Source organism: Oncorhynchus keta, chromosome 1 (genome assembly GCF_023373465.1).
Source record: "Oncorhynchus keta strain PuntledgeMale-10-30-2019 chromosome 1, Oket_V2, whole genome shotgun sequence".
Lineage (NCBI taxonomy): Eukaryota > Metazoa > Chordata > Actinopteri > Salmoniformes > Salmonidae > Oncorhynchus > Oncorhynchus keta.
In genome coordinates, this window is record NC_068421.1 from 41003682 (window position 1) to 41147860 (window position 144179).

At 43.3% G+C, this 144179-nt stretch overlaps 4 protein-coding genes across 7 annotated transcripts; 3 read left to right on the forward strand and 1 right to left on the reverse strand.

Annotated features, from left to right (window-relative positions):
- The first annotated feature begins 4088 nt into the window (after nt 1-4088).
- Nucleotides 4089-69682, forward strand: nova2 (NOVA alternative splicing regulator 2). 2 transcript variants are annotated; one of them, XM_052525128.1, is made up of 5 exons: nt 4089-4970; nt 6872-6946; nt 15005-15148; nt 43704-43870; nt 66297-69682. In XM_052525128.1, the coding sequence occupies exons 1-5, from the start codon at nt 4814-4816 to the stop codon at nt 67323-67325; spliced, it is 1572 nt and encodes a 523-aa protein (XP_052381088.1). In that variant the 5' UTR covers nt 4089-4813; the 3' UTR covers nt 67326-69682. The 2 variants fall into 2 exon arrangements, with proteins under 2 accessions (XP_052381088.1, XP_052381092.1); XM_052525132.1 differs by lacking the exon at nt 6872-6946.
- Nucleotides 69683-89443: 19761 nt separating this feature from the next.
- Nucleotides 89444-91294, reverse strand: polr1g (RNA polymerase I subunit G). Its single transcript, XM_035772431.2, has 3 exons — nt 91077-91294; nt 90700-90835; nt 89444-90487 (listed from the first exon to the last, which is right to left on the reverse strand). The coding sequence occupies exons 1-3, from the start codon at nt 91150-91152 to the stop codon at nt 89725-89727; spliced, it is 975 nt and encodes a 324-aa protein (XP_035628324.1). The 5' UTR covers nt 91153-91294; the 3' UTR covers nt 89444-89724.
- Nucleotides 91295-91420: 126 nt separating this feature from the next.
- On the forward strand, nt 91421-97360 carry LOC118385339 (interferon regulatory factor 2-binding protein 1-like). Of its 3 annotated transcripts, XR_004826005.2 has the most exons (3): nt 91421-93657; nt 93883-94111; nt 94153-97360. XR_004826005.2 is itself a non-coding variant. In XM_035772404.2 (2 exons), exon 1 carries the CDS (start codon nt 91736-91738, stop codon nt 93635-93637), a length of 1902 nt encoding a protein of 633 aa, XP_035628297.1. In that variant the 5' UTR covers nt 91421-91735; the 3' UTR covers nt 93638-93657; nt 93883-97360. The 3 variants fall into 3 exon arrangements, 2 of the variants coding, with proteins under 2 accessions (XP_035628297.1, XP_035628306.1); XM_035772404.2 differs by having other exon boundaries at nt 93883-97360; XM_035772413.2 differs by having other exon boundaries at nt 93886-97360.
- Nucleotides 97361-101178: 3818 nt separating this feature from the next.
- LOC118385357 (hepatocyte nuclear factor 3-gamma-like) lies at nt 101179-105379 on the forward strand. Its single transcript, XM_035772443.1, has 2 exons — nt 101179-101655; nt 102628-105379. The coding sequence occupies exons 1-2, from the start codon at nt 101584-101586 to the stop codon at nt 103885-103887; spliced, it is 1332 nt and encodes a 443-aa protein (XP_035628336.1). The 5' UTR covers nt 101179-101583; the 3' UTR covers nt 103888-105379.
- The last annotated feature ends 38800 nt before the right edge of the window (nt 105380-144179 follow it).

Below are 144179 nucleotides of genomic sequence, written 5' to 3' on the forward strand. Positions count from 1 at the left end.
TCTGTTTAGGAGATATGTTTGTTTCTCTATATCAGTGTTATTGACCATTTGACAAATCACAATTTTTGCTCACTGATCATTTGGACAAATAATGATTTTGCAGGCACTGGAATTTTCTGAACTTCGGGGGGGCTTTTCAGATACTGGCTGAGATTTTCCGTTGAGACGGGGGAGACGTCACTATTATTGTTTGTACATTTTCTAACATGTCTCAGAACTTAATCAAGTGTCCAAGATTAGTAGTCTGTGAGCACTGCAACATTTTGAAAGTGATATAGCCATCCAGTGAAAGGAACTGAGATATTTGCGTCCTTGTGTCAATGTGTTTTACTGTAGCCTTAACCTGGTTCAAACAAGCAAACCTAAACCTCTAACCTTTAATAAACTAAGCTTGTTTTTTTCAAATATCTGAATGTTTATAAATGGGCCTAGAACCTGTACTTTGAATAGATCTTACAAACAGTTAGCAGTAGTTTTAGTAGCCTAAAAGATTTAACATTAGCCAGGGGCCATGTTTTGTCGGGGACTGCAACTAGATGCTGCTACATACTGTATCTAGAGTAGTTTAGCTGTAGAATAAACTGTGTCAGTTTAACCACTAGGTGGTGACATTTTATAATAATCCTAGTTCCACCTCTCTCATAGCCTACTTTTACTTTCACCAATCACAATGTGGATAGGCCTATAATGCAAAATGATGAGGGTTTGTAGATTCTAACACAGTTACTTTTTGGATCAAGGATCCAGAAAAAATATGAAATATATCTACAAAACATTACCAGTAAATAACAATGCGATTTAAAAATAAAACTTGGACCTAATTTTCATGTAGTTGAATAATACAATTATTATTATTAATACTAATTATGATAATAAATCATAAAAGTGCATAATGGAGACTTGAATAACTTAAATAACATAAAGATGATCACACCAGATGTGGATATTGGACCGGCTCCTTTCATGCTGCAGGTCAGGAGGGAACAGTAGTCCCAACACCATGTAGGAGGGGGCAGATGGGGATCCCTCCAAACAATGGGATGGGGGTTATGCATGGAGAATCATCTGCTGCTGGTCTACATCAAGCTTGGCTTTAGCCTTTTACTTCTAGCACAGAAGGAGAGCCACATGGGTTTATGTGAAAGCTCATAAACCCATATTGCTGGAATGGAGGGGTTTTACCCCGGGCCATCTGTCCAAAATTACCAGATGAATCCAATGCTTTGATGGGAAAATGCTGAGATTGGTGGCTTTACCTACACATAATACGTGCCAAATCACTCTGGAAAAAAAAAGACTTATTTTAATGGTGGCATTGGATCTAGTTGCCATTGTTACATGAACGATCTCTATCAACCTCCTGATAGTTTAATATCGTTCTAATTACCTTGTCCAATGTTTGCACTTCTTTTGGTATTTATGTTGTCCTTCTTGCACACAGAATTTTGCTTTTCCTTATTGCATATTTCTTATCTCTATTATTCTCCCGTTCTCAGAGGAGCCTTTGTACCGGACCATGCTATGTTAAAGATTCTTCCAGTCTCATCTGCTCCTTTTTTGGACCTGCTGTGCTCTCATGGCATTGTGGCCTGACACTTTTCTTTAGGGGGACTTCTATTGTGACCTATGACTTCAAATGTGCGGACACGTATAAAATGTGATTTATTTGATTGATATTACATTATTGTTTGAAACCTGTGTGTCAAAATCAAAAGTCTACAGCATATCATTTGGATTTTTTGATTGTCTAAAAAACTAAATCAAAAATCTACACGTGAAAACAATAATGAGAAAACATAACTGGTGTATATTCACAGACCAATCTTGCTTCCTCACCCTAGTTACCACATGGGGAGCCAATCGGACAGGCTCCATCTGCGATTCAGTAGGGTCAGACAGGGCCGGCCCTAGCCTTTTAGGGTCCCTGGTTGGGGGGCCTCCCACCTAGCGGCCAAAATATTTTAGTGCCCTGCCGCTTTAAAGTGGAGAGATTTAATTTTGAAAGTTGATTTCCTGCTGTTCTACACATTTTGCATGGGGAGAAGTAACATTTTTGAAATTTAGCAGACTTAAAGTTAGTGCATTCATCTTAAAATAGCTAGATGGGACAACAACATATCACAGGTATAGAAAGTACATTTGCAGTGGATGAGAGCTTCGACGGGGGCCCTAAGTGACCGCTTATGTCGCCTATGCCTAGGGCAGGCCCTGGGCTCAGCTATAGTCCGTCTTACTGCCTGCCTAGACAGTCCAGAGTTTTGAATAATGCCAAAGGGTCACAGTTGTAAAGAGTGCTTTTCTTTCTCCGTGGTAATCAGAGAGAACTGCAGTTCCTTAGCTTGTGTGTGTGTGTGTATACCCCAACTCCCTCATTTTCATTGAAGCAAAATTATAATTTTCTGGATAATAATGGGGGCCTCAAGGAGTTAAATATTCTGGTGTGGGTCCCTCAAGGGGACGAAAATGGGCCATTGTGTGGGCCTCAAGGCGGGGAAATGGTCCAGTGTGTTAGAAATGCCAGAACCGATTTCTGGTGCCAGTCCGCCCCTACGATGAGGAACCAATTGAAACCTTGTCATATTTCATATCATACATGCATATCATATGTTGTGCTGTGCATCGCCTGAATAATCAGCCTTTCTAGCAACAGGTACAAATAGTATCCTACATTTTTTATTAAGCAATCTAGGAAATTTTACACCCATATAGCTTCAGAATAATCTAGGCTACAACAGCTGTTAGCTCCTATACATCCTGCCTTATAAAACCCAAAAAATGTTCTTACTATGCCTCATTGTAAAAATAGTTTATGGGCTAGGCTACATTATATTTTCGATATTACTGTAGCAGGCAACCACTAAAAGATAGCTGAAGAGTATAGGTCCACAACATGGGCTGAAAAAAGTAGGATACTGCGCAATTGTTTCTTATCCGAACTCTGGCGGTCCAATAAAGTGTTTTTATACATCTGCCTTGGATTTGCCACGTATTTCTACACATCAAGCGGCGTATTCTCGGAGAAAACCGAGATGGCTCAAGGCTGAGAATTTCACAGCAATATGAAATCGTGTGAGATCCCTGCTTGTGTGTAGGCCACGGTCGACGTAATGTCACCTTGACGAGAATCTAGAGGAGCACGAGGGGCGCTCAGCATCTGTCTCTAGGACTGGACAGGGACAGGGAGAGAGGGTGTGTGCCGGCAAGTGTGTGTATGTGTGTGACAGAGGCAGTAAAGCCCGGCTCGGAGTGTTCGCGCGCACGGAGGATCACCTCCATTTGGTTTCTTCCACACGGAGATGGCTGGATTCCACACAGGTAGTAAGTAGCCTACTATATACTTCCAAGTTTCCTTTCCTATAGGTAGAGCAGTTTTTGAAAAAGGTTTATTTTAGAATCTGTTAAGGGGTGTAATTATGTATAAATATTTAGTCAACCCTGTTATGGCAATTATAGGCTGTAGGTCTACACTATAACATAGGCGAATAACATAATAATTATGCCTACCCTAATAGGCTAATGTATTATTAATGATAATAATAGTAATCTCTGACTAAGCCACTTCATCGTGGCTGTTTTTTATTTTCATAAAATGTGCACGATAAGAATTCCAGTGAATGAGGCACTGTGGAGCGCCGTTAGAAGTTACGGCTCCAATTCAGCCTATATTTACACCTTCCTGTACATCTTCCTGTCCATCGACCCTTAGTTAGTTGTCCGATTTTCACTAGATGGGATACAGTTTCTCTCAGATTTGACATTTCATAGCAAGTTAGGAGAACTTACGCAGCAGGTTAGGATAATTAACGTAGCAGGTTAGGATAATTAGGTTAAGTTTAGGAAAAGAGTTAGGGTTCGCTAAAATGCAAAAAAAAAAAATCAACTTTTGACGTTAATTTGACAAAATCTGTATCCCTTCTAGCATTGACCTAGTTGTCCCCGACACCTCCTCTTTCTTTATCATGTGACATTTATTTTATACTCTGTTTGCCGGAGAAAATCAGTTCATCCAATCGCGTTTCGAGAGGGGCGGCTCGTTTTCTCAACATTTGACAGGGATGATTCTGATCCTCGTGACGTCACCCGATACCCTGCGCTCCTACAGTCAGTCAGCGAAGGGATGCTCTGAACGAACGATTGCAGCATCTTTCCTGAGAGACTACAAACAATTCGCATCTCCCTCTAGCTTTGTATCCATTCTCGGCATTCTCTTCCCTTTGGACCCTCCTGAAAACCCACCTCTTGCCCTCCAACATCGACTGCAGGGTGTCTTCATGCACGAAAGGACGACCGGATAGAACACCATATTTTTATTTCAGCACTTTTCCTTTCCCTTTATTTATTTAACCTCTTTTGTCGTCTGTATATTTTTGTTTTGATCTTTTATTTTGTTGACCATTGCCTAACCGCAATACAGAGAGGAGCGCCATCGTTCTCCATTGCCTGATAGGAATATTGCAGTGGAGTGAAATAACACATATGAAGAAATTAATGGAAGATTAAATTAGCCTACGTTCTACAACACGTTTATAGTATCTGGAACGGGACATAATTTATCTGTTCATTGGATTTTTGTTGAGGTTACGTTCCATACGCAGCGCAAGCATCGTCTTCCTCCGTTAGAACAAATAACCCATACTCTGCGTAGCATCTCGGTGTTCTCTGAAAAGGCGAGGATAAACGCGCAAGATATTTCATTCGCAAGAATATACGCATTTTCGATTTTTGAATCGCTTCGTCTATTTAAATACATTTTTTTTCAATAGGCTACGTTGCATAAAGGGATAAACGCATTTTCACCCAACCTACTTTTAAAATGATGGCCGGCGGGGCAGTACAACAAAACGGGATTTTCTTGAATCCTCACCATCACAATCAACAGCCGCACATGGAGTCAGATCCCCCTGATTCGCGTAAAAGGCCACTGGAGACCCCAACCGAGGCGAGCAGCACTAAACGCACAAACACGGGAGGTAAGTAAAAGATGGGGGGATGCGAGGGATTATCTCGAATGTGTGAATCCAGGTTATCCTTATGCGCACACTGGGGTAGCACCGACAAAAGGGAAAGGATGGCAGGTTGATTGTCTGATTATCATCTTGATGTGTAGCATGGCTCAACACAACACTAAAACTAGTGTTATTTAGTCATGTATAAAGCAACATTTGAAATATATTGCATCTTGTTGTAGTCTTTTTTTCATTGCATCTATTTACAAAACAAGGAAAATCCTTTGTGTTGATGGAATGAGTACAATGAAGGGGGTGAGTGTGAGGGTGCTGATTTGGAGGGAACCCTCGGGTCTCATGTACACTCTTAGAAAAAAATGCGCTATCTTGAACCTAAAAGGGTTATTTCATTCATATTTTATTTCACCCATTTTGAGTTTCACGCAAAGGAAATTGTGGATGTCCAAAATAACAGAACAGTCTCGAAACTACAAATAACTGAAAAGCATTCCATTGTTGACCGCGCTCACATCCCTTGCTTTGTGACGGGTAATCGTGTGTGATAGTCGATAACTGTCACATAGGCTACGCTACTCTAGTCTCTTTGCGTGCAATTGCTCAAGAAGACAGTAACATTCATGCAGACACCATTATTAGTAGGCCTTAATAAAGGAGCTTACAGTATATGTCGCCATTTCATTGTCATCTGCTATCATGCAGTCACTGCTTATGCATCATTGTCATTGTAGCATTAAAAATACTGCAACGCTCATTAAAAGAAAGGCTACGTTGACATTGAATACATTCCAATCATGATTATGTTCACTGGTTGGAGCAAACATGGATGTCACCGTAGGTAATCACCATTTGCTTTTTGTTTACATGCTATCATGCACCAAGGATTATCATCCTCTACTGGCATTATTACTATACCATTAGTATTTACTTATCCTGTCTTCGTGGACTTTTGATAGGCCTACAAAACATTATTGAAGGTTAAAAAAAAAAAAGTTGTAGAATAGCTATTTTAGTGTGGCACACCTACCTACCACACACATAACAATATCATGGTATTTTTTACAACCAGAAATAAGCCTATAGTGACACAAAAAAAGTGATTTCCCATAACCTCTTGCGATGATTAAACACTGTCAAGGAAATTAAGTGAGACAGCTTTGTTAAAAGGAATCGATGCACAGCTGCACATATCTAAAAACCATGCAGCACTCTTGGGAGACATTACCAACACACACATCTCATCCATTTGACCAAATGAAATGTCTGTGATTATGAGAACAGCTAGAGTACAGTAGCCACACTTTCCCATGGAGTATTGTAGTCAACAGACGATCAGTCAAAATATTTACACACACACACACACACACACATCTACTCAATGAAGTTGTTTTTGTTTACACATTTGAGTTGCTTTCTCTGAAATTATATAAAGAGCAAATATCCTGGAAAGATACAAGCTTGATAAGAACACATTATAAAGGCTCGTACATGCTTAAAAAGTAGTAGAGCGTCATAGCAGTCGATTATATCGAGTTCAGTGTTACCAACCACTTCAATAGCTTGATGTTTTAATATTTGCATCACACACAAACATTTAGAAATGGTTAACTAAAAGCTTTACTGAGACCTTTCTAAACAATACTCTCGTGATCATAATACCCCAAAGTGATTGACTGTGTTCTGTAGCAGGGCAACCATTGATACTATATGTAGGCTAGCTGGCGGCCTTTCCATATTGGAGCCCAATAGCTTAATCAACAGGCCTCGTGTGCAGGTTGTTTGTGGTTGAACAGAACCAGTACTTCAGGACATTGAAGCTAGTTACAGGGGGGTACAGTACCTCATAATCATTTGTGATAACATTAGTTTTGCCACACACACACAATGTGCTTCCTCTTCCTGTATAGTGGCCTTCCTGCAGCCCCTTTTTGAAACTGAAGGCATTGTATTCCCTCACCAGGAATCACACTCTGAGGCACATGGTAAGAGAGACACTTTGATTTTGTTATTATTCTACTTTCTTTTGCTATTCACTTACTAAATTACAATATTACTATAGCAGTTTGACAGTGATATGTATAGTTCCTAAAGAAAGGCAAAAAATAGTCTGCAGACTACAATAACCCAATCTTTTCTGAAACTATTTTGGGAAAACCTCTAAATCTGATTTCACATTTTCGGCCTACATCTTTTATTGAAGATATCTCAATTCATAAGCATCTTATGTATATGGACTATCATGGAAGCTCAGATCATAAGCATATCATCTGCAAAACAAATGTAGCCATATGTTTTCAATTTTATATAATTAAGTCCATAGCATCCATTTTCATGTTAAACTGCCATGCTTATTTTGCCATGCTATTCATATTTGTGGAATCATATTTATAATATTTGCATATCTATTGCATATATTGTGTATATTCAATTGGTTGTTTATAATTTCATAATTAACATGATCACCTTCATTCCTTTTGCATGAAATTGTTAAAAGGGGGATTGATTGGGAATGATGATAAAGTGGGTTAGACATAGTTCAACCTCAATGAATGTTGTGTTCTCTAAATAATGTCTACTTTACTGAATGTTCATCTTTGTCTGAGAGTGCTTTGTGCTGTAGCCTGCAGAGGCTGTAAATCATGATTATATGTTACATAAAGGTGACATTCTTATCAGGGGGAAAATCACTGACCTGGTTTGATTTATTTTACAATCCAGATGCTTGACTTGCTCCCCACTGCATACCCATGGGACGCATATTAAGATAGGTCTTCAGCCCAACTCCCCTCTTATAAATAAATACATTATATTCCCCTCTGTCCACTATAATAAGATATGTTGAAGTCATTTTGTAAATGGATGGACTCGCACCAAAGTGTCTTTAGTGGATAGTGGTGAGGAGGCCTTCTAATGGCCTTGTCAAATGACGTGAGGAGACTGGGAATAAGTCCAGGGAGGGGGGGGACAGAGAGGGGGTGCAAAGATGACGAGGACCCAGACGAGCTAATGATGGGAGGGGGGTGATGATTCCCCAACCCTCCCCCCTCTGGCAGATACCATACACAGCACTGAGCCATCGGTCTATAGGACAGGGCCTTTGATGTTATCGATCGCATCGCTAGTGTTTTGTGTTGCTTTTCCCTCCGGAGCTGAGCGCCTCTCACGCATGCTTAAGTGACTTACCTTCCTTGGATCAAACCGTTGGTGCTGAGGAGAATGCGTCACACTTTCACAGAGTGAAAAACCCCAAAAGGGAGCGGAGCTGCTTTTTATAGAGGCTTTGCATGAACATTTGCAAATTGATCTGTCAATGATGTTGAAGGAGCACCATGAACAAAGAGCAAATATAAGCTTTGCCCATCGCCTACCAATCTCGTAGCCACCCAGTGTGTGTTAGCCCGGGCTGTTGTAGCCGAAACACTTCTCTGCGGCATAGCTGTTTTTCAGCTGAGCGTTTCTAGGCAGCACGGCTCTCTCTTTCTCTCCATCCATGCTAATCATTACTCTCCTTCAGCCCATCACAACTGCTCCCTCTTCTCCACCTCCACCCACCTCCTCATCATTCGCCAGCTGCCATTGACTACCTACCCCCAGCAACCGCATATGCAGCCGTGTCTGCCCATCGATTACCATGAACATGAAGGGGGAGCTGCTTCTTCTTCATCATCAGTTTTTTTTAAGCACTGCGTCAAAAAAAAAATCCCATTGTATAGGGCGGGGTTTGGGTTGGGGCGGGTGAAATGGTGGCTTACAATTGGGCGCAGGAGTCGCCTGTCTCCTCCAGCGGGTTGCTGAGTGGAGGAGAGGCCTCGCGATGAATATGGATGAGAGTGATGAAAAGAGCGATGCAGAGGGGAAGATCTAGCCCCCTCTCGAAACAGCCGTGCTCGACGAACAATGCACAGCGCCTTTCACACACTCACGCGCTGGAGACGGAGCGCCACTCGGGGCATTAGCATAGTTCAGATAGCCGTGTCCGGAAAGGCTCAAAAGTGGACACTAGAAGGGGTGACATTTTGAAAAAGCTACACACGGGTTAGACCAAACCGAAACACATTAAGCGCCTGGCTACATAAGAAACAGAGGACAGCCACTAGGAGGTTCATACAGATGAACTGGTGACCTTGAAAACACTCCCAGACAGCAGAATGGCTACAGATGTGAAATACTTTTTTATTTTGTCTTATTCATGTTCTAGGGTTTACTCAGAGTAGCTCCCATATAGAACCAAGACAGGTGGTTGTCCACTAACTGGTTTGGAGATTTAACTTGAACAAAAGGAGTGGAGAGTGAGACCAAGGCCCGCTCCCCCACACAATCTCCCCAGCTTAAGTGAATTGCATTTTTCCAACACCCCATTGCTTTAGCTTAGCCCAGAATCCCACCCAGCCGCCGACACCAGATCTCCAGATTTGAACCGTCCAGGCTGATGGAGCCTATTCTGGGCTCCAGGACTCCTGGGAGCCCCTAGCAACGGATTGCTGTGTTTACAAACTAGTTTATTATGTCAGATGCCTATTCATTATTTATTGTAGCTACCCCTTACATACACACATAATGACACACACACACACACACACACACACACACACACACACACACACACACACACACACACACACACACACACACACACACACACACACACACACACACACACACACACACACACACACACACACACACTTGAACGAATGACACTGATCCAACGCCAAGCATACTAGGAGTAAGACATGTGGGATGCATTCTGACCTAGCTGGCTCACTTTGTTGTTTTCCCAATAGAGCACATTGGGAGTGGTGAGTTGGAAGCATTTCTCTAAAACACACATACGCATGCATACACAAACATGCATAAAAACACACACACACAGAATAGGTGACTGATTTTCCTCCATTAAAGGGGCACTTCCCCAGTCAGAGGAACTAATGGATACCATTTTCATCTCTCTGTGTCCAATAAGAAGGAAGCCAGAGGTAGTTTTGCAAGCCAATGCTAACTAGCATGCTAGCAGATATCCATAGGCTTCCAGTCATTGCGCTAATGCTAGTTAGCAATTGCGCTAGCACTAGTTAGCAACTTCCTTCAAACTGCTCACAGAGACATAAAAATGGTATCCACAAGTAGATAAAGGGCCTCATTGCCAAAATATTGACGTATCCCTTTGAGTCTTATGCAATGACAAGTGAGGGGAAATGACTGTGTTCCGGCAGAAATTGTAACTGCTGGGATGTGTCCCTGTTTTTGTTGTGTGAGGGGAAAGAAAACAAAGACCCTTGGCAACCAGGAACCACAATCCTGATGCCTAATATCTGCTCAGGGCGGATCACATCTCTTTCAGGTCTATGCTCATTTAAATCAATCCATCCACAGTCCTCACTGGGATGCATCAGACAATTATTTAAAACCCACAACAGTTCAGCATGAAGCCTCTTCTCACAAAACATACTAATTCAATCTGAGGATCTTGTGCCCTAGCCTGACTTGGCTATTTTCTGACAGCGCCTGGGAAATATATCTGACAGGGCAAGTGGTTTTATTTTTACCTATCAGAGATCGATGTAGAATGTGTGCTTGTCTAGACAGGAGTAGCCGAGCAACTGTGCGCAGTCATCATGCTTGATTAGTACGGGCTGCATGCAGGTGTATCATCTGAGCAACTGGGACTAGCCATGATACAGGCACATCTGTATAACAAATGATTAAAGACGGAGACAATTAGAAATAATTTCTATGTATAAAAGTGACCCGCTGTGTATGAAAGGCATGTGTTTACTGTTTATGAGATGTTTATATGGATATACAGTATGTATGTATGTATGTATGTATGTATGTATGTATGGTTGTATGTATGTATGTATGTATGTATGTATGTATGTATGTCCACCTGTCTGTTTTTTTGTTGTATTTGTGTGTGTTGTGTACTTGTATGGTGTAGTTTGTATGTGCAGCAGCAGAACCCGTTTGTGTTTGATATTATTTATTCATTCCATTATTAATTGAGGCTGGTTAAAAGTAGACCCATCCCAATCAAAACGAGGTCAGTCTTGGCTTTATTGGGAATTTGGGTCAATGCAGAACGCAGGCAGTTCTGCTGTTTCTTATACTCAGTGCAAGCAGGTTTACTGTCAGACATTGCTGTGTGGGAGAAAACAATTCTGTAACTTGCTTTAAAAGGCCATCCCAGCTCTATGCATGATTTCATTGCTATGACCTTACTCCCAGTTAGAACGGAAAGTATCGTATTTCCTCCTTGTGTAAAGCGCTCTCTGTACATCACCCTTGGGTGGGTTCAACAGACCAGGTCCCAGATGGTGCCAATGGTGCAATTTTATGATTTGGAGAATGCTGAGGAGAACAGCAGTGCTGAGAAAATGATATTTCTAACAAACAGACTCTTTGGACACACACACACACACACACACACACACACACACACACACACACACACACACACACACACACACACACACACACACTTCCATCCACAAACAAACAGTCACAGAAAACACAACAAATGGGGGTGCATCGATTAATGAGATTATAGCAGGACCAGTGAGTGTTTTGATGAAAGATAATGAACTCTTAATTAGCTGCTGATTCCCCCAGCTAGGCCAAAAACCTCTTATGTCTGCCTGCCTGCACCCCTCTCACCATCTCCCTCAACCAATGCTCTATAAGGTACTCAGTGCCCCCCCCCCCCACACACACACACCACCACCACCTTCTCCACATCTTGCACAGTGGATTGATTTCTGTTGCGTTACTATGGAACAGGTATTATGGCATGTTCCATCCATAGCGTAGCTTGCACATCAACAGTGCATGTGTGTCGTGAAGTGACACAAAACCATGCCCTCGTAATAATAATCCTATTTATATCTGCCGCCTTGGGGGAGGCAACCTGGATTACTTGTGGTGGAATATTAAGAGAAGACGAGGGGACTGGTTGAGATACTGGGATACAATGTCACCTTAACCCTTCAAACTACCAACATATTTTATATACGCGTATTACCAACTTGTATCAATTTTGTACCAATTTTGACCCCAAGAAGAAACTATTGGAAAAAGCAACATTCATAGAAAAATAACAACTTTATTATTTTCAGATCTTATTTTATTTTTACCAAAACAGACTGTTATTTTAGAAAATGTACAGTTCATTAGCATCTGTAAAACTGAAGTAAATAATGGCGTTATACACATCCACATGAACACTGAAAAGCAGATTTACCATAATTTGATTGTAGTATCATTCAGTTAAGTAAATATTAATTGTGTCATATTTGTGGTAAAAATGTCTGTCAGTACACCAAAATTTGAAATATGCTACATTTTTGGGATGAAATGGAATTCACCTATTGATCCTGAGAGACATATGGCTTAGTTTTCTTCATTTACATACCCCACAGCCAGCATTAGCATTACTGCTAGTGAAACAATGGGAGTGGTAGGGCCTCTGGCACGATGCTTCAAAAAGCATACCCAAATCCTCAAGTAACTTCAAAATAAATGTTATAGCAACCAAAAAAACATAACAAGTTGCACAAATATAGAATATTGTAGAGTATTAAAGGAATTCTGGTATTTATATAACATTTTTTTTAATGTTATATAACTATTTTTCTGAGAATAAACACCAATACAGCACTATGTGTACTTTCAGGGGGGAGCTAGCTGGTTTCTGTGTTATAATTCTACCAAGCATTCATACCACTGACATACTTTTATGAGCTGTTTTGAATGCAACTAAGCATATGTCTAAGGTCATTTAGATTTTGTACACGGTCATACCTAGTTACATGTTATAACCATAGCCAAGTACATAAGGTGCTCCATGTTTGCAGGTGATCTGTCTAACAGGTTTTTTTATTTTATTTTTTTATTTCACCTTTATTTAACCAGGTAGGCTAGTTGAGAACAAGTTCTCATTTGCAACTGCGACCTGGCCAAGATAAAGCATAGCAGTGTGAACAGACAACACAGAGTTACACATGGAGTAAACAATTACGATCACTCCAACAGGTCCTCCTCCACCTTCTGAGGATTTGTCTAGCTTAATATTATGTCTCTGGAGAAACCAAATAAATCGTTTTTTAGATTTGCCCTAGAACAGGGATCTCCAACCCAGTTCCTGGAGAGCTACCCTTCTATCGGTTTTCCTTTCAATCCCTGTTGTAAATTAACCTGCTTCAGTTTATCAACTAGCTCGTTATTAGAGTCAGGTGTGCTAGATTTGAATTGAAGCTAAAACCCGCAGGACGGTAACTCTCTCGGAACAGGGTTGAAGGGATTCAGAACATATCGGATTTCTGTATTACAGTTCTATCAAGTATTTACACCATTGGCATACTTTGTATACCATTGGCAGATTTTTATATTCACAAAAAATAAGGTAATTCTGGTTTTGTACAGTGTCATATGATACGTGGTATAAAAAAAGTACAATTTTAGGTGAGTACATGGGGAGCTGTATCTCTACAGATGATCTGTCTATCTGGTCAAAATCACTGATACTGCTCCCCTTCCACCCTCTGGTGGCATGGATAACATATTAAACAATTATTTAGATGTATTAAGAAAAAGTTGATTGACAAATTCATAAAATTAAAAATAAGAATAGAATAAACCACATTTGGGATATGGTCAAAAGTATGCCTTTGAGGTCAAATGACCCAAGTCGGTAGTTTGAGGGTTAAAGTCCCAGCCAGGGAAGAGGCCATAGACCTTAAAGTCACAGTCAGTCAATAGACTATAGACCTTAAAGTCACAGTCAGGGAAGAGGCTATAGACCTTAAAGTCCCTGTCAGGGAAGAGGCTGTAGACCTTAAAGGCACAGTCAGGCAAGACGCTATAGACCTTAAAGTCACATTCAGGCAAGAAGCTATAGACCTTAAAGTCCCTGTCAGGGAAGAGGCTATGGCCGGTTGCTGGCTTAAGGCTTCCGCATGCTTCGGTTCGGCTGGCGCCTAGGTATGTGAGTGTGCTCGACCACTTGAAAAACTAGAAAAAAGCTACAATATAAAAGTTTCTCCATCTAGAGATGCCATAGCCAGTATACACTTCCTCAACCTATTCATTTATTTTGGAGATCTTAGTCGCGCAATTTTACATCTAACTAGGATGTTTGGTGCAGTATTTCTCAAGTGAAAAAATGTTCATGAAAATGAGTCGTCTATCGTTGAATGGCAACAAACCCTTAATTGAAGAATCCCTACTGTTGACCAATCACTGAACTGTTTTGGATAGGAAGCATATGGACGCTTCAGCAGGCAGGTAGCCATCGCCATACAGAACAAAGGCACTTTTGTTTCCGAAAGGGGGTGGGTAGCTTTGTTTCCTCTCTGCTGCTAAACCCCCCATTTGCCCACTTTGAAGCAACGCCTTCATGTCTTCAAGCTTTTGATGTTTCAGTTGTGTTCCTACTACAGTAGCCTGTGTGTCTTCTGGTTTTGTCCTATATCCAAGGAGGGTGGGCGGAAGAACAGGAGCTGAGAGCAGTGTACAAGTTTTCCCTGTTATGTGTACAGTAGTTTTGAAACTGGCCAAAGTGTAAGGGACATTTATAGAAACCAGACTGTAGGGGGTAGATGGTATGAATATGGGAGTATGGTTATGCAATGTGTGAGTGTGTTTCCAAAAGCATTACATCTATTTGATTAGATTTAACAAATCCCATAGCCCTTTATTAATAACGGTCTGCCAAGATGATGACAAAGAGCAGATACTTCTGTGAAACGCTAAAATGAGATTAAATCAATTTGTGAAATGATTTACGGCTGTAAATGCATAGAAAGAGGATAGTTGTTGTGGATTGTCGTCATAATCTAATCATGCACTAAGATGTTTTTCTGTAGAGTTTAAGGATGCCTGAAAGAGGAATGGATAGGTTGAGGGGGAGAAGGGTGGGGTGGGGGTGGGGGGACTGTGTAAAACAGAGATGGATGAGAGTGGCTGTGCGATTTTAGTATAGGTAGATTGATCACCTACCTGAGTGTAGTACATTCTCACTTTCTTTTTCCGTTTCCTGCCTGCAGAGGAAGGTGAGTACTTCCTGAAGGTGCTGATCCCCAGCTATGCGGCCGGCTCCATCATTGGCAAGGGAGGACAGACCATCGTCCAGCTGCAGAAAGAGACCGGCGCCACCATCAAACTGTCCAAATCCAAGGACTTCTACCCTGGTGAGTGCTCGTTGACCACTGCTATATTTCAATCAATGACGTTGTATTTTAGAGATCTTTCAATATAAATGAGCTTATTTCAGGACTCTCCTATATGTATTTATTTATTGACCTCTGCCCCTCAAAGAGGCTTCCCCTTTTCCAGACGTCTTATGTCTGGAACCTGATTCCACTGGGTAACAGACATGGCCTCTGTCAGGGCTCATGCAGCCGTGGATCACATAGGGACATGCGAGTGAACACAGAGTCAAGTTCGCCACAGATACAGGATTAAAGGGTTAGTTAAAGGTGAAATTGTATTTGCCTAAACTCTTAATTCCCTCATGACATGACTTTTCTGCACGGCTAGACACATGAGATGCGCCTCAGCTGTGTGCCCAGCCTGTCAGTGAAGCAGCTTGTGTGCTCGATGAGAATTTGCTCTGAACTTCACAGGCAGGAAGGGATACATTGAAATTATGAGACGAACCAATCGCTGTACATGTTATATCTCTATCGCACTCAATGGGATTCTTGTCTGGACATGTGAAATGGGAGAAGGGCATTGTAATTCCCTGTACATCCTTCTACTGCTAGCCCTGTCAACAGAACAGGCCATCTCTGTTGTATCTTCTCTCCCTGGGACTGAAGACCCCATACTCCAGCCAACTAGAGCAGATGCAAGGTGCGAGATCCCCACCACCCTCAACTCCCCAAAACATCCCAAACCCTCCTCCCTTATTGGAATTGGCAGTAACCAGTGATCTAATGTTGAGAACGGCCTTGTTGAGATAGAGATTGAAAAGGACCACAGAAAGAGAGAGGGAAAGAGTGAAAGGGAAAGAAGATAAAGAAAATGAAAGAGATGGCTGTAAAGGCCCTTTTCTGTCGTCTTGGGGGGAGTGCGCGGGGGGGGGGGGGGGGTTATGGAGGTGGGGGTATAGAGGAACTGTGTGGGGGGGGGGGGTGTCCTTCCTCTGCACTGAAGGAGGCATCTGTATGCAAATGAGCATTGGCGCTGCTCTTCCTGGCTGACAAATCAAAAGGTCCACCTGCTGCGATGTCCCGTCTGGGGTTTCACCAGGGAGGCACGGAGGTAGGCGCTGGGCAAGGTGGGTGCCGTGGGGAATGATGGGGGGAAAAGTAGAGTCAAGCCAGAAGGAATGGCTGTGTAGTGCTTGAGACTCTGTCCCACAGCACAAGACGTGCTCCTTCAATTCATCCTGGGATAGTGCCTCACCAGCATTTCATTGCCAACCAATTAGTTGGCCACAGCAGTATTGGGCCAAGACAGGCAACCATTCATTATTATAGGAGCCAAGATTTATTAGATACAGCCTCTTGCAAATACAGGCCCTGCGACATTTACTGGAAAGTAGCGACCATATTTTACTGCGACCTTGCGTCGGCAGAGTGGAGGCCCGCTGCTCTATTTTACATGGGCTGAAAAAAAAAATCTCTGTATGACAGCCTCATTGCTCATACCTGCAGGTGTCTGGGCCTATAGGGAGAGAAGGTAAAGGATGCTGCAGCCACTCGTGTCATCCATTACTCTTTCTTTGGGGATCACAATTGGAATAAAGATATTAAGACATTAGCTATTGCATCCAGAGTGCAATTGGAAATGATCAGGCTTTTCTTTCTCATGCTCTATGTGATATTGAAGTTTGAGAAATGCCAGAAACGGATTAAGAAAGTCAACATCAACATTTCTATTGTCATGCCCTCACATGGCAATTAGCCTCAAGGCGCTATGTGCTCGTTCGCTTTCATATGTTAGCTACCGGCTATGGAATACAAGAAGATAGCTAGGTGTTTTCCAGTCCAATTATCATCCAGGTGATGAGCTTACTTGTTCTGGGTCACCTCTCCAGTCTTTGGAAGCTGTCTACTGTCTCCAGAGACTATAAGTAGGTCAAGAGAACGGTGGTGGCGTCTCTTCCCACCTTTAATATGAGGACCATTTTGCTTCAAATTTGGGAGATACAAATGCTTATGAACACATGGTTCATAAAGACCACAGCCTTAACATGTCTTTGACCCATGAACCCACCTACAGGTTACCACCTACAAATGTTTGCCCTGTGACACCCCATCCCTTAGGAAGACCTCCCAGTATGACATCACCACAGGGACGGTTTAATGGGGCTCAAAGGTGATGGTGGAAGAATAAAGAACTCTCCTTTTAACTTCTTGCGTCGAGCCATGCCGGATCCGGTAGCGTAATCATAGCCTCAAGCTCAATACCATAACACAACGTTAACTATTCATGAAAATCGCAAATGAAATGAAATTAATATGCTAGCTCTCAAGCTTAGCCTTTTGTTAACAACACTGCCATCTCAGATTTTCAAAAATATGCTTCTCGACCATAGCAAACTAGCATTTAGCATTTAGCGTTAGCATTTAGCATTAGCAATTAGCATTAGCAGGCCACATTTTCACAAAAACCAGCAAAAACATTCAATAAATCATTTACCTTTGAAGAACTTCGGATGTTTTCAATGAGGAGACTCTCAGTTAGATAGCAAATGTTCAGTTTTTCCTGAAAGATTTTTTTGTGCAGGAGAAATCGGTCCGTTTGGTGCGTCACGTTTGGCTACCAAAAAAACCCGAAAATTCAGTTATCCAAACGCCAAACTTTTTTCCAAATTAACTCCATAATATCGACTGAAACATGGCAAACGTTGTTTAGAACCAATCCTCAAGGTGTTTTTCACATATCTCTTCAATGATGTATCGTTCCTGGAAGTATGAGTCTCCTTCTGTAACGCAAGGTACAATGGATGTCACTGGGAATTACGCACCGATTTAGACAAAGGACACCGGACGGCCCCCTGGCAAATGTAGTCTCTTATGGCCAATCTTCCAATGATATACCTACAAATACGCCACAATGCTGCAGACATCTTGGATGAACAGCAGAGCGCATAAGCTCGTTCACAGCATATTCACAGCCATATAAGGAGACGTCAGTAAAACACAGCTTCAAAAATCCTGTTCATTTCCTGTTTGAAGTTTCATCTTGGTTTTGCCTGTAAGATCAGTTCTGGGGTACTCACAGATAATATCTTTGCAGTTTTGAAAACGTCAGAGTGTTTTCTTTCCAACGCTGGCAATTATATGCATAGTCGAGCATCTTTCCGTGACAAAATATTGCGCTTAAAACGGGCACGTTTTTTTATCCAATAATGACATAGCGCCCCCATAGGTTGAAGAGGTTAAGTGAGAGACAGTCTTGTCATTTGTTCCTAAACGTGGACTCCCTCCACGTTTAGTTTGTCCCGACCAACCGCTCACTGATCTTCCCCTGTCCCCCCGTATCGCTGGAGCGTGGCACCATATTGAAGCTTTGTCTTAATCCTCTGTCATGATTGCAGTTTTCAGGATTTAATACCTAGCCACCCCCTCCCCCCTCCACCAAAGCATTATCAACATCACTGATTTTTCCCTTCCGAGCCGCTTAGTCTATAAGCTTTTTGACTGAAAGATGAAAAGCCGCAATATTGCATATCCAACTCGTCTGGCTGAAATGAGTTTCCTGTTTGTTTTCATTTACGGTCTATTTTCTAGATTGAATCATTATTACCGTCTGTGGTTTAATTCAGTTATTCAGTTAATTCAGTATATCATCGAAATACAATTATTATTATGTTGATTCTGACTGAATTTCAGAAATATTGTGATGAATGTATAGTTTGATGTGCTGTGCTGCCTAACCAAGACCTTCACTATTAATATGAAGTTGTGTTGTCATTATCTAGACTGCACTCTCCCTTTTCATTTCTGGTCAGCCATGTTCCAGGAAGTAGTTTTATTCCAGGAAGTGATGCTGTCCAGGGGAGTAGTTAGATATGGGATGGGGCATTTTAAGGCTAATGGTAGAAGGATACCACTATTTTGACTGTCTTTTGAAGTTATTCTCTGTGAACTCACACCTAGAGACTGGCCAGTTTGATTGGGCTGAGATAGCTGTGCCATGAACTGTTAATGATTTCTGTCATTGATTACTTTTAGAAAACATAGAAAATGTTCCCATATCCACCATTCCCAACATTATGCCACTGGCATACATGTCCAGCTCATAGCAGGTTGGTGGCACCTTAATTGGGGAGGACGGGCTTGTGGTAATGGCTGGAGCGGAATGGTGGAATGGTAGCAAATACATCAAACATATGATTTGATGCCATTCCATTTGCTCCATTCCAGACATTATTATGAGCTGTCCTCCCCCTCAGCAACCTCCACAAAAGCAGCAATTCTCATTTTAATACACTCCATCTCCATTTAAAACAATATCATAAAATCCACAGCACATGGCTGATGCTAGGTCAATGCTATCTAGCTATACTCAGTGCCTGTGTGCATGTCAGCCTAGTATGTAGAGGGTCTTTGTTGAGCACCAGTAGTGACAGTGTCTCCAGCAGTAGAGGATCACAGGCTGGTGACAGGGTGTCCCGCGTCACCGTGGGGACAGAGAAGGTCCCCCTGATCCCACTGGCTTTGTTTTTGTTTTCCATCATGTGTGATGTCACTGTCAAGCCAACGAATGGCCGACTGGCTGAATAATTCCTCGGTGCCAGTCAGTGCCTGAGCAATCACTGCGCAGCCTACCATGCCACCATGGGGCTGTCACGTCACAGGCAGGCAGCACACACAGGAGCACACAGGAGCACAGGGAGGATTAGAATGATGGTGATTAAACTACTACTTATCAGCCTCATCATCCACATTATCACATTATCTTCACCAGGTTATTGTTTTGATTTGAATGGTTTTCTGGGATTATCAAGGTGGCCTTTATTGACCGTACGACAGCTATTTTTGTGACGTATTCAGTTTGCTGGACATTTTGAATGCTTCCCTGTCCACTCCATCACCCAGCTGACTTGTGTAACTAGCCCAGAGGCTTCACTCACCTCTGCTACAGCCTGCGTCAGGCCATATCAATCACCCTGCCCAGCCAAGAAAGGTATGGCTAATCAATCTAATAGCCACATCCAGAGTGGAGTGCAGGACATTGTAGCTACCTGCAGACATGTATACCCACATGCATTCACCCCAATCTCTCTTCTTCCCTCCTACCCTTTGCAGCTATCCAATTTTCCAGCTCTCTCGCGCGCACTCTCTCTCTCTCTCTCTCTCGCTCTCTTGCTTTCTCTCTCGCTCTCTCTCTCATTAGCTACCTCTCTCTCTTTCGTCTTCCAAGTCTCCTCACTGTTTTGATCTCTCATTCATCTTGTATCCTTTGTTCTCTCTCTCCCTGATCTCTTCAGTCTCTAGGGTGCTGGAGCTTTGCCGGCTCCATGTGCTCCAGCTTTTTAATCAGATATAATAATAAAAAAGAGCAAACTGGGACCGGCCATAAATATACTTCCACCAATATCTCCCACAGATCAATTGTGCCGGGAGTGGGAGCAGGGTCTGCAGTGTACTACACCATGCCCGCCTGCTTCCTGCATGGTGAAATATGATTGTCATCAACCCCCTACACTCTGTTTATCAACCCCCCGACAACCCAATCACTGCATAACCTCCGTTGATCTAACAGGCCTAAGTCTGTGTTTACTTCTGGAAATGAGAACTGTGATTAAGTGTGCAGAGAAAGGCTAAGGGAAGAGAGGCAGTCATCTTTTCCACCCGGTGAGTTTTATCACACAGTTAGTTACTCATATCCCCCCAGACTCCCCCTGCGCCACCACAGCCAGTTAATCTGATAACTCACACCTAAGTTAGAGTTAAAAAAGAGCAATGTTTTCATGAAAGTGCTTGAATAAAAACTAAACGGGGGGCATCATTCCAGCTGAAATTTTATGTCATGAAACAAGTTTTTTTTTTTTTTTTTTTAAGTCATGCAACAAAACTTGTTTACAGCTCATTTTTCAAATATTCTCTCCGGGAAAAGAATGCAGGGGACAGTGAATCCAGTCATTATCTAATTTCTTTTAAGAATCTTTGAATAGGATCCTTTTCTGTGTCTAAATGGAGGATATCTGACCCTGTGAATCCCACTCCACAAGGCACCTGCCAATCACAACACCATCAGACCTGGCAACCAATCAGAATACACCTCTGTGGTTGCCGGCACTGTAGACAGACCAGAGCTATCCTGGGATTGGCTGTAGCCGGGCTGGCTGGCAGAGAGGGACGGGGGCTTTTGTTACAGGCCGATTATGTACGAGGGGAGTCGAAAATAGCCCGCCTCAATCATTCCTTTGTGCTGGCATGACAAAGCTCTGCCCCAGCTGTGCTGTCTCCTCTCTGGGACTATGCAACAACTGCTACTGCCTGGCCTAAAGAGGCCCAGACCTACATAGGACCTACTAGAGCCTGTTTGTTGGAGGGTGTTGATGTAGGTCTATTCATATCTATGGTTGAAGGCACAAGGAAAGATATGGCTCTGGGTTTTTTGTTTTTGAGTAAGTAGCTGTATGAATGGATGCGGTTTCTGAGAGAGAAGCTGTATGAGTGGATGAGGTTTCTGAGAGAGAAGCTGTATGAATGGATGAGGTTTCTGAGAGAGAAGCTGTATGAAAGGGATGAAGTGAAAGTGGAAGGAGAGAGTTGTGCGTTAATTAGAGGTGGAAATGTGTATGTGACAGATTGGGGGAACAGAGAGAATGGGAGGGAGAAAGGGAATGAGAGAGTGAAAGAGAGAGGGATGAAGGAAAGCAATATCCAGCAGATTGAATATGCAGTGATTTGAATATCCAGTGGACTGAATATCCAGTGGTTTGAATGGTCAATGATGGCCCCAAACTGTCAGTGACAATAGAGAGGGGTGGGCCACTATTAATGACAATAGAGTCTTTGACATTGTGACCGCTCAGCCCCTCAAGGGTGGGGGAAAGGGTGAGCGAGTCTCCCATCTGCCTCAAGAGGGTCATGTCAGACCGTGTGTGGTGTGTGATGTAGTGTGTGTGGTGTGGTGTAGCGTGCGTGGTGTGTGTGGTGTGTGTGCAGGCAGGCCTTTAGAACTGGACTACAGTTGTATCAGTTTTTGAATGTACTGCATTTGTTTGGTTGCTAGCTTGAGCTCATGTTTGGTTGTGTCGTATAAGTTTGATAGCTACAGTAATTCTACCAGTGGAGGCTGGTGGGAGGAGCTATAGGAGGACAGGCTCATTGTAACGGCTGGAATGGAATACATGGAACCGTATCAAACAGATCAAACATATGGAAACCACGTTTGACTCCGTTCCACTGATTCCATTCCAGTCATTACAATGAGCCTGGCCTGCTATTGCTCCTCCCACCAGCCTCCACTGAAATCTATTATCTAAGGAGATACAAATCCAGGCTTTCTAACTCATTGTACTATCCTAGCAGTTAATCAAATAATGCAACTCACTCTCCATGTCTTGTCAATGCCATGAGTATGATTTGATATAATCACAATATATGTTGTTGTTGTGTACAACCCTGCTAAAGTCAGCAGAATATAGTTGATGGACAACAGACAACCGCTTGCCTATCTCTTCTCATCTTGTCATCAGCTGCATATTTTCTGTGAATTTATCAGAAAAGTCAGTGGTCTTTATTTAGGTTTGCTTGGCTAAGCAACAAGGTTTGCCTCTTCAGACGAAAAGAGGGGGGGGTTACTGTGGAACACGCCATGAGTGACAGTATAGGAGACAACAGACATTCTGGCTTCAATAACAGAGTCAAGTTAGGGAGAGGAGAGAGGACTTGACATGTTCTCTCCTGAAACATGTTGTCACAAAGCTCAGCCCCACCCACTGAGATGTCTGAATCACCACCAAAATTGACTTGCTTTGTGATCTGAATTGAGCGGATGGGATGATATTGGAAGAATTGTGATATATTAGAGAGCTGAAAGGGAGACAGAGAGCGACTGCCTGTGTTCGATCACAGGAGGTTGGTGGTGCCTTCATTTGGGAGGACGGGCTTCTGGTAATGGCTGGTGCGGAATTAGTTGAATGGTATCAAATACATTGTTTCATGTGTTTGATGCCATTCCATATGCTCCGTTTCAGCCATTATTATGAGCCGTCCTCCCCTCAGAAGCCTCCACTGGTGCGCATGCATGCTTTGGTGTGTATACGTGTGTACGGTGTTCTCGAGGTACAAAGCCGGAGACAACACGCCCCTCGTACTCCAACTCCCAAAACAAAGCGGGTTTTGTGGGACTGCGCTGCACACCCGGTTGCCTTGGTGATCGGAATGAAAGTGACAGTTCCCCAAGCAACAGAGCCCTCTCCCCTCCTCCTCCTCGCCATCTCCCTCCCCCCTCCTCTTCCCTACCCGCCCCAGCAGGTGTAGCAGGAAGAGAAAGATGTCTGTCACTTCTGACCTTGTGTCTCTGCTAGAGGAGAGGAGAGTGAAGTGGGAATGCGGCTGCGCAGCTCATCTGCAACTCTCCGTTGTTCGACTCACATCGAGGGCGCACAGATTCAGGGAACCAATGGGTAGCGAACAGTCGTTTCTGTGCGCTTGGGAAAGGATGGGAAGTAAAAACACAACACCTTTTATTCAAGTACTTCCTTGAGAACAGAACTGGATTGTTTCGATGCCTTTTTGGATTCGACAACATTGGGCCCCGAGCATAGTCTCCTGTGATTGCACACTCACAACTAGAGGTCGACCGATTAATCAGAATGGCCGATTAATTGGGACCAATTTCAAGTTTTCATAACAATCGGAAATCGGTATTTGGGGGCGCCGATTTGTCTATTTATTTAGGTAAGTTTAGCTAGCATTAAACTTATCTTATAAAAAACAATCAATCCTAATCACTAGTTGACTACTCATGGTTGATGATATTACTAGATATTATCTAGCGTATCCTGCGTTGCATATAATCTGACTGAGCATACAAGCATACAAATATCTAAGTATCTGACTGAGCGGTGGTAGGCAGAAGCAGGCGCGTAAACATTCATTCAAACAGCACTTTAGTGCGTTTTGCCAGCAGCTCTTCGTTGTGCGTCAAGCATTGCGCTGTTTATGACTTCAAGCCTATCAACTCCCGAGATGAGGCTGGTGTAATCGAAGTGAAATGGCTAGCTAGTTAGCGCTCGCTAATAGCGTTTCAAATGTCACTTGCTCTGAACCTTCGAGTAGTTGTTCCCCTTGCTCTGCATGGGTAATGCTGCTTCGATGGTGGCTGTTGTCGTTGTGTTGCTGGTTCGAGCCCAGGGAGGAGCGAGGAGAGGGACGGAAGCTATACTGTTACACTGGCAATACTAAAGTGCCTATAAGAACATCTAATAGTCAAAGGTTAATGAAATACAAATGGTTTAGAGGGAAATAGTCCTATAATTCCTATAATAACTACAACCTAAAACTTCTTATCTGGGAATATTGAATGACTCATGTTAAAAGGAACCACCAGCTTTCATATGTTCTCATGTTCTGAACAAGGAACTGAAACGTTAGCTTTCTTACATGGCACATATTGCACTTTTACTTTCTTCTCCAACACTTTTGTTTTTTCATTATTTAAACCAAATTGAACGTTTCATTATTTACTTGAAGCTAAATTGATTTTATTGATGTATTATATTAAGTTCAAATAAGTGTTCATTCAGTATTGTTGTAATTGTCATTATTACAAATAAATAAATACAAATCGGCCGATTAATCGGTATCGCCTTTTTTGGTCCTCCAATAATCGGTATCGGCGTTGAAAAATCATAAAAGGTCGACCTGACAACAATGACACTTAGCGTTTATGATTGCCATGGAGATATCCCCCATTGCAGAATGGGGGATGGTTGGAAGCAAGGGTCTGAATCTCCTAGTGTCCTTGCCGTGGGTGGAGACTCTGTCTGAGGAAAAGAGAGTGTATACCGCAACTTTCAGGAGGAAGAAGTGGAAGGTCATAAAGGAGCATGCTGCACTTTTACTGCCTGACAATGGAGCGCTGCTTTGTGTGGAGGTTGCATTCCCTTTAAAATGGAAGGTGAGCGCTGACAAAGAAGTTCATTGAAAAGGAGAGCTGGCCCGGTAGAGGATTTTTCCTCCTTCTTTACAGACCTAATCTCTTACATGGGGACAAAGCTCCCCCTGTGCCCCTTCCTACTTGCTCCCCATACCCCCCATCTCCCCCCTAGAAAAAGACGAGGTTCCACAGCTGCCTCTAGCTCCGCCCCCTGTCCCTCCATTATCTCTAATCTCCAGTGAAAAGCTCCCCCCTTCACACCCCGGGTCCGCCCCGCCCCAACCCCCTATATCCTCATCCCCCCTCTGTGATTAATTTCCCCTCCGGTTGGTCGGTCCCCAAAGCCATTAGTTGTTGGAACGGCCCCTTCAACACACAATCTGTACTCTCGCTTTAATTGCGGCAGAACGGGGAGCGCTAATTAACTGTGACCCTACAGAGGGTTCTCGTTAGGGGGCAACGGGGCAGGGGAGCAGGGCTGTGGGTGTGTTGGCTGGGGTCAGTACATTTGGTGTCCAGCCACGTCACGAGACAGCCGGAACCATTGTCACATGGATGCTGGAGCCCTGAGAGGGCTTGTGATGAGAGCTTGATGGGTTTTATAACCCTTGACCTGCGTCTGATGATGGGTGGCGTCTACATTCTGGGGTCTTGTTCTTCTCTTGCATGACACACTCTAGATGATCATTTTAGACCGTTTTTATCAACTCTAACCATAAATACACTATATGATGATTTACGATGTTGGGGGAGATATATGGAAACAGTGTTTGCAGTGCATGTTTGCAGTGCATGTTTGCAGTGCATGTTTGCAGTGCATGTTTGCAGTGCATGTTTGCAGTGCATGTTTGCAGTGCATGTTTGCAGTGCATGTTTGCAGTGCATGTTTGCAGTGCATGAATTGGTGAGGCTGTTTATGAAACACCTCATTTTTTGGGGAAGTTGAAATCATAGCCATCCAACGCCATATGGTTTTGATGAATGATAATGACATCATGGATGGATGAGGATGCTTTACTGTGAGTGAGTTTTTCATGTCACTCCTAGAGCAGCAGCCTCAGCTCCACTTCATAAGTAAAGACGGGTGAAACCTTGATCCCGTTAGTCACTAAAGACTTTGCTAATTGTTGTTTTGCTGATAGCTAATTGCTATTTCCTCACTCCGCTGTTGCAACCACACAAACACCCCCCAAAAAGACAGACTGAAAGGGGATACTGCTCCCATAAATCAGACAGAGAGAGAGAGAGAGAGAGAGAGAGAGAGAGAGAGAGAGAGAGAAAGAGAGTAAAAGAGATCTGTAGAAAGAGGTAGAGTTGAAAGGAGAGAGAAGGGGAATGAACGAAGTAGGAATGGTGTCCTCCTATGCATTTTTTTTAGTTGAGTCAGACGCTCTCCTCTGCATAATTATAGTCCTGCCGATTATGTCTTTAGTCTAAACACAGAGAGACCTACGAGAGGTAGCTCAGGCCAGGGTCGCCCATGGGCCGCACGTGCAATCCCAGCCTTCAGCCCCCCCCTCCTCCTCTTCCTGGCAGGTGCGAGAGGAGAGGAGAAGGCTGCTTTTCAGAGCCTCTTTCTAGAGCCGCGCGCTATAGCGCCTTACACCTCTACCCGGGATGTGAGGGGACAGGGGATCGTCTGTCCGTCTGCCAACAGGCAAAGAGAGAGAAAGGGGGGAGAGAGGTAGGAAGGCAGCATTCTAACCATGACAAACCCCCACAGTTCCTGGGAAAAGCCCCTATGACTCTCCTTGAACCATAAACTCAAGTCTTTTTTTTGTTCTTTTTTTGGGGGAGGGTGGATCAGCTTAATATTGCGGAAAGAATGTTGCTTCCAATGTAATTGTCTGCATCATATCCAATCCCCCATATTTTTGGGGTAAATATATGTATCCACACACGCATGCATATATATACACATATATACATACACATACCTATATAGACATACATACTTTTTTAAAGAATATACATTTATTATTATTCCCCGCAAAACCTTCCGCCGATCCCCCAATTGGAGTAAAGTAATAAACACTTCTGCTTCTAACTTCAATCCATACATCTTATACTGTACACACTCTACAGACACAGTCTACTTTACAATAGTTCTCTCTTGTTTGTTCTTAGTCCTTCCTCTATTTCTGATGTCCATCCTGTTTGATTTCTATTTGTAACTATGCTATTTCACAAAAGCTCCGAACCTATATACATTCTACAGATCCCTTATGCCCTACATTGTTTATCTTGTTATTAGTCCCACCCTTCAGCTCCACTCAACCCCTCCCATCTGTCTATCAACATCATCCATTTCAGACTTCTACTTGCCATATATTTTTCAACTGTGCTGTGATGCTTCACAAACGATTTTGAACCTTTCTATTCTCATAGCTTCTACAGATTGTAAATTAAAAATAAACATTTTTGCTAAAATAATTATTATATTATTGATTGATTTACCATGGCTTTTCAAATCACCCAGTATTGCTATCTGTAGTGTTAGTTCTAGGCAAATGTTGCAATTCTTCAGCCATTCCTGGACCTGTGACCAAAAATGAGCTACATATGGACAATACCAAAATAAATGATCTAATGACTCTGCCTCCTCACAGCAGAATCTGCAGAGCTGGGAAGATTGTATCCCCCATATATATAACATTCTATTAGTTGCAAGAATTTTGTATAGTAATTTATATTGAAACATTTGAAGTTTTGAATCCGGCTTTGTTTTGCGTATCAATTCATAAACCATGTGCCATGGAATGGGTACATCAAAAATCTCTTCCCAACTATTTTGCAATGTATATGGCACAGCTGTCAGTTTTTTGGTCCTTAAATGAAATTGGTATATGTTTTTATTTATCACATTTTTCTTTAACCATTTGTTCTTTAATACAGGGCCGACATACAAGTTGCTTACTTTTTTAAATTTCAAGTCTTTGGCGTTCTCATGCTGAACCACATTTGAAAGGAAACATGTCTGATCCACAGATCCACATACAGTATTCAGCTGTAGAATCTTTACTAGTAGTGTTCTCCACTTGAGAATTCTTTCCATGGTTTCTAACACATGCAGTCCTGCCTGTACCATGAGGTTGTTGAACTATTTCACAACATATTGACTGACACGTAGCTGTCTATTTGACACTCCAGTGAGTGTGACAGTCTGTGTGTTTAGGAGAGAGCGAGAGTGCATTCAAATCAAGGCAACCTTTATTTGTCACATGCGCCGAATAGAACAAGTGTAGACCTTACCGTGAAATGCTTACTTACAAGCCCTTAACCAACAGTGCAGAGTTTAAGAAAATATTTACCAAATAAACTAAAGTAAAAAAATAATTACAAAAATAATTACAAGTAACACCGGTACCGAGTCAGTGTGCAGGGGGACAGGTTAGTTGAGGTAATTTGTACATGTAGTTAGGGGTGAAGTGACTATGCATAGATAATAAACAGCGAGTAGCATCAGTGTACAAAACAAATGGAGGGGGGTTAATGTAATAGTCCAGTGGCCATTTGATTAGTTGTTCAGCAGTCTTATAGCTTGGGGGTAGAAGCTGTTATGGAGCCTTTTGGTCCAAGACTTGGCTCTCCAGTACCGCTTGCCGTGCGGTAGCAGAGAAAACGGTCTATGACATGGGTGACAGGAGTCTCTGACAATTTTATGGGCTTTCCTCTGACACCGCCTATTATATAGGTCCTGGATGGCAGGAAGCTTGGCCCCAGTGATGTACTGGGGGTACGCACTACCCTCTGCAGCGCCTTACGGTCAGATGCCGAGCGGTTGCCTTACCAGGCGGCAATGCAACCAGTCAGGATGCTCTCAATGGTGCAGCTGTATAACTTTTTGAGGATCTGGTGACCCATGCCAAATATTTTCAGTCTCCTGAGGGGGAAAGGTTTTGTAGTGCCCTCTTCACGACTGTATTTGTGTGTTTGGACCATGATAGTTCGTTGGTGATCGATCCGCTCCACTACAGCCCTGTTGATGTTGATGGGGGCCGGTTCGGACCGCCTTTTCCTATAGTCCACGATCAGCTCCTTTGTCTTGCTCACATTGAGGGAGAGGTTGTTGTCCTGGCACCACATGGCCAGTTCTCTGACCTCCTCCCTATGGGCTGTCTCATCGTTGTCGGTGATCAGGCCTATCACTGTTGTGTCGTCAGCAAACTTACAGTGGCTTGCAAAAGTATTCACCCATTTTTCCTATTTTGTTGCCTTACAACCTAGAATTAAAATATATTTTGGGGGGGTTTGTGTCATTTGATTTAACACAACATGCCTACCACTTTGAAGATGCAAAATATTTTTCCTGTGAAACAAGCAAGAAATAAGACAAAAACAGAACATGTGAGCATGCATAACTATTCACCTACCCCAAAGTCAATACTTTGTAGAGCCACCTTTTGCAGCAATTACAATTGCAAGTCTCTTGGGGTATGTCTCCGTAAGCTTGGCACATCTAGCCACTAGGATATTTGCCCATTCTTCAAGGCAAAACTTCTCCAAATCCTTCAAGTTGGATGGGTTCCACTAGTGTATAGCAATCTTTAAGTCATACCACAGATTCTCAATTGGATTGAGGTCTAGGCTTTGACGAGGCCACTCCAAGACATTTAAATGTTTTCCCTTAAACCACCCGAGTGTTGCTTTAGTAGCAGTATGCTTAGCGTCATTGTCCTGCTGGAAGGTGAACCTCCGTCACAGTCTCAAATCTCTGGAAGACTGAAACAGGTTTCCCTCAAGAATTTCCCTGTATTTAGCGCCATCCATCATTCCTTCAATTCTGACCAGTTTCCCAGTCCCTGCTGATGACAAACATCCCACAGCATGATGCTGCCACCACCATGCTTCACTGTGGGCATGTTGTTCTTGGGGTGATGAGAGGTGTTGGGTTTGCGCCAGACATAGCGTTTTCCTTGTTAGCCAAAAAGCTCCATTTTAGTCTCATCTGACCAGAGTACCTTCTTCCATATATTTGGGGTGTCTCCCACCAAATGTATTTGCTTTTATTTTTTCTTTAAGTGGTCTCTTTGTTACCTCTCTGATTAATTCCCTCCTTACCTGGTCTGTGAGTTTTGGTGGACGGCCCTCTCTTGGCAGATTTTTTGTGATGCCAAATTCTTTCCATTTCTAATAATGGATTTAATGGTGCTTTGTGGGATGTTCAAAGTTTCTGATATTTTTTATAACCCAACCCTAATCTGTACTTCTCCACAACTTTGTCGCTTACCTGTTTGGAGAGCTCCTTGGTCTTCCTGGTGCCGCTTGCTTGGTGTTGCCTCTTGCTTAGTGGTGTTGCAGACTCTGGGGCCTTTCAGAACAGGTGTATATACTAAGATCATGTGACAGATCATGTGACACTTAGATTGCACACAGGTCAACTTTAAATAACTAATTATGTGACTTCTGAAGGTAATTGGTTGCACCAGTTCTTATTTAGGGGCTTCATAGCAAAGAGGGTGGATACATATGCATGCACCACTTTTCCATTTTTATTTTGTATAATTTTTTGAAACAAGTAATTTTTTTCATTTAATTTCACCAATTTGGACTATTTTGTGTATGTCCATTACCTGAAATCCAAATAAAAATATATTTATATTACAGGTTGTAATGCAACAAAATAGGAAAAACGCCAAGGGGATGAATACTTTTGCAAGGCACTGTAATAATAGTGTTGGAGTTGTATTTGGCCACACAGTCGCGGGTGAACATGGAGTACAGGAGGGGACTAAGTACACACCCCTGAGCGGCCCGAGTTTTGAGGATCAGCGTGGCAGACCTGTTGTTGCCTACCATTTCCACCTGGAGGCGGCCCGTCAGGAAGTCTAGGATCCAGTTGCAGAGGGAGGTGTTTAGTCCCAGGGTCCTTAGCTTAGGGATGAGCTTCGTGGGCACTATGGTGTTGAACACTGAGCTGTAGTCAATGAACAGCATTCTCACATAGGTGTTCCTATTGTCCAGGTTGGAAAGGGCCATGTGGAGTGAGATTGCGTCATCTGTGGATCTGTTGGGGCAGTATGTGAATTGGAGTGCGACTAGGATATCCAGGAGGATGTTGATGTTGATGTGAGCCATGACCAGCCTTTCAAAGCACTTCATTGCTACCGACGTGAGTGCTATGGGGCGTTAATCATTTAGGCAGGTTATCTTCACTTCCTTGGGCACAGGGACTTTGGTGGTGTGCTTGGAACATGTGGGTATTACAGACTCAGGGAGAGGTTGAAAATGTCAGTTGGTCACTTGCCAGTTGGTCCGCGCATGCTTTGAGTACATGTCCTGGTAATCTGGCTTTGCGGCTTTGTGAATGTTGACCTGTTTAAAGGTCTTGCTCACATTGGTTACCGAGAGCATTATCACACAGGCATCCAGAACAACTGGTGCTCTCGTGCATGCTTCAGTGTTGCTTGCCTCGAAGTGAGCACGAAAGGCATTTAGCTCGTCTGGTAGGGTCGCATCACTGGGCAGCTCGCGTCTGGGTTTCCTTTTGTTGTCCGTAATAGTTTTCAATCCATGCCACATCCGACGAGCGTCAGAGCCGGTGTAGTAGGATTCAGTCTTAATCCTGTATTGACGCTTTACTTGTTTGATGGTTTGTCTGAGGGCATAGTGGGATTTCTTATAAGCATCCAGATTAGTGTCCCGCTCTTTGAAAGGAAAACTTTGAATGCATCTCTGTGTGTGCAATAAAGGTAGTCCAGAGTGTTTTTTCCTCTGGTTGCACATGTGACATACTGGTACAAATTTGGTAAAACTGATTTAAGTTTGCCTGCATTGCGTCTTCTGGATGAGCATTTTCTTGTTTGGTTATGGCCTTATAAAGTTGGTTGAGTGCAGTCTTAGTGCCAGCATCGGTCTGTGATGGTAAAAATAGACGGCTTCGAATAATATACAGTGGGGCAAAAAAGTATTTAGTCAGCCACCAAATGTGCCAGTTCTCCCACTTAAAAAGATGAGAGAGACCTGTAATTTTCATCATAGGTACACTTCAACTATGACAGACAAAATGAGAAAAAAAATCCAGAAAATCACATTGTAGCATTTTTAATGAATTTATTTGCAAATTATGGTGGAAAATAAGTATTTGGTCACCTACAAACAAGCAAGATTTCTGGCTCTCACAGACCTGTAACTTCTTCTTTAAGAGGCTCCTCTGTCCTCCACTCGTTACCTGTATAAATGGCACCTGTTTGAACTTGTTATCAGTATATAAGACACTTGTCCACAACCTCAAAAAGTCACACTCCAAACTCCACTATGGCCAAGACCAAAGAGCTGTCAAAGGACACCAGAAACAAAATTGTAGACCTGCACCAGAATGGGAAGACTGAATCTGCAATAGGTAAGCAGCTTGGTTTGAAGAAATCAACTGTGGGAGCAATTATTAGGAAATGGAAGACATACAAGACCACTGATAATCTTCCTCGATCTGGGGCTCCACGCAAGATCTCACCCTGTGGGGTCAAAATTATCACAAGAACGATGAGCAAAAATCCCAGAACCACATGGGGGGACCAATTAAATGACCTGCAGAGAGCTGGGACCAAAGTAACAAAGCCTACCATCAGTAACACTACGCTGCCAGGGACTCAAATCCTGCAGTGCTGGACGTGTCCCCCTGCTTAAGCCAGTACATGTCCAGGCCCTTCTGAAGTTTGCTAGAGAGCATTTGGATGATCCAGAAGAAGATTGGGAGAATGTCATATGGTCAGATGAAACCAAAATATAACTTTTTGGTAAAAACTCAACTCGTCGTGTTTGGAGGACAAAGAATGCTGAGTTGCATCCAAAGAACACCATTCCTACTGTGTACCTATGATGAAAATTACAGTCCTCTTTCATCTTTTTAAGTGGAAGAACTTGCACAATTGGTGGCTGACTAAATACTTTTTTGCCCCACTGTAGATCAGAACTCTCTTGGTAGATAGTGTGGTCTACAGCTTATCATAAGGTACTCTACCTCAGGCGAGCAATACCTAGAGACTTATTTAATATTAGACATCACATACCAGCTGTTATTGACAAAAAGACACACACCTCCACCCCTCGTCTTACCAGACGTAGCATCTCTGTTCTACCGGTGCATTGAAAATCCTTTCAGCTCTATATTATCTGTGTCGTTGTTCAGCCACGACTCAGTGAAACATAAGATATTACAGTTCTTAATGTCCCGTTGGTAGGATAATCTCAATCATAGGTCATCAATTTAATTTAATTTAATTTATTTTATTGTATGTTAGCAAGTAGAACGGAAGGCAGTGGGAGTTTACTCGCTCGCCAATGGATTCTCAGAAGGCAGCCCGATCTGCGTGCTCTTTTCCACCATCTTTTCTTCACGCAAATAACGGGGATCTGGGCCTGTTCCCAGGAGAGCAGTATATCCTTCTCGTCGGACTCGTTAAAGGAAAAAGCTTCTTCCAGTTCGTGGTGAGTAATCCCAGTTCGGATGTCCAGAAGTTATTTTCGGTCATTAGAGACGGTAGCAGCAACATTATGTACAAAATAAGTTTCAAACAACATGTAAAACATTAGCCATACTCTTCAGCGCCATCTTAATTCATATAGATGAGTTTTGTTTCATAGTATTTACATAGTGTAGAGTAAACACGCTTTTGAAAAGAATGTGCCAACATTGGCAAGCTTGTGTTTTGTGTTTTTTTCCATGTGATTGTGCATTTCAGATAGCAGCCCATGTAGGGATGAGTGCAGACTGCACAGCCTCTGTTATTTGGCTAAGGCCCGTTCACAGGCTCCATTGCCTCATTGCAGTTTGCAGCTGTATAAAATGAGGAACAGATTGTGTATGATGTAAAATGGCAAGCATCCCCGTCTCCATGGAAAAGGTTGAGTAAACGTTGTGCCGCAGATTAGTACAGTTTAGAAGGAACAACACTACTAACAACACGTGCCCATGGAAACAATGAAAAGAGCTCTGTTTCCAATCTGTGGCTCCCACTGGACTCCATCATCATGGCTGGAGAAGATGTGGTGGAGAAGAAGTGCTGAAGAAGAAGAGGTAGAGAAATAGAGCTGGAGAAGAAGAGCTGGAGAAGAAGAGGTGGAGAAGAAGAGGTGGAGAAGAAGAGCTGGAGATGGTGTGGTGGGGAAGAGGAGCTGGAGAAGAAGAACTGGAGAAGAAGAGCTGGAGAAGAAGTGGTGGAGAAGAAGAGCTAGAGAAGAAGAGCTGGAGAAGAAGAGGTGGAGAAGAAGAGCTGGAGATGGTGTGGTGGGGAAGAGGAGCTGGAGAAGAAGAACTGGAGAAGAAGAGCTGGAGAAGAAGTGGTGGAGAAGAAGAGCTGGAGAAGAAGAGGTGGAGAAGGTGTGGTGGAGAAGAAGAGGTGGAGACGGTGTGGTGGAAAAGAAGAGTTGGAGAAGAAGAGGTAGAGAAGGTGTGGTGGGGAAGAGGTGGAGGAGAAGAGATGTTGTTGGCAGTCGGGGGAGGGGCAGTGCAGTCTTGCCAGGGTGTGTGTAGCAGTATGTGTGGCAGTAATGGGGTTATATTTTAGAGGGATGGGGGAGGTGCTAGCAGGGCGATAAGGGGAGAGAAGCGGCGGCAGGATTAGAGCAGTCTATAAAGTTGTGAAAACGGAGGTAAAGTTGAGCAACCGTCCCAATAAACCCTGCAGCTCAGCAGAGGAGCCACACGACCGGGTGGAGGATAGAGGAAGGAGGAAGGAGGGTGGCATGGGAGGGTGAGTAACTGTGGGGAGGGAGGAAGGCAGCTGACATACAGGGGCAGGAGACAGTCAGAGGGACAACGGGTACAGAGATGGATTTGGGGGGTATTTTAGGGTTTAGAGATTGGGCGGGGGCAGGGTGGGGCGGTTGATGCCAGCTGACACAGTCTGGCCTTCCTCCAGACCAGACCAGACCAGGGGGATGTTTAGACAACTTTGACGGATGCAGGGTGAGCGGGGACAGGTGTGCGGTAACCAGGCCTCCGCCTGGCAGTTAGGTGATACCCAATACCGTCAAAGGGGAGATGTTCTTAACGGGTGCTCAAAAGAGTTGAGGACAGGGAGCATTTGGGGTGGGAGGGTTAGAGGCTTAGGTCCCTTATCCACCGCCTTCAGCTGCCCCCACCCCATCCCCAGAGTGAAGGCTTCACCAGGCCCCCGTCTTGTTCCACTGACAGGAGCCACCATGGACTGGTTGACCCTGGAGCCCAGGCCCACTGCAGGGAAGGTCAAAGTCAACCTTAATGCTACCTAAAATCCCGGGCCACTGCTGCCAGTCTAAACACAGACCTCCATTCCTGCCCTCCTCAAACACACACACACACGCACACACACACCCACACCCACACCCACACCCACACACACACACACACACACACACACACACACACACACACACACACACACACACACACACACACACACACACACACACACACACACACACACACACACACACTGCAGGGTACTAGAGGGATAGTTAGGGTGGGAAGTCAAATAGTAAATTCAACATAATAGAATCCAAGTAGAAAAGCAGGACAGACACTTTGTCAACTATCCTCCTGTTGTGGTTGTAAAGATTCTGAGGTAATCAGCACAGTGGTTTAGCTGACTCAGATGACATGGCAGTACAGCAGGGTCCCCGTACACCTCTCAAGTGTGATCTGTGGTAGAGGAGATTTGAGGGACACCTCTGTAACCTAGCTGTGGTGAGGGGTTGAGGAGAGGGGGGGGGGTGATGTTCAGTGAGGGAGGGCAGCATGCTGCCTCCTCCTTCAGTCAAGAGCCTCTCTTCTCCTCTCTCCCCCCTAACCTCATTCTTCCAAACCTCCCTCCCTCGCTTCCTCCCTCCCTCCTCCTCTCACTCCTCTCCATCACCCATGAGCCAAGAGTAGCTGCTTCATTATTCATAGTGGGGGTTGTGTGTTTGTGAGACGGGGAATGTGGGTGTATCATAATTAGGGCCGTCTGTGCAGTACAGCCCGGCCCAGGGGTTGATGAGACAGGGTTTCAGAGTGCTCCAGCGCCCCCTCCTCCTCTCATCTCATCTCCTCCTCCCTCCATTCGAGCCCAATGCGGATGGCAATCAGTCACCGTTAGACTCATCTGGGCTGACCAGGAATTTACACGAGGTCCAGTTACCACACAAGCCCTGAGACGACAAATGAGCTGCTGAAATGTGTATTTTTAACTGTGTTTCTGTGTGCTTCCAATGTGCACGGTTTAGCTGGAAGAGAGCATATTTTCTAGCTATGTGTGTGTCAGTGTGTGTGTGATTCCTTTCTTGCTCTGTGTGTCTGCAGGCTGGTATGTGTGTGTTAAGCAGAGTGAATGTCTGGTGATTATGGCTGTATATATAGTCCTCTGTGGGTATGCTTTTGGACGTGTGAGTTTTCTCCGCATGGACAGGCGAGCAGCTTGTGTGTGCATGTGTGTGTGTGCGCTTGTCCTTGTGTCTTTGTGTATTGTGGGTCATATGTTTTAGGATGTTAGTAGTATCAGTCACTTGAAATCATCTCCATAGTAAACACGTTGCTCCTCGCTATCGCAGCCTGGTACACAGCCAAACAAGGCTGGTTCGACACATCTCCCTACTCTGGCTCTGTGGCCATGTTAACATGCAGTTAGACCCGTTTGAAATTGAAAAGGAAGAAATTGTGACAACTGTCCATAGAAACATCAACTTCTAAGAGTCCTTACAGCAACCTGGCAAAATAGATTTTTCTCTGGGTAACACCCCTCACCCCCCTCTCTCCCTCCCTATCTTCTCTCTCCCCCCTCTCTTCTGTGTACTCTCTACTAGCTGGAAGGTCTCAGAGGGGTGTGATAGAGGGCCTTGGGAGGGTGAAGGAGAGAGTGTGAGAGGAGATGAAGGGCAGACCAGCGGAGGGAGCAAACACGGCATCCTTCAGCTGTTTGCACGGCATGGGCCCCGTAACCATGACAACGCCATTCTTGCTGGCTGAAGTCGAACTGAGGAAAGGGGGGGGGGGGAGAAAGCCCTGGACCCACTCAAAAGAGTGACATCACTATAGAGGAAGTTACTGTTTCTTCCAAGTCCTTTAGTTATTCTTTTGAGACTTTCTTATACTTCCTCTGGTGCGTGCACTCAATCGTTGCAAGGCTGAGGAGAAGGAGGCTGTGAATCATTTGCTGATTTGCTGTTACATGTACGTAATTCCTCTAGTAAGCTGCAGGCCCCTTGTCCACACCAACACTCAGTTTTCATATGATTTCATAAATGACCTAAATGCGTTCCTTAGCTGTACACCGACCCAACCTGGCCCTCAGACTCAGTGGTTGCAGACTGCTGCAGATCGTTGTGTTTTTTTTTATCGTTGTGGGTGTTTTTTTTCGATCGCTGTGGGTGGTTTTTTTCGATCGCTGTGGGTGTTTTTTTTCGATCGCTGTGGGTGTTTTTTTTCTCTCTCTCTCTCTCTCTCTCTCTCTCTCTCTCTCTCTCTCTCTCTCTCTCTCTCTCTCTCTCTCTAACATGGCTGACATGAGCACATTCAAAAGACATAAAGTGATTTTTGACAGAGACCATTTGCCAAGTTTCCTTGACCCCCACCCCCACCTCCCTTACTGTTCGTGATTGCATAAGCACATGCAACATCCACATCCAGTGCAGTCTCCTCACATGCAACATCCACATCCAGTGCAGTCTCCTCACATGCAACGTCCACATCCAGTGCAGTCTCCTCACATGCAACATCCACATCCAGTGCAGTCTCCTCACATGCAACGTCCACATCCAGTGCAGTCTCCTCACATGCAACGTCACATCCAGTGCATGCAACATCCACATCCAGTGCAGTCTCCTCACATGCAACGTCCACATCCAGTGCAGTCTCCTCACATGCAACATCCACATCCAGTGCAGTCTCCTCACATGCAACGTCCACATCCAGTGCAGTCTCCTCATGCAACATCCACATCCAGTGCAGTCTCCTCACATGCAACATCCACATCCAGTGCAGTCTCCTCACATGCAACGTCCACATCCAGTGCAGTCTCCTCACATGCAACATCCACATCCAGTGCAGTCTCCTCACATGCAACGTCCACATCCAGTGCAGTCTCCTCACATGCAACCTCTCCTTTTTAAATAATAACACATTACGTCACCCAACAGGCAACAGCTGCCCTGCAATATTTTCGGGGGACCTGCTGGTTGCCTGGGTGACTATGAGGAATAATCATGGGTCTGGACTGAACCAAACCCCCTTCTCTATAACAAAACACACATAAACACACTGCATAGGGTCCCTGGAGTCCCCTGTCCCTGGTGAGTAGGGCTCCGGCTCCAAGCCTATAGACAATGAGCCCCCGACTCTCAGGGGCCCCATCTGTTTCAAAAGTGCAATCAAGTGAGCCGCGATGGGCGGACAGGAAAATACGAGTCACGGAGGAAGGCTGAAGCCTGTTTTTATATTCTCCCCCCTCTCTCAGTCATCCTCGTCTACTCTCTCTCACACAATCTCTTTCTTTCTCTGTCTCTCTCTCTCTGATGGTCATAAAGCCAGGAAACATCTGTAACCCCTTCCACGGGTTAGAGTTCATGTTCCAAAACCTAGTCAGAACAGGCAGGCAGGCAGAGTATTCTGCTACAGTGTCCCCCTGTCTGCTGAGACAGATAGCCCTGCGTCCTTTGTCGCCGGTCGTTAAGCCATTAAAACCAATTTAATTGGTTATTGAGGCGGCCATGGTCATTTCTATGGGTTCAGTGCCCTGTCAATCAATAAATCTCTCTCTGCTTGGCTGGTATTAGCTTGTGGTCAGCACTTTTCTAAATGACAGTGAGTTCTTCCCTTGGAGACTGTTGTGGTGTGACTCAGAGTTAACCTGTAATCTGTAAATAGTTTACCACCATAGTATGACCATAATGATACTTCAGAGTATGCATTCTGTTCACCTATGAGAACAACACACTTTCAGTGTCTGAGAGAACTTAAAAAAAAAAAACGTTTTAATCTGCATTAGTTTTTGTTCTTAGGCTGCATTTACACAGGCAGGGGAATTCTGGTATTTTGCTGATTATTGGCAAAGGAGCTGATCTGATTAGTGGAAAATATCAGAATTGGGCTACCTGTGTCAACACAGCATATGGCTGAGTGATTCTACCTCGTCACATTTCCTATTTGGTGATTTTTAACCCATTGAAACCAAATGGATGAAAGTCTCACCTATCATAGGCAGATAATCCTGCTATTAGATCAAAGGTACACAGTTTACTGGGTTTACCCAGGGCCTAAGGAGCTCCCTTTAATGAGCTTACATTAAACCTACCCACCATATCTCACTGTTTAAGATTGGTATTTATCAGGCTTTTCCTCTCTAAGGTTATCCCAGTGTGAATCCAACCATAATAGAATCCTGGATTGTTTTCAAGAGGTCTCCGAATTGGAATAAGGGATTAAACTGGCATGATTTCAGTGAAAGCGGTATAATTAAATACATCTTCAAGTACTTCCTGGTGATCCAGAGATGGGCTCTGCCATTGGACGTCCACCAGAACTATCTGGGAGAAGTGTGTATGTAAGAGCTGTGGAGGAGGACATGGAGGCGGAGGGTTTCCCCCTTCTGCTGCTACTGCATGTAAGGCTTGTCATGCTCTCAGGAGCAGGGGAACAGGGGAGCAGGGGAGGCCAGGGCACACATCATCTCTCAGCAGCTCCCCATCTCTGCCCATTCGTGCAGGGAATGAATGAGTCACACAATTAATGATTCCATAAAAACAACTGCTCTTGAAATGGCCCATCGCTCTCAGCATGGCAGTTGTTGCTGAGCTGAATTCTCCTAGCCAGGCCATCCCATCTACTACATGAAGGGCTTCTCAATGACTAGTGTCAGGCCAAAGGCTCCAACACGTGGTTCATCGGGCCACATTTGAAGAAGATATTTTACCCATTCCCTATAATGCCTATGAACAGTTCAGTTGTAATTCCTATTTTCATTCATTTCAGGTTCAGATTATTGTAGAAGGAAATCCTGGCCACACAGTAAATACGAAAATACAACTTACTTTTAACCTCTTTGGGATAGGCAGGATGCAAATGTCTCAACTGGCCAATTGCCAGGGAAAATGCAAAGCGCCAGATTCAAATAAAATACTATAAAATTCAAACTTTCATTAAATCACACATGTAAGATACTCAATTAAAGCTACACTCAGTGTGAATCCAGCCAACATGGTAGATTTTTAAAATGCTTTTCGGCGAAAGCATAAGAAGCTATTATCTGATGATAGCACAACAGTAAACAAAGAGGGTAGCATATTTCAACCCTGCAGGCGCTACACAAAACTCTGAAATAAAATATAAAACATGCATTACCTTTGACAAGCTTCTTTTGTTGGCGCTCCAACATGTCCCATAAACATCACAATTGGTCCTTTTGTTCGATTAATTCCGTCCATATATATCCAAAATGTCAATTTATAAAGCGCGTTTGATCCAGAAAAAACAGCTTACAAAAAAAACGCAACGTCACTACAAAATATTTCTAAAGTTGCCTATAAACTTTGCCAAAATATTTCAAACTACTTTTGTAATACAACTTTAGGTATTTTTAAACGTTAATAATCGATCAAATTGTAGACGGGTCTTTCTGTGTTCAATACAGGAATGAAAACAAACCAGCGATACCTTTTACGTCTTGCGCAACTCTCAACAGTGTACCCAGTTCCTAGATGGCCTACTTCTTCATTGCACAAAATAATAACCTCAACCGAATTCCAAAGACTGGTGACATCCAGTGGAAGTGGTAGGAACTGAAAACAGGTTCCTAAGAAATATCCCTGGGCAATGACAACCAAGGGAAAAGAGAGAGGGGGAAAAAAACTGAACAGTTAGTCCTTGGGGTTTTGCCTGCTACATAAGTTCTGTTATACACACAGACATGATTCAAACAGTTTTAGAAACTTCAGATGGTTTTCTATCCAAATATATGAACAATATGGATATCTTATATTCTTGGCATGAGTAGCAGGAAGTTGAAATTGGGCACGCTATTTATCCGAAAATGAAAATTCTGCCCCCTAGCCCCAAGAGGAAGCGGTCTTTTGTGCTTTTGATTGGGATGAAACAAGGGGATTCCCAACCATAGTAACTGACTATAGCAGTAACCAGGTAGAGGTTAGTCAGAGCAGTGGTGATGGGACTGCCAACTGAGCATGCTCTGTGAGCACTGTGGGAAATGTCAACATAGCAGAGAAAGGCATTGTCAAACAGTGTCACTTCTCGGGCAGGGTTACCCTATGTACCCCCCCACCACACACACTCACACACATACAAGAAGACTCAAGAAGAAGGCTGTAATTGCTGCCACAGGTGCTTCAACAGACACACACAAACACTTTTCCCCTTTAACTACATTACAATAGTCATCGCTTTCCTAGGCCTTCATCTAACTAGTAATGTTCAACTGTGCTGCTGAATATCAAACCTCAGACAGACAGTCTATCTATAGAAATGACCTCTTGTGTACAATTGAAATACAGAAAAAGTATTGCAAAAAAGGGTACAATTTGATAGGATGGCCTTTGCTGCTGCTTAACCAGTCTGCTCTCCCCTCCCCATCCCCCTTACCCACATCCCCATGCCAAGACAATGGCCATATCTGCCCTAATAATACACTGGCTGATTTTTTCGGGCCCAGATTACCCCTGGGATACCAGTTGTCAGAAACTCACAGAGGCTCTTCACCCCAACCCATAGTCTGAAATTCCTAAATGTCCCTGTATTAATAGTTTGCCACAACTGGTACTGCGTAGGGCCAAACTCAACCCCATTGGCCCAAGAAAACAATGGAGGGAAAGCGTGAAGCAGGAAGCTGCGACTGGTCGGAGGCGATAAGGACAGATTTCAGTCCGGCCCTAACAGAAGAGAGAGGGAGGGAGAAAATGAGGTAGGAAGGGAGGGAGAGAGAGAGGGAGACGGCTCGGTTTGGGACTGGCCTAGTTTCTGCCACGTTATGAGTGTTTTCAGGCGGGTTGTTTTCCTTTCATGGTCTAAACACACTCATGTTCAGAGAGAATGGTGATGATATATTTACACAGAGAGAAGTTGTGTTTGTCTTGGATGCGTGGCGCCAATGCACCTGATAACGGCAGTAGAGGAAGATAATTAACCAAGGTCTGTAGCCAGACTGATAGAATCCGGACCTAAAAATTAAGTGCTTACTGTATAGTGCTGGTAATGCAGAGGTCGACATTGTAAATAAACCCTTTTATTGTCCAATTTCCCTCCCGAGGGAGACTCCAATGTCAGACCAGTCAATGACTCGTGTTACTATCGAATTAGTTCCAATACGGAGTCTTTCAGTAGACTCCCTGTCCCACACTAGTCATCATGTACTGTAGCCCACGCTCCGGATAAGAAGACACTCCATAGCCGTGTGGCTGTTTTTTCAGCTGCGCTCACAACTTCATCCTGTCATGGGATCACAGTACAGTGTAACACTGAACAGATGTGGCCATGTGGACGTTTTAAACATTTTTTCCTCCCTGCTAATCATGGTTGTAGACATGCAATAGTGATACCAAATGGTTGAGGATGAATGTAGCAGACGGACTCCTAATATATTTATATATATATATATAGGAGTTGGGTATACATCACTAACAGATATGGGACTAATTAACATCACCCCCTATATATATATAGAGAGAGGACCAGTGCATATAGCTTCCTTAATCTGCTGTATTTCTGTAAGCACAGTTTGACCTGGGGTGATGTTAATTACTCAGTAGTAATCGTGCTGCCTAACAGGCTTCATTAGGTATATCACCACTGTGTACATTTCAAATGACCTGACATTCCTAGCCTAGTCCCATGTCTGTTTGTGATGTATACCCAACTCCTATATGGTCAATGTGACATGACAATGACAATAGGAGTTGGCAAAACAGTACAAAACAGATCTGGGACCAGGCTGTATTCATCCTGCTGACTCTGTATGACGTTACTGATGGAATTTGACCAGGCGTTACTGATATTACTTTCACAGATGGGAGATGTGAAAGTCAGGAAACGGCAAACAATCTGCACAATAGTTTAAATAGCTACATTTAATGCTCATAAAAACAAACTACATTGAGTCATTGCATAGATACCGTAGGGAGCGTCTGCTAAGGGGAACCAACTAGAAGAGGCTGTAGTTAGAACGTACACGGTTGTATTTTATGAGATGGCAAATATTATTAACCAATTCCTATGTTGACCGCCATCTTGGGAAAGACCAGAAGTGAAACTTTTGAAATCTGGGAAAAGAGGGAGTCACTGGACATTAAAGAAATACACATACTGATTTGTATTTATTTATTTTATTTCACCTTTATTTAACCAGGTAGGCAAGTTGAGAACAGGTTCTCATTTATAATTGCGACCTGGCCAAGATAAAGCAAAGCAGTTCGACACATACAACAACACAGAGTTACACATGGAGTAAAACAAACATACAGTCAATAATACAGTATTGTGTGTTGTGTGTTTTTTTCATGTTTGATTAGGCCTACACATACTCATAAAATGACATTCTCTCGAGATGCTTGATTGGTAATGAGAGTACATTACCATTAATTAAAGTTGCATATGTTCTGTATGTATTTGTCAACAACCTATAAACAACTTTATAGGAACCAAAAGCCTTAAGTTAGTAAGTCATGTTCTGTATGTATGAATGAGACATTGAAGTGTTTCCGTCTGTTCTCCAGGCACGACAGAGCGGGTGTGTCTGATCCAGGGGACAGTGGAGGCTCTGAATGGAGTCCATAACTTCATCGCTGAGAAGGTGCGGGAGATGCCACAAAGCACCCAGAAATCCGAACCGGTCAGCGTAATGCAGCCACAGACCACCGTCAACCCTGACCGCATCAAACAGGTGAAGCCCATTACCATGATCCCAACCCCTGCTTCTTTTCTCTCAAGACCCTCTAGTGTTGAGACCGAGACTACATTCTCTCCCTGGACTATAAATGACAGTTCAACCTGAGAGTGTATAGTGAATGTAAAAGGGATTTTTTCCACTGAGGCAATGAAAGTGTCTGTGTGCGTGTGCACGTGAGTGTGTGGTTCTAGATGTGTGTTGGGGTAGGTAGGTTTGAATATGATTTAGCAAACTGACAATCCTGGACCGAACCTTTATGGAGGAGCGTCATTGCGGTAGTTGAGCCAAAATGTTGACCCCTGAGCTAGTCATACCAAAATGGATGATTCTAATCCCAGTCATTAGTTTGTATATAGCCTCACCCCATTGTCTATGTGTTGGCAGCTACCATCTCACAACAAGGGGCTGGAAGTCATGATTATTTGTCTTTCGAAAGAAGGCACAATTTAATAAATGTTTTCAGTGTAAGTTTGTGGCCAAGCTCTGATTTTGTGTCTGCACGAGGCTCGAGGGAGTGTTCCCAGCTTCCATGTAAACAGACAGAAAGAGACATCCTCCGGCTGTGATATAATCCACCCAGACAGGATATGGCGTCTGGGGTGTGGGGTTTCTTGCTCTTCCAGATAGGCCCCCTTAAACCCACACATGTGACATTAACAATGGATGGCTAACCTCACTACCCTCAACCTGTCACCAGCTATCACACAGACCAGGGTCTGGAAGGAAGCTCCCCCAGCACCGCAAAGGAAGTGTGGCTCATAAGTGTTGTCCAGCTAAAACACATAGATGAGGTGTTAGAAGTGAAAAAGGCCATCCGCCAAAATCCACATTGTCCCACATCAGGGCTGAGACTTTCAGCTCATTTGTGCTGCGGCATTCCATCCAGATGATTTGCTCCTTCCATCACCCTCTCTCGCCTTCCACTTCCTTTAAAATCAACCATGGCAGCACTATCGAATGAAAATGACAAGACAAATTGTCACTGTATTTTGTCATGTATAACTCTATTGTTTGGCCTTTTAGAGTCCACCAGTTCATACCAACACAGAACAGGCTCAGTTAGCCACGCCATTGATTCCCCCTCCCAATCTCTTTAAGTGATTATCACTTATGGTCACTTGATGATTACACCCCATTGATTGTTCGGGGAGGACCTGCATTGTTTTCATCTGCAACATTGACCCCAACATTCTATTTATCGTCCCGTTAATTCAATCACCTCTTAGGACAAAGAGCACATGTTGGGTATTCATAATTCAGAACGTTAGTTATTTTCTGGTATCTGTGCTGTGCTAATCCCTCACGGCATTGTCCCTTTCGTGCTTACTGAGCAGACTCAGTGATGGCAGGCAATAACCTAAATTCGTGGAACACAATACGAGGGCCTGCCGATGGCGGCTCCTGCTCCTTCTGCCGCGAGGCCAGCCTGATTATTAACGTGTATAATTATAGGAGTTATCAGACATGTTACACACGTCTGCTAGGCAAAGAATACTCCACTGGGAAAAAGTTACTGCAGAGTGAACACTTTGGGGTTCTGATATAGTCAGGAATTTATACATAATATACACTTCCACTCACATTATACAGGCACGCACACGCACTCACACACGTATCCTAGGAACACACAAATATAGTATACAGTTGAAGTCGGAAGTTTACAAACACTTATGTTGGAGTCTTTAAAACTCGTAGTTCAACCACTCCACATATTTCGTGTTAACAAACTATAGTTTTGGCCAGTCGGTTAGGGCATCTACTTTGTGCATGACACAAGTCATTTTTCCAACAATTGTTTACAGACAGATAATTTCACTTATAATTCACTGTATAACAATTCTAGTGGGTCAGAAGTTTACATACACTAATTTGACTGTGCCTTTAAACAGCTTGGAAAATTCCAGAAAATGATGTCATGGCTTTAGAAGCTTCTGATCGGCTAATTGACATCATTTGAGTCAATTGGAGGTGTACATGTGGATGTATTTCAAGGCCTACCTTCAAACTCAGTGCCTTTTTGCTTGACATCATGGGAAAATCAAAATAAATCAGCCAAGAAAGAAAATTGTAGATCTCCACAAGTCTGGTTCATCCTTGGGAGCAATTTCCAAATGCCTGAAGGTACGACGTTCATCTATATAAACAATAATACACAAGTATAAACACCATGGGACCACACAGCCGTCATACCACTCAGGAAGGAGACGTGTTCTGTCTCGTAGCGATGAACGTACTTTGGTGCGAAAAGTGCAAATCAATCCCAGAACAACAGCAAAGGACCTTGTGAAGATTCTGGAGGAAACAGGTACAAAAGTATCTATATCCACAGTAAAAGAAGTCCTATATCGACATAACCTGAAAGGCCGCTCAGCAAGGAAGAAGCCACTGCTCCAAAACCGCCATAAAAAAGCCAGACTACTGTTTGCAACTGCACATGGAGACAAAGATCGCACTTTTTGGAGAAATGTCCTCTGGTCTGATGAAACAAGAACTGTTTGGCCATAATGACCATGGTTATGTTTGGAGGAAAAAGGGGGAGGTTTGCAAGCCCGAAGAACACCATCCCAACCGTGAAGCACGGGGGTGGCATCATCATGTTGTGTGGGTGCTTTGCTGCAGGAGGGACTGGTGCACTTCACAAACTAGATGGCATCATGAGGGAGGAAAATTCTGTGGATATATTGAAGCAACATCTCCAGACATCAGTCAGGAAGTTAAAGCTTGGTCGCAAATGGGTCTTCCAAATGGGCAATGACCCCTAGCATACTTCCAACTTTGCTGCAAAATGGCTTAAGGATAACAAAGTCAAGGTATTGGAGTGGCCATCACAAAGCCTTGACCTCAATCCAATTGAAAATTTGTGGGCAGGCAGAACTGAAAAAGCGGGTGCAAGCAAGGAGGACTACAAACCTGACTCAGTTACACCAGCTCTGTCAGCCAACTTATTGTGGGAAGCTTGTGGAAGGCTACCCGAAACATTTGACCCAAGTTAAACAATTTAAATGCAATGCTGCCAAATACTAATTGAGTGTATGTAAACTTCTGACCCACTGGGAATGTGATGTTTTTGTTTATCTTTGTTTTGGCCGGGTGTGGTTCTCAATCAGGAACAACTGTCTATCGTTGTCTATCAACTGTCTATGATTGGGAACCATACTTGGGTAGATTTTTCCCACAGGGTTTTTGTGGGTAGTTAATTTCTGTTTCATGTTTTCCACCTTTCAGGACTGTTTTGGTTATTCCCTTTGTTATTTTGTTATAGTGTTCAGTTTTAATAAAGGAAGCATGAACACTTACCACGCTGCGCTTTGGTCCGATGATTCCTCATCTTCAGACGACGGATACCGTTACAATTATTCTGACATATCACATTCTTAAAATAAAGTGGTGATCCTAACTGACCTACAAGAGGGAATATTTAGTAGGATTAAATGTCAGGAATTGTGAAAAACTGAGATTAAATGTATTTGGCTAAGGTGTATGTAAACCTCCGACTTCAACTGTATATCGAAACTAATGCACTCTTATACACAAACCAGTATTTAAAGGAAAGATTCACTCATTTTGAATGGTATGTGGTTTTTGTGCATCTCGATGCACATTTGACATACCGCCTGTATTTCTGCCTGCTTGAATGGCAATAAGCTCAGATGCACATGAAAACATGAAATGACCCCGGGAATTGATAGAACATTCAAAATGGGTGATTCTTTGCTTTAAGCTTTTGAGTGAACGATGGATTGATGGAGGAGCCGGAAAAAGGAACAGCTCCTATGGCATCAGATAAAGGGCAGTTATTTTAGACAGAAATTATTCCTGTGTCTCTCTTTTACTATTAATAATAATGAGTTTGAGAGTGTTGTTTGGAATGATTCTGTGTTTGAGATAAACAGAGACAGACAGTGTAGCCTGTTGGTTGCTGGGCTATTAGTAACGTAAGCTATTCTCCAAACTCCAATGGTCCATACCCTACTCTCTGCAGAGCATGGTCGACATTGCTCAGACAACGGTTGTAACCAAAACACCAAGTGAGAAGGGAGGTCTTCTGATGAATGGACTTCCATACTCCATACTCAACTCAAAGGCAAAACGCATGCGCTTTCAGAGCCTATTTTGGTTGTGTGTGTGTGTGTGGTTATTTTTTTGTCCTGGTTGTTGTCACGAGCACGGCTGTCGTGGCATGTGTCTCATTATTGGTTTCCCCAGGGAGCAGAGTGAGTGAGAGATGTAAGATAAGATGTGAAGTCATGTTAAGCAACAGCTGCCAGCCTGGCTCTCTATAAGCTACAGCCGCTAATCTCCACCAGCCAAATGGAGACGGGACAAGTAGGAGCACAGGCAGCAAACACCTAACTCAATCAAATCCAAATCTTTCACTCAGGACAGACAGACAGGCAGGCACAAAAAGCATCCACACCCACTGACACTGAATCTCCCTTAACATGGAGCAACGTTCAGTACTCAAACTGATACCTAGGCTAATACATGACTAATTTAGCTGAAATGCTAAATAGCATTGTCGTGCTAGCTAACGTTGATCAGATCTGGCATTGCAAGGCAACAACTGCCCACTATGGCAAGACTGTGACGTCTACAATAACACAATGACAGTGAGTTGTGTCAACTTTGAGCTGTGCCCCACTGCCTTTGGTCTCAAATGTTTTCAGAATCCTCCCTCCAGATTTCCTCTGGCCAAACGCAGTTTCCTGTGACCTTTCACCCCATGCAGGAACACCTGCTTCCTACTTCCTGTTATTGCCCTGGCCACACAGAAAGTAGCCCAAAAATGTATAGGAATTCGGGAGTCAGGTTAACTTCGAGTTAGATGTGAGTGAGTGGATATGTGGAATATGGAATTTCTCTCAAATTTGTGTTGTTCCGCCCTACGACACCAAAATGCATTGCAGTTGTGGCTAGCTCACCATGTGTAATTAGAGGGCTATTTGTTGTGGTACAGAAATAGTTTCATAAATTGTGAATCTGCACAATATAAACAATCACTTCCCATACAACATGAACCCTCCCTCACTGCATGACCCAAACAATTCCTGAATAATGTAAAATATTCTCTGATCACACCTATTTGGACACACCTACTCATTCAAGGGTTTTCCTTTATATTTACTATTTTCTACATTGTAGAATAATAGTGATGTAATGCTTCAGGTGTCGTAGGTGTGTGGAGTCAAACGCAGGAGACAGTGAGTGCAAAGCTGTGCGTCTTTAATAGCACCAACGCACCACAGGATGCTCACAATAGTAACGGCCCCAAACACAGGGAATGAGAATGTACAACGGAAAAGTAACGACCAGGCACTAACACGTATCTCTACAACAGAGCCGAAGGTTACACTGAAATAATCCCGCACAACAACCAGGCGGGCCGGCTGTCTAATAAAGACAAACTAATTAACTAATTACACATGAACAGGTGCTACCACTAAACATACAAGGAGGGAGAGGAAAAACAATCAGTGGCAGCTAATAGGCCGGTGATGACGACCGCCGAGCGCCACCCGCCCGGGAAGGGGAAACACCCTCGGTCGGACTCGTGACAGTACCCCCCTCCTGCGCGCGGCTCCCGCAGCGCGCCGACACCGGCCTCGAGGTCGCCCGGAGGACGAGGTGCAGGGCGATCCGGATGGAGGCGATGGAAATCCCTCAACATGGATGGATCCAAGATGTCCCTCACTGGTACCCAGCACCTCTCCTCCGGACCGTACCCCTCCCAGTCCACGAGGTACTGCAGGCCCCTCACCCGGCGTCTTGAGTCCAGAATGGCCCGGATCGTGTACGCCGGGGTCCCCTCGATGTCCAGAGGGGGAGGGACCTCCGGTACCTCACTGTCCTGCAGGGGACCAGCTACCACCGGCCTGAGGAGAGACACATGAAACGAGGGGTTAATACGATAATAGGAAGGGAGTTGTAATCGATAACACACCTTGTTTATTCTCCTCAGGACTTTAAAGGGCCCTACACACTGCGGACCCAGCTTCCGGCAGGGCAAGCGGAGAGGTAGGTTTCGGGTCGAGAGCCAGACCCTGTCCCCGGTACAAACACGGGGGCCTCACTGCGGTGGCGGTCAGCACTCCTCTTCTGCCGTCCACTCGCTTGTCGTAGAGATTCCTGGACGGCCCTCCAGGTCTCCTTGGAGCGCTGTACCCATTCCTCCACCGCAGGAGCCTCGGTCTGGCTCGGATGCCATGGTGCCAGGACCGGCTGGTATCCCAACACACACTGAAAAGGGGACACGTTAGTAGAGGAGTGGCGTAGTGAGTTCTGAGCCATTTCAGCCCAGGGAATGTATCGTGCCCACTCCCCTGGCCGATCCTGGCAATACGACCGCAGAAACCTACCCACCTCCTGGTTCATTCTCTCCACCTGCCCATTACTCTCGGGGTGATAACCGGAGGTCAGGCTGACAGAGACCCCCAAGCGTTCCATGAACGCTCTCCATACCCGAGACGTGAATTGGGGGCCCCGATCAGAAACGATGTCCTCCGGCACCCCGTAGTGCCGAAAGACATGGGTAAATAATGCCTCCGCAGTCTGCAGGGCTGTAGGGATACCGGGCAACGGGAGGAGACGGCAGGACTTAGAAAACCAATCCACAATCACTAGAACCGCGGTGTTCCCCTGAGACGGCGGAAGATCGGTCAGGAAATCTATGGACAGATGTGACCATGGCCGCTGTGGAACGGGGAGGGGTTGTAGCTTCCCTCTAGGAAGGTGCCTAGAAGCCTTACTCTGAGCGCACACTGAGCAAGAGGAGACATAACCCTTAACGTCCTTAACCAACGTAGGCCACCAATACCTCCCCTGAAGGCTCCCCACTGTCCTCGTCACCCCAGGGTGACCCGAGGAGGGTAGGACGTGAGCCCACCGAATCAGCTTGTCCCGAACATCAAGCGGCACGTACCTTCGCCCCGCTGGACACTGAGGAGGCGCGGGTTCAGCCCGTAACGCCCGCTCGATGTCCGAGTCCACCTCCCATACCACTGGGGCTACCAGCTTAGAGGCGGGAAGGATGGGAGTAGGTTCGGTGGACCCATCCTCGGTGTCGTAAAGGCGGGACAGTGCGTCAGCCTTCACGTTCTGGGAGCCCGGTCTATAAGACAAAGTAAACCGGAACCGGGTAAAGAATATAGCCCACCTTGCCTGACGTGGGTTAAGTCTCCTTGCAGCCCGAATATACTCCAGATTCTGGTGGTCGGTCCAGATGAGAAAAGGGTGCTTAGCCCCCTCAAGCCAGTGTCTCCACACCTTCAGAGCTCTAACCACCGCTAGCAACTCCCGGTCCCCCACATCATAGTTACGCTCCGCTGGGCTGAGCTTCCTTGAGAAGAAAGCGCAGGGGCGGAGTTTTGGTGGCGTACCCGAGCGCTGTGATAGCACGGCACCCACCCCAGCCTCGGACGCGTCCACCTCCACTATGAATGCTAGAGAGGGATCCGGATGCGCCAACACGGGCGCATCAGTGAACAGCGCCTTCAACTTGTTGAATGCTCTGTCCGCCTGTGCTGACCACTGCAATCGCACCGGGCCCCCAGCAGTGAGGTAATGGGAGCCGCTATCTGGCCAAAACCCGGATAAACCTCCGGTAGTAGTTGGCAAAACCCAAAAACCGCTGCACCTCCTTTACCGTGGTTGGAGTCGGCCAATTACGCACGGCCCTAATGCGGTCACCCTCCATCACCACCCCGAGGTGGAAATGCGATATCCCAGAAAAGAGACGGCTCGTTTAGAGAACACGCATTTCTCAGCCTTGACGTATAGGTCATGCTCCAGCAGTCTACCAAGCACTTTGCGCACCAGAGACACATGCGCGGTGTGAGTGGCGAGTAGATCAGAATGTCATCGATATAAACAACCACTCCCTGCCCGCACAGGTCCCTGAGAATCTCGTCTACAAAGGATTGGAAAACGGCTGGAGCATTCTTTAACCCATACGGCATGACGAGGTACTCATAGTGGCCGGATGTAGTACTAAATGCGGTTTTCCACTCGTCTCCCTTCCGAATACGCACCAGACTATACGCGCTCCTGAGATCCAGTTTTGTGAAGAACTGCGCTCCGTGGAACGATTCCACCGCCGTAGCGATGAGAGGTAGAGGGTAACTATACCCCACTGTGATGGCGTTTAGACCTCTATAATCGATACACGGACGCAAACCTCCCTCCTTTTTCCTCACAAAAAAAAACTCGAGGAGACGGGTGAAATGGAGGGCCGAATGTACCCCTGTCCCAGCGACTCCGTGACATATGTCTCCATTGCCAACGTCTCCTCCTGGGACAGCGGGTACACGTGACTCTTGGGAAGCGCAGCGTCTACCTGGAGATCTATCGTACAATCCCTTCCCGGTCGATAAGGTGGTAATTTAGTCGCTTTCACTTTACTGAAAGCGATTGCCAAATCGGCATACTCGGGGGAATGCACACCGTGGAACCCTGGTCTGGACTCTCCACCGACGTGGCACCGATGGAAACTCCCAAACACCTTCCAGAACACTCCTCTGACCACCCCTGGAGAACCCCTGTCTCCACGAAATGTTAGGATTGTGCCGGGCCAGCCAGGAGTCCCCAGCACCACTGGAAACGCAGGCGAATCAATAATAAAAAAACTGATACGCTCCCTATGATTCCCCTGCGTCACCATGTCCAGTGGGACCGTGGTCTCCCGACCATCCCTGACCCTAATGGCCGGCTATCTAGGGAGTGCACGGGGAAAGGAGAATCTATCGGCACCAGCGGAACCCCTAACTTAAGGGCGAGTCCGCGATCCATAAAGTTCCCAGCTGCGCCTGAATCGACTAGCGCCCTATGCTGGGAAGAGGGAAAAAAGTGAAGGAAAGAGATTAAGACAAACATATGGCCAACAAGGGATTCTGGGTGAGTCTGATGCTGACTCACCTGGGGTGACCGAGAAGCGTTCCACCTGCCATCTCTACTCCCAGACGGACCCCCCCAGCACCGATCAGACGTGTGTCCTCTCCGACCACAGTTGGTGCAGGGAAGGCCTCCTCCTCCGGTACCCCTCGGCGCAGCCCCTCCCAACTCCATCGGAATGGGAGCGGAGGGGCTGGGTGGTGGAACGCACAGGACCCTCTCTGAACGCCCGCGGGCAGCCAGCAGATTGTCCAGTCGAATGGACATGTCAATCAGCTGATCCAGTGACAGAGTGGTGTCCCGACAAGCTAACTCCCGGCGGACGTCCTCTCGGAGACTACACCTGTAGTGGTCCATAAGGGCCCTGTCGTTCCACCCAGATCCGGCTGCCAAGGTCCGGAACTCCAGCGCGTAATCCTGGGCGCTCCTCCTCTCCTGCCTGAGATGAAAAAGTCGTTCTCCCACCGCTCGGCCGTCTAGAGGGTGATCAAACACGGCACGGAAGCGGCAGGAAAACTCTGGGTAGTGCTCCCGCGCTGAGTCTGGGCCATTCCAGACTGCGTTCGCCCACTCCAGAGCACGACCCGTGAGGCAGGAGATGAGGACACTCACCCTCTCCGCTCCTGAGGGAGTGGGTCTAACGGTGGCCAGGTATAGCTCCAGCTGAAGCAGAAACCCCTGGCAACCCGCCGCCGCTCCATCATAAGCCCTCGGTAGCGTCAGACGGAGGGTGCTGGAGTCAGTGATGGGGAGTCCGGAGCCGGGGGTGCCGAAGGTGGAGAGAGGAGACCACTCCTCTCCCATCGGTCCATTCTCTCCATCACTTGATCCATCGCGGATCCGATCCGATGGAGAACGGTGGTGTGGTGGAGAACCCGTTCCTCCATCGATGGGAGAGGGTTGGCTGCTGCTCCTGCTGACTCCATTCAATTTGATACGGGGTGCGGGATTCTGTAATGCTTCAGGTGTCGTAGGTGTGTGGAGTCAAACGCAGGAGACAGTGAGTGCAAAGCTGTGCGTCTTTAATAGCACCAACGCACCACAGGATGCTCACAATAGTAACGGCCCCAAACACAGGGAATGAGAATGTACAACGGAAAAGTAACGACCAGGCACTAACACGTACCTCTACAACAGAGCCGAAGGTTACACTGAAATAATCCCGCACAACAACCAGGCGGGCCGGCTGTCTAATAAAGACAAACTAATTAACTAATTACACATGAACAGGTGCTACCACTAAACATACAAGGAGGGAGAGGAAAAACAATCAGTGGCAGCTAATAGGCCGGTGATGACGACCGCCGAGCGCCACCCGCCCGGGAAGGGGAAACACCCTCGGTCGGACTCGTGACAAGTGAAGACATCAATACTATGAAATAACACATATGGAATCGTGTAGTAACCAATAAAGTGTTAAACAAATCAAAATATATTTTATATTTAATATTCTGCAAAGCAGCCATTTACCTTGATGACAGCTTTGCAAACTCTTGGCTTTCTCTCAACTAGCTTCATGAGGAATTCTTTTCCAAAAATCTTGAAGGAGTTCCCACATATAGCACTTGTTGGCTGCTTTTCCTTTGCTCTGCAGTTGATGTTAAGATGTAATTGTTACTTGAACTCTGTGAAGCATTTATTTGGGCTGCAATCTGAGGTGCAGTTAACTCTAATGAACCTGTCCTCTGCAGCAAAGGTAACGCTGGGTCTTCCTTTCCTGTGGCAATCCTCATGAGAGCCAGTATCATCATTGTGCTTGATGGTTTTTGCAACTGCACTTGAATAAACTTTATAAGTTCTTGACATTTTCCACATTGACTGACCTTCATGTCAGTAATGATGGACTGTCGTTTCTCATTGCTTATTTGAGCTGTTCTTGCCATAATATGGACTTGGTATTTTACCAAATAGGGCAAACCTCTGTATATCACCCCTACCTTGTCCCAACTCAACTGATTGGCTCACCTGTTAATTGAAATGCATTCCAGGTGACTACCTCATGAAGCTGGTTGAGAGAATGCCAATAGTGTGCAAAGCTGTCATCAAAGCAAAGGGTGGCTACTTTGAAGAATCTCAAATTTCAATTTGTTTAACACTTCTTTGGTTACTACATGATTCCATATGTATTATTTCATAGTTTTGATGTCTTCACTATTATTCTATAATGTATAAAATAGTAAAAATCAACAAAAACACTTAAATGAGTAACTTTTGACTGGTATTGTAACTGAGGTTGGGTGGTTAAACACAAGGAATTGTGTTTTAGGGATTTAGTTCTTTAGGGATTGAAAGTTAGATCTTACTCTTGTGGGTCAGAAACAGTAACATTTATATTCTTAACGGTTCAGAAAATTAACATTTAAGCGACCATGAAGATGCTACGCAGTAAACTATCTTTCTTTGGCCTAATCTCTCAAAAGCTTTAGTGAGCCATAAACCTCAACTCTTAAAATGCTCCCTCACTCAGTGGTGACGCAGAGGTTCTCTTTCATTGTAATGACATCACTGTAAGTGATTGCTTTAAGTGGCTGCGCCGTTTCAGCCCAACCTTCCCTCCGCAACTCCACCAAGCCCAGTCTATTTCATTACCCAGCATCCTGTATCTAATAACTGTTCTCATTGGAACAGCACACAGCGCCGGCTAATCCATACAACCGGGCCTAGCGCAAGCAGAGTGGACCGTTCGTCTCCTAAATTAAAAGCTACATCAGGGAAAATCGCTGTAACGTATGAAAAAAGAAAACTGAGCAGTGCAACCTGTCCAACAACCCTCCACCCCCTCCCTCTCCAGCCTTGTCTCAGGAGGACCGATGGCCAGCAGAAAATAGTTTAATGCCGTTTTTAACCTTCAGATGCATCAGCTGGCTCAGGAAAAGGTCACTTCCTCCGCCAAGTATCGATCCCATTCGTAGGAAAGCCGGCGGAGAGAGGCACTACAATATATTTGTTGTTTGACAAGGATGTGCACCCGTAAATGTTGGGTTAAATCTCTTAGGAAGGAAGGACGCATTTGCCACTTTGTATGGATGTGTGTGTGAAGCGTGCTTCCATGCGTGTGTGTAGTTGGGAGGGAGAGGTCCTTTGAAGGAGAGTGTTTTATGTTTATGAATTACACGTTTATCCATCTGCTGCTTTACAGTATGTGTGGAGAGGAATATTAGATCAGGTTTAGATCAGGCTTTTGTGGAAGCGACACTAACGTCTGGTGTTAATTTTGTATTTGTATGTGTGTGTATGTGATATGTCCAGCATTTTAAATGTATAGCCTAAACGTATACTTAAAAACAGGACATTAACCAATCCTCAATCGTTAACACAATGGAAAGGTCAAATGCTTTATTTATTATCTAAATGTTGAAAGTACGTGGGCGTGGAGAGAAACAAAATGGTGCAGTTTGAGGCCATGTGGTGGAGACTGATGCGGGTGCTGGGGATGGGGGTGTGAGCAGGTGGGTCTGGGCAGGTGTGATGTCATTGATGTTTGTGTGCTTCTGTATGCTGTTTGTATGTGTATATTTTGTATTGTAATTTTTTTAAATTAATAAATGTGTAGCCACAATTTAATGTCTGTCTGCAAGGCTTGGACTGGGAATGGGACCAAGATGGAGGATGGAGGTCAGCAGTTGCCATGGATACTAGAACAATTCATTACTAATCCCCTTTTATTAAATATGCGTGAGAAAAGAGCAACTTTCCTTCCCAGTGGCACACCAGGGTTCTGAGTTATTGTAATCCAATGTGAGAAGAGATGTCTGTACAAACAATCCGATAAGATTGTGGTCGCCAACATTTCTGAACGTGTCATCCATCGCCTCCTCTGGTTGGATAGTGTTTGACATGGGCTTCCCAGCCCAGCCTCAAAACACACTGCCATTCCCTAGTGACTTAAAATTCTCTATCAGCTGTGCCGCAGCTCAGGATTCTTCTGTTAATGAAAGCCGTGAGGGGGCTAAGTGGACAGTGGTGTTGTATTACTTAAGGTTGAATGGTACTTCCAAGGCTAAAAGCCTGAACACAGCATCAGCCCTGTTTCCGTTGGAACTGGAAGGAGAAGGTCTTCCTCTCAGTCCTCTCTCTCTCTCTCTTAACCGCTCCATGTTGTCACAGCGTGTTAGGGTCTGTGAGTGAACATGTCCTGGTGGAGCAGCCCATCGGCCCGGCTCAGCAGCACACTGAGGCTCCTCTCGGTTGGACGGACGTGGCCCCACCTCAGCCCCACAAGGACAGGCTATTTTTGCCCTCATCAGCACTTGTTAGATGGCAGGCCTCATGAGGTCACTTAATACATGATCGAGGGCCCAGGTTTGGGGTCAGAGCCAGCCACGAATCTGAGCAAAGTTGGTGTGCAACACACATGCATATGTTCATGTACTGTATATTAGAGTATATGTGAATATACTGATCCAAATAATGTAATTAAGATCCTATTTTAGATCACAATCCATGTCAAATTCACTGCTTTCTTAATACAGTTAAAGTGGAACTTTTAGCAACATGAAATCTTATTAAAATCTGTTCATATACACCCCCATGAAGAATATATATATATATATATTTTTTTTTTATTTTTTTTTTTTTACATTTTCTGACACACGAGCACTTAGATATGGTCATTTCAGCGGTTTCATAAACACATAGAATATCTGGGAATGACGTCTAGTATGGCATTTGTGAAATTTCTATAGCAATATAGAGTGGGAGAGCGGTCGTGCGTTTGGACAATTAATAGACACTGCAGTAAATAAGCCCCCCCCCCCCCAAAAAAAACCTCTGTCTTGTTCTGGACCGAAGTCTACACAGACCAGTGCGCCACAGCCAATCATAGCTACAGTAGGCCTATATGCAAATAAGCCATTTGCCACACGGCCTGCCATTTTGAACTGAATTGTGTGTTTACAGGCAGTAGCAACGGCGTGACATTAGATCACATTAACACATTCACCAAAAGCCACAAAATACACCTGAATGGATTTCTGCAAATATGTTAATAGCAAGGTAGTCCTCTTACATTTGGGATCTTCAAAGCCCCATTTATCAGATAACCATGAAAAGGTAGGCTATCTATCCCTCAGTCTCTTATGCACATCAACACGAACACGATCAACAACTAATGCTAGCCAGAGCGAGATGAGCAAACAATCTAACAAGGGATCTTTAGACAAACCTTCTCAGACTTGTTCAGCTAGTTAGCTGTCAAAATTGCACTGATAAACGACAGCGAACAGCAGACTGCTCGTCCTTCTGCAGCTTGGCTGCCAATGCATGCTTGTCCTAACCCACGTTTTGACAACTGAATGGGAACTTGCCTGCCTGCCCGTCTATTTGATCAAAGCCAAACCTTCTTCTTCTTTGATGGGGGTTTAACTGCGGTTGGCATCCAATGTTAATGCTGCACTACCGCCACCGGCTGGACGGGGTATTGAATAAGAAACAAAAAAATAACATTTTGGGAAATGGGGAAAACGACGTCGTACAAAATAAAACACGTCAACTAACAAAACCCATCACACTTCTTCAATCACGTTCCATTCCAAAATACATCCCGACATATCCACTCCAAAATATATCCCTACACAGGCTCAGGGACCTGTGATGGGGCTACATTCACCGACAGGATTTCTTGCACGTCCTCGGCTGTGAAATCATGAAGACCCAAAGAAATGGTCAGCGGCATTCACAATGATTCTTCTTCTTCTTAGACTTCTTCTCTTCTCAGTTTATGACCATTGCAATAAATAATACAAAGTTGACCTTTTTATCATGTAGCATTTCACTATCCCTCATTTGATAAGAGACCTTCACTGGTTGTGGTGGCTTTACTACCATTGCTTCTTCCCCACCACTCGTTCCTTCCAATTTTCTCACTGCCTTCAGATAGGAGGCACGCTGGACACTCCTTACCCTTGCCACCTCATTCTCCTTCACCCTAACAGGGCACTCCTTACCCTTGCCACCTCATTCTCCTTCACCCTAACAGGGCACTCCTTACCCTTGCCACCTCATTCTCCTTCACCCTAACAGGGCACTCCTTACCCTTGCCACCTCATTCTCCTTCACCCTAACAGGGCACTCCTTACCCTTGCCACCTCATTCTCCTTCACCCTAACAGGGCACCCCAAGAATTCAGGCACATGTTCACCTCCACAGTTGCAGCATTTCCTTTCATCTGGCATATGATATTCTTCCCTTCTGCACACAATTGACACATGACCAAATATTTTACATTCATGACACTGAAGAGGCTTGTGCACAAAAGCTCTTACAGGGTATCGCATGAATCCTAACTTTATATGAGAAGGGAGAAACTCTTCATCAAAGAACAGTAGCATGGATGAAGTGATTTCTTTTTCCCTCCGTCCACCATACAGGTCAGTCGATGTGCATCAACCACTCCATCGATGTCTTCAGTTATATCCTCTGCTTTTATTTCTTGTGCCACCTCAGAAATAACCCCCTTGATAGGCACCATGCTACGACATTTCCACTCCGGTATCTTTTTGAGTCTTAAAACACACTTCTTCTGCACCGCAGACACATACAAAAAAAGTAAACAAGACCACTTCTTGTGATTCTCACCGACTCCACACATGACAGATTTTTTTCCTGGAGACATTAAACGTATTTCCCAAGTAGCATTGATCCAAAACCCTGACTTTGACCAAAAAAGTCTGGTGGTTTCCTATTTTCCAACATAGCTTTACTTGTCTTGTCTCCCTTTCTCTTCGCCGCTGTCACCCACTCATTCTCACTTTCTGTGCTATTAGCTTCACTCGACTCACTAGCAGTTTCAAACAAAACCTTGGTTTCCACCATCTTCCGTCCTATCCAGTTCTCAAACCCGGCAAAACCCTTGATGCCAAATCTATTTGACAACTAAGAGATATGCTAACTGTGGATAACAGTCGATCAAGTTCAGCATAGCTAGCAAGCTAGCTAGTAAAGCGATTCACATTTCTTTGGTAGCCAAACGAATGACACCTGAATCTTTAGCTGTCGCCACCGACAATAATATGAAGGGGGGAAAGTCTGTCACTAACCCACTCCTCCCAGCAGCTAGCTGGCAAATGTTAGGCTCCATGTTTTTAGCTCGCTAAAATAGCTAGCAAAATAAATAGATACGCTAGCCCAGGGGCGCACTGGCCGTATTGAAAAACAACGAATTCGCGGGCCAATGTTTTATTCGAAAAGATATGGCCCTTTATAATGTCCACATGTATATAGCATTTTAACATATTAAAACAAAAGAGAGAAATAGTATTTGTCCAGCCTTTGCTGCTAGGCTTGCAGATGTGCATAATATGCCGCGACCCTAATCGAAAAGTATTTAATAACTCCAAATAACAAAAACGTAGCTATAGGTTGTTGTAACATTTAAACGACATGTTTAAACATGTAACATGTTTTTTTTTGTTTTTAATGCGCTGCATGTATCACCAGTGATGTTGAATGCAGCATTGCTGTAGCCTAGGCTACTGCTCAAATGTTGCTGTAATAGGCCAACATGTTTTGGTGTTTTGTTGCATGTTTTGTTTTTTTGGTTATTCATTGTCAAGCGTTAAAAAACGATGCCAGACTGCAACATTTTAGTAGCCTAGCTAGGACTGTGGCATGTGTCTGCACATTTCCCCTCTGCTGCATGCTGTAAACAGGACACACGAAACCAGCGCAATTGAAGTCGAATTCACCTATGCGAGCGCAGCAGGCACTAAATACTTCATGACTCAACGGTTGATAATCGCTTGTGTATCATATTTGGCCCGACGGCCTTGACACAGGTGCGCTAGCCTATTAGCCATGTTACAACTGACTTGGGATCATTGCCTTTGCTTGTTTGATTGTATTGATATTCCCAGTCTGTATTTGCTCAAAATATTGACTAGTTGAAACTAAAATAGTGCATCCTGAATGGGTGGAGGCAGCAAACAATGTATCAGGCCAGCTGTGATTTACAACCTGATGGACTTGGACTACCAAGAAATATATTGGTGAATTACAGTGCCTTTGGAAAGTATTCAGACCCCTTGACTTTTTCCACATTTTGTTAGGTTACAGCCTAATTCTAAAATGTATTAAATCCTTTTTCCCCCCTCATCAATCTACACACAATACCCCATAGTGACAAAGCAAAAACAGGTTTTAGGACATTTTTGCTAATTTATTATAAATTTAAAAAACGGAAATATGACATTTACATAAGTATTCAGGCCCTTTACTCAGTACTTTGTTGAAGCACCTTTGGCAGAATTTACAGTCTCGAGTCTTCTTGGGTGTGATAAGACAAACTTGGCAAACCTGTGTTCGGGGAGTTTCTCCCATTCTTCTCTGCAGATCTTCTGAAGCTCTCTCTGGTTGGATGGGGAACATTGCTGCACAGCTATTTTTAGGTCTCTCCAAATATGTTTGATCATGTTCAAGTCCGGGGCCACTCAAGGACATTCAGAGACTTGTCCAGGAGCCACTGCTGCGTTGTCTTGACTGTGTGCTTAGGGTTGTTGTCCTGTTCAAAGGTGAACCTTCACCCTAGTCTGACATCCTGAGCATTCTGGAGCAGGTTTTCAACAAGGATCTCTGTACTTTGCTCCATTCATTCCTCGATCCTGACTAGTCTCCCAGTCCCTGCTGCTGAAAACATCCCCACAGCATGATGAGACACCATACTTTACCGTAGGGATGGTGCCAGGTTTCCTCCAGACGTGAAGCTGAGCATTCAGGCCAAATTCTCTGGTTTCATCAGACCAGCGAATCTTGTTTTTCATGGCCTGAGGGTCTTTAGGTGCCTTTTGGCAAAATCCACGAGGGCTGTCTTTTGCCTTTTACGAAGGATTGGCTTCCGTCTGGCCACTCTACCATAACGGCCTGATTGGTGGAGTGCTGCAGAGATGTTTGTGCTTCTGGAAGGTTCTCCCATCTCCACAGTGGAACTACAGAGCTCTCGATTCTTGGTTACCTCTCTGACCAAGGCCCTTCTTCCCCGATTGCTCAGTTTGGCTGAGCGGCCAGCTCTAGGAAGAGTCTTCGTGGTTCCAATCTTCTTCCATTTAAGAATGATGGAGGCCAGTGTATTCTTGGGGACCTTCAATGATGCAGACATTTTTTGGTGTCCTTCCCCAGATCTATGCCTCGACACAATCCTGTCTCAGAGCTCTACGGACAATTCCTTCGACCTCATGGCTTGGTTTTTGCTCTGACATGCGCTGTCAACTGTGGGACATTATATAGACAGGTGTTTGCCTTTCCAAATAATGTCCAATCAATTGAATTTACCACAGGTGGACTCCATCTCAAGGATGATCAATGGAAACAGGATGCATCTGAACTCAATTTCGAGTCTCATTGCAAAGGGTCTGAATACTTATGTAAATAATGTACAATTTTCTAAAAACCTGGTTACGCTTTGTCATTGTGGCATATTCTGTGTAGATTGCTGAGATTGCTTTTTTTATATATTTAATCCATTGTAGAATAACGCTGTAAGGTAACAAAATGTGGAAAATGTCAAGGGATCTGAATACTGTCTGAAGGCACTAAATCATGCATTGAACTGCATCCATCTATTCTCTTAACCTCTTATGAAGTTGGTTTTGTAGCATAAACTGGGAATTTGATATTTTTCACTAATATTATGATTGTCTGTTTGTTTCATATCTGCAAAGTATCTTAAACGCTGTCTGTTCCACTTTAAGTCCTCCCCTCAAATACTGTATCTCTCTGTTTAGATATCAGTTCCACCCTATTGTGTTTGTCTATGTCATCAGAAAGAAAGAAAAGTCACACACTCCCTTCATATCACCAGCGTGTCTAAATTCAGCTTTCTTAGTGTGACAGGCAGTGAAATGGAGGGAGAATGAGCGGATTAACATTACTGACACAGGGATGGGTTGAGATGACCACCAGGGATAATCCTTACGGCCACAAAAAAAACAAAACAAAAAATACAATTTTTACATCAGGCTAGCGGCCCAGAGTTCATGCCACAGCGCTCGTTCCAGGCACGCATTCTTTTTTTAAATTCCATCATTTGATTTGGATTGTGCGTGAGCAGTGGGCGGAAGAAGGTCCATCACCCGGGACCGTTCTTGTCAACCTTTGGAGCGGAGCGGCTGGTCGGCTGCAGTGTGATGCTTCTGTGTTATTTTTAACCAGGTTTTTTTTCCCCAGCCTCGGAGAGAGAGCCACACACTGAAAGGCAGACGAGGCAAAGAGGAGCGGCTAAGCCTGGGGATCAGGAGACAGGCGATTAACCTAAAGTCTGGTGCTTAGAACTTCAAAGTACAAATAGCCCTCTGCTCACGGATCAGATCCCGTCTAAAGGATGGCCAGAGGGAGCACGGGTGAACAGTTGCTCCGTGTCCCCACACCTACGTAGCTGGGGGTACTGGGGAGGGCAGAGGAGGGTGGGGTGTGGTTCTGGCATCCACAGAGAATAACACCCTTTGGGCTCCTTGCTGAAACAGTACTATGGGGGGGGTTTAGGTTTAGCCTTAGCCCTTGACATAGAGATGACATGAGCTGAGACTCTCAGTATCCCTGAGCATGGCGAGAGAAACCAGGAGAGGGGGTGATGAACAGTGGGTGTGTAGTACTGCTCCAGCAATACATTCTGTCAAGCTATGGATGTGATGGAAACCTGGAACCGAAAAAGAAGTGGTTTCTACATCGGGGGCGGCGGCAGCCTAGCAAATGTTTTATCTCTTTGATGGCTACGGGCCTTGTTAACTTCTGTGGTTTGTTTGTTTGTTTGTTTGTTTTCATGTTTGTTATCTCCGAAAGCTGGTTCAAGCATATTTACATGGCTCAGCACCCTCCGTGGCTATTATGGTCCCCATCCCTGGTCCCCATATGAGCGCAGCCCCAACCTCCTTCCTCACCCCTATTCCCATCCCACACCCCAACCCACAGAACCTAATGAACGACTAGCCACGGCTGATGAAACAGCAGCAGGTCTCTCTCATCTTCGCTTTCTCTCTCGGCTCTCCCCATACCCTCTCCCAATCCTCCTTCACAACCCCCCCCTCTCTCTCTCTCTATTGCTCTCTGTCTTTGAAGGAAGAGGTAGGAGGCTTCATTCTCAGTCTGCCTGCATTAAGACACATTCAGCTAAATTAGCCTGGCGTATCCGCCGACGTTGCTCTATTCTTACCACACTCTAAAGAGCCTACATTTTAATCAGCTTGCTCCGACGCACAGGCCAAATGTTCTCCCCTTCATAAAAAAAACACACACGAAAAATCTGATTGTCAGCTATAACTCTTGGGGATGAGGACGATTACTTTAGATTAAAATGGCCAAACATGACATAGCGAGGGAAACTCAACGGTGACCAGGAACTAGAAAAATGAATGCTTTCGAAACAGTGCGTGTGGGGTAAAGGACTTATGAGAGAAAGACAATTACAATTTTGAACATCTATTAAATATTAAAGAACTGAATGTGGTCCTAGAGACTCATCATTAGCAGTAATGGGTTTTATACATCGCACTATTCAGCTGCTTCTAATCTTTAGGAGGCAAGTCCCAACTGAATCATTACACATCCAATCCAACATCATGCAAAAGCTGTGTGTGTGTGTGTGTGTGTGTGTGTGTGTGTGTGTGTGTGTGTGTGTGTGTGTGTGTGTGTGTGTGTGTGTGTGTGTGTGTGTGTGTGTGTGTGTGTGTGTGTGTGTGTGTGTGTGTGTGTGTGTGTGTGTGTGTGTGTGTGCGTGCGTATGTGCAATGCAGAAGATGAAAATAATTCTTAGGAGAATCTTCACCTCTTCCTCCCCCACTCAGGTGTTTTGATCCTCAAACCCATCTCTAATACGTACTTGAGTGAAAAAGAGGGAAATATTTTTGCCTCAACATTGAACCACACACATTTGTATGAAAATTAGGGGGAATGTGGTGAAAATTGCTTGTGAGAAACTGGATGAGAAATTGCACTGAGCCAAGACCAATTTAGATGGCACTTATCCATATGGGGACTAAACATAAAACAATTCCTCAATTCCAATGCATGATTATTCTCCGTCACTGTCACAAATAAATATGTGAAGAAAATATTTTACTACAAATACTCAAAAATAATATTTTCTATTTAATAGTTTGAAGTCAAGTCTTGATCTCTCTCTGTCCATGCCTTCTCTTCATTTCCCATTTCTATGTAAATTCACTGCAGTGTACCACGGCCAGCAAGGCTACAGAATCAAGGTCACAGCAGCGCCTCTGTAAAGAAATGTTGATGTCTTTAGAAGGACTGCAGCAAACATTGAGAAAGTGTAAAGATCAAATCCAGCCACCCAGTGCGAAAAACATGGAGGCCATGCTAATTACTAGCCCCATACTTCCCCTGTACACACACACTCTCTCTCTCTCTCTCTCTCTCTCTCTCTCTCTCTCTCTTTGTTCCTTACTTTCTTTGCCTTGTCCTCCGACCAACACTCACTTGCTTTTCTTCTTTCACCATTCAAGATGGATTTTCAAATATTCAAATAAAAAGAAGAGTTTTGTAACTGTTTCCACATCGCACGGCATGGACAGATTGTAGGTAACTATTAGCGTCCCTGTGAGACTCCTCTCATTGATCATCCTCGCATAGTAGGTTCATTTGTAACATTGTGTGACTGGCTTTGGTGCAAAACTACCCTTGTTCAAAATAGCACTACAGCACATTTAATGCGTCATAAATTCTTTGTGGCCCTTATCAAGTACATACTTATTAAGAAAGAAAAAGAATCCGCCTCCTCACTCTCCCCAGCTGGCACCTTTTTTTCTAATGTTGAATGACAAAGGACAGTGAAGGCGTGCATATGTTTTAATATCGGTGTTTATGTGAGTGTGTATACTGTGTATACAGTACGTGTATATACATAGTTGTATCGAGAATTATTTAAGGTGTATATGTGTGTGTGGGCACGCTTGTGTGAATTCGGGTGGGGGGGGTCTAGTTGCTACGCGTCGCTTCGACATTCAGTACCCATTCAGTACCCCTTGAATGCTGGAGCTGTTTCCATGGTAACACTGACCCCTGGGAGTAGATGCTTTTCACCAGGAGCCTCTTTATAATGGATTCACAGCTCGGAAACAAAGGGGAAAAATACACTTTCTCTCTCCCTATTTTTTTTCTCCAGAAACTACTCTCTCTCTCTGTCAATGTTACAATGTTTGTCGAAGGAGTAAAAACAGCTCACTCTTATTTCTCCCCTATGCTACTGCATTGAAAAAAGATCTGGAGAATATAACCATTTTTATACTTCTATTCCCTTTTTCTAGCCCCTTTATTTCAAGCTCGATTCACTCTCTTTTTCTCTGTCTGCCAGTTATTTCTAACATAGTCCCTATTCGCACTCTTTGTTTGTTATCTTACGCCCTTCTCTATTGTTCTGGGTTGTTTCAAGTTATTATCTTGGTTATCTCTTTTATTCCGTTCCCTCGCCCAGTCCCTTCCTCTATTCAATTGATATCACACTTCTGTCATGTAGAGATACAATGTTAAGGCAGTGTGAAATCAGTGCAGTAACCATCTCTATGTCCTCTCTCTCTGCTCCTCTCCCCAGGCCAAGCTGATAGTACCAAACAGCACAGCAGGTCTGATCATTGGTAAAGGTGGAGCCACAGTCAAGGCCGTCATGGAGCAGTCAGGCGCCTGGGTGCAGCTCTCCCAAAAACCAGAGGGCATCAACCTGCAGGAGCGCGTGGTCACCATTAGCGGAGAGCCCGAGCAGAACCGTAAAGCCGTGGAGATCATTGTTCAGAAGATCCAGGAGGACCCCCAGAGCAGCAGCTGCCTCAACATCAGCTACTCCAACATCTCTGGCCCTGTGGCCAACTCCAACCCCACCGGCTCCCCCTACGCCAACTCAGCCGAGGTGAACCCCGCTGCTGCTGCTGCCGCCGCTGCCACAGCCTCCAGCCTCCTGGGTCAGGCCACCATGCAGAGTATGGGCGGCTTCCCCACCACCATGGGTCCCAGCTTCTCAGGCAACGACCTCCTGACCATCACCTCGGCCCTCAACACGTTAGCCAGCTACGGCTACAACACCAACTCCCTGGGCCTGGGGCTCAACCCCGCGGCAGCCTCAGGAGTCCTGGCCGCCGTAGCGGCTAGCGCTAACCCCGCCGCGGCTGCCGCTGCAAACCTCCTGGCATCCTACGCCAGCGATGCCTCCACCAGCGCAGGCCACCAGGCCGCCTCCCTGGGAGGCTTCACCCTGGGCTCGCTGGCCGCGGCCACTGGGGCCACCAACGGCTACCTGAGCGCCTCATCCCCGCTGATGGCACAATCCCTGATGGCCACTGAGAAGCAGATGCAGGAGGGGGCCAAGGACGTGGTGGAGATCGCTGTTCCCGAAAACCTGGTAGGAGCCATCTTGGGGAAAGGAGGGAAAACGCTAGTGGAGTACCAGGAGCTGACTGGAGCACGGATCCAGATCTCCAAAAAGGGAGAGTTCATTCCCGGCACCCGGAACCGTAAAGTTACCATAACCGGCTCTCCGGCGTCAACGCAGGCAGCTCAGTATCTGATCAGCCAACGGATCACGTATGAGCAGGGTGTGCGCGCCACCAACCCACAGAAGGTGGGCTAGAAAAAGGGAATGGAATGGAGGAAAACGAGTGGGGGCTTGGGGAGTAATGCAAAGTGAGAGAGAAAGGGAGAGGAGAGCAAGAATGTTGGAAGGGATCGTTCACACGTTTTTTCGTGTTTCAGTATTGTAAAAATGATGTGACGCAAAAAAAATGCTCGGAGAGAGGAGAAAGTGTAATGCGGAATACAAATGAAAATAAGGTGTAAAATGTAAATACGTTTTTATTACTTAAGTCTTGATCTTTCGGGATTTTTTATTGTTTTGTCTTTTTGTTCTTTTGTTTGTTTGGGTATTCTCCGGACAGTGGTGAATGCGATTTTAAACTGGCATGCTGCCGCGCTGCAGTTTGGAAAAGGGGGGCGGTGGGGGTACTGGGGGCCGACCCCCATGGAATCAGCCCCTTCCCCACCCCCACCCCCATTCCTGTGTAGCTCACTGATTTTTTTTCTTCAGATTTGCCTTCAGTTTCAATTTGCCCCTTACCCTGCCCCCCACACACTTTTCACCCTCCCCCTACAAGGGTCTGAGAAGACTGCAAAGAAGTGCTTGGTTTGAGATCTAAGGAAAATCCCTGTAGTTGATGACATTCCCCTCCTTTCCCCCATCCCTCGCCCCTCTCACAGCCCCCTGTTTTGGGCAAAGGAGGTTGAGAGATGTGCCCTCCTATCCCTATTGCCTCGCGCCTTAGGTTCTGATTTAGCCAGATGCATGCTATGCCACGCTCCGTATTTATATATGGGATGCTCGTGTTTCGTATGTAGGATGAAGGCAGAGACGCGTGGTGCATCTCATTGGGTCAGAATTCTAGCGTAGCGCAAGAGTACATATAGAGGTTGGGGCATTTTTCTCAACAAGGTTTGCAGTCTGATATTATGATTATTATTAAGATTATTATAGATATCATCATCATTATTTATTCATATGATTTCACCCAAGTTCGGTATTTTCCTTGTTTTTTTAAATCTGTGAATTCAGGTTGACATGAATGTAAAGACTATTTTTGATTTGATTTGTTTAATTTAAGTGGATTTAATAGTATGTCACGTAGTGTAATATACAGTATGTCTTATTTAAGACCAGTAAAAACTGCACCATAAGGACCACTACAGTGACGACGAAGAGGAAGGGTTAGCTTTGATATCCAGCAAAGAGCAGGACAGTAAATATTCACATGAAAACACACACACACACACACAAACCCTCTGATGACATTTCAGTGCTAAAAGGGATTATAACATATCTACATGGCAGATTACGGTGAAATCAAGCAGACTAGTCTCTATATACATACATAGCTGCACAATGAAAAATGCCACTTGCACAACAGGCCCAAGAGCAGCGTTCACATTCTTGCAGGAACAAAGTTCTCTAATAACGTCAACCCCCGAAGTTGTTTCAATGTTGTGTGAGCGCAGATTTCTCTCCTCTCTCTCCAGCTTAGTCTGTGTCCCTCAACATTGTGAAAAGCCAAAGTGTTGTTGCGACTGTAGGGCCATAGCCGTCTCCACTGAGATATCCAGCGAGCGCTGCTCTTCTGCCTGTGGCACTATAACTCTTAACTGTCTAGACAGGCCAGGCGAGACACTAGGAACAAGAGCACTTAGAACCTAGAGGTGGTGGCCCCGCCAGGATACGTACATACTACTGAAAAATACAAACACTGAAGATGAGAAAGTTGATAGTTGAAACGATCTCACTAGGGTCCAACCAGATTGCCAGGCCCCGTCTCATTGCAAACAGATCTATTTCAAGGTAGTTCATATTTAGAAGTAGTTTTCCCTAATACTTGTTCTTATCAAGCAGTGTTCTTCTGTCCACGATGAACGGGGGGAATGTAAGGTGGTACGGTCTGTTGGGCATTAACTACAAGTCTGTCTAACAGTTGTGGGTTATTCTGATTTTGGAAAACTGTAGGGACCTCCCACTACACACTCCCTGCAATGGATACTACCCACTAACCTATAAGCTGCTAAAGATGTTTTGGTTTGTTTTATCTTGTTTAGTTTTTTTTGCAATCGGAGTACACTGAAGTCCATCTTAATGCACTGTGAAGTGTGGGTATCTTTTTCTCTGCCCATGAGGTCAGGGCTGTGTGCTGTAGGAGCTTGGTCACAGGCATATGCGTTGTTATTATTATGTCAGGGAAATGTACACATGAAAATACCAGGAAACTACGGTAATCATATCTCATGAACAAAAGTCTATTTGCATACAATATCAGTTCTCAGTTAGATATGCAAGACGAGGAAAGAGTATTCGTGTTTCTAAACACTACGTTGAAACCGTGATCCTGGATTGAGGCTTTGGATGCGCTTTGACTCAATTTGGCATTGAAAGTAATGTGGTGGTGGGGGGAGTGGGGGGAGTGGCAGGTGTGCATGTTCAGCTTTTGCTATTCAAAGACAACAGTTGGAGGTATGTGGAGTTTTATCCCAATTTTGACCGGGTTGCTCTTTTTTTTAAGATACTCTAATCGTCCGACTTCCCTTTTCATATTTGCTGTTTTCAGAAACAGTTGAAATTGATGTATTCTGTTAGCTAACTGAAAATGGCGGGCTCACCTAAATGTGATTACTTCTAAAATGCCAAAGGAGGGGGGGGGGCACATTTTGCTTGACACTAAACAATCTAACTTGGTCTGGTAAGGGAACCTATCTCCCCAATTGGACATTTAGACACTGTAATGTAAAGGAAATCTATCCAATGGTGAACTCTCACTAGTATTCAACATTGGAATGTTTTCTCTATTGTCTATTGGAGCGAAAGTGAAGCGCGTATCTCGACAGATTGGTAAGGAGTCTTCTTTATTCCCATCTAATACCATCCACTTTCCTCACCCCCCCAACCCTTGTACCTCCGTGCACCCCATTCTTAAACATCAACCCAGAGCCCCCCTCTCACATCTCTCCATGGGTGATAGTGTCTGGTGTTGCGATGCATGTCTGCCTGCCCTTCCAGACCACAACTACTCCAAAACAATGACTGTCTGAGTCTCTTAATGCTTTGAGGGTAGAGAGAACAGAGTTCCCTTGGTTGTAGAGCTGAGCATTAGAGTGTAGTTAGTGACCATTTTGCCAGCAGCAGTGAGAACAAATTAGTAGGTGGCAAGAGGAAGTAAGAAAGAGAACCTGCAACCAGGCAACTCAGAGAGAGAGAGCTACTATCTGACTTCATTCTGTCAATCCCCTGGCCAGTGGTTTGAAACCATATTTTATCCTGTATGTTAGTGATAGGAGTGAAAACATTATGCTACATTTGGTACACATGCCCAGATACATACAGTACATTCATAAACACATTTACAGAGATTGCGAGTAGAATAAGGGAAATACTGCTTGTTGAAATCATTAAGAAATGACAGAAATTACTGGATATAAGCGATACTACAACTGTGACAAATCAATGTGAATGATATCAAATAGAACAATATCAAATACCTGTAGTTGGAGATCACGGGAAGGTGCCAACAAAGTTTGTCAAAGGACGGCTTTGTTATCTTTTTATCTAATTCAGCAAAATTACCCCATGTTGATGGGGTTTTAGGGTGTCCATTTTTGGCTGGTTTGTAATTTAGGGGATCTAGATCAAATGTGATGAGTACTGGAAGCAATATACGTAGTAGCATGTTGTCCTTGTATTGTCTTTTCGTTCTGTCCGTTGTAAAAGCTTAGGATTTACCTAGACGTTGAATAGATTTACATAATTGCGATTTTTTTTAATTTGTGAAATTGCTGCTATTTAATAAGTGATGTACTACAAATAAAGTTAAAACATATCTGATTGGTCGTTTAGCAGGATGTTGTAGTTCCCAGAGGTGTGCTAAATGCTATACATGCTGATAAGATAATAATTACTGTAAAAACAAACTCAACAAATAAACCTGTGCCAAAATAGATCTTTAAAGACTAAAAACTGAAAATGCGCGTGATTTAAAAAACATGACGTGAAAGGAAACATACTTTTATAAGGAAAAAAATGTAAAAGTGCCAAACGAACCATATTTATAATTGTAAATAGAAGGAAATGGTACAAGTGACTTTTTTGTTGTTGAGTAAAAATCGCTGAAAAATAAAAGGTTTTAGTTCAACTTTTAATTCCCCCTTTACTTACCATATGACATGAAATAAGGGATTGTGGAGGAAGGGAGCCATCTTGTTAGCTAGTAATCCAGAATTCCTTGAATATTGCAGTACTTAGACTCCGGGGCCAGAAGAATCAACGTAGAGATAGATTAGCATGGTTAATGATACACATGATATTAACATTCTTAATACAGCCTTTTATAGTTCTGAAAATGTATTTTGTGGAGATAGATGTTATCTTTTTTGCACGTCTATATTGCATGATATCAACGTGAAGCGTGGACAACAAAAACATGTTAGAAAAAAAATATCGTACAACATTTTTGGCCCGGTGTGTATTCTTCATTTTGAAGACAAATCGTTGCATGCCAACAATGGAAAAGCCTTTTCATGTTCAGTGACACAATTTCAAACCTGTGTTGTTTTCACTAAGAACATGCAGGGACATCGTCCAGTAGAGCAAGGCCACAGTATAATTAAATTGTATGACTGGATGAGTATTTTGTGAGAACTTTGTCTAGGCGTTAAAACATTCTTAAAGAGATAGGAACAAACTTTGAATCAAACATGAAGCAATTTGTTTTTTTTTGCTGGTTGTGCTTCTTTTACTAAATCTCTAAAACGGAGTTATTTAATCCTGAATGAATTTGAATGCTTTTTTTACATAGATATGGAGATATTGTCCAGGAGTGTACTCACCTCTGCATAAGTTTGCATATCACTCTTCGATCATGACTTCAGGGCTTGAGTGTCCATGTGTTTTGTGTGAATAACTAACATCAGGTAAGGCCAGATCTGGCCCTAGTGTCATTCTAACCATCTGTTTACCCTTTCGGCTCCCTCTGAGCTTGAGCTCTTGTCTTGATGTAAATATGCACTTTATATTTCTCATTTAGACAGCTTTCTCATTTAAACCCCCATCTCCTGAAAGGAAACTAGGAAAAGTATTTTGATGTGCGTAGGACCCATGATTTTTCACACTCTGTTGCTGTTCAGCTTTTGTGTTTCTCAAAATCCTGGGTCTCTCTCCAGAATTTGGGACAAAAGTGTGTTTGACTCTATAATCACTGAATTTGGTCTCATTGCATAATTACACTTTCTACGACAAAACATATATATATATTGCCAATATACCCCATGTTGTCCATTGCCCAACTGTCATTCAGTTTCGCCATTAGACAACTGATTGGTGTTGGCATGCTCAAAAGGGGATTGTAAATGACAAAAGCTGGTCAGCCACAAGAGAACATAGCTTTTCCTCACTTAACACAGAATTTGGACTTATGTATATTTCCGAAGCTTTTAATAACAGTGTCAAAAAGGGACACTCAGTCTAAACTTTAACCAAATTGACATCCCTGTTCCTAGCGATGCCTCAGTTGCAATACAATGTCAGCATGAGGTATACTGTATATCCCTGTAGAGTAAGCTGAGATGGGGGTTTGTGCATTAATGTAGTACCTTACTGTACAGCTGTGCATGTGCTATTGTCTGGCTCTCTCGTGTCTGTGTGTCTGCAGTAGGTCAGCATCATGGTGTCGTCTCCATGTCGCTGGGTGAACAGATCTGTTTTGTGATGTGCAGAGGAATGCAAACTTATGGTTCACCTGCTGTAGGTGACATCATTGCTTTTCAGTAGGTGTGTGGCTATTAGTGCTCAACTCCAAAACCTCACAATGCCCCAACCCCCGCCCTCCTCGCTCACACCCACTCCCACCACCCTTAGCCAGACATTCACGGAACCCAGGGTCCCACTCTTGAGCTTGTACCCCATCGAAGCACCAGCAATTTTAGACTGCATTTGTCATATCACTGTTCAGTTCCTCTTTATTGTTTTCCTGTTTTTTATTTGTACTACGCTCTCTAACCTAGACCAATTATAACAAAATGCCATTCATATGTATCCTGTTTCCTCCCCCTTTTCTCCTTTTTGCACATTCACTGCCCCCCTTTTCCAACCACTCCCCCACACTTCTGCTCCGATCCCGCCACACCACCAAACCCCCCACCTCCTCCTCCTCCTCCTCGAGTTTCTCCCGAGTGCCAAACAAAAACAGTACCATTCCAAACTTTTTTGAGTTTTCCTGTATGTTGGACATCCATTGGACGCACCCATGAAGCCAGCATGTTCCCTCATAACATGATGTCAGTCATGACGCCTCAACATTACCCAAAAGAAACAGATGAGCTAAAAGCAGACCTGGATTAACCCGGTAAAGGCTGGCTACCTCTCATAAACTGCTTTTCCTAATTCTCTACCATCTCTTCAACCTCCAGGACATCATTGATTGTGTGCCATAGTGTTGGGGGCACTTGTCACTCTCCTCACTCCCCAAGTCTCTCCATTTGATTTTCGATGGGGGAAAAAAAAAAAAAATCCATTTCTAATGACGATTCTTTTTCTTTAACATTAAACCACACTCAGAATGGTGTGAGGAGTGTAATCGTCAGCTGCGCAGCCATCCTCTGTCTTCTGAACTTTGAACTCTTCACCCCTCATGAACTTTATTGACCTTCTTCCTTCCCTTCTATGTTCATCAAACTGTTTGGACTTAAATCTCCATTCCATCACCAAAACGATTTGAGACTGTGCAATTCTAGTTGAAATGATTGGATTTGCTTTGCTTGTTTCTCATCACTGGGGCAATTCTCAGAGATAAAGAATGAAAAATCATCCACACAAAAAAAATACAGACAAACAACAACAAAAAAAACGAAACAACTGTTTCTCCACAATTTCATTTTTCTCTCATTGTAAATATTTTTGTCAGATTTTGTTGAGCTGTAAAGAGAGGCGTGTTCAACAGAATGGGGCCGGCAGCATAAAACCCACCTAGCGGGAAAGGGGAAAAGAAAGACGCACCCCATACATCTACTCATTTGTTCTGCTACAGTAGCTTGTTGTATTGACATTGGTGTGACCTGCTGTATTTGTAGTTGTTTATTTCCATGCTAGCTCCACTTCGATAAAAGGATGTAAAAACGCAAAAGAGAATTCAGTTCTGGAGCTGAAAATCATCCTCATGATAGAATTGTTTACATTTGCTACCGTAGCTGTATTCGTTGGTGGTTTCGTTTTGCTTAGTGTGAGTCGTAGTTATTGTACATGCTTGGTAGTTGGAAGAACATATCAATGTGGAGAACTTGCTAGACTCGGCACCTTACACTAGATGCGGGGCACACAAGACTAGGGAAAACCTGTGTCGCTCCCAAACCACAAAAAGGAAGTTGAGCCCTCTTTAGTGCAATAGAGTAAAAGTGATATCGTTTATAACTACGATTATGTTAATTGGGCATATTGTTGGTGGGCGTTGCTGAATGTAAATGCCAACATGACAAAGGTGCCCGTAGTGCCAACTGAGACATATCTCGGTCAGTGGGTTTAGTAGATCGAAGAAGACTGAAAGTATTCATTTGACACAGCTAGACTGGACTGACCATATCATTGCTTAGCTTTGGGCTCCACTCACAATGCTTTATGCTGCCAGCCTCATTTTCTGATAACACTTCATGAGCTATTTATTTTCAACTTATTATATACTATTAATAAATGACAACACAACAAGAAAAAGGGAATGACTGGAAAGGTGAATTATTGTTTTGTTTTTTAGTATTTTAGTGGTTGCTTTTAACACCATTCATTAACTGACTTAAAGAGTATTGAATATTTAATGTAATTGTAGCATTGTGTTTGTAAAAAAAAAAGTAAAAAAAAGTAGTGAGTTGTGTTTATTGACTTGTGGATTACCAGTGAAGTCAGCAATCTAGTGCTAATATATATTTAATCTTTTTTTAAGGATTATTCTTTTCCGACAGCAACAACAGTCATTATAAATGTTCATTTTAGCATCACCTGTCTTCTGTTGTCTTATTCTTCACCTCCCACTACACTCAGTCTCATCCAAGTAACACATTGCAAGTTTGTGCCTGAAACCATGTGCTTGGTCTGGGGGCGGGGCCATATGGTATGAGTGGCGTGTGTGTATGTGAGTGCGTGTGTGTGTGTGTGTGTGTATGAGGGAGAGAGTGTGTGAATGGAAAGGCTGCTGTCTGAGCCTTGGTGGGTGGGTGTTCTGTCCAATGTCCACCAAAGCTAAAACCTGGAGGGCTTCCATTCACCAATGGAATCCCCTTCCGTTATAGCTGGAACTTCATCATGTGACCTGAGCCGACTCTATCGTTCATAACCCTCCCACCCAACCACTCTCCACCACTACCCTATCCCTGAGTCATCCCCTACCACACGCCAGCACCATGTGATGTTCTCCATCGATAACATACTACTCGACCAGATCCACATTAACATGTCTCCTCCATGTTTCCAAAAGGAGCACGTTGCCAGTCAACCTGCTTCCCACATGATACTCAACCATCCTCTCTAGCTGCCGGGGCCAGGCCCATTCGTCTAAAAACAAGAGGATAGACAGACAGAGAAATAGTGATTCTCAGGATATCTTCTTGATCTCCCTTTATATCCTGCCTTCTGCAGTTGTCCCACTTTATTCTGCCCTAATGATTTCTATGGAGCCCAAAGACGACGATGATTTCCAATGCTCATGTAATGGTTGCTTAGCAATTATTCTGAGGGATGATGTGCACCCACTTAAAGGAGCAAGCAAATGCTGTATTGTTTACAACCTAAATGAGACCAACGCTGTTGAAAACGAATGTGTAGGACAAAAAAAATTATACGTATTGCAAAATGATGACATTTCAACCACAATTTGTGTGACATGAGTTAATGTAATTATGAGTCATTGCATGTTACTATTTTTTGCAATGAAAACATCTTTTTTTGAACTGTTAGAATGGATGGTACATTGTCAAATTAGTGCAACATTTAGACGCTAATAATAAAACAAACGTTGGTGTCCGTGTTAATGTCACCATCAGGAGAGGTTTTGGACCAATGAATGCAAAATGTTGTAACGGTTTTGTTCATTTGTACATGGTAATAATGGGTTAAATAAACCATTGAAGCTAATTGTCAGGTAGACATCATTAGTCTTACTAATTAATTCATCAAGGCCCACACATTGGTTTACCATGTTAATACTCAAAGAGGTGCTTGAAAAACAGTTGATATTGGACAGAATACAGTTCTTACTATAACCAATCCCCAAAAGAGGTAAGTTAAACACCCCTTGTCCTGTAATACAACATTGCTCATGATATTGTGGTGTTTCACAAACACACATGTTTACCCGAGGCAGAAAGAATATTTCAAGCGGGTTTAGGTATTTAAGGAGGACATGAATGACAATGTTGGACATTACCATGCTTTTGCTGAACAAGCAGCATAGCAATCAGAGGTTATGAGACGATCGGAAAGGTTGGGACTCGTCTCACCTCATCCAGTACACCCAATGCAATAGAAATGACACAATCAAGATGGAGGCTATGTTGCTCTTTGACATTTTCATCCTCCCACTATCACTGTGCACCAACCAGTTCATCCAACCAGCAAACACCACCCCCCGCATTCACCATGTCTCCACAGCCAACCTATCAGGATCTGTGGATGTAGGCAGATCCAAGCAACTTCTGGCCAATGGGCTTAGACCTCTCCATGCATTGGCTATTGGTTTATTGACCTGCAGCACAGCAGAGAGTCCCCAGGTTTATCAACATTCACAGCATGGTCTGAAAACCAAACCTGTCTCACAAACCTTCCATACATTAAAGAAGTACCTCCAAGGTTCAGAATGAAGCAGAGTTTATGGTTTACTGCACACACCTCCCAAATCAAGGCAATTTGTAAGGCAGCTAAAATAACGTTATGGTACAATATGAAGCCAAAAGTTGTAATGAGCCCCTGAGCTTTCGTAATAGAACAATGTCAGAACCTTGATGCGCCTTTTGTTAGGCACTACAGTAGATGTGTTTGTTTTGTGTCCTTGATGGCTTTGTAGTCATCCAGAGCGTCAATGAACTGAAAGGAGGTAAGTTATGAGATGAATGGAGAATAACTGAACCTAAAAGGGATAGTTCACCCAAATTACAACATTACACAGTTTCCTTACCCTGTATGCAGTCTATGGACAAAGTATGACAGCAATACATGCTTTACGTTTTAGCATTTGTGGCACAAATCCCATTCCAGTCATGGGACCAGTATTAGCACTTTTCACTCATCATGTCCAAATCATCCAAGGTCGTTAAAATTGATTGTGAAGCTCAACAAAGTCACATATTTTGTTGAGCTTCACCACCGTTCAAAGTTTGGGGTCACTTAGAAGTGTCCTTGTTTTTGAAAGATTTTTTTATGGAATATCTACATAGGCATACAGGGACCCGTTATCAGCAACCATCACTCCTGTGTTCCAATGGCACGTTGTGTTAGCTAATCCAAGTGTATCATTTTCAAAGGCTAATTGAGAAAACACTTTTGCAATTATGTTAGCACAGCTGAAAACTGTGTTCTGATGAAAGAAGCAATAAAGCTAGCCTTTTATAGACTAGTTGAGTATCTGGAGAATCAGCATTTGTGGGTTCGATTACAGGCTCAAAATGGCCAGAAAGGTAGTGTATGTTTCGAAAAGGATGTGCAAAAAATGACTTGAATGAGATTTATGCTACAAATTCAAAAACGTTAGCGTGTTGAAACAGTGCTAGGGAAACCAAACCAAAGCATTGATTGCTGTCATACCTTGTCCATAGACTGCTTAAAGGGTAAGGAAACCAACGTTTCATTTTTGGAATTTGGGTGAACTATCCCTTTAAAGGGTGCGTTTGCACTGTATTATTCACTCAACGGAATACTACTCAATCCCTGTAAGCCCCATTTGTGGCTTGTGTTTTCTGTGAAAACCTCTGGGCATCTGGTGAAGCCGCTACAATGACAGATTAGGCCCCTCCATTATACGTCCCATCTATCTCTCCTGCCAGTTGGACTGGATTGGTGGTAGGACAGCTTGTGTTTCATCTTCGCCAATGCTGCCAATCCTGCTAATTGTGCATCTCTCCTGCCTGAGGCGACATTGATTTTCCTTCTCCTCCTCGCTGCTCTTTTTCCATTCCCTTGTTCATCCCAAGAATCCCTGTAAATCCCAGACCGGCTGTTCCATGGAATTCCCCTGTCCCATTCGGAAAGTTAGACAGGAGAGGTAGGATAGACGTAATGCCTTGTTGCTGAGATCTCTGTGCTTCTCCTCACTGCTTCTCAGCTGATGCTAGTGTTGGCTAACATCCTAGTCCTAGAGGACAGAGAGTGAGAGACAAAGAGTTTGCCCTAATACAGTATGCTTGAGGCTGGAGCGACTAGATTGTGCACCTAGTTCTTCTACTTGCTCCCTCACCTAAGAACAAGGACATCAAAGACAACTCCCATTAATAATGTCATAATAACAGCCAAGTCAGGACTTGACCGTATGGAGTTCACAGGATAAGTCCTCCAAGGCAATCCTCCAAGGCAATTTCAGCAAACATGGGGGGGTGCTACATTACACATATAGTAATTGATGTGTACAGAAATGTGTTGCTAATAATTATTTTTTATCTGCGTTTAGCACAATCAGACTGTAAACCGGACCTGCTTTGACTGTGGCTACAGTACAGTAGCATTAGTCCCATCACCAGACCTACTGTGTGTAGCTGTTCAGATTCCTGTCCGCAACAGCACACCCGTGTCCACCCACACACTACTGCTCTGTTACCTAGGTCGCTGGTAAGGGGGCTATGCATTTGCCAGAATAAACAGCAGATGTTTTGAATTTGAAAAATACACAAGCACCTAATCCTTGGCAAATCACAGTGCTATACTGCCTAATTGAATTCCATGGAAGCTCATTTCTATTCTCTTGTGCTTGGCTATTCCAGGCACAGGTTGATACAGAGGATAAGAATAATAATGCAAACAGCCATTGTTTGAGATTTGTTCCCTTATGAGATATTTTGACCAAGAGTTAAGAGAAAGTTCTGACCAAGAATTAAAGATAAAATTTTGACTAAAAAATGAACATGGCTACAGAGACATTGAATGACAATTTCACCCTACCTCTGCTTGAATCAATAGATACATGTATTTTTAATGCAATATTTTGTATAAAAATTAGGGAAGACAAATGTTTAATTATAGACTACATCAGATTTTAAAGTATTGGCTGATAAAGGAGATTATTTGTAATTTAATTACATTTGAAATTGGAATGTATATTTTTGACAAACAGAATGCAATTTGTATTTCGACTGCCAGCGTAAGACAAAGTTTGTGTTCTAACAGTTATACCGAAATGTTCGCATTTTTACAAGGACTCAGGTCAATGTTTGGGTTATTTCTTGAATGTTTTCATCTACTTGTTGCATGTTTGTCTAGGAAACTAATACTTTGTCTTTGATTGAGGAAGATACAAATTGTAGACTGTCATAAGACTGAAATCTTGTAACTAAATCCACACTTGTTTTTCAGCATTCAATTGTTGCTGTCTACCATTTGCACGTACCTTCTATGCATTTAACAAGTATCCATCATTTAAGAAAGTGATATCAATTTCCTGGACCTGGAAATGAGCTTAAACCCACTGAGCTACAACAAACCCCAAGGTTGAAGAAAACCTCAACGGACCTCTCCCACTTAAACGTGCCATCTGCACTGGTACAAGAGCTGTCCATATTTGACGAGCAACAATGCAAAAATGATTCCAACATCCTAAGCAACTAAAGTGGAAAATGCCTGTTGTCCTTTGGCAACACTTTACATTACATAGGCATTGAACTTACTAGCCTGTTAGTGTAATAGGCTGTTCCACAGGTAGTTAAATGTGTATGAGGGCGGGGCCTATGCAATGACAGGTGTAGCCAATGATCTTATAATTATGGTACTTTGCTTCACGGCCAGTTTATAGATTATATTTCAGAACATTTATTATACAGACCAAAATCTGTATTTATTCCATCTGGTTTATCATTCTCTTTAAATCAAATTGATTTAATAATTTATGCCAGTCAGATAAGCAAAATACTGAACAATGATTGTACGTTTTTGTATGTTTATTTTTGTTGTTGTTGCTGTTGTGATATTTCTAACCAACATTACAGACTATGTTTAAAATAAGAAACACATTACATTCTTAACTATTCCAAAAAGTACTTCAAATGTAATTAATGTTTGATTATTATGTGTATAAATACAAGTTAGAATAATTACGTTTAAATTGCGATGCAAAAGCTGTGATTTTAAAACACTGTAGCGTGTACAGTGATTCCTTTATCAATTTTATGGTACATGATATGTTCTGCAATCTTGCAGTTGTTGTTTTCAGTTCTCGAGCATATGCTTTAATAAATACATTTTCTACGGTATACAAGGGAAGCCTAAGCAGTGCCTGCTGTATTATTCCAATATCCTATATAGGAACTGTCTCTGTGTGGTTAGTTTCAACATGATCCTACAGGGAAATGAAGTGACAGTGCAGCATACCAATAGAATTCTGAGCCTGGGTGGGTTGTGGGTGGGTTTGCACAATGGAGATGTTTTTTGGGTGCATATAATTTGCCAACCGATGATGGTGTGTGTGTGTGTGTGATCCTTAACTGTCTTTGTAAATGATACTTCATTTCATTACATTATCCCAAGGAAACTGCATACAGTACTTACTAAATGCTCACATAATTGATTATCAACCATAGCTGTGCCATGTATAGTCATTGTCCCAACAATTTGTGTTATACAGCTCATTTGAACAATTACAAAACAAGGCAGACAGGTATATTAAACAGTACACTGACTCACCCATTTGCTTATGGTTAATGAGTTCCAGCCAGGGCTTGCTAATCGATCACAGAGGTGCAACACTGTGATTTCCTTACAGAGACAGCAGGGTACTCGTAGGTACTCTACACTGGTCGATACAGACTGCATGGTGAAATTCAAAGTCCTTTGACACCAACCGACCACTCATCACCTGACGCCTGACTTCCTGTCTTGCCACAGACTTATACTGTACACCCGCCACCCGGAGACATTCCAAGGATGGCTTTAACCCTGAAGGCACACATTAGTCTTTTTCAGGCCGCGGGAAACACAAACATATTTGACCTTTCTAAGGAGGCCTGGCCTGACACTTAGGCGGCCGGAGATGGAAGATTCTGCAACATGCCAACGAACCATAAGGGAGAAGCCAGGGGAGATCCAAATAACTTGGCCCAGTTTGAGACAGATGGAGGCAGTTGTGGATTTTACCCCGTGGGCTGATGGGGTAAGGAGCTGCTACTTTAGCCTTGAGCAGGCACACAGGGGAAGAACAGGGGTTAGGAGTCCGAGAATGGTTATACAGAGGAACACAGGGGACAAGAAGGTAAAGGTTGAAGAAAGTACAAAAGGTAAGACATTATTCAACTGGGGAAGGTCGTAGACTAGACACATTAAGTAGTACACAATGAATAGTGGATTAATGACCTTGATACTATCCCTTTTGGACTGAACCCCTTCGAGTTATTATAGGCTTTATGGCCATTCAGTAAGTCAGACTAATCTAATCAGATAAAATGGGCAGGAAAACGAAACGTCTGCTATTTATTCCTCCCAAAGACCAAGACAACACATAACGGTTAGACAATCGACATCTGGCAGAAAAATCACTTATCAAAATGGATAAATTGTCAACTAAACTGACTTTTAAGGCTGAGGATTGAAGGGTCACCTTTGTATTACAAACTAATGGATGAACACCACACAGAGAATTTAGAATGACAGGGGTATTTATGCAATACTTGCAGTAGACATAATCCTGTTTTACATAACTCAGATTATTGAGCCTGCTTTCTGAGAACTCATAATGGGAGGAAGTCCAGTTTCAGCCGAGATACATTTTTTCTACTATCATACATGCATGGAGTACTCTCTGATTGTAGGACCACTAATGTGTTAATATCCAGGACTAATCAGTGATTATTTAAGGAAGGAAATTAGCCTACTGCAATCTTGACCCACTTAACTCTAATTTGATACTATTCTGAACCAAAAACTCTGGCTCAAGCTTCATGCATACTGTAATAGTGAAAATGGCAGGGGGGGAAAAGCCTCTGCCATATTTGTAATTGGATCACACGTCAGGATTTCCACTTTGAGTCATATAAAATGCCTGTCCATGGTTCCAGCGACAGCAGCAAGTACTTGAAGGTTAAACCATACACATGGAGGAGGTATACAAAGCACCCGTGACCCATTTTCCTCCGCTGCTTCCCCATTTATCTAGTTCACCCCTAAAAGAAATGGAGACGGTGGGTGAAGACATGTAAGTGTGTGTGTGTGTGTGTGTGTGTGTGTGTGGGGGGTACTGGACAGATGGAGCCATGTGGGCATATTGCTGCCCAGCGGCAGATGGGTGCACAGCAGGGTTGGCAGGGCCAGCGGTGGCCCCCTTCGACAGGTTACGTGCTCCTCATCCAGCGCCCTGGCCCCTGAAACCTGGCCTCTGACAAAACGACGGTCCCCCAGGCCACACAGAGAGACAAAACTGTCCACAGCACACTCACACTAACAAATCTCATCCACTACTAAAACACATTGTGTTGGTATGACAATTTATGCAAGGTTGAATTAGCTACACTGCTAAAAATAAGGATGTTGTGCAAAATAGACAATCCTTTTGTAGGGCTATATACAGTTGAAGTCGGAAGTTTACATACACTTAGGTTGGAGTCAGACTCGTTTTTCAACCACTCCACAAATTTCTTCTTAACAAACTATAGTTTTGGCAAGTCGGTTAGGAAATCTACTTTGTGCATGACACAAGTCATTTTTTCAACAATTGTTTACAGACAAGTTATTTCATTTATAATTCACTGTATAACAATTCCAATGAGTCAGAAGTTTACATACACTAAATTGACTATGCCTTTAAAGAGCTTGGAAAATTCCTGAAAATGATGTCATGGCTTTAGAAGCTTCTGATAGGCTAATTGACATCAGTTGAGTCAATTGGAGGTGAACCTGTGGATGTATTTCAAGGCCTACCTTCAAGCTCAGTGCCTCTTTGCTTGGCATAATGGGAAAATCAAAAGAAATCATCCAAGACCTCAGAAAGAAATTGTAGACCTCCACAAGTCTGGTTCAACAATGGGAGCAATTTACAAATGCCTGAAGATACCACGTTCATCTGTACAAACAATAGTACGAAAGTATAAACACCATGGGACCACGCAGGCGTCATACTGCTCAGGAAGGAGATGCGTTCTGTCTCCTAGAGATTAATGTACTTTGGTGCGAAAAGTGCAAATCAATCCCAGAACAACAGCAAAGGACCTTGTGAAGATGCTGGAGGAAACAGGTAAAGTATCTATATCCAGAGTAAAACCAGTCCTATATCGACATAACCTGAAAGGCTGCTCAGCAAGGAAGAAGCCACTACTCCAAACCGCCATAAAAAAGCGAGACCACGGTTTGTAATTGCACATGGGGACAAAGATCATACTATTTGGAGAAATGTTCTATGGTCTGATGAAACAAAAATCAAACTGTTTGGCCATAGTGACCATCGTTATGTTCGGAGGGAAAAGGGGGAGGCTTGCAAGCCGAAGAACATCATCCCAACCGTGAAGCACGAGGGTGACAGCATCATGTTGTGGGGGTGCTTTGCTGCAGGAGGGACTGGTGCACTTCACAAAATAGATTGCATCATGAGAAAGGAAAATTATATGGATATATTGAAGCAACATCTCAAGACATCAGTTAAAGTTAAAGCTTGGTCGCAAATGGGTCTGCCAAATGGACAATGACCCCAAGCATACTTCCAAAGTTATTGCAAAATGGCTTAAGGACAGCGAAGTCAAGGTATTGGAGTGGCCATCACAAAGCCCTGACCTCAACCATATAGAATATTTGTGGGCAGAACTGAAAAAGCGTGTGCGAGCAAGGAGGCCTACAAACCTGACTCAGTTACACCAGTTCTGTCAAGAGGAATTGGCAAGAATTCACCCAAATTATTGTGGGAAGATTGTGGAAGGCTACCCGAAACGTTTGACCCAAGCTAAACAATTTAAAAGCAATGCTACCAAATACTAATTGAGTGTACGTAAACTTCTGAACCACTGGGAATGTAATGAACAGCTGAAATAAATCATTCTCTCTACTATTATTCTGACATTTCACATTCTTAAAATAAAGTGGTGATCCTAACTGGCCTAAAACAGGGAATATTTACTTGGATTAAATGCCAGGAATTGTGAAAAACTGAGTTTACATGTATTTGGATAAGGTGTATGTAAACTTTCGACTTCAACTGTATGAAGTGGTACATTAAATAGTATTGCACACATTTCTGCTAACAATGTTTGTTTGATTCCTTCTGTTAAATGAGATACTATGAAGTCTTGAAAGATCGCAAATGATGCCAGTCAGACTGCATTAGAGACAGTGAGTTGATACATTATTAAGGACTCACTAAGGTATGGTGTCATCTGGTCCTTGTGAAGTCCCAGGAGGAGATAGTGCTGCTCTGCCCTTGAGCAAAGCACTTAACCTGCACAGCTTGTCCAGCTGCACAGACAGATCAGCTGTGCAGTCCACTCTGAATTAATGGAGGAATTACGGTTACAATTGACTGTAGTTATGTGATCTATTTCACTGCATTGAAGTCAATGACGTCATTCTCGAATAAAAGTAACCCGCATTACTGTCCATATTCAATATTTACAAAATGTTTTAACATCCCACCAATATTATGTATATTCTATGACATAATGTGTCTTAGGGTGTACAGTACATATACACATTCCATTCTATACCATACATGTGAATACAATTAAGTGACAAATGTTTAAACGCCACTGACATGGAACTAGTTGAAGTTCATATGTTGGAGTGAAGGAGGGAATGATCTTCAGTATTATATGGCTAATGCCAGTGTTTAGTGGCACGGCACAGCATGCAGACAATGTAGTATCACCAAGGTTGATTTTTAGGAGTCTTAGTCTCCAGTGTATGGGCTACGGGGATGTTTGAACTGCTCACTGCTCCTTCTTCCCTGCCACTGTGAAGGTCAAAGCAAGGACTTGTCTCTCCCCGAGGGGACTGCTGTCTCTCTCTGCTGTCTTGTTCCTCCAGAAGTCTACACTGCCACCTGGGAATAACGACTAAGACTACATGCAAGCCCATAGAAGGACATCCAGGCTTTTACGAATTAGGGTCCAAGAAACGCTTTCAGGATGTCTAACGCTGGTCCAAGACAACAATGAGGGAAATAGCATTGAGGTTGTCATGGAGACTGGCTGCAAAGACAGCTCGGGCTGCTTTCATAGCATATGTCTGACTTGACTTAGTGCATAGCAACAGATTTTCCTCAGTGCAGACCATTCCCCATTGAAGTTTTGTTCATTTGAATGGCTAATATCAAAAGTAAATACATTGCTTTTCAATCAGTTTATCTACAATCATCAATTATCGACACGCTTATCTACATTAGATAGCCATTTGTGCTGAATGCTTTTCCCTCGAGCACCAATAGGCACAGCACATTCATGGCGTCCAGTTCTTCAGGTAACATTCAACAGAAAAGAAGTAGACAAGAGGAGCCCATTCAAATCAACATGAAGCCCAGGAGAAGAAAAGACCCCAAACATCATCAGCGACAGCTTCCCAAACCCTCGTCCACCTGATCAACGGTACAGGGTCAGTCTCCATTGACAGTACGTCTTATCATTCTGAGCACAATGTGTATTCAACACTTTTAAAGATGACGTACTTCTGTATTGTGTTTCTTCTAGATTGCAGAGGCGGCCTCAGCCTGTTCGGTTCAATGACATATTTCAACTCTTTGAATGGGAGGGCTGAGTGTGCGTCATGTTAAGGCATTAGTATGCAATGAAGTTGCTGGTGTGGTAGGACTTGTTTTGGAGGCGCTCTCCTGCAGCCAAAGCAATGTCAGGGAGGCACTTATTCATCCAAGGGCAAACAACGCCAGAACGCAATGCCAATTCTCATTACATTTAGCGACACAGACCAATTTCACTGTCATCCTTAAACCAATGGACCATTTCTCTCTGCATCGATCCATGCACTTTAATCCCTGTCAAATGCTGAGTGTTATGGGCTTGGAAAGAAAAGGACAGAGAGGAAAGCAGAGGGGGACTGCAGCTTTCCGAGACACCAATCTTAGCATGCCCAAAGTGGTGGAGCTCACGTATAATACATTGATGAGCCGAACCCCTCTCGCGCTTTCTCTCTCTCTCTCTCCATTGCCACAGAACAGAGCACCATGGTCCTTGGCAGGTCTGCGTTGCCATGGAAACCCTCACATTGCAGCAGGCTGGCTAGAGAGCGCTGGTTGAAAAGGAGAGCACTACAGAGGGAGAGGGAGAGGGAGAGGGAATCGCTGCAGTGATGGGGAGGGAAGAGGGAAGAGGGGGGAAGAGAAGGGGGGAAGAGAAGGGGGGGGGGTACAGCCGGCGAGATTGGTTCTCCAATGCATTACCCCCACTAGTCGCTCCCCTCTCCCTCCCCACAAATCTTATCATTTGCATCGGTTGGGGCGCGCAAGGCCCAATCCTGCTCTGCAGTCTGGACACGTTGTATCTTAACTTCAGACTGCATTCAATTATTAATCTGCTTCACCAGACAGCAATTACTGTTCAAGCTACCTGCAGCGCACATAGCAAAACCATCCCCATGACACAATACATCAACGCATAGAGATAGAGGGGAACATACTAAGAATTCTACTAGAATTCTGTTTCACGTCCAGGTGCTTCACTTGAGGGCCTCATTGTCCCAGCTGTGACTTGACCTGGTGACCCTATGGCTAATCCACTGAACACTAATGACCGTGTGCACAATGTGGAGGAAGACACAAGCACCAGAATGGTTTGTTGCTGGAGGACAACGACTGCTCTCCTCAAGTGGATCAAATGGAAACGGACAAATAACCAGTCATGGTTAAATCTGTTAGCCCGTGAGACAGCAAAGGTGGGCAGTGGCGGTGTAAGACACCCACAGAACAGGAGTGAATGTTCTGCTGTTGACCTGTTGTGTAACCCACTAGCTAGGAGCCAAGTTATCTGCAGCACCATACCTGAAGCAGATCCCTAACACACACACACAGACACACATTGCACGTGTCTGTGAGACGTGCAATGTGTGAATACATAGAAATATCGCAAAAGATCCAACATCAAAGTTCTATTCTCTCCATACCAGAGCTACAAAATTGCAGCTGTTGTCTTCGAGATACTCTCTGAGCAGCAAGAATGAAAAATTAATTCTGATTAGAATTTCCATGCAAGTTTTTTAGTTATTCAGGAACAGAATTAAAAATTAAAAATAAAAAACATAACCTTTTATACCATTTTTAAAAATGTGTTTTATGTTTTATGGATATTCAACAATATTTTGTTCACAACGCGTAATTTACTCAACATCAAACCAACCAAATGCAACCTTTAAAAATACAATAATGTGTCTGAAAAGAGAGGGAAAAGCGTCTCTGCCACAGCCTTGCAGTGAGTAAGTGATGCATACATGGAGTGTAGTGGGAGGAAAGTACAGACATTGAGTCGGATAGCACCAGAGGTGTCTCTGAACTCATTAGAAAACAGGACCACACTCCAGTGCAGAGTGAGAGCAGGCAGAGAGGCAAGCCACCGAATCTGTGTCCGGTAACCAGGGAAGAACCACTGTACCACAGCGCTATCTGCCTGTGGAGCCAGAGTACTGCAGGCCTGCAGCAGAATCAATAGTTAATGGTAGCATTGAGGATAAATTAACTACACTGAACAAAGATATAAATGCAACATTCAACAATTTCAAAGATTTGACTGAGTTCATATAAGGAAATCAGTGAATTTAAATAAATTCCTTAGGCCCTAATCTATGTATTTCATATGACTGGGAATACAGATATGCATCTGTTGGTAACAGATAACTTAAAACAAAAGGTAGGGGCGTGGATCAGAAAACCAGTCAGTATCTGGTGTGACCAACATTTGCCTCATGCAGAGCAACACATCTTCTTTGCATAGAGTTGATCATGCTGTTAATTGTGGCCTGTGGAATGTTGTCCCACTCCTATTCAATGGCTGTGCGAAGTAGCTGGATATTGGCGTGAACTGGAACACGCTGTTGTACATGTTGATCCAGAGCATCCCAAACCTGCTTAATGGGTGACATGCCTGGTGAGTATATAGGCCAAGGAAGAACTGGGACATTTTCAGCTTCCAGGAATTGTGTACATACCCTTGCAACATGGGGCCATGCAACATCATGCTGAAACATGAGGTGATGGCGGCGGATGAATGCCACGACAATGGGCCTCAGGATCTAGTCACGGTATCTCTGTGCATTCAAATTGCCATTGATAAAAGGCAACTGTGTTCATCTTCCTTAATTTACACCTTCCCATACCATAACCCCACCGCCACTATGGGGCATTCTGTTCACAACGTTGACATCAGCAAACCGCTTGCCCACATAACGCCATACAAGCCATCTGCCCGGTACAGTCGAAACAGTGAATCATCCGTGAAGGGCACACTTCTCCAGCGGCCATTGAAAGTGAGCATTTGCCCATTGAAGTCGGTTATAACTCCTAACTACAGTTAGGTCAAGACCCTAGTGAGGACGACGAGCAAGCAGATGAACTTCCCTGAGACGGTTTATGACAGTTTGTGCAGAAATTCTTCGGTTGTGCAAACCCAGTTTCATCAGCTGTCCAGGTGGCTTGTCTTAGATGATCCCGCATGTGAAGAAGCCAGATGTGGAGGTCCTGGGCTGGCGTGGTAACACATGGTGAGGCCGGTTGGACGTACTGCCAAATTCTCTAAAACAATGAAGGCAGGTTATGGTAGAGATATTAACATTCAATTCCTGCAGTTATGTCAATTGCACACTCCCTCAATACTTGCATTGTGTTGTGTGACAAAACAGCACATTTTAGAGTGGCTTTTTATTGTCCCCAGCACAAGGTGCACCCATGTAATGATCATGCTGTTTAATAAACTTCTTGATATGCCATACCTGTCAGGTGGATGGATTATCTGGACAAAGGTGAAACGCTCACTAACAGGGATGTAAACAAAGTTGTGCACAGAATGAGAGAAATACGCTTTTTTTGAGTATGGAAAATTTCAGGATATTTTATTTCAGCTCATGAAACCAACACTTTACATGTTGCGTTTATATTTTTGTTTCATGTGAAGAGGCACAAGTCTGTACACTCCAGTATGTGTTATCGTCTCGGCTTTATTAGATGATCAAATTTCCCTCCCAAAATCCAAATGACTGTACAGTAGAATAATAATTATTTGTTGAACTGCTTAATTGAATGATACTATTATTATTATTATTATAACTTCACAAAGCCAGATTACCACAAAAAAACAACAGACTAGTCATCATCATGCCTGTTTTTCTTCACCTTTTTCTTCCTTTTTCCAGAATCTTCAACTTCACCATAGGAATTGTCCATTGGTTCAACTTTAACTTCCACCTCTTTTTTAATTACATTAAAAGATGAATATACAGTGTCCTCCGCCTCTTCCCTGTTCTTATCCTTCTTTTTCTTCTTCTTCTTCCTCTTCTCTTCCGAGAGCTCAGCTTCCTGCCCAGGAAGTTTATATGGCTCCTCTGGGCTGTGAGTCATCTCTAGCAGCTCCTGCTTCACCCTGATCCCCTCCTCCATCTCCTCTGTCTTTATAAGTTTGTCTTTCTTCTTTTTCTTCTTGCTCTTCCTCTCCTCTCCCGGGTCCAGTGCGACCCTGAGAGGCGTCTCTGGTGTAGACGGCAGCGGAGTATCCGGTGTATCCTCCATCAGTCTGGAGAGGGTGGGGGTCCTGCTTCCGAAAGGCTGGAAGCGCTGGCGGAGCCCCGGGGGCACAGTGGGGGCTGGGGTGGCTGGGATGGCAATGGGGGTCTGGTTGGTGCTGCAGTCACCGTAGCTCTCACAGATGTTGAGGAGCCCGCTGAAGGCCGGGGCACAGACCACCAAGTCGAGCGTCTGGGGGTGACTGGTGAGGAGATGAAGGTCCGCAGCACCAGAGGGCCCACCCAGCACGCTGTAGATCTGCCTGATGTTCCCACCACTACACGACTGCTGGGCAGGGGCCTGCATGGTCTGCAGCCCAGACAGAGGCATCTTCAGACTGCTGAAACTGTGGGGGAGAGAGAGATTACAGTATGTTAAGAGGTTACGCACACCAGATATAGACCATGTGGGTGTAAAGCAATGGAAGTGGATGGTGTCTCACTTCTAATAAATGACCAAGAAATTCTGAGGACTTTGTTAGATATCTCTGTCTGTTATTAGAAGTGAATCATGACACTTCTATGATAATTCATATAAATGGAAAGAAGGATAGCCTACCTGGCCGGGTTGAAACTGCTGGGAGCTTTGATGAGCCATAATTCTGTGTTGTCCTCACAAACCCTTTCGATGAGGGTACTGGCACAGGGTTTGTGGGCAAATGCCACAAAATCAGCTGGACACTGATACCTTGAAGCTGAAGGGATAAACATAGTTATTGTTATTAGCTAGCTAGCTAGCGAAGTGAACGTAATCTGTGTGTTTATTTTGGAATTCGCCATATAATACACAATGCTGTCTGCCCATTGCAGCATCCCTAATTTTGATTCCTAACAGGATTTACTAGATACCTGGCAGACAGCTTTGATGGACTTGATTGTAGTCGCTAACATTAGCTAGATAGCTAACTAACGTTATTTAAGATGTAAAAAACTTACCCTGCTTTCTCCGTTTTTGCGGAACCTCCTCGGTGTCACTTGCCTCATCACTTGACGAAGATACATCGTTTGACATGACCTCTGTGTACTGCTAAATTGTAAAATTGTAACTTAGTCCAACTAAATGCGCATGGGTGCAAGAACATGTGTTGTTAAAAAAAAGTCACCTTTGACCTGGATACACTAGCTCGCTCGGTTCGCGAGGATCTGGGCTGCGTGAGTTGCGCATGTCGGTTCCTTTGTAAATATATATTATTTTAAATACAGTGTTTATTAATATCCATATAATAACTTTTCGTAAACATTGGTCTGTGTGCAGTCTATATTCGCATTTTAGACGCAACTGATGCTATTCACGAGGCACGTACTCACGAAGGCCCTCGCAGAACGAAAACAATAAATCCCAGAATGCATCATTATCACGGAGTTGTGTAAGTTCCAGCAAAGACAGTCTTCTAGTAGAAACACTTCATGGGCGCAGGCGACCGAAAGAGGGTAAACACTATTTTTTGTGTGTTTATTACAAAAAAAGTGTATCATATATATTTTTTGAGGTATTTGAGAAGTAACAGAAGCGGCGATTGTTCCTGAACTATTGAAGGATAAATCTGTTTAACCAGGACCTCAGAAAGCCAGAAAGATAAGAGGGCCTATCAAATATGTCCTCCTCCCAGTCGTATTCAAGGCGGCAGTGGTGCTGTTACCTTTGCGATTTGCCTAAGATGCCATGGGCTATGATCTGGGACTTTAGCGAGACTGTCTGCCGAGGCTGTGTGAATTATGAAGGGGCAGACCGTATTGAATTCCTCATAGAGACGGCCAGGCATTTGAAAATAACTCATGGTATGCAGGGTGACAGGTCCCCGGGTCCACAGCCCACCAAACATGGCCCAGGTGGAAGAGATGGACCTATGGAGGGTGGTAGGCCACCTCCTGAACGCTTTGAAAGGGGTAGAGGGGACTACGGAACCCCAGCACGGCTCCCCAACGGTCTGCACAGAATCGATGACGGGGGCCCACAACAAGATGCCGGTGGACAGAGCCCTAACAACGCCAGACGACCCATGGTGTGTACCGTTCCACCCAATTTAATGACACAAGGCCTTGTGGGTGCTCCGCACGGGTTGCTAGCAGCTGTGCCCGGTTTAAATACCAGAGTCGGAGGAACCCCCCTCACCCTCTCTGCCCCCATGCTGAACGAGATCACCAAGAGGCAGCTGAGCATGGGCATGGGTGTGGCCTCCTTCCTGAGCCCTGAGTTTGAGAAGGAGCTGAGGGAGAAGCAGAGGAACGCAGAGGCTCTGGCCGAGCTGTCAGAGAGTGTACGGAACCGAGCAGACGACTGGGCCGGCCGACCCAAGGCTGTACGAGGGGCCCTGCTCACCCTCTCCGGCTGCACCCCCTTCAACGTGCGCTTCAAGAAGGACCACAGCCTGGTGGGGCGGATCTTTGCCTTCGATGCCAAGCTGACGCTGGACTTTGAGCTGAAAATCTTTGCAGAGTACCCGTGCGGCTCGGGGTATATGTTCTCCAGCTTGGCGGCACTGGTCAAGCAGATGTTCCACGACAGCCAGAAAGACTCTGGGAACAAGGTGATCAACTTGGGCCTGAAGTATGTGGAGTACGAGAAAAGGCATGGCGCGGGGGACTGGCGACTGCTCTCTGAGCTACTGAGTGATTCGGTACGGGCCTTTAAGGACACCCCCGGCCCTGACGTTCTCCCCCAGCCCTACCTGGACAACAGCTGCTCCATGCTGCCCACAGCGCTGTGTCACATGGCCCGTTCGGCACCACCAGCCCGCCTGCGCCGGAGGAAGGCTTCCCCAGAGCTCCAGGGTGGAGAGGTAGTGACCACAGAGGAGCAGCTCCGGCAGCACTGGCCTATGGGGATGTACCCAGGCATGGCTATCCACCTAGCTGCCTCCTCCCTACCCAGCACTAGCCAGCCACCTCCTCACCAGGAGGGCTCGGCCTCCCACTCCCACAGCAGCGACCCCTCCCCCATCACAGCACTGATGAGCGTGGCTGACAACGCGGGTGCAGCCGCTGGCCAGTCACCCAGAGAAGCCCCTAGCAGCAGCAGCAGTAGTGGTGGTGGAGGCCTGGGCCACTCCTCCTTGGCAGTGAGACAAAGCAGCAGCAGCCCCATGGCAGCCTGCCCTGCAGGGCAGCAGCGCCACCTGGCCTCCAGGAACGGGGAACCCCAGGGAGCTAGCAACTCTACAGGGGGCACCACGGCAGCTCTCCCCCTGGCTGGGGCCTCGGACCAGGGAGCAGGGGACCCCTCCGGCTCCTCTGGTCCCCCTCTCTGCTGCACCATCTGCCACGAGCGCTTGGAGGATACTCACTTTGTCCAGTGCCCGTCTGTTGCGGCCCATAAATTCTGCTTCCCTTGCACCAGAGACTTTATCCGGAGCCAGGGGGCCGGCAGCGAGATGTTTTGCCCCAGTGGAGAGAGGTGTCCCCTGGTAGGCTCCAACGTGCCCTGGGCCTTCATGCAGGGAGAGGTCACTACCATCCTGGCTGGAGACGTCAAGGTGAAGAAGGAGCGCGACCCCTAAATCCTCTGGGATACCTGACTGTAAGATGCAATTTCACTACATCTTGATTTCCTTTGAATTTGTTGTCTTGGAATCAGTCTTTAGATCAAAGTATTCTCTATGTAGCTAGGCCATATGCGAATTTAGTGTTTGTGACGTGCTTTATGATAGAGTATAATATATGATATGTAGTATAATTGTCACCGAATATGATTAGCCACCGAATATGGTTAATCTGTTTGTTTATGTGATGTCTGTCTGGACAGAAGGCTGTTGACGCCTGAGTGGAGCAGCAGCCTGGTGCCTGCAGATAACGACAATCTCAACAGGTTCTCGCCACTTCACAGCCAATCACCACAACAATCCACCAGGTTTCCCCACCCCACAGCCAATCACCACGGCAATCCACCAGGTTTCCCCACCCCACAGCCAATCACCACGGCAATCCACCAGGTTTTCCCCACCTCACAGCCAATCACCACGGCAATCCACCAGGTTTCCCCACCCCACAGCCAATCACCACGGCAATCCACCAGGTTTTCCCCACCTCACAGCCAATCACCACGGCAATCCACCAGGTTTTCCCCACCGCACAGCTAACCAACATGACAATCCACCAGGTTCTCCACACCTCGCAGCCAATCATCATACACCTCTACCTCCATGGGGCAGGCCTTACACTACCACACCACTGTCTGGTTGGATAGAGGGTGACCATACCCCCAGCCCTTGCTCACCTATAATACCTAATTCACCCCTTTGTCCCTCAAACATCAACTTATTAGTATTAGTCACTGACTTTATAAACCAGTGGACCATGGTTGGGAAGTATGCACTTCATCTAGGGCTTCCGAGTGGCGCAGCGGTCTCAGGCACTGCATCTCAGTGCTAGAGTCGTCACTACAAACCCTGGTTCGATTCCAGACTGTATCACAACCGGCCGATTGGGAGTCCCATAGGGAGGCGCACAATTGGCCCAGCGTCATCCGGGTTTGGCCAGGGTAGGCCGTCATTGTAAAATAAGAATTTGTTCTTAACTGACTTGCCTAGTTAAATAAAATCTGTCCTGTTTATAGTTGATTGTAGGTCTGTTTTCTGTTTCGTGGAACATCTTTCTAATATATATCTGAGTGGCATTGAAAAAGACTGATGACTTCCCTAAACGTTCCAGCAACGTATAGACTTGGACTGTTCCTCTTGTGACCGTTTTTTGGGAGTTTGTTTTGAGTCACATTTGCCCTTTACGTAAAACTGACTTTTTACTGTCACGGAGCTAATTGTTTGCTCTTTGCTGAAACCTCAAACCAGCAGTTAATGTATGTCGCCATCGATTTATAAGACAGAAACAGGGACTTTCAGTGCGATACAATAAGATGGCTTTCACAGTGCCCAACAAAGATGCTTTATCCAGCATGTAAGAAGTGGGATGGATACCTCTCTATTTTATACTGAATGTAAGACAATCTCTCTCGATGGTGATAGATGTGCAATCTATAGTTTTGATACAATACTGCTTGTGTAGCCTATACACGTGCGTAGAAACCAAAGATAGATTCATGTTAAAGTAGATTTACAGTGCCTATAGAAATTCTACACCCCCTTGAACTTTCTTCACATTTTGTTGTGTTACAAAGTACGATTGAAATAGATTTCATTGTAAAAATGGATCAACACAAAATACTCCGTAATGTCAAAGGGAAAAGAACATTTTGAAAATGTTTTACAAATGAAATAACAAATATAGTTGTTGCATAATTATTCACCTCCTTTATTTAGGCGAGTCTAAATTAGTTCAGAAGCTTGACATAAGGCAAAGACTGGGGAGGTTTTCAGGATGAAAAGAAACGGGATTGAGCTAAGCACAGGCAAAATCTTGAGGAAAACCTGCTTCAGTCTGCTTGTACACCAGAGACTGGGAGAGAAATTCACCTTTCAGAAGGACAATAACCTACAGCACAAAGTCAAATCTAAACTGGAGTTGTTAACCAAGAAGACAGTGAAAGTTCCTGAGTGGCCAATTTGCAGTTTTGACTTAAATCTGCTTGAAAATCTATGGCAAGACTTGAAAATGGCTGTCTAGCCATGATCCCAAACTCCTTGACAGAGCTTGAAGAATTTTGAAAAGAATAATGGGCAAATATTCCACAATACATGTGTGCAAAGCTCTTTTGAGACTTACTCAAGAGACTCATAATCGCTGCCAAAGGTGATTCTAACATGCATTGACTCAGGGGGGTGAATACTTAACCAATCAATGTATATTAGTGTTTGATTTTTAATTTGTCTTAAAAATAATCATAATAATGTACTTTGACATTATATTACAGTATTTTGTGTAGATTGTTGGGGAACAAAAAGTTAATCCAACTTTGTAATGTAACAAAATGTGAAGAAAAAAAAAGTTCAAGAGGGTTGTAGACTTTCTGTAATCTTACTATTTTTGTGTTAAATGACTTTATTATTTCAATATGTGCCAGGGAAATAGTGGGTGAAATGGTTCTTGTTAGGATAGTTATCGGTTATCTGTTAACTGAAGTTGTAGAGGGTGTAGAGATTAAACTAATATTGTGTACTTTATGATGTTTAATTTAAAGGAATTTACTCTATGTAAAGTCAAAGGTTTTTTCTATATTGACTGAGATTCAAGTTTTTCACGTGATCCTCTTGATTATTTTTTAAAAAGTTCTATAAAATCCCTGTTTTATGCTCTGTTTTACCAATGAACTTAACTCTTTGAATTGTTTAAAAGATAATATATACATGTATATCAAAATACTTCTCTGTCAGGTTTTCCTTAACCTTTTATGTTCGTCACCAAAATTAATATATTAATTGAATTATCAATTTGCAAAGCTGGTGCCAATCAATCAATACCTTACCATGTGCATGTGTAAATATGAAATTGAATGAGGACAAGACATCAAGCCATTGCTGATCACGTTGGCATGAATGTATACTGTACACTAGTAGCTGTATCTGAAAGTGTATGTAGTCGTAAAATTAGGCCTCTTAGTTATCTAAAATACGGTAAGTCAAATGTAGCCCTCACAACAAAAATGAATTTCCTACAAAAGCACTGATGTTCATCCAACTTTCCTCAAGTGATTGGGAGTCCCATAGGGCAGCGCACAATTGGCCCAGTGTTGGCCCGAGGTAGGCCGTCATTGTAAATAAGAATTTGTTCATAACTGACTTGCCTAGCTAAATTAAAAAATACATTTTAAAAAAGGTGCATTTAATGGCATGCTCTGTCTGAAAGCACTTGTTAAAATATATATATTTTTTTTAAATCATAAAAAATAGGAGTATTTTGTATTTGGCCCCTAAATTAGTAAAGATTGTCTTGGATTGATTGTCTTGCCTTTTTATGGTCCTGTCTGCCATGGACTCCTGTTGAGTTGCTTATCTCAACATAGTTCAAGGTTAAAGCTTGTATATTCCAACTCTATTTCTACTTGACACTAGCCTATTTCTGCCCTTATTTTTTTTGTTATTTAAAAAAAAAAAAACATTTTCCTTTAATGGAAACCTACTCTGGGCGGCAGGTAGCCTAGTGGTTAGAGCGTTGGGCCAGTAACTGCAAGTTGCTAGATCGAATCCCTGAACTGACAAGGTTAAAAAAATCTGTCGTTCTGCCCCTGAACGAGGCAGTTAGCGCACTGTTCCTAGGCTGTCATTGTAAATGAGAATTTGTTCTTAACTGACTTGTCTAGTTAAATTAAATAAACCCCTGAATGTCGGCTATAGGACTGGGTGTCCCTTTTTTAATTGTTCATGCAACTTTCAGTTTCATTTCATATACAGTACTAGTCAAAAGTTTGGACAGACCTGCTCATTCATGGTTTTTCCTTTATTTGACTATTTTCTACATTGTAGACTAATAGTGAAGACATCAAAACTGAAATAACACATGGAATCATGTAGTAACCAAAAAAGTGTTAAACAAATCAAAATATATTTGAGATTCTTCAAAGTAGTCACCCTTTGCCTTGACAGCTTTGCACACTTGGCATTCTTTCATTCAGCTTCATGGGGTAATCTCTTGGAATGCATTTCAATGAACAGGTGTGCCTTGTTAAAAGTTAATTTGTGGAATTTCTTTACTTCTTAATGTGTTTGAGCCTATCAGTTGTGTTGTGAGGATACGTTCATTAGAGTTACCATCCTCTCAACATCAACTGTTCAGAGGAGACTGGGTGAATCAGGCCTTCATGGTCAAATTGCTGCTCAAGGACACCAATAAGAAGAGACTTGCTAGGGCCAAGAAACACGAGCAATGGACATTCGACTAGTGTAAATCTGTCCTTTGGTCTAAATTTGCCATTTTTGGTTCCAACCGCCATGTCTTTGTGAGACGCAGAGTAGTTGAACAGATGATCTCCACATGTGTGGTTCCCACTGTGAAGCATGGAGGAGGAGATGAGATGGTGTGGGGGTGCTTTGCTGGTGACACTGTCTGATTTATTTAGAATTCTAGGCACACGTAGCTAACATGGCTACCAGAGCATTCTGCAGTGATATGCCATCCCATCTGGTTTGCGCTTAGTGGGACTATCATTTGTTTTCAACAGGACAATGACCCAAAACACACCTCCAGGCTGTATAAGGGCTATTTGACCAAGAAGGAGAGTGATGGAGGGCTGCATCAGATTACCTGGTTTCCACAATCACCTGACCTCAATCCAATTGAGATGGTTTGGTATGAGTTGGACTGCAGCGTGAAGGAAAAGCAGCTAACAAGTGCTCAGCATATGTGGGAACTCCAAGACTGTTGGAAAAGCATTCCAGGTGACTACCTCATACAGCTGGTTGAGAGAATGCCAAGTGTGTGCAAAGCTGTCAAGGCAAAGGGTAGCTACTTTGAAAAATCTCAATTTTTTAAATGTATTTGTTTAACACTTTTTTTTGGTTACTACATGATTCCTTCCATGTGTTCATAGTTTTGATGTCTTCAATATTATTCTACAATTTAGAAAATCGTTTTTTAATAAAGAAAAACCCTTGAATGAGTAGGTGTGTCAACTTTTGACTGGTACTGTATATACTGTTTTTATTCATTGGGTGTAAATGTCACTTTTGATTTGTTATTTTTCATGAAGCTTCTACGTAATTGACGACAAATTTGAAGCATAAATAAATACAATTAAAATATAAACACTGACACGGTTTTACACTGTGTTGCAAAGGTACGCTCGATGTTCATTGTCTTGCTATGTCCAGTAGATGGCGGACTTTAACCTGTGCAGATCTTTACATTAAAAATGTGTTGTGAACTACTGCCCACTTTACTTGTAGTCTGCCAGGAGGGCACTTCATTTTCCAATGTATCAATTAGATGGCGTCGTATTTGACATCAGCCATAATTTCACTTAGATAATAGGTTCTGTTATGCAATGATGGGAACCTTTGGTCCTTCTGTAGCTCAGTTGGTAGAGCATGGCGCTTGTAACGCCAGGGTAGTGGGTTCGATCCCCGGGACCACCCATACGTAGAATGTATGCACACATGACTGTAAGTCGCTTTGGATAAAAGCGTCTGCTAAATGGCATATATTATTATATTATTTCTCTATGTATTTTACTGTCGGCCTACACTTCTTAAAACCCACCCACATAAAGGTTAGCCTAATTGAAAAACGCTGCCTACCAAGATATTGTAGAGGGCGAATCTCAAGTCATAACTTCCCCCCACTAGAAAGCATATTGAAATCTCTGTCTTCCTCTATTAATGTCAACTCATTAAAGCTATTGTTAGCTAATTATTGAGGTGTTAATGAACGATCTACTGTCACATTGGCATTAGAAGCGGCCGACCTGCAGGAGGATGTAGGGATGTGTGTTAGGGGAATAGACCGTGTAAAGTCAAAGGATTAATGAGCAAGTAGTTCTGTCTACTCATTACTCAAATGCAGTACAGCCCGCTCAGCATCTTCCTCCAAAGCTCTCCATAATGTAGTAGAATCATTGGACGGGTTATCTATATCTATCGAAATAGCTGGCCTTCGATTCAAAACAATATAGCCTAGCTTTTTATCTGGCCTTGGGAAACAATTAAATCAAATGTTGGCCCATGCCGAAATATACTTGTTCAAAGCAGTGCTCAAACTTGTTTCTTATAGCCGACTTTAGTCATGTACTTGGTCAGGAAATAATTGTTCTGTATAGCTTAATTACTATCATTACAGACCGCCATGTGACATCGGCTGATGTAAAACAGGGCTTTATAAATACGTTTGATTGATCTCATTGAATGTGTTAATCGACCTGACAACATTTTGCAAACGGGCGCAAATCGTTGGAAGTGTTAAGACCAATAGGCCTAATAGAGATCATGCATTCCGTAGTCCTCGTGATCTTAATGTTGAATCAAAAATATGTATTAATGAACGAATTCGCTTGTATTAAAACTATTGATTAATTATGTTGTTTTTCATACATTCAATTATTTTTTTTTAAACCAAACTGTCCCGGAGTAAGCTATTTCTGCCTATTGCGCTAAACACGACGTGTCCTTCCTGCGTGTTTCCTTAGCACTTTTCTCAGCTAATCCTGTCGACCACCTATGCGCATCAATTACAGCTCCATTCATTGGCAATTAGGAAATGCATTGACATTCAGATTTTACTGTCTGCGCCTGACAACGAGATGTGTATTCTGAATCAGGCCAAGGGTAGGCCTACACACGTTGGATTAGGGCTACATTATCTATTGTTTTTCGTTATTTTGGTTTGCCAATATTTTCATGACTTAATATTACCTTCTTATTGCAGACAACAGCCTGTATTGCACATGAATAATTCAATGTTTCGTTCATTGTAATGTTCAATTGGACTTAAACTGGGCAGGCCTACAACGAGTAAGAGCATAGGCTACGGGAGTTGGGGACCAAAGTGCTTCTGAGAAGTCAATTTCCCCAGCAACTAATCATTCTCCATATAAAGCCGATAGAGCTCCAGAGAAATGTTGGTTAACAGCTCTCCCACTGGTCATTCACCTCGGGCTCCCCTAATCAGACCTCCCACTGATGAATTTAACCCGTGAGAAGGTTATACCCTCTGACTACATCAAGACCTCATCCAGGCCTGGAATAAATCCTTTGAGTTGTCGTCTTCATTTCAGATATTGACCTATTGAGCTGATCTTTTCAATGGTCAAGTGTATTAAAATGAGAGACAAATAAAATAATTTCATTTCCATTGAGCTGCAGATTGACTTCAATTGGCGACTCAGAAGGCGACTCAGCTTGAAGCAATACTTTATAAATTCATATTCTAATAATTGAAACCCATACATTTAGTTTTGATTGTATAATTGTGGTGTAAAATAAATTATGAAAATAGCCTACAATCAGACACATCCAGTGAGGTTTAAGCAGCGGTTTGTCGTCAATAAGTGGAGGATGCATGCTGCAATTGAGATGGATGTGTCTGTCCCGGGCCAATATACACCCTCACCAGGGGGCAAGAGAGGTCTTTTTACGATATTCAAATAGCCTTGGACGATATTCAAATGCCCTTATGGGGCGGGACCTTACCTGGGTTTTTAAGAAGGCACGGCCAACTTTTACTGTACTTGCCCATAGCACATTGACTCACACGGATCGGGGGTTGCACCGGAGCATTCTGCGGACTTCATACGGATCAAGCGTTCCCAAAGAGAACGTCAGCTTTTAATAAATAACCTGTTACTATTGATTATGAAACGATGGATGATTGATAAATCAACGAATAAATATTGACATGTAACTGAAGACCTACTCATAGACCGAAGAAGCATTGTTTATTTTTATTTTTATTCTAGCCTTCTATCTAGTCAGTGGAACTCTTTCGTTACCTTGGATTTATATTGTACTATTTTTGCCGGTGTCCTGAATTTTGAGCAGACTCAAAGCTATTATAAACTCAAACAAGGATTTGCAGTCTCATTCGCTCAAATATAGTTTCTTACTATAAAAAGTTGTATTTGGGGATGTTGAGCTCGGTGAAGATGGAGTCTCATGAACTGCCAGAGTGGAATGCCTTCTACAGCGAAGCCAGTGAGGTAAAAACATTTATACTATATACCATATGGGCTATGTGTGTGTGGATGCTGGATATATGTTTATTTAAAGTCTATTCTAGAGTTTCTTGAAATTAAGTTACTGAATCGAAAGCTCAGTATTTTACGAACACAAACTGGCTTTATTTTTATATTTTTCACTCCATTTTCACGTGTGGCTGCAATTTCTTATCTTTAATATAGTAATGTTAGAATTTTACAATTCAACATACAACACGTGATATACTTTGGCTCAATTTGTCTATTGTGTGACCTGTTGAAATTGTAAATGTGACATTTAGAAGCCTGTTTACATAAAAATCTATCATCTTTTTTTGTGTTGCAATTCCCTGGTCTGTTTACTAACACGTATTGGCCAAACTATTTAAATACGCAAATTATGAATGTTAAAGCATCTCGGAAATTAAATTAGCAGTTCATTTTGTACCTCCGAAAGTTTAAATAAGCGATACATTTCCTCAAGAAATTCGTCATTAAATGAAAGGCAACTGAAATCCTGTCTTTAATCAACATTATATGCTCTCAAATAAATATTAGGTTACATAGATGATTGTGTATTTTACGGCTCTGTGATCCTTTTTTTACGCGTATTATATCACCGATAGCCTATGGTCAGATATTTTGGAACGTTTCATTAAAAGTTTGTTTTATTTGCTGTGGTTTTGTAGTACTTAGTAGTAGGATACCTACGAAATGAAAGGGAACGAATCCAGGACGCGCATTTTCAGTTTATTATTTTGAGTCGTATTTTTCTCTCTCCCATTTTTCAGGTTTATCAATGCTTTGTGAAATCAATGTCCCTTTCTCAGCAGTTGTATCATTGTCCGTTTATGCTTTCCATAAGTACAGGCTTTTGGACACAAATACAATTACATTATTTGTTGTCTAAACCTATATATCTATATTTTTTTGTTTCCAAATGACTAAATCAACTCTTTTCTTTTTTGTTTTCAGATGTATTCCTCTCCCAGTGTCATGAATTCAATGAGCTCAATGAGCACCATCAACAGCTACATCAACCTGAACCCAGCTTGTTCTCCAGCCACCATGAACATGGGCTATGGCAGCTCTGGGCTCAACAGTCAACTGGCCTCCATGGGCGGAGGGGCCAACCATATGAACATGTCCCCGGTGACTTCATCCCTCAACCCCAACTCTCTCTCCCAGCTGGGCTCCCCAGCCCCTTCCCTGGGCTCCCTCTCCCACTATCAGAACATGGGCCAACCCATGAGCCAGTTGAGCTACCCCTCTCCCACCTCCCTCAACCGGGCCAAGGAGGTGCCCAAGCCATACCGCCGCTCACTGACCCACGCCAAGCCACCATACTCCTATATCTCCCTCATCACCATGGCCATCCAGCAATCTGGCAGCAAGATGCTCACCCTCAACGAGATCTACCAGTGGATCATGGACCTGTTCCCCTACTACCGCGAGAACCAACAGCGCTGGCAGAACTCCATCCGCCACTCGCTGTCCTTCAACGACTGCTTCGTCAAGGTGGCCCGCTCACCCGACAAGCCTGGCAAGGGCTCCTACTGGGCCCTGCATCCCAACTCAGGCAACATGTTTGAGAACGGCTGCTACCTGCGCCGCCAGAAGCGCTTCAAGATCGATCAAGAGAAGGCTGCGAAGAAATCTGGCAAGGCCCAGGAGGGAGGCTCGGGGAAGGGGAGCCATGGAGACAGCCTGATGGAGGAGCACAGCCCAGCGGGGGGCTCGGAGGGGGCTGACTCGGCCCACTCTGACAACTCCCACCCTGGTTCCTCCTCAGAGGAGCAGCAGCAGAGGAGCATGGTCCAGCTGGACTGCGCCCCACAGCCCCAGTCCCACGTCCAGAGCACCCCGGTGGAAATTCCCTCCTCCGTGCCCTCCTCAATCTCCCCCTCCGTCCCTCTCCTCCACTCCCAGATCATGGGAGGCAGCCCCCACCTCCTTCCCAGCGCCATGCATAATCTGGACCTGCAGAATGACCCTCTCAAGGCCATGGATCCCCACTACAACTTCAATCACCCCTTCTCCATCACCAACCTCATGTCCAATGAGCAGAAGATGGATCTGAAGACGTACCAGGACCAGGTGATGGCCTACAATTGCTACGCCTCCTCCTCTCCAATAGCAGCCAAGCAGATCTACGACAGCGCGGGACCCTCGGCCATGGACTCTGGGGCCTACTACCAAACCCTCTACAGCCGGTCGGTCCTCAATGCCTCCTAACATGGAGGCCTTCTGGACCACAGCCAAGTGGTGCTGACAAGGACTTTTAGCAGCCTTGAAATCTCAAAATGTAAGATGGCTGCCATTTAAGGGCTACTCAATAGGGACCAAAGAACATTTAGCAGTGCTGATACACAGTTCAAAAGGGGAACCCTGCAGTTACATGAAGTCGAAGACAAAGGTAAAAACCCAGTGCTGGATTGACACCTATTCATCAGAAGGTCTTTAAAACTGATACATTCACACAGAAGTCATGTCTCCCCTTTGCCATTTTTTTGCTTTTCTCTTTTTGTAGACTACTTCAAACTAGGTTTTGGTTTGTTCAACAGACAAGCAGGACTACTTGGGTTGTACACATTGTAAATAGATGGAGTGGGGGAAAGGAGTTGTGCATTTATTTATGAAGGGAAGAAAATTAATATATCTTGTACAGTGCTGTATTGACAAGTTACAAAACAAATGTGACATGAAACAATTTGAGGGATTGTGGGAGTGAGAAAAGGTTCAGGTTACTGCTTCGAGGCAGTTGTTACTGCACTACAGGGAATTCTTGTTGTGTTTTACAACATATTGCTTCATTCCCATTTTAATATGTTGTTTTAATCTCTTCAAATACCCATCCATAAACACAAATGTAGCTGCCACGGTTCATTTTTTACAAGAGGTGGGAGGCTGTTGTTTTTACTGATAAGAGAGCCATTTCTTGTATTCTTTTACCAGGTATCCTTTTAAAGAAAAAAGATGACGTCTGTTTAAAAATGGACGAAACTGTGGTAAATCTAATTTCAGCTTTGTTTGTCTGTTTTTAAAAAATAAATTCAGAGACCCCTTTTCTTATCAATAATGAGAGCCTGCTGTTCCCCAGCTCTTCATGGCATAGGATATTTTGGAATTGCTTCACATTATATTACACAACATACCGAGGGTTAATAGGGAGAGGAGCTATGGTATGTCCGTTACTAAGATAGGAGTTGAATGGAAATGCACTAATAGGACCATTTACATACAGTACTTTGCACGAGATTCCCCACCGTTTTACACAGCTGGGGAGGCCCAGTGTGTGTTACAACAATGGTATATGATAACCCTTTTTTTTAAACTGCAAATGGCAAACTAGAATTGGATCACTGTAACAATGTCAATGCAACATTGAGCTTTATGTCGCAACCCTCATCCTCAAAGTGCCTTTCAAGATGTTTTGATAATGGAGGACCGATAATTGAATTTTCACTGAAGGAACACTTTTTCAAAGATAAACATTGAGTTTCAGGTCAGAAATGCTGTTTTTTTATTTCTTGTATTTTAGTTTCAAAAAATACTATTTAAACAATTTTGCTTTTCAGACGTATATATTGTATATATTGTCAGGTTGTTGTTTATGGTTTGAATGTTGTGATTTGAACTATTCATGTTTTTCTTATTAAAAAACTCAACTTGGGGGGGAGAAACACGATTGTTGCCTGTTCCGTTGAAATAAATATATACATGAAATTATCTATAGACTTGATGAAATGGGTGTATATGTTATTTGACAAAATCCTTATATGTCATTTCCATGTTCATTTTGTTTATATTTACAATTGGATGGTAACACAGAGGCTCTGTGATGTAGGTCTTGCTGCAGGATGGACAGGTTCAGCTGAATTCTATAGGGTTGTTGAAACAGCTTCCTACCAAATGACTCTTGTATGTGACTTTTGGGTGGGTTAGACTAAACAGTGTTGAACTCACGCTGGCCCTCTGGCCCCAACACAAACTGGGCCAGGCTTCTAGACACTACTTCACTGTGATGGCCAGTGAATCATCTCACAGTGTTTTAATTGGGATTGGGTGCCTTCACATTTGAACAAAAAGCATAATTCTAGTAATTAAAAAAGCTCTAACTGCAGTTTGAGGATATCCTAGTTTTACTGCAAATAATAACTCATTAACTTCCCTCTATGTATTTGGACAGTGAAGCAAACTTTTTTTTAAATCCGGCTCCATATTTCAGCATTTTAGATTTGAGATAGAACGTTTCGTGTTAGGTGACAGTACAGTATGTCAGCTTTTATTTGAAGGTATTTTCATACTTATCTGTTTTACAAGATATAAATGAAAGCGCTTTAGTGTACGTTTAGTATTTGGTCCCATATTCATTGCACACAATGACTGCATCAAGCTTGTGAGATGCATTTGCAGTTTGTTTTGGTTGTGTATCGGATTATGTTTTGCCCAATTAATAACATGGGAGTCAATGAGATGTAGACGTTAAAAATGATACTAACCATTCAAGCTAGAAACACCAAAACAACTTCAGGATTCATATTATTATAATAGATTTGCAACTTCAAAACATCGAGTCTAGTGTAAATTATGTTGCTTCTGTTCAGATTTTTTAAATATTATTTATAATTTAGAAATGACAACCATTAAATATTTGCATAATTAACATGGGAGTCAAGGGTGACCATGAGAGCTAGATATTCAAAGTGCCACTGCTTTCTTAACCATTCATGCTAGAAACACCAAACCAACTTTGGGATGATGGAAACACCACGACATGACTTAATTACAGTAAACCTTAACATTTGCATACATGGAAAGTATTTTACAATGATTACACATCACACCATATTAAAGTGGCAAATAGCCTACGTATAATGACACTGAAGATAGGTCATGTACTGTAAGATAAGACACTCAACAGAACAGACTATTCCTACTTACAATAAACCTAGACTTTATTCGATTATTTGAATTTGCTTGAGTTTGCATTGGTTGGACAAATTCCAGAAAGGATGGAATTGAGAATAAGATGATACATACATCAGTGGAGCATAAATAGATGTTTTTCTTAGAAACAACATTCCTTCAAGTGACCAGTGATTGTCTTTGTGATGTCGCTCTTTAGTTCTGTAAAAAGTATCATTCATGTTATGTATCAGTCAACTGAGCTCTTTGTCATTGTCTGTGTCGTTCATGGATAGGTTATAACGGCATGTTATTCACTTTTTACAAGAAGAAGACGTCCAGGCAGAGGAGAACTTTATGTTGAGTTTTAGTAGAGACCAGCATTCCATCGACAGTAGGACAGCCTTCCACAGCCTTCTTGCTCAACACTGCTCTGTGTTTCCGGAGTTGTCACGTAGGGGTGCAAAACCATTCTCCAGTGTCACGTCGCACTGAGGGAGCCTTTGAAGCTGACCGTAGATCCCACAAAAACACACACACACACACACACACACACACACACACACACACACACACACACACACACACACACACACACACACACACACACACACACACACACACGCACACACACACACACACACACACACACTGGCCTGAATCTTTTAATAGGAATCTATGGCCGTTCGTCACCTTCCACACAACATGGTGCAGTTGGTTTGATAAGATAGGCCAGTATTTAGCTGATATGGTAGCCACAGCTACACAAAGGTGCATTGGGAACAAGGGACAGAGTCCTGCCCAGTTATGACTAACCTGGGACAAAATGTCACCCCCGTATATTAGCTGTGATTTGTCTTGTACTCTGTTGTGATCCATGATAACCCCATTCAAACACTTCTCAGATAGTTGTATGAACAGAGCACTATTGATGATCAGAATCAGTTCACTTTTGACAACAGCATAATGAGACAAAAATGTTAGCCACAATTTGAGACATTTTTGCCAATTCAACCAACTACAGTCATGTCGCTGAAGTAAGATGAAATAGCAAGTCCATTATTTTGACCCAATCCAGTTTAACCAAGAGGGTCTAGTTTTGCAAAACATCTCAGAATGTCCTCCTCAAGAGCAACTCCACTGTCGTTTCTCTTGTTTAACGTTTCGCCTAAGGCACAGGAACAGGTGACGGCAATTTGTGCTCTTGTCAGGAGTGCACAGGGGGAAAACACAATGCAACACTTTTTGGATGTTCTGTGCGCTGACAGAAAGAACACGTTAATAATGGCTTCCGGCGAGCTGGTTGATTGTTAGGGAACATGGGTGGATATACGACAAGGACACTGATAGACCAGATGTATTGTTCATCCAGACCACATATCTAATGAACTATTTATTTGCCCCCTCAATTAAATTGTTGCTTAATGCACTTTGGATTTCCTGGCTTGTCAGCCATCATTCATCATTTGGGAAGTTAAAAGCTGTCATAGAAGGCGGTTAATGTCGGATACGTATAGCCTGGCTGTGTTTTTCTCTCGTCGTATGTACAGGTAACTGCCAAAATAAAGGAAACACCAACATAGAGTCTCTAAATAGGTAGTTGGGCCAGAATAGCTTTAATGCAGCTCGGCATATATTCTACAAGTCTCTGGAACTCTTTTGGAGGGATGCAACAACATTCTTTTCCCAAAGAAATTACATACATTGGTGTTTTGTTGATGGTGGTGGAAAACGCTGTCGCAGTCGCCTCTCCAGAATCTCCCATAAGTGTTCAATTTGGTCGCGATCTGGTGACTGAGACGGCCATGGCATATGGTTTACATCGTTTTCAGACCATTCAGTGACCACTCGTGCCCTGAGGATGGGTGCATTATCATCCCATTGGGGCATAACCATGGAGGCCAAAATAACGTCCGGCCCAGACTTATGATACATAACCCTAAGCATGAAGGGATGTTAATTGCTTATTTAACTCAGGAACCACACCTGTGTGGAAGTGCCTGCTTTTCAAAATACTTTTGTATCCCTCGTTGACTGAAGTGTTTCCTTTATTCTGGCATTCACCTGTAGATGTGACAGATAAAACGAGAGGGACGGGTGGCTCCTGGCTCATCCCTTGAAGATGTACTATGTAAATGAGAGCTGCATCCTGGATGCAACACTGCATCCTGTTGGATCGTATGTTGACATTTCCCAAGCAGTGAAAGAAAAGATAGAACACACTGAGGCCTACAGTTCAACCCTCAGGCTATACTCTCATGTTGGATTGTTGGAGGAAGAAATAGTGGAATAATGGAAGACTTGTTGCGCAGGTGGGATGACTGCACTTTTAAACGTAGCTGCCCTTTGAAGCATACACTGAAATATTACCAATTTGAGCCCTGTGAAATATAAAATTGCGATAATACATGTTTTTAAGTTATAATAGATAGTATACATTCATCATTTCATCTCTTGTATGATAATTACATTAGATACGAGACTACAAAAACATGCCTTGTTATATATTTAATGTAGATAGTGTACATTAGGTATTGTGTTTATATCGTTGTACACTCTTAGAAAAAAAGGGTTCCAAAAGGGTTCTCTGGCTGTCCCCATAGGAGCACCCTTTTTGGTCCCAGGTAGAACTCTTTTGGGTTCCATGTAGAACCCTCCGTGGAACGGGTTTTACATGGAACCCAAAAGGGTTCTACCTGGAAAAAAGGGTTAATCAAAGGGTTCACCTATGGGGACAGCCAAAGAACCCTTTTAGGTTCTAGATATAACCTTTTTTTCTAAGAGTGTAGTAACGGGACACATATATAAACATTTTATTTTAGACTTCATATCCTGCTCTAGCTCTCTCCAGCCTGTTGTATGTTGTGCTGTGCGGAGGAGACCAGTCAGTGAGTGCACATGGAAGAGACAGAGGCAGAGCCAGAGATAATACGCTGGACTTTGCTCTTTGGGTTGTGGGTGTTGTTAAAGTGGCTCCTGATAAAGCAGGACTGGGAGACAACGAGACAGAGAAGGGGACTGATTACATTTCCCTGCGAGAAAGAAAGAACGAAAACTATTGGATTGATCAGGGTCTGAGTGTTGAGTCAACAATGCAGAGAGAAAAGCTCCATGGCCAGCCCAGTGCCACAGTCACACCTCTGGCTTTAACTCGGCACGTAGGAGCTTATGTCTGCTCTTATGTCTTGGCTGATGTCCAACTAACACATACTGTTGTTATGGCCTGTAATAGTTGCCCTCTGTACGTCTGATACAGCTTTTGTCGCTCAAAACGTCCATTAACCCTCATTTGCCTCTTGGTAGTAACACTGCGACAGGCGAGCTGACACATTTTGAAGAGGACATTCAGACAGAGGGAGGAATGCTTGTTTCTTCCTTTCCAAAAACACTCCACTCTCCGAGTCCAAACAGAGCAGTGTCTCGCTGCAGGGAGAGAGAGACAGTGTGTGATAGTGTAGCCGGTGATTTACGGGGCAGTGGACAGTGGCTGTCAGACCTGGCTGTGTTGTCTTAAGGTCTAGCCGGGGCTGACACGCTCTTCCTCTGCTCCCGCCGGGCCAGGTCCTGGGCCTGCCACCTCGTCCACATGGACCCCAGATGGCGGAGGACATTCCAGAGGCGTTCATCACCCACCCAGCCACTCCTGGGTGAAGCCACCACCACCACCTCCAACACCTCCACCACCACACGTAAGCTTCTGTTTCTGGTCCTGGAGAGTAAGAACCTGAGCAGCCACAACACATGGCCCCTACACATTGCACGATACATGGTCGTTTAAATTTTATTTTATTTTTATCATCCTTACAAAAAGGATGGACAGGTGGATTTGAATATATGATAGACCACATAAGGTTATCTGCTCATGCCCTGACACTGATGTATTCTGGGAAACTTAATGTGCTCAACTGTCGACAAGATAGGATCTAACTAGGATCTCACAGGCTTCAGGCCAAGTTTAATGATCTGATTAAAATTTAGACGAGGAAACCTAGAGATCCTCTTCCTGTTCTTCAAGCATGTTGCCAGAGATCACTGGTAGATAACGGATGTAGGTAACAACACCTCAGGAACCCAACAAGGACTTCTGTACTTTTGACACACCCAACCTCCGCAATGCCTCCAAGCGGTTATGTGAGTGACATCCGCCCCAGGTGTGTGAGTGACATCCGCCCCGCACCTTTGCCGTTGCAGCATGTGACCTCGTTACGAGGTCCAATCAGATAAGCTTTTCTCTGTCTTGTCCTGTATCTGATACACACTAGTTTCCCCCGACCCACTGACAGATGTAGTAAAGGAGTAGTAAGGCTATTATGACAGACCTGAACTTTTGACCAGAGGGTCAGAGGTTGTCACACGGGTGTGAGAACTTGAGCCAGACACTTAAAGTGAATGACCTTAGTGTCTATTCAGCTGTACAAATGGATAATACCGGAGCTCTGTGAGTGGTAACTATATTACCCTGGAAATGGCAATCCTCCAGAATCGACTTATCATCAATAACACTGGCTGTATTTACTCATCGCGATCATGATCATTATGACCATCATTAGCATCATCCTCACTTACCTGGCAAAAGTCTAGTTATAAGTACTGACACTTCATCTACCACTCACGGTTATTACACGATCTTAAAAATCTCACTTGAGGGGACAGTTATGGCTGTATAATGATGTTAGACATGTCAAGAGCTAAAGGCAGAATGATAACTCTAAATTGAGTCAGTCCACAAAAAGCCTCTCCTCGTGTCTTGACATCTATAAGAGCCTGTGGAGTATCTGGTTGGTCCATGGTTGGAGTCCCTGTGCGCTCCCCACCCCTGGGTCCTGGCTGAGTGAGAGGTCACAGTTTGGTGGAAGCAGCCCCTGTGGCCTGGTTCCCCGCCCTGTCACGAGCCTGTTACTGGGGGGGGTTTGTTTTCATGGCCCCGCAATCCCAGGTCCCCCTCGTTTGCACCAATTAGCAACGACAGGAACCCAGCTGGGCCAGATTACCGACGTCCCGCCTGCCTCTCGGGTGACCGGTGTGAGGGGCTAAAAACAACATGAAGGCGTGAGAGAAATGGGAGAGAGGGCTGCCAGCAACAATCACATCATTCACCGGAGGAGCACAGGACAAATCCGGCATGCCTATCACACTCTCTCAGACACACACTCCGAGTGTCGCAAATTCATACACATACAGTGGCGAGAAAAAGTATGTGAACCCTTTGGAATGACCTGGATTTCTGCATAAATTGGTCATCCAATTTGATCTGATCTTCATCTTCAATTCACAACAATAGACCAACATAGTCTGCTTAACCTAATAACACACAAATGATTGTATTTTTCTTCTCTATATTGAATACATCATTGAAACATTCACAGTGTAGGTTGGAAAAAGTATGTGAAACCCTAGGCTAATGATTTCTCCAAAAGCTAATTGGAGTCAGGAGTCAGCTAACCTGGAGTCCAATCAATGAGACGAGATTGGAGATGTAGGTTAGAGCTGCCTTGCCCTATAAAAAACACTCACACAATGTGAGTTTGCTACTCACAAGAAGCATTGCCTGATATGAGCCATGCCTCAAACAAAAGAGATCTCAGAAGACCTAAGATTAAGAATTGTTGACTTGCATAAAGCTGGAAAGGGTTACAAAAGTATCTCTAAAAGCATTGATGTTGATCAGTCCACGGTAAGACAAATTGTCTATAAATGGAGAAAGTTCAGCACTGTTGCTACTCTCCCTAAGAGTGGCCGTCCTGCAAAGACGACTGCAAGAGCACAGAGCAGAATGCTCAATGAGGTTAAGAAGAATCCTAGAGTGTCAGCTAAAGACTTACAGAAATCTCTGGAACATGCTAACATCTCTGTTGATGAGTCTGTAATATGTAAAACACTAAACAAGAATCGTGGGAGGACACCACGGAGGAAGCCACTGCTGTCCAAAAAAAACATTGCTACACGTCTGAAGTTTGCAAAAGTGCACCTGGATGTTCTACAGCGCTACTGGTAAAATATCCTGTGGACAGATGAAACTACAGTTGAGTTGTTTGGAAGTAACACACAACACTATGTGTGGAGAAAAAAAGGCACAGCACACCAACATAAAAAGCTCATCCCAACTGTAAAGTATGGTGGAGGGAGGATCATGGTTTGGGGCTGCATTGCTGCCTTAGGGCCTAGACAGCTTGCTATCATCGACGAAAAAATTAATTTCCAAGTTTATCAAGACATTTTGCAGGAGAATGTTAGGCTATTTTTTATTTTACCTTTCTGTAACTAGGCAAGTCAGTTAAGAACAAATTCTTATTTTCAATGACGGCCTAGGAACAGTGGGTTAACTGCCTGTTCAGGGGCAGAACGACAGATTTGTCAGCTCGGGGGTTTGAATTTGCAACCTTCCGGTTACTAGTCCAACACTCTAACCACTAGGCTACCCTGCCGCCCCTTCCACCAATTGAAGCTCAACAGAAGTTAGGTGATGCAACAGGACAACGACCCAAAACACAGAAGTAAATCAACAACAGAATGGCTTCAACAGAAGAAAATATGCCTTCTGGAGTCCTGACCTCAACCCGACTGAGATGCTGTGGCATGACCTCAAGAGAGTAGTTCACACCAGACATCCCAAGAATATTGCTGAACTGAAACAGTCCAAAATTCCTCCTGAACGTTGTGCAGCTCTGATCCGCAACTACAGAAAACGTTTGGTCGAGGTTATTGCTGCCAACGGAGAGTCAACCAGTTATAAATCCAAGGGTTCACATACTTTTCCCACCCTGCACTGTGAATGTTTACAAGGTGTGTTCAATAAAGACATGAAAACCTATAACTGTTTGTGTGTTATTAGTTTAAAAAGACTGTTTTGTCTATTGTTGTGACCTGGATGAAGATCAGATCAAACTTTATGACCAATTTATGCAGAAATCCAGGTATTTCCAAACGGTTCACATACCTTTTGTTGCCACTTTATGTACCGAGCCTACACCATCATTCACACTCACTCTCATTGGACCTATGTAGACACACTCCTACTCCTTCTGAGTTTGTTTCTCTCTGTCTCTCTCTCTGTCTCTCTCTCTCTCTCTCTCTCTCTCTCTCTCTCTCTCTCTCTCTCTCTCTCTCTCTCTCTCTCTCTCTCTCTCTCTCTCTCTCTCTCTCTCTCTCTCTCTCTCTCTCTCTCTCTCTCTCTCTCTCACATACATGTTGACTCACATTTACCTTACTATTGTGCACAACGACATCCCACCAACACATACGGTTATCCCCTTCGACATGGCAGGATGCAGCTTTAACAGTGGAGCAGCAGTTTACGTTGGGTACCACTACTGGTTTGAACACCATGTGTTTGTCCCGGATGTGACCACCACGCATCCCCTGCCCTGTCCCGTCCCGCACACCTCTCCCTCCAGTCTGTTTTCGGACTGTCGGGCACCATAAACGGCAGCGGTTGGGTGAGGGGGAGGGGGAGGAAGAGGAGGATGGGGGACAAAAAAAAAGCAGGGGAGGGAGCTGGGCCTTAAAGGGATGAATGAGACCTACTGTATGTCCACGGCTCCTGAGTCGACGGCTCTCTCACTTCACGAAAGCCCAGAACGTCTCATGCACCATAGACAAACTCAAGGTTTTCTCCACAGCACCGGTAGAACGGGCCCATTCTCACATCAACAACATCAAGTGTCCGTGAGATTTGCTTAGAACACCTGTTCCACACCCCACAATTTCCTGAATCTGTTGGGACAGCTGGGACACAACGTTCAGTACAATTCCTTTCTGGAACTGCCATGATTCTCTATACTGTGTTCTGTATGTTTTTTTTTGTCTTCTTAAAATGGCATTTGTATCAAATAAGATTTACATTTCTATATGAAATATACTGAACATTGGCCAATTCTCCCTGAACTGGCTTGATCTCAAAGGGGCATGGGCTGGTACAGTGATATAAACCTTACAGGGCCTTCTGAGTTAGTGGAAGAGAAGGGTCCCAGGCTCTCATTATATTGAGACACCTTGGCTCCCAGTCCACCCTCCACATTCCCTCAGGCTCTGATATTTGCATTCTAACATTTACGAAGTGCCTGAAAACATGTCTGCCATGTTGTCCATCTCAACAGACACTCAATGGAATGTTATTTTCAAAGAAGTGGAATGTCCTACCCCGAAATATCTATCTCTTCCCTCCTTCTTTTCTCTCCTTCTACCCCCCCACCCTCTCTCACTCCTCTCTGTCAAAACAAACAGATTGAGACCTCTTTTTTATTTATATGGTCCGAACACACGGTGAATGCTGCTCACTTTGCAGCAGGCATTTATAAACAGCTCAAAAGGTATTTTTCTTGAAAGGTATCTGACATAACTAGTGCTGGTTCTCTCTCTGCGTCCTCTCTCTCGCTCTGCGTTCCTGGCAGATAGGGTCCTAACCGCTGCTGGGGGAACTTTCCTGGCTCCGTGGGACCCGGGACAATCAATCCTTTCATAGTGGGCAAAAAATTCGGCCCCTGGCTCCATCCTTAGCAGTTAGGCCGCAGGGAGAAGGTCTCTAACTCTCACTTTCACTCTCTCAAGCCACCTTGGTTTACAAAGCTACCTTTTTACAGGTTTATATTTAGAACAACTTATTTTTCACCACTGACCATTTCTTTTAGCTACTGGGGTTGTCGTGGAGGAGGATTTTTTTTTGAAAGACATCTCTAAATGGCTTGCTTCGTGCAAACCAATTTGGAAAAGGTTTGGAAGCATGAGGGGGCTGGGTGTGATGGTGCCCTGTGTGTTTCCCGTAAATGAGCTGTGTGCCTTATTCAAAGAGTTGCGGTAAACGCCAAATGAAGATTAGATCAACAAAGACGCTCAGATTCAGGGGGATTTGAGATGAGTGTCGGTATTCAGTATATCTGAGGACGGCCTCGCCGTGCCAAATTCAGACTGGAAACAGAAAACATCATTGATCATCAAAACATACATCACTGCTTCACATCCTGAATGAAAGACATACTGTCGGTAATGAAAGTGATCATTGCTTCCCATGTCTTCGCATAGGTAGGACACAGACCTATCAAGTCAATGATAAGCAAGGCTGGATTCACTTAGGAATAAACCACAGCATAAAACCTTTTGGGTTGCTAGAAATTCACTTCATACAACCCACCCTCCTTTTGTTTTTGCTTTAAATAGCCTTCTGTCTTACGCGACCACACCAAACGTAACGTATCACACAAATTTGAGGGTTTTTGGATTTACGTTTACTATGTTACGTCCTGTCGGACCTTTGCGCTACTATCTTTTGAGTGGCTCTCAATCTCAACATTACAAATGAAATTAAATCTGATCAAAACATTGAATCGAGGAGTTTGACATTGAAAACAAATGTCAAAAACAAAAAGCAGTCCTAGCAGTCCAGTCTGTAGGCGAATGAGAATCCCTCTGTCGACCGTAGAGGAGGTAGAAGGCCTGGGGCAGCTAGCTGGATGCCTGGCTGCAGGCTGCGAGGAGGGGTGGGTGATCCTGTTCTCAGGAGCTGTCTTGCATCCTGGTGTCACGTAATACTTTTTTTTCTTCCAGGAACCTGCGAGGATTTTCACTGCGCTAACAATGTGTACTCATTCATGACTCACCGTCACTTATCCCTCACACAACCCACAACTCCTCTCTCTCTCTCTCTCTCTCTCTCTCTCTCTCTCTCTACCACAGTAATGTGTGCTGTTAAAAAGAACTCTCTGTGTGCAGGCCTTTTTTCAAACTCACCATTATATCTCCTTATGAAGGTGTGCCTATGGTGTAGCATAATCATACTCTCAAAAATGAAACCCCAGATGATTCTTTCATGTTACATGCACGAATCAGGTGATGCTGTTGTTCTCCTCTGTCTCTTTGGCTTCACTCTATCAATATGGGGGCCATTTTCCTTGCTGTTTGCGGCTGGCAGATGTCAATTGTTTCCCCTGTGTAACAAATGTCTTATGACCTGTGGTTCAATTTTGCACTTGTCCTTATTGAATCTGACGTTGGCCAAATGGCGGTATCCACGTGTAAGACCAAAAATGTGTGGCCACATCAGATTCAGGCCACTCCATCAGAAGACGGCAGTAGTCAGGGGCAAAAATGTTGGTTTTGCACATGGCTGCCGAAATCCTTCATGTCCGGCAGGGCAGGGCACACAGGCTGGTTCTGTTCAGAGTTTCTTTCAGGGGTCTTTTAATTCCACAGGCAGCCGGAGGAGACAGAATTAGTGATACAGTGGGTGATTTTTCACTGCTAAAGGTTCAGGGCTCCAAACCAAATGAATAACACAGATGAATTTACTGTTTTTTTTCCCTCTGGTCCACGCTGAAAAAAACCTTCCCCACATTCGACATAAATAGAAGAATAAATAGGAAAGCATAGAGTGGCATAGAGTGGCAATTTAAAGGTTATGGTTGAACTTCCACAGGTCAGACAAGTTCTCAGACTTTACCCAGCGCAAACACCTCAATTGGCCCAATGTAATATTTCTACCTTAAATAGTTTTTTTGTATTGTCAGGAAGGAAATCACCCTTTATTTGAATGTAATAAATGGAGGGTAGTGAATTTTACTTTTCTCGCAAATTACATATACCAGCTGAATGGCCTTTGGACACAGGCTTCACAAGTCTATCAATGGGTGAATTATGTGTCCAGTTTAAGGCCATGCTTTCTAGTCCATTTAAAGAGGAGAAATAACACGACTCACCACAGTTATACTTAAGGAACCTGGGAAGGAGACGGGCACAGAAACAGCCACTGGAAGGTACAGTTAGTGCAGCGACGTCCTTAGACAGTTTCCTTCAAAACATCCGCTCCATGAATTAGACATCTTATTTGCAGAGCCACCCCCCCTTCCCCCACCGCCTTGACCACCTCCCTCTTCTGTCCAACTCTCTCTGGAATAAATACCCTGGTGTGTTTCCCTACTCGAAGCTGGGTAGAGAGACACCAACACTAAGCTCTTTGTACACTATACATATGAAATGAAAATATAATTACATTCCTTTAATTGCATCGTATATTTCTTTGTATGGGCAGGGGGGGGGGGCAGGTGAGATGTACTGTGGACATTGATACGGTAACTCATAGGGGTGTAGATATAGTTATAGGCCTTATTACAGAGCACCTCCACAGTCTGCCTTTACAGGGCTGTGATCTGAACATTGGGATGAAAGCAAATTAATATGCAGGTTATTTGATATATCATCATAAATACAAGCATCAGATTCAAAGTCATTACTTGGTTTTGCCACAAAATAATCCAATATCCATTTAGAATTGACTAAGCACTTGGTAACATTGTTGGTAAGCATGACTTACTGTTATGTAACTTGGCTTTGGAATAATAGTTTTGATTCAGTTTCTACTACTCCCCCAACAGGTGCAGGGTGATTAGTAATGTGATGTCATGAGAATCTTGTTTTTCCCTCTCTCTCTCTCACCTCATGTTGTCTCTCACTTCTTCTTCAACTACTTCCATTACACACTTTCCTCTTCACCTCTACCTCAATCTCTCCCTCACTCTTTCTTTCTCTCTCACTCTTTCTCTCTCTCTCCATTTCCTCCTTCCTCCCTCCCTCCTTCTCTCTCTCTCTCTCTCTCTCTCTCTCTCTCTCTCTCTCTCTCTCTCTCTCTCTCTCTCTCTCTCTCTCTCTCTCTCTCTCTCTCTCTCTCTCTCTCTCTCTCTCTCTCTCTCTCTCTCTCTCTCTCTCTCTCTCTCTCTCTCTCTCTCTCTCTCTCCATTGTTGTAGGTACATTCAGGTGTCCCTGCGATAGAGCACTCAGTCTGTGGTTAATGGATAACTCACCGGGCCAAGGCAGCCATGATGAAACGTTGACATTTCCCTCCGATTATTCATCCCCCTTTGTTCAGCAGGCTGGAGTGTTTGCTCACGTCCTGGGCGCTGGGCGGAGGCAGGGGGACCTATCTGAGGCACTCCCCGCTGTTTGTTCGTCCTGTTTGCTCAATATGGGCAGCAGGGCCATGGGGCTGGGGATGGGGCGACCACTGGTTGGGGAGAGAGAGGGGAGACAGCCTGAGACAGTGTCAGAACAGATCCCAAGGTATAAAACTTAAAGAACCAGCAGTGCAGCAGGTTAACGGATCAGTTCCACAATAACAGAGATTTTTAGGCACAAGTTGATAGATTATTGAATGGATATAGCTAGATACTTTGGGCTCCCGAGTGGCGCAGCGGTCCAAGACACTGCATCTCAGTTCAAGAGGCATCACTACAGTCCCTGGTTCAAATCCAGGCTGTATCACATCCGGCTGTGATTGGGAGTCCCATAGGGAAGCGCACAATTGGCCCAGTGTCGTCCAGGTTTGGCTGGGGTAGGCCGTCATTGTAAATAAGAATTTGTCCTTAACTGACTTGCCTGGTTAAAAAAATATGGTAATAGAATAGTACACATTTATTCAGCATTATAATGTCAGCTGGAGGTTTGTATCGATGATATCACTTTGCCATTTTGGGATGTACAGTACCTCAACGTTTTATGTAACTCTACAGTAAACAATGCACAAACTTACAATATATTAACTAAATTACAGTTCATACAATATTGGCATATGATTCACATTGACGCACTTTAATTCAACATTTCAATGAGCGCACATTTTCTCTTGGGCCTAGATAAGGTCTTTATGACTCTTATTGAGGCGGTGCATGTAAAACAAGCCAACAGCTGACCCTCAAAAAACCCATCTGCCATAAGGAGAAGCTTCCTCTCACTCCCTCAACACAGTACGTGAAGCCGGTTGTTCTCAGACACATTTTCGAGATGTCATAAAACGGCTCTATAATCGTTTATAGTCGGCCGGCTGCTAAGAGAGGAATTAGCCTCTGGTCTGTGTGAGCCTAGCCCTCCCTTGTGTTATCGCCTCTGTGAGGGGGCGGGTCCATAGTTCCAGATAGCCAGTGGGAGACTCTGCAGATAATTGAACCACCTGGGTGAGGGATAAGGGGGCAGGGAGTGGGGGGCAGCAGGGGGACAAGCTCAGGTAGATCACTCACATCCAGAGCCGGGGCCAAAACAATGCCTGGCTGCTCAGAGTAAGAGGAGAGTGGATGATCGGGTTGACTGGTATTGTGTCCACTATTTGCTCATTTACTCACCTGGCAGATAGCTCTATCTGTGAATGGATGGCTGGGATGAGGATTTCAGCCCACTCACAATGCCTGGCTCAGGGATTAGGCAGCAGCAGGGCTAGGATGCATAGTGTTAGGAGATGAAAAGGTTATCAAATGTTATGAATAATATGGAGTATATGGAATGTATTGAATATACTGTTAATGGCACAGTCGTTATATTCTGTGTGGGCTGTTATTGTACAGTTCAGTGAGAAGATGTTCTCAAAATCGGTTGTAGATGCTTCCCTGAACCAGCTGTAGATGTATCCATTCACAATGGGTTTTCCCATTTAACAGCATCAGTTACACTTGAACACTTTGTGATTGAACCTAAAAGTTTCTACACTCTGAGAAAAAAAGGTGCTATCTAGAACCTAAAATATTTATTTGGCTGTCCCCATAGGATAACCCTTTGAAGAACGCTTTTGGGTTTCATGTAAAACCCTTTCCAAAGAGGGTTCTACATGGAACCCAAAAGAGTTCTACTTAGAACCAAAAAGGGTTCTACCTGGAACCAAAAAGGGTTCCCCTATGGGGACAGCCGAAGAACCCTTTTGGAACCCTTTTTTTCTAAGAATGTAGGGTAAATTCAACAGTGCTGCTCGCTCATATTATCACCTGATGATGGAAGTTTCCCGCCTGCCGAGACAACCAGTGCATCCTACAGTTTGAGAGAAGGCTGTTTGTGTACACCTGATTCTGAGAGAAGCTGGGGGAGAGACACTAGGGGAAGGGTCCACTGTGGCTTTTACAACTGAGTCAACACACTGCTAATTGCTTTTAATGGGATCAGCGAGAAGCCTCTGTGTGAACCTGCCCCGGTCCAGCCCTTGTTTGGTCGTGAGGGCATCGGGTGATTGTCTTCTAGTGCAGGAGTTCTCAAACAGAGGTACTGCAGGGGTCCACGGCCAGATCTCCCCCGCACCCAAATTAGTTTTTCTTAAAACAAATCTTTAAAAAATGCTAGCAACATCAGATTAAATTAATTTGGCCAAGGGGTCTGTTAAACAAGTTTAGAGGGTGCATTACAATACCATGTAATATTATTAATCTACATTATAAGCTACAACTTAGATGCACAACATTGCCTGGGGGGTCACAGGGATCCACAGTACTCTATCAATGATCCAACTTTCAACTCAATACTGTATTGCACTGTAATTTAAGTTTTAAAACGGCAAAAGTGTCTCTCTGCCCCATGGGAAAATGTGTATAATTGCAGGACATTTGCTTTAAAACAGCAAAATGTTCTTTCTGTCCCATGGCAAATGTGTAAAATTGCAGGAAATTACCTTGGAAACTGATAAATGTTATCTCCGATGCGAAGAATGGGGGGGGCATTAAAAATGTTATTATCCAGGGCCCGAGACTTGGTTAGTCCGACAGTGCACTGCAGAAGTTATAGTAAAACTCCTACTTTAATGCACTCTAAAGTCAGAGTTGTGCTCTAATTTTAAGGGGGACGTTGATGAATTTGCTATCTTTGTTTAGTGTGTCAACCAGGACAGGGAAGGCACACACACACACATGCACTTGCACGCACATGAGCACACACACACACACACACACACACACACACACACACACACACACACACACACACACACACACACACACACACACACACACACACACACACACACACACACACACACACACACACACACACACACACACACACACGCCTCTGTGTGCCTCTCTGACATAATGTGTAGGCTGTCAAGATTGTGAAGGGTGCAGTGTAACGAGACAATGACTCAGCAAGAAACAACGTGCATTGTGGGAAGGATGCACTTTAAGATTAAGTTCACTGTGACGTCAACCGTGTGATCCCGCAATCTCTAAATCTGGGTTACCCCAGATATATAGGTTATGTATTTTGGAGGTTTTCGATATACAGCATAAGCGTGAACCAGTGGTGTAAAGTACTTAAGTAAAATCACTTGAAAGTACTACTTAAGTAGTTTTTTGGGTTATCTGTATTTTACTTCACTATTTGTATTTTTGGCAACTTTTACTTTTACTTCACTACATTCCTAAAGGAAATGATGTACTTTTTTTCTTCATACATTTTCCCTGATACCCAAAATTACATTTTGAATGTTTAGCAGTACAATAAAATGGTTTAATTCACACACTTATCAAAAGAACATCCCTGGTCATCCCTACAGCCTCTTATCTGGTGGACTCACTAAACACATGTTTCGTTTGTAAATTATGTCTGAATGTTGGAGCGTGCCCATGGCTATCCGTAAATATATATATATATATAATATATATATATAATAATCCTGTTTGCTTAATATAAAGGACTTTGAAATTATTTATACTTTTACTTTTGATACTTAAGTATATTCGATCAATTACATTTACTTTTGATACTTAAGTACATTTAAAATAAAATAATTTTCGACTTCAACTCAAGTAGTATTTTACTGGGTGACTCACTTTTACTTGAGTCATTTTCTATTTAAGGTATCTCTACTTTTACTCAAGTATGGTGTGAACCCAAAAAGGGGAAGACGTTATTCATTCAGACTTTTCCCCCTCTTCTGCATTGCATTTGGAATAGTATTGTGAGGAGTACTCAGGAGGGCCTGACTGCTCTCTGGAAATATAGAATGTGCTCGTCATTGTATTTGAACCCAGTTTACCGTTGTGAGACTGTTTCGACAGGTGATGTGTGATATATAACCACTTCATCTATAAACAGTGGTGAGAGTTGGTGGTTATACTAGACCAAGATGTTTGCCAAGCAAATAATAGCACAAACAATAAAGACATTATGATTACAATCACCATTAATGATAGCAGGTTCAATCAGAGAGTACACACATGCACTGTTGAAAGTGTAATTGTTTGGGTTTATCAGTATGATTTCCACCCCTTGTCATGGTGTCTTAATTAGAATAAACAGGAAAGCAATCCAGTCAGTGTTTGGTCTCCAATAATGTCAACAATAATGTGAGATCTGAAACTGAAGAGGGTAGAAGCAGGTATTGTAACATAAATGAAACGCCCATTCACTGTTTACTGCAGTGGGCTAAATCAGGGTCACACAGAGTGTTTCTTGGTCGTCTTAAACAAAACTACATTGAAACAAAAGTAAACATACACTTCAAGCACATGGTTATGGGTAGAAGCAGGTTTGATTTGATTTGATATGATATGGGCTTAACAAAAAGTTGGACACCTCTACCAAGTCAGATACAGAGTTGAAATGTATTCAATTTTGAGTTTGCATTCCAATAATCCACTTTATATATATCCCAGAAGACTGAAATATAACAAAACTGTTTGACACAGGAACACCGGATTTGCAGCCTTTTAAAAATATTATTATTAATTGTGAAAAATATTAATGACAATCCACCCATGAGGCCACAAGGTCATTTGACTGCAGGAAAGGGCTACGATCCATGAACTCAGCTCTGTAGATTATGTAAACCTCCATATTCAGACATAATGATTCATTGCGCCGTAAATTACATTACAGCTCACTACTGATCCACGGACAGTTCATTTTCCTAGGCCGAATCAAAAACTGCAATGTAGTGGTTATGACCTGACACTGGGAAAAGGTCTGTAACAACAGTTAATGTAATAACAGTAGTCCATTTAATAACTGTAATATCTTTTCTCTCATAAAATTGGTTATAATTGCAGGCTCCTGACTAACTCTGCTAGTGTGTTTTTTTTCCTTCACTGATCTGAACTTTTTTTGTGCGTAATGTTTTCGCCATTGTTTCCTATGACCGAATAGAGCTTCTGGACATCAGAAAACCGATCACTAACCTCTTTTGGATGAAGATTTCTACTTCAACGAGTCGGCGGAGCTAGACATACTGCTCACCCCAGACAAGGCCCTAATCCCGACGCTCGGAATAGAAAGAGACGGTGATATAGAGGCCACCCTGATGAAACTACGGTGGTGAGTAAATAAACCTCCTCTACCCTCTGTTCTAATGGCGAATATACATTCACCCGGAGAACAAACTTGACAACCTCAGTTTGAGACTATCCTGTCAACGGGACCTGAAGAGCTGTAATGTCTTACGCTTCTCTGAGTCGTGGCTGAACAAGGACATGGATTATATACACCTGGCTGTTTTTTATATGCGTTGGCAGGACCGACCGGCAGCATCGAGTAAGCTCGAAGGGGTGGTGTGTGTCTCTTTGTTAACACCAGCTGGTGCGCAATCCCTAATGTCAAGGAAGTCTTAAGGTTCTGCTCGCCTGAGTTAGAATACCTCATGATAAGCTGTAGACCATACTATTTACCAAAGAAAGTTTTTTAAATCTATATTTTTTTGTAGCTGTCTATTTACCACCACTAACCGATGCTGGCACTAAGACCGCACTCAACAAGCTGTATAGGGCTATAAGCAAAGAAGAAAATGCTCATCCAAAGGCTGCGTTCCTAGTGGCCGGTGATTTAAATGCAGAAAACTGAAATCTGTTTAACCTAATTTGCCGTGCACGACTCCAACACCATCACTAACGGTGGTAGGCCTGATCACCGACGACGATGAGAGAGCCTATAGGGAGGAGGTCAGGGACCTGGCAGTGTGGTGCACGGACAACAACTTCTCCCTCAACATCAGGAAGACAAAGCTGCTGTTCGTGGACTATAGGAAACGGAGAGCCGAGCACGGCCCCATTCACATTGACAAAGCTGTAGTGGACCCAGTCGAGGGCTTCAAGTTCCTCGGTGTCCACACTACTAAGGATCTATCATGGTTCAAACACACCAACACAGTCGTGAAGAGTGCACGACAACACCTCTTCCCCATCAGGAGGCTGAAAAGATTTGTCATGGGCCATCAGATCCTAAAAAAGTTATATAGCTGCACCATTGAGAGCATCTTGACTGCCTGCATCACCGCTTGGTATGGCAACTGTTGGTATCTGACCGCAAGGCACTACAGAATTTAATGCATATTGTCCAGTACATTGTCAAAGACTCAAACCACCCAATTCATAGACTGTTCTCTATGCTACCGCACGGCAAGCAGCACGGACCCTAAACAGCTTCTACCCACAAGCCACAAGACTGCTAAACAGTGAGTCCTTGTGTATATATTATTACTTGTATTATTATGTGTTTTACTTTTCTAGTACTTCTCTATTTTCTCTCTCTTTGCGTTGTTGGGAAGGGCCTGTAAGTAATCATTTCACTGCTTGTCCACCCCTGTTGTTTATGAAGCATTTGACAAATAAAATGTGGGTAGCCTAGTGGTTAGAGCGTTGGACTAGTAACCGAAAGGTTGCAAGTTTGAATCCCCAAGCTGACAAGGTACAAATCTGTCGTTCTGCCCCTGAACAGGCAGTTAACCCACTGTTCCTAGGCCATCATTGAAAATAAGAATTTGTTCTTAACTGACTTGCCTAGTAAAATAAAACACAATTAAAAATTAAAAAATGAAATAACTTGCCGCTTAAAGGGTCAATCAGCAGTTGAAACAATCACAAAGCTCACTGCACACCCCTTTTTTGGTAAAAAAAACACCTCAGGGATGGGGCTAAAGAAATGTAACCTCGCTCAAAGGCATAGACAGAGCTATAGATGCAAGGACTGATCATCCATAATATTCAAATGATAGTTTTAACCATGTTTTGAGGCTATACAGTGTTTGTTTACATTTATTTTGTTTACAAAAATGGGGTTATTACATTAACCGGTATGTAATCATTTTTGGGATGAATAATGTAATAACGTTAACCGATCATACAGTATAATAGCATAACAAAATCAATGTTTTTATGTAATAACTCCCTCAATTTGATGCACATGCCACCACCCACAGCCAATTATAACACAAACAAACTCATGCACATCATACAGGAATACTCATACATAGAGACACTCACAAGCACACTTTGAAATGCACACACATGCATCGTCATAGACACACACACACACACACACACACACACACACACACACACACACACACACACACACACACACACACACACACACACACACACACACACACACACACACACACACACCAAAGTAACACATTGAAATGTATACACACACACATACACACCCGGGAAACATTGGCAATCGTAATAAAAACACCTTTGTGAAACCATTCATGAATACGGAATGTGATTTCAAAAATAAAAGTCGCAATAGAACACAAGTTTACTTAGGCCGGGATTCAATCTGATAACGTGATAAAATGTTAAATGATTATAGTAATAACTTTTTCTGACTATAATTACGTTATCCGGTGGTTATTTCATGTAGGGCAATTGGTGTCATTTTAAAATGTGCTAAATTCCTCCAGATATTTATACTATAAAATTACTTGTAATACTTTAATGAAAACATCACTTTTATTTCAAAGATTACATATGATTGATGTATTCTCTTGATACTCCCCATCCCGGGTCCGGGAGCGTAATCATCAACTGACACTAATTAGCATAACGCAATGGACATAAATATTACTAGAAAATATTCCTATTCATGAAATCACAAGTGAAATATATTGAAACACAGCTTAGCCTTTTGTTAATCACCCTTTACAGCCAAAGCAAGACAAGCATTTGTGTAAGTTTATCGATAGCCTAGCATAGCATTATGACTAGCTATCAGCAGGCAACCTGGTCACGAAAATCAGAAAAGCAATCAAATTAAATCGGTTACCTTTGATGAGCTTTGGATGTTTTCACTCATGAGACTCCCAGTTTGATAGCAAATGTTCCTTTTTTCCCAAAATATTATTTTTGTAGGCGAAATAGCTCCGTTTGTTCTTCACGTTTGGCTGAGAAATCGACCGGAAATTGCGGTCACTACAACGCAGAAAAATATTCCAAATTAGCTCCATAATATCGACAGAAACATGGAAAACGTTGTTTATAATCAATCCTCAAGGTGTTTTTCAAATATCTATTCGATAATATATCAACCAGGACTGGTGGCTTATTAATAGGTGAGAGAGAAACAATGGCCGCATTTGTCCTTTACGCACAAAACACTCTGAGAGACTTCAGCTGACCACTTGATGCAATGTTGACGTTCAGGCTCATTTTTCAAAATAAAAGCCTGAAACTATGTATTGTGACACTAGACACATTAGGGAAGCCATAGAAAAAGGAATCTGGTTGATATCTCATTCACTGCTCACGCATAGGAACGCAGAGCTTTCTAAATAAGAGTCCCTTCCTGATTTTTCTCAGGCTTTCGCCTGCAATATCAGTTCTGTTATACTCACAGACAATATTTTTTACAGTTTTGGAAACTTTCGAGTGCTTTCTATCCTAAGCTGTCAATTATATGCATATTCTAGCATCTTGTCCTGACAAAATAGCCATTTACTTTGGGGAAATTATTTTTCCAAAAATGAAAATACTGCCCCCTAGATTCAAGAGGTTTTAACGTGGAATGAAGGTTATTATGAATGACACTGCAACATTCATTAATGACTTCATAAAGGTGTTATGCATTATGTTTACCCCTTTTGGTATTGCAAAAACACATATACTGAGTAGTGAACTACAGTTGATAAAGGAAGTTTACATACACTTAGGTTTCTAGTCATTAAAACTCTTTTTCAACCACTCCACAAATTTCTTGTTAACAAACTATAGTTTTGGCAAGTCGGTTAGGACGTCTACTTTATGCATGACACAAGTCATTTTTACAACAATTGTTTACAGACAGATTTTTAAATTTATAATTCACTGTATCACAATTCCAGTGGGTCAGAAGTTTACATACACTAAGTTGACTGTGCCTTTAAACAGCTTGCAAAATTCCAGAAAATTATGTCATGGCTTTAGAAGCTTAGGCTAAATTACATAATTTGAGTCAATTGGAGGTGTACCTGTGGATGTATTTCAAGGCCTACCTTCAAATGCAGTGCCTCTTTGCTTGACATCATGGGAAAATCAAAAGAAATCAGCCAAGACCCCAGAAAAAAAATGTAGACCTCCAGAAGTCTGGTTCATCCTTGGGAGCAATTTCCAAACACCTGAAGGGACCGCGTTCATCTGTACTAACAATAGTACGCAAGTATAAACACTAAAGGACCACCCAGGACCACCCACCGCTCAGGAAGGAGGCGCATTCGGTCTCCTAGAGATGAACGTACTTTGGTGCCAAAAGTGCAAATCAATCCCAGAACAACAGCAAAGGACCTTGTGAAGATGCTGGAGGAAACAGGTACAAAAGTATCTATATCCACAGTAAAACAAGTCCTATATCAACATAACCTGAAAGGCCGCTCAGCAAGGAAGAAGCCACTGCTCCAAAACCGCCATAAAAATCTAGACTACAGTTTGCAACTGCACATGGGGACAAAGATCGTAATTTTTGGAGAAATGTCTTCTGGTCTGATGAAACAAAAATAGAACTGTTTGGCCATAGTGACCATCGTTATGCTTGGAGGAAAAAGGGGGAGGCTTGCAAACCGAAAAACACCATCCCAACCGTGAAGCACGGGGGTGGCAGCATCATGTTGTGGGGGTGCTTTGCTGCAGGAGGGACTGGTGCACTTCACAAACTAGATGGCATCATGAGGAAAGAAAATGATGTGGATATATTGAATCAACATCTTAAGACATCAGTCAGGAAGTTAAAGCTTGGTTGCAAATGGGTCTTCCAAATGGACAATGACCCCAAGCATACTTCCAAAGTTATGGCAAAATGGCTTAGGACAACAAAGTCAAGGTATTGGACTGGCCATAACAAAGCCCTGTCTTCAACCCTATAAATGTGTGGGCAGAATTGAAAAAGTGTGTCTGAGCAAGGAGGCCTACAAACCTGATTCAGTTACACCAGGTCTGTCAGGAGGAATTGGCCAAATTTCACCCAACTTATTGTGGGAAGCTTGTGGAAGGCTACCCGAAACATTTGACCGAAGTTAAACAATTTAAAGGCAATGCTACCAAATACTAATTGAGTGTATGTAAACTTCTGAACCACTGGGAATGTGATGAAAGAAATAACAGCTGAAATAAATAATTCCCTCTACTATTAATTTGACATTTCACATTCTTAAAATAAAGTGTTGATCCTAACTGACCTAAAACAGGGAATTTTGACTTGGATTATATGTAAGGAATTGTGAAAAACTGAGTTTAAATGTATTTATCTGTATGTAAACTTCTGACTTCAACTGTACATGTAGTTTAACTAGTAATTTAACTACATTTTGCAATAGCTTGGTGGTAGTTGAACTATATTCTGGTCTTGGTAGTGTTTTCAGTAGTTAATAACTTTTTTGCCATTTGGCAATTTAGCTAATTACTGGAACTACACTACTTTTTTAACAAAATAAATTTTAAATGGATGAAGTAGGCAAGAATGTATTTTCTTTTTCGGGTGTCAGACCTGCTTAATTCTCACTTGAATTTGTGTTTGTATTTAATAGGATACATTACACATTCTGTTAAGATCTGAGTACAGAGTGACACATTCTGTTAAGATCTGAGTACAGAGTGACACATTCTGTTAAGATCTGAGTACTATGACACATTCTGTTAAGATCTGAGTACAGTGACACATTCTGTTAAGATCTGAGTACAGAGTGACATTCTGTTAAGATCTGAGTACAATGACACATTCTGTTAAGATCTGAGTACAATGACACATTCTGTTAAGATCTGAGTACTATGATACATTCTGTTGAGATCTGAGTACAGAGTGACATTCTGTTAAGATCTGAGTACAATGACACATTCTGTTGAGATCTGAGTACAATGACACATTCTGTTAAGATCTGAGTACAATGACACATTCTGTTGAGATCTGAGTACAATGACACATTCTGTTAAGATCTGAGTACAGAGTGACATTCTGTTAAGATCTGAGTACAATGACACATTCTGTTAAGATCTGAGTACAGTGACACATTCTGTTGAGATCTGAGTACAGTGACACATTCTGTTGAGATCTGAGTATAGTGACACATTCTGTTAAGATCTGAGTATAGTGACACATTCTGTTGAGATCTGAGTATAGTGACACATTCTGTTGAGATCTGAGTATAGTGACACATTCTGTTGAGATCTGAGTACAGTGACACATTCTGTTGAGATCTGAGTATAGTGACACATTCTGTTGAGATCTGAGTATAGTGACACATTCTGTTGAGATCTGAGTATAGTGACACATTCTGTTAAGATCTGAGTATAGTGACACATTCTGTTAAGATCTGAGTACAGCGTGACCTACTCTTGCAATTTCAGATTTAGATATGACAATTTTTCACAAAGTAGTTTGTATGTAGTGAACTACTTTTTCAAAGTAACCGTAGTTAAATAAACTATATTTTTCTTAACAGTAGCTTTAGTGTAACATAACTTCCAGTGTGAAGTAATTGGTAGCTTGGTAAACTATATTTTCAGCACTGCCCCTACAAACAGACTCAACATGTATTACAAACACACGCATTCATACACACTAACCGGAACACATAGGCATGTTACAAAATAACACACATACATACATTTTATTTCAAAATAAACGTATATTGTATAACGGAGACATGTCTTTTTGTTGTCAAAGTACCCAACCCTATGACACACCAAACACAGAACAGGCTTGGAGCAGAACGGGGTCAGCATTGCCCTTATAGCAGTTTAGGGTCAAAGTGTCTTTACTCATGGTCACAAAGGCAGTAGGAAATAGCCTCTGAAATGTGATGTGGGTGTGGTTAAACTTGTCTGAGACCTAAAGATTTGTGTAAGCTCCCTGTCTACGCTTAAGCTTAGCTTGGCCTGCAGGAACAGCCAAAATAAAGGGAACATTAGGGATCTGGTGGCTCTGATATGGTATTGGGTGAATTTTCTTGGCATGGTTTAGGTCCACTCAATCCCATAGAGGCAATGTAAACACCAATAAATATACAGGCATTCTGAGTGATCACCTTCTACCTATGGTGAAGCATTTCTATCCTGATGGGAGTGGTCTCTTCCAAGATGACAATGCCCCCATCCACAGGGCAAGAGTGGTCACTGAATGGTTTGATGAGCTTGCAAACGATGTAAACCATATTGCCATCTCAGTCACCAGATCTCAACCCAAATGAACACTTATGGGAGATTCTGAAGCTGCGCCTGAGACAGCGTTTTCCACCACCATCAACCAAACACCAAATTATGGAATTCCTGGTGGAAGAATGGTATCGCATCCCTCCAATAGAGTTCCAGACACTTGTATAATTTATGCGGAGGTGCATTGAAGCTGTTCTGGCTGCACCCTAATAAGACACTTTATGTTGTGGTTTCCTTTATTTTGGCAGTTACCTGTAGGTTAAAAACAAGTTTGTCCCATTGGTGCGGTGATCTGGATAGGTATCTGTGAGGAGGTGAAATGGGTGGTGGAGTGTCACATAGGTGGTTCTGTAAGCCACGCTTGTGTGTTCAGAAACCTTTTTTGATACCTAAAGAGGTTAAAGTGGCAGGACAGTAACTGGATGGTTGCCGGTTTTAATCCCATTGTTCTCAGGGAAATATCTGGCTGGTGTGAGCCAGACAGTTGCTGGTGTTATGGACTTAGTTCAAACCTGGGTGACCTATAACCTTGCTGAACTATGGGGCACATGTAGCCTCGATGGTAGAGGGGCAGGCCAACAACCGGAGAGTTGCTGTATCTAAATCCTAGATGCCATATCCTGTTGTTGTGCCCTCGAGCAAGGCACAACCACAAAACGGTGCCAAGGTGTAATGTTCTTCTTTATTTCAGGGGAGCTAACACAAGTCTTCAGGTCTCACACAAGGTTACTTAACATGCAAGTTTGGTTCCCCAAACTACCAAAACCACCTCTGTTACATTTCTAGACCCATCTGGGCAAAGACTAGATTCTATCCAAGGTCTCTATAACCCAGTCTACCACAAGGTCTCAAGCAAGGTTACTCATCATGTAATCTACCGTAGCATGTGTAGAAAGGAGCCTGAGCGGAGTTCCCATCATTTCCCAGGCGAAACGGAAGTTAGGTTGAAAATACTGTATCCCTGAAAACGAGATGTTACAACACTTTGTGTTGTGTGTATGGCGTGTCAGGTACTGCAAAAAGGGGTTAGGTACTGCAAAAATGACAAGATCCAGTTGAACAGAAACTGGGACGGTGACATCTGCAGCGTTTGCTTTGAATGCGATCTTCAAGACAACAGTGCCTTTAAACGCTACATAACCGAAAAGAAGGAGATCGGTTTGAATCCGGGTCTAAGTAAAAAAAATGTATGTCTTTATGTATGAGTATTCCTGTATGATGTGCATGAGTTTGTTTGTGTTGTAATTGTCAGTCAGTGGTGGCGTGTGCATCAAATTGAGGGGAGTTGAACATAAAAACGTAGATTTTGGTATGTTATTACATGATTGGTTGGAGTTATTAAATTATTAATACAAAAAGTTGTTACTTACCGGTTCATGTAATAACTACCAGTTAATGTAATAACTTATTACATTTAGCGGAAAAAGTGAACCGTTCAACATTTTATTACGTTAACCGGCAAGTTATTACATTAACCGGTTTTATTTAATCAAATTTTTAAAAACACGATTACATTTAGAAAAGTTCTTACATCGACCGGTGTTATTACACTGACCAGTGTTGTTACATGAACCATTGTTACAAGGTCCTAGACCAGCACTCTGAAACGCCTTTCTCTTTTCCACACACACATTTCTCTTCCTGCAAAGCTTATGTGCTACTGTATATGAATCTCTTTCACAGTGTGTGAGAGAAGAAATGTTTCAGCAGACCCATTCCCTTCTGTAAATTCTCTATTTTCTTTATAGCCCTTTCCAACTACCTCTTCAGGCTGCTGGAAAGCCTTCTCCTCTCCACCACTATTGACGGTGCCTGTAAAGCAGTGATGGTCTGGAATGTTTGCCGTTGATTGTTGAGCATTAGGTCAGTCACCTGTCTGATGGATGTGTTCTTTTGACAGCTGAAAACTCCCAAAAGAACACAAGGTGAATACTCCCTCAAAACCTGGCCCGAGAGAGCTAAGAGGGAGAGTTTGGACGAGGATACACTGGGAGGTGACATGGTGGAGGGTGAAGGATGGGGATTCCACGGCTCTCCGTAGACAATGGCAGCAAGCTTTTCTCCCAATTTGTCATGCACATTATTGACAGGCCAACGTTTGGAAATGTGGGTTACTCCCGCTCTCCATTGACGGTTGGGACCAAGGCACCTTGCCATTTTCTTATGGACTTGAATCACATTACCAAAACAATGAAAGAGTTCAAAGCATAACATTTAACAGTACTGGCAATGTTTTCACTTCTAAATAGAAGCTTGAAATCACAAAGGAAGCACGTCCTTAACTAAAGTAGCCTATCGAAGTAACTGCAATCTGCTAACAGGGTTTAACAAAATACTAATCAACACGGTTTGTTGTGTATCAAAAAAGGATGAGTCAAACATTTCAATCCGTTTTTTAAAATGTTTCCTATGTCAGGGGTTGGCTGCTAGCAGACTTGCAATGTTGTTGTCCAAAATGAACTGATAAGGGCCTTTATATATTTTTTTCAGTCCCCACACTGGCTGCTGCGCCAACTGATAAGACTGTCGCATACCACCTGTATTAATGATTGGTCAAGACTGCCTTTTACTCCAGCAGTTACCAGAGAACACGTTGGATTAGAAAAACAGTTGAACCCCTCTGTAAAATCGTAATATTTGAAGAACTAAAAACAAACTGATAAGGGCGATGTGGTCCTTCTGTAGCACAGTTGGTAGAGCATGGCGCTTGTAACGCCAGGGTAGTGGGTTCGATTCCCGGGACCACCCATACGTAGAATGTATGCACACATGACTGTAAGTCGCTTTGGATAAAAGCGTCTGCTAAATGGCATATATTATTATTTATTATTATTATTATATTATTATTATATTATTATATTATTATTATTATTATATTAAAACAACTTAAACAGAACTCAACAATCACAAACGGCAACACCTGTCTCTCCTTCTGTTCTTTCAGACGATCCAACCAAACCCAACATCAAAAGGAGTTCTACCCAAACCCCTCAGAGTAGCTGCACTGGAGCCATAGCCCTGTGTCTAAAAGGGATCTTTTAACAGGACGGCGCACTCCAGCTCACAGTTACTCAGTCAGTATTTGTTTGAAATGTAAAATTCCCACCTAATTATTAGGCCTCCCTCTCATGTTTCACTTGCTAACCTATGTATCATCCTCCCTCCCTCTTCAGATTGCCCTATTTGTTGTATTTCATTGGAAAGGGGTTCCAGGCAGGACCGGCTCACTTCTACACCATGTTCCCTGTGTCTCAGTTTCGCCCCCGGTCCTGGCATTTGCACCAGGCGCTGACCCAGGGGCCGTCAGTCTGTGGTGGATAAAATAAAGTCCTAGTTAATGAGTAGCCCGTGGCGCTGTGGCCTGCTGCTACAGGTGTAGGGGCCAAGGACAGCGACAGATAAGGCCAGCCCAGCAGAAATGGCCAGGGAGAAGAGGGAGGGGACCAACTGCAAAGGAGCTTGTGTTGGTGACATTGGAAGCCACCTATTGGAAGGTATAGCTTTTATCCTAATCATCCAACCATGTGATTCCTTATTCCATCTAGAGCTAATAGTTATTATCCCTGACTGTTGAGATATACTGTATTATAAGGGCCAGCGTGTGTGAGGTATCCATTACTACTGAGGTCCGTGACCTGTGAACTCTCACCCAGTTGGTCCAATTCAGTCGACTTCCTGTTATTTCCTCATTTTTAAAGTACACTATATAATATAATCACTGTGAATTTACACAACAACAAAAAGTGAACAACTGTCAATTCTCGGGTTGGCAAAACACAGAATCCCAAAACTCTCAAAAAGCTTTGCTGGAGTAGGTGTTATTATAAAGCTTTATGCGACAGAAACAGACACTTCACACTAAACCCTTGTAAGTCAAAAGGGTATCCTTTGTAATTTTCTATAACGATGCTTACGCAAACACCTTTTGTCCAGAAAAATAACTGCCGGAAAGCTTGGAGCAACATCTATTGGGGCTTTGCATTAATTTGGATCGATATTTCAGATAATCCTCTTCCCCCACCTCTTCCCGCTCACCGTCCTTGTTCGACCAGATTGGCTAATGCGTTACCTTGGATTTCTGCCCCATCCCACTCACCCCTTTCTCCTCCCCTACCTCTCTCACCCCACCAGCTCCCAGTCACTCTACTCATCCCGTCCATCCCTCCCATCCTCCTCTCTGACCCCCACACCCCCATACCTTAGTCCATTATCTGCCAGCCTTCACCCGGGTGAACAAACTGTTCTATGATCCGCTCTCGTTACCCTCTCCCTTATACACGTCTCCAGGTCACCAGGTCCAAAAAAGAGAGAGCCAACAGAAAGTTAACCCTTTCCAGTGCAGGCTGCCAACCAGGTTATCTCTAGGGCCAAAGACTTACTGTCCTCTTAGAGATAGATTGCTCTACCCTATTCTCAAGCATAGGAATTTAACTTTGTTCTGGACTTTTGGATGTCACTTTGACTATAACTGGCAATTGACAGTTATAAAACATTAGTGTTGGGTTGCTGAAAAACTGGTACCTATATATCCAAAATAAAGGATGAAAATAATATTGAATATAATTTACGCTGCAGTTGTGCAAGTTTTCATCCAAGAGCATCATTGTTATGGCCAGAGCATAAGACTAGGTGGGCCCAGAGCTTGTGTTTGAATAGGCGTGCCACCCAGTTTCACACTCTACCAAGCTTCAGGATTAGATCTGCACCGTTTCTGCTCCAAATCCTTACAGCTTACAGCGTGCAAAGGGCTTTCTCAGGATCCGGGTAGCAGTAAATGTGTGTGTGTGTGTGTGTGTGTGTGTGTGTGTGTGTGTGTGTGTGTGTGTGTGTGTGTGTGTGTGTGTGTGTGTGTGTGTGTGTGTGTGTGTGTGTGTGTGTGTGTGTGTGTGTGCGTGTGCGTGTGCGTGGCGTGTGTGTGTTAGAGCGAGAGAGAGAAGTGAAGAACAAACACCATTGTAAATACAACCCATATTTATGCTTATTTATTTTATCTTGTGTCCTTTAACTATTTGTACATTGTATATATATATATATATATATATATATATATAATATGACATTTTTAATGTCTTTACTGTTTTGAAACTTCTGTATGTGTAATGTTTTACATTGCCCTGTAGAACATATGTGTGCACACCTTCAGAAAGAAATATTAATGTACACGGAGAGCTAACATGAATAATATGCACATCAATCTCTCCTGGCTCAAAGTAGAGGAGAGATTGGCTTTATCACTACTTACAGTATTTGTGAGAAGTATTGTGAGAAGTATTGACATATTGAATTTACGGAGCTGTCTGTTTAAACTACTAGCACATAGCTCAAACACATAGCTTAGACACACCCACCCACAGGGACAGGCACAGACACACACACACATAATAACATGTGCACTATACACACACGTACACATGTATTTTGTATTGTAGATATGTGGTAGTGGAGTAGTGGCCTGTGGGCACAAACTTAATGTATTGTGAAATCTGTTGTGAAATGTAATGAAATTATTATTTTAATTGTATATAACTTGTTTTGTACCTTAATTTTGCTTTGGCAGCAGCTAATGGGGATCCATAATACACAGAAATACAAATGTTGAGTTTGAAAGGAGGCCAAAACAGAGAGGTCTTTTTAACATCACACGTCACCATAGTGTGTGTGTGTGTGTGAGAGAGAGAGAGAGAGAGAGAGAGAGAGAGAGAGAGAGAGAGAGAGAGAGAGAGAGAGAGAGAGAGAGAGAGAGAGAGAGAGAGAGAGAGAGAGAGAGAGAGAGAGAGATCCTAATGATGATAAGAAGATATACCAGGTTGATGAAAAATAACAAATTATTCAGTCGGGGTGAGTTGTTTCTGAAGTCTCCCCTACATTGTCCTGTAGAAAATATTGTATGTGTTATCAAATATGTATTGAGACAAACGATTACAGCTATGTTTGACTTGAATACATCCAGCAAAGTATCCTAAATTACATCAACTACAACTTCAGGCACTGTCTGTACTCATTAACCAAAACAGGAACACTCACCAAAGGTATGAGTACCACAGCGAGTCTCTGGTCAGGTGGTCACTGTGAGTCTGACATGATCTGCTGCATCGCAGGCTGGCTAGGCAGTTCAAAACAGAGCCAGGTGTTTGGTACAGATAAAAACATAATAAGTTAAACAGGTAGTATATGACTTATTTTTTATTATTATATTATATGACATACAATGATGTTTCATTATTACAGCATGGGAAGTGAGAGAGAGAGAGCGAGAGCGAAAAAGAGAGAGAGATGGGGGCAGAAAGAGGGAGAGAGATAGGGCCCTGGGCGAGAGAGAGGTTGCATCAATAGCAACCTTGGGGAAATCCTCTGCATTATCATTAACAGCAGACTCGTACATTTCCTAAGTGAAATCAATGTACTGAGCAAATGTCAAATTGGCATTTTACCAAATTACCGTACGACAGACCACATATTCACCCTGTACACCCTAATTGACAAAGAAACAAACCAGAACAAAGGCAAAGTCTTCTCATGCTTTGTTGATTTCAAAAAAGCTTTTGACTCAATTTGGCATGAGGGTCTGCTATGCAAATTGATGGAAAGTGGTGTTGGGGAAAAACATACAACATTATAAAATGCATGTACACAAACAACAAGTGTGCGGTTAAAATTGGCAAAAAACACACACATTTCTTTCCACAGGGCCGTGGGGTGACAAAGGGAAGCAGCTTAAGCCCCACCCTCTTCAACATATATAACAACGAATTGGCAAGGGCACTAGAACAGACTGCAGCACTCGGCCTCACCCTACTAGAATCTGAAGTCAAATGTCTACTGTTTGCTGATGATCTGGTGCTTCTGTCCCCAACCAAGTAGGGCGTACAGCAGCACCTAGATCTTCTGCACAGATTCTGTCAGACCTGGGCCCTGACAGTAAATCTCAGTAAGACATAAATAATGGTGTTCCAAAAAAAGTACAAATACCAATTAGGATCTGGCTAAAAATACTTTAATCAGTTATAGAACCCATTGCCCGTTATGGTTGTGAGGTCTGGGGTCCGCTCACCAACTAAGAATTCACAAAATGGGACAAACACCAAATTGAGACTGCATGCAGAATTCTGCAAAAATATACTCTGTGTGCCTCCCGAGTGGCGCAGTGGTCTAAGGCACTGCATCGCAGTGCTAGCTGTGCCACTAGAGATCCTGGTTCGTGTCCAGGCTCTGTCGCAGCCGGCCGCGACCGGGAGACCCACCAGGCGGTATACAATTGGCCAGGTGTTGTCCGGGTTAAAGGAGGGTTTGGCCGGCAGGGATGTTCTCGCTCTAGCAACTCCTGTGACGGGCCGGGCGCAATGCACGCTGACACGGTCACCAGATGTACGGTGTTTCCTCCAACACATTGGTGCGGCTAGCTTCCGGATTAAGCGGGCAATGTGTCAAGAAGCCGTGCAGCTTGGCTGGGTTATATTTCAGAGGACGCACAGCTCTCGACATTCGCCTCTCCCGAGTCCGTATGGGAGTTGCAGTGATGGGACAAGACTGTAACTACCAATTGGATACAACAAAATTGGGAAGAAAAAGGTGGTATAAAGTCTAAATAAATCAAATAAATAAAAAATATATAAAATATCCTCTGTGTACATCGTAAAACCTCAAATAATGCATTCAGAGCAGAATTAGGCCGATTATCAAAATCCAGAAAAGAGACGTTAAATTCTACAACCACCTGAAAGGAAGCGATTCCCAAACCTTCCATATCAAAGTCATCAACTACAGACAGATGAACCTGGAGAAGTGTCCCCTAAGCAAGCTGGTCCTGGGGATCTGTTCACAAACACAAACAGACCCCACAGAGCCCAGGACAGCAACACAATTAGACTCAACCAAATCATGAGAAAACTAATAGATAATTACTTGACACATTGGAAAGAATCAACAAAAAATCTGACCAAACTAGAATACTATTTGGTCCTACACAAAGAGTACACAGTGGCAGAATACCTGACAATTTTGACTGACCCAAACTTAAGGAAAGCTTTGACTATGTACATACCCAGTACATACCCATAGCCTTGCTATTAAGAATGGCAGCCGTAGGCAGACCTGGCTCTCAAGAGAAGACAGGCCATGTGCACACTGCCCACAAAACGAGGTGAAAACTGAGCTGCACTTCCTAACCTCCTGCCAAATGTTGCCCTTTACCTCAGATTATACAGACCCACAAAGAAATCGAAAACAAACCAAATTTTGATTAACTCCCATATCTATTGGGTGAAATACCATAGCGTGCCATCACAGCAGCACAATTTGTGACCTGTTGCCACAAGAAAAGGGCAACCAATGAAGAACAAACACCATTGTAAATACAACCCATATTTATGTTTCCCTTTTGTACTTTAACTATTTGTGCATAATATGACATTTGAAATGTCTTCATTCTTTTGGAACTTTTGTGATTGTAATGTTTTCACTTTTGTTAATTATCTACTTCATTTGCTTTCGCAATGTAAACATGTGTTTCCCATGCCTATAAAGCCCTTAAATTGAATAGAAATTGAATTGAGAGAAAGAGGTAGGGAGGGAGAGTGAGAAGTAAAGGGAGAGAGGTGATGAAGGTGAGGGAGGGGCGAGAGAGAGGGGCGAAAAGGTATAGGTTCCCTCGGTCAGGTCACAGACCGGGAAAGGACTTGAGTACAGCTCCACTGAGGGGAAATGCGTCAGTGGGTTCTGACTCACCCTGTCATAAAAAAAATGTCTGTGATAAGGGAAGTCTCCATGGTAACGCCGCCCCCACCCCCCTGCCCCCTCACCAACCCGCCACACTCACCTGTGCCTCTCACATGAATTTATTATCACTCTGTCTGGTGATATCACCTCTGATATTCTTGGTATTTGATGTCTGGTTTCGCCTGCCCTCTAATTTTCAAACTACATTTGACCCAACGGTTTGGAAAAAACATGAATGAGACCTTGAATCTATACCTCAAGGGCCACAGATTGACAGTCATTCTCCTCCTACGATATTTTTTTGTTGTTTCTCTTTTGCACCCCAGTATCTCCACTTGCACATCGTCATCTGCACATCTATCACGCCAGTGTTAATGCTAAATTGTAATTATTTTGACACTATGGCCTATTTATTGCCTTACCTCCATAATCTTACTACATTTGCACACACTGTACATAGATATTTCTATTGTGTTTTTGACTGTACGTTTGTTTATCCCATGTGTACCTCTGTGTTGTTGTTTTTGTCGCACTGCTTTGCTTTATCTTGTCCAGGTTGCAGTTGTAAATGAGAACTTGTTCTCAACTGGCCTACCTGGTTAAATAAAGGTGAAATAAAAAATGAAAAATAAAATAAAAAATCCTCTGGATATAGAGAAAAAGTCAAGCCAAAAAGGCAAAGGTGAGGACTTTTCCACTGCTGATAGGTGCAACAATAGCTGCCCGGCCACCAATCCTAGACTTTTAATCACACTATGTCAACATTGACTCAAGAGTGTACTCGGTATGCTTTTCATTTGGTCTGAACAGTTATACTGGTCCCACGAACCAGCAAGCTAATTGAGCTAGCATGTGCAAAGAGCCTATTGTGAAGGTGTACACTTTGCAGAGGCCACCTACATAAACCAGGTTACATTTATCACTATGGAACCACCAAAAGGCAAACATTTGACAGGTTTTTTCTCTCCTGTGGTCGGCCAGAGATTTGTTTGAAGCAGCTTTCTAAAGAAGGGTTTATTTGCCTGCAAAGATAGTTTAATAAAGTGTCCTTTCCTCTGTCAGGATATTGCATCAGTTATGGGGGAGTTTTACAGTGGAGATGTCTCTTTTTAACTACACTGTTCTTGAGGAAGGTAGACTGTATGAGACTAATGATTGAGTTTTAGTCTTCAGCCTCAAGTAGATTACAGACATTTCACATTGTGAGAGGGCTTCCATCAAGTGAACCTAACCCTATCAACTGGATAACCATCCCTTGCAGAGAGGAACTAGTAAGCTTCAGCAAATTCACCATCTCCATCCCTCCTCTTTCAGACTTTCTGGTACCTTGTGGTTACAGTAGGTAGGCCTACTGTGGAAAGCACAAACATATTTAGGGTCAAATTAAGGAGTCCCACAGGGCTCTGTTCTGGGGCCACTCCTGCCACTTTATATATTAATCAGAGGATTTGTACTACACTTTCATTTTTATGCTGACGACGCACACATACACTACGCTGGTTGAGAGAATGCCAAGAGTGTGCCAAAAGTGTGCCAATAGTGTGCAAAGCTGTCATCAAGGCAAACGGTAGCTATTTGAAGAATCTCAAATCTCAAATATATTTGGATTTGTTTAACACTTTTTTTCCATATTAGTTATTTCATAGTTTTGATGTATTCACTATTATTCTACAATGTAGAAAATAGTAAAAATAAAGAAAAAACCTTGAATAAGTAGGTGTTCTAAAACTTTTGACAAGTAGTGTATATGTCAGGACAAAAGGGGACACTGAAATGGTAACAACCAAACTGACAGACTGTCTAGATGCAATCAAGAGATGGATGCAGTTGAACTTCCTAAAACTGAATTGCAACAAAACAGAGCTTGTGCTTATTGGCTCTAAGGGTGCACGAAGAAAGATGAGCACATTCTAACTACCTCTGGATGACATCAAACCGCAAGTAAGCAAAACTCAAGCCCCTCATTTGAAGCACACATCAGCAGCATCAAGAAAGTTTCATTTTTCCACCTGCATAACATCGCTCAAATCAGGTCATTCTTGCCCGCTGCGGATGCTGAGAAACTTGTACGTGCCCTAGTAACATCTATGCTTGACTACTGTAATGCACTGCTGACAGGAATCACAGTCAGGCTCCTGTCTCAACTTCAGATGATCCAGAACACAGCTGCCAGGATCCTCTCACAAACTACACAAAAAAAACACATCACCTGTTTTATTCAACCTTCATTGGCTTCCTGTTCAATACAGGGTTAAATGTAAGATTCTGCTGCTCACCTTTAAGGCCCCCAAGGGTGATGCATTTCCCAGTACGCACACAATGATTATCAGACTCAAACAGCCTGGTCACACCAGGAACAAACCAGTGCAGCATGGGTGACAGGGCCTTCTCGCATGGGGCCGCTCAGCTCTATATATTTTGGGTTATTGAAAATATATTTCCCAACGGTTTAGATGGTACAATGATTCTCTACACTATGCATTGCTTGTTTTGACAGATAAACTGAAATTAGGGAAACTATTCGAATTTTTGCAACCAGGAAATGGCAGAGTGATTTCGGCATATTAGCCATTAAAGTCTGTATTTTGTTTTAGTAGGTAATGGTATGATGGTGCTTGCTTTTCAATGTATGGTTGACAAATTTGGTCTGTGTTTTGTTTTCTACCTTATGCGTGTTGAGAGTCGGAAATGCAGTTTACAAATTAAAAAGTATTATTATTATTAAATTGATTGGAAACAATACACCCCAGGATTCATTTTGATACGTCATTGTTCTGATTTGTAGGCTAAAATGTGATCTCTGAAAATAAACATCCCTCTGATCATAATAGACCTTCACTTGCGCAAATTGTGTTATTCTGTCATGGTCCTGAATAACTGTACTAATGGCCTAAGAAATACCTTCCTGCATCAAGAAGGAATCAGATGGGTAGGCTAAGCAGGTGAAACTCCCTTTACAATAGCAGGTGTTCGATCTGGGTTTAGGCTAGGCCCTAGTCAGTCTTTCTAGCCTGGAGTGTGTCTGGTTTGCCGTTGGCTAAACAAATGTCAGGTCAACCCTCGGGGGCATGAACGGGAAGTTATATCAGAATAGGTATGTATCGTCTTTGATTCTAAGGTGGGATAATTGGGGTCACCGGGTTCACATGAAAGGACCCGCAGACACCGTCCAAACAGTAGGCAAACATTTTGGTCTTGCCTGGTCTCTGGGCTCTCATTCTAAAAAAACACCCTAAATATTTGGATGTATGACTTTTAACATAATTTGGCCTAATAAAAATGTTAGATCTATTCTAAACTAATAATTTAAAACATTTCCATTAATACGTGTGCCTTGCAGTCGGCCTACGAGAAGCGAAACAAGAAACAACAGTCTACACATTATCCAACGTCACTTCCCTCACATGCAAGTGATCATTATTTACTTATGTTTATTTATAAATATATGGTGCGATGAAAAAGTACATATATATATATATATATGTACTTTTTCATCGCACCATTTAGAACTGGTCAGAGCACCATCGAGTATATGGACAATGTCCATACCTACAGAATAATTCATAGAGAAAGTATCGTTACTTGACGCGAGGAGTTATACACCTTATCGTATCCTGGATGAGCGGCAGTTTCAGAGTTATTCACCGGATCGTATCCTGGATGAGCAACAGTTCCCGGGGGCCTCGCCCTTCCACCGCTGTCCCCTCCCCGGGGACGTTGTTACCGCTTCGTTTTCCCGCACCTTGCCTCAATGCACTGAAAGACGCAGCCAATTACTCAACACTTTATGATCAAATAAACCGTGTGTGTATGTGTGTGGGTGTGTGCGATGATGTATAGATTATTGTTCTTTTTTGCTATTATAAGAATATATTTGCCTATTGTTTATGATCAACATTAATCTGAACAGAGTTGGGGTCTTTAGCGGCGCCACTATTGAGTTTGTGACATAACACCCGCTGTTGGCGTCAACAAGGCGACACACTACAAAAGGGACTTCTCCATTTGGCCTACGCATTACCTGCTTTTGGTATCAGTCACAGTAGTTGTGGATTGTTGCCATAATCAGTATAATCAGATCAAATGGGCCATCATAATAGGTACTGTATATACCTACTGCCTCCCTTAGAGAGGGTTAGACATAAAGCCCCTTTTGGCCTAGGCTACATTGCAGTAGAACATATGTTGAAAATGTGTAAATACATTTAGCAAAAGTTATAGGTGTATCATAAGCATAGGCTACATGGCCATGATGAATAAGTAGACCTATATTTAGATTATTAGACCTGATACAATTCACTATTCCACAGTCAAGGGTTAGTCTAATCTTATTGCTGCTCTTCTTTTGACAGATAATCCAATGTCTGTCTGTAAACAACAGGTTTCTATGGCACTGCCAAGAATAAACACAATGGGATTTGCTCTGATCTTACAGCGCCCTCATTCGGTTTTCAAAGTACATCGCGAGTGCAGTGAGGAGCTTTTGGTGTGATGTAGCCATAGAGTAGGATAGAGGCCTCCAGTGGTCAAAAAGCTATTTTAGCATGGGCAGCGCCATTGAATTCTTCCACCATTTTAATGTAGTCAACTAGGTGGGACTTCCAACTTCATTGGCTGATCCCTCCTGGTGACCCTGTTGGTAGCATGTCCAACTGGGTCATCAGAAGGGATCAGCTAATCGTGAAGGATAAAATGTACTACTTCCAAATGGAGATTGCCTCAATGGCGCTGGCCATCCTGTCACAGACACTATAATGCCACAGATGAGTCATCTA

What these genes read in the sequence shown, in the direction of transcription:
- nova2 (XM_052525128.1), top strand. Translation starts at nt 4,814, where the DNA reads ATGATGGCCGGCGGGGCAGTACAACAAAACGGGATTTTCTTGAATCCT. An exon ending in TAAACGCACAAACACGGGAG is followed by an intron (nt 4,971 to 6,871) that starts GTAAGTAAAAGA and finishes CTTCCTGTATAG; the next exon opens with TGGCCTTCCTGCAGCCCCTT. An exon ending in ATCACACTCTGAGGCACATG is followed by an intron (nt 6,947 to 15,004) that starts GTAAGAGAGACA and finishes TCCTGCCTGCAG; the next exon opens with AGGAAGGTGAGTACTTCCTG.
- polr1g (XM_035772431.2), bottom strand. Translation starts at nt 91,152, where the DNA reads ATGTCAAACGATGTATCTTCGTCAAGTGATGAGGCAAGTGACACCGAG. An exon ending in GCAAAAACGGAGAAAGCAGG is followed by an intron (nt 90,836 to 91,076) that starts GTAAGTTTTTTA and finishes TTATCCCTTCAG; the next exon opens with CTTCAAGGTATCAGTGTCCA. An exon ending in AGCAGTTTCAACCCGGCCAG is followed by an intron (nt 90,488 to 90,699) that starts GTAGGCTATCCT and finishes TCTCCCCCACAG; the next exon opens with TTTCAGCAGTCTGAAGATGC.
- LOC118385339 (XM_035772404.2), top strand. Translation starts at nt 91,736, where the DNA reads ATGTCCTCCTCCCAGTCGTATTCAAGGCGGCAGTGGTGCTGTTACCTT.
- LOC118385357 (XM_035772443.1), top strand. Translation starts at nt 101,584, where the DNA reads ATGTTGAGCTCGGTGAAGATGGAGTCTCATGAACTGCCAGAGTGGAAT. An exon ending in TCTACAGCGAAGCCAGTGAG is followed by an intron (nt 101,656 to 102,627) that starts GTAAAAACATTT and finishes TTTTGTTTTCAG; the next exon opens with ATGTATTCCTCTCCCAGTGT.